This window comes from Mus caroli, unplaced genomic scaffold (genome assembly GCF_978045245.1).
Source record: "Mus caroli unplaced genomic scaffold, Mus_caroli_1 scaffold_8, whole genome shotgun sequence".
Classification (NCBI taxonomy): domain Eukaryota; kingdom Metazoa; phylum Chordata; class Mammalia; order Rodentia; family Muridae; genus Mus; species Mus caroli.
This window is the reverse complement of record NW_028227263.1, coordinates 17,412,534-17,550,351: the sequence shown is the minus strand read 5'-3', so window position 1 is coordinate 17,550,351 and position 137,818 is coordinate 17,412,534. Positions and strand designations below refer to the sequence as shown.

General features: G+C 47.0%; 6 protein-coding genes across 9 annotated transcripts; 4 read left to right on the top strand and 2 right to left on the bottom strand.

Annotated features, from left to right (window-relative positions):
- Positions 1-24,273: 24,273 nt before the first annotated feature.
- Positions 24,274-27,545, bottom strand: LOC110298757 (uncharacterized). The gene has a single exon (XM_021168186.3). It carries the CDS (start codon positions 27,543-27,545, stop codon positions 26,532-26,534), a length of 1,014 nt encoding a protein of 337 aa, XP_021023845.1. The 3' UTR covers positions 24,274-26,531.
- A 708-nt stretch (positions 27,546-28,253) lies between these two features.
- On the top strand, positions 28,254-34,818 carry Armc5 (armadillo repeat containing 5). Its single transcript, XM_021168185.2, has 6 exons — positions 28,254-28,718; positions 30,035-30,142; positions 30,236-31,022; positions 32,349-32,845; positions 33,521-33,653; positions 33,748-34,818. The coding sequence occupies exons 1-6, from the start codon at positions 28,256-28,258 to the stop codon at positions 34,538-34,540; spliced, it is 2,781 nt and encodes a 926-aa protein (XP_021023844.1). The 5' UTR covers positions 28,254-28,255; the 3' UTR covers positions 34,541-34,818.
- A 1,854-nt stretch (positions 34,819-36,672) lies between these two features.
- Tgfb1i1 (transforming growth factor beta 1 induced transcript 1) lies at positions 36,673-44,012 on the top strand. Of its 4 annotated transcripts, none has more exons than XM_021166731.3 (11): positions 36,676-36,723; positions 37,901-38,016; positions 38,144-38,196; positions 38,302-38,444; positions 38,612-38,699; positions 38,815-38,920; positions 39,025-39,215; positions 42,380-42,553; positions 42,778-42,859; positions 43,084-43,232; positions 43,399-44,012. In XM_021166731.3, the coding sequence occupies exons 1-11, from the start codon at positions 36,711-36,713 to the stop codon at positions 43,514-43,516; spliced, it is 1,233 nt and encodes a 410-aa protein (XP_021022390.1). In that variant the 5' UTR covers positions 36,676-36,710; the 3' UTR covers positions 43,517-44,012. The 4 variants fall into 4 exon arrangements, with proteins under 4 accessions (XP_021022393.1, XP_021022390.1, XP_021022389.1 ...); XM_021166730.3 differs by having other exon boundaries at positions 39,025-39,219; XM_085841273.1 differs by lacking the exon at positions 36,676-36,723 and adding an exon at positions 36,738-37,639 and having other exon boundaries at positions 39,025-39,219.
- Positions 44,013-55,971: 11,959 nt separating this feature from the next.
- Slc5a2 (solute carrier family 5 member 2) lies at positions 55,972-62,179 on the top strand. The gene is made up of 14 exons (XM_021167033.3): positions 55,972-56,121; positions 56,645-56,716; positions 56,793-56,897; positions 57,629-57,793; positions 58,278-58,383; positions 59,099-59,179; positions 59,320-59,549; positions 59,880-60,015; positions 60,280-60,387; positions 60,520-60,670; positions 60,784-60,952; positions 61,029-61,244; positions 61,741-61,870; positions 61,956-62,179. Exons 1-14 carry the CDS (start codon positions 55,990-55,992, stop codon positions 62,177-62,179), a joined length of 2,025 nt encoding a protein of 674 aa, XP_021022692.2. The 5' UTR covers positions 55,972-55,989.
- Rusf1 (RUS family member 1) lies at positions 61,360-88,614 on the bottom strand. Its single transcript, XM_021167034.3, has 13 exons — positions 88,247-88,614; positions 87,924-88,038; positions 80,867-80,912; positions 78,706-78,738; positions 78,486-78,591; positions 75,360-75,461; positions 66,425-66,495; positions 66,158-66,342; positions 66,016-66,073; positions 64,612-64,682; positions 63,627-63,770; positions 63,448-63,525; positions 61,360-62,607 (listed from the first exon to the last, which is right to left on the bottom strand). Exons 1-13 carry the CDS (start codon positions 88,538-88,540, stop codon positions 62,510-62,512), a joined length of 1,401 nt encoding a protein of 466 aa, XP_021022693.1. The 5' UTR covers positions 88,541-88,614; the 3' UTR covers positions 61,360-62,509.
- Ahsp (alpha hemoglobin stabilizing protein) lies at positions 87,799-93,946 on the top strand. The gene is made up of 4 exons (XM_021169109.2): positions 87,799-87,898; positions 92,915-93,112; positions 93,297-93,371; positions 93,607-93,946. Exons 3-4 carry the CDS (start codon positions 93,297-93,299, stop codon positions 93,838-93,840), a joined length of 309 nt encoding a protein of 102 aa, XP_021024768.1. The 5' UTR covers positions 87,799-87,898; positions 92,915-93,112; the 3' UTR covers positions 93,841-93,946.
- Positions 93,947-137,818: the final 43,872 nt, after the last annotated feature.

The window sequence follows — 137,818 nt, the reverse complement described above, 5'->3', positions numbered from 1 at the left end:
TTACAAAACACCATTAATGTAGAAATAGCTTTGAGAAGAGCAAACACCACAGTGAAAGATGGACCTGCTTTGATCATTATTCATCCTTATGGTTAGTAACTCTCTTATCCTCTCAGTTTCAGTAACATAATTGATCTTTAGGGTAAATGTTTTTCTAAATAACTTTTGTCTGCATTATTTCTGGCTGGTAGTAACTATGCAACATCACACTGGCTACTTTCTGAGGTAGGACTTTTGATGTTTATGATGCCTTCCATACTGTTAGAGATTTCCAGTAATATAAATTTTGAGTTGCATAAGACATTCTTGTTTGCATTTTTTCTTTCTTTCTTTCTTTCTTTCTTTCTTTCTTTCTTTCTTTCTTATCTGATTTTTTTTTATTTCCTCCGTTTCTGTTGTTATGTCTCCCTTTTCATTTCTGATTTTGTTAATTTGGATACTGTCTCTATGCCCTCCGGTTAGTCTGGCTAAGGGTTTATCTATCCTGTTGATTTTCTCAAAGAACCAGCTCCTGGTTTTGTTGATTCTTTGTATAGTTCTTTTTGTTTCTACTTGGTTGATTTCAGCCCTGAGTTTATTTCCTGCTGTCTACTCCTCTTGGGTGTACTTGCTTCTTTTCGTTCTAGAGCTTTCAGACATGCTGTCAAGCTGCTAGTGTATGCTGTCTCCAGTTTCTTTTTGGAGGCACTCAAGAGTTATGAGTTTTCCTCTTAGCACTGCTTTCATTGTGTCCCATAAGTTTGGGTATGTTGTAGCTTCATTTTCATTAAACTCTAAAAAGTCCTTAATTTCTTTATTTCTTCCTTGACCAAATTATCATTGAGTAGAGTGTTGTGCAGCTTCCATGTATATGTGGGCTTTCTATTCTTTATGTTGTTACTGAAGACCAACATTAGTCCACGGTGACCTGATAGGATGCATGGGATTATTTCAATCTTCTGTATCTGTTGAGGCCTGTTTTGTGGCTGATTATATGGTCAATTTTGGAGACGGCACTGTGAGGTGCTTAGAGGAAGGAGGTATATTCTTTTGTTTTAGAATAAAATGTTCTGTAGATATCTGTTAAATCCATTTGTTTCATAACTTCTGTTAGTTTCACTGTGTCTCTATTTAGTTTCTGTTTCCATGATCTGTCCATTGGTGAGAGTGGGGTATTTTAAGTCTCCCACTATTATTGTGTGAGGTGCAATGTGTGCTTTGAGCTTTAGTAAAGTTTCTTTAATGAATGTGGGTGCATAAATGTTCAGAATTGAGAGTTCATCTTGGTAAATTTTACCTCTGATGAGAATAAAGTATCCTTCCTTATCTTTTTTGATAACTTTAGGTTGAAAGTTGATTTTGTTCAATATTAGAATGGCTACTCCAGCTTGTTTCTTGGGACCAATTGTTTTCCAGCCTTCTACTCTGAGGTAGTGTCTGTCTTTGTCACCGAGGTGGGTTTCCTGTATGTAGCAAAATGTTGGGTCTTGTTTATGTATCCATTCTGTTAGTCTATGTCTTTTTATTGGGGAATTGAGTCCATTGATATTAAGAGATATTACGGAAAAGTGATTGTTTCTTCCTGTTATTTTTGTTGTTAGAGGTGGAATTATGTTTATGTAGCTATCTTCTTTTTGTTTTGTTAAAAGATTAGTTTCTTGCTTTTTCTAAGGTGTAGTTTCCCTTTTTGTGTTGGAGTTTTCCATTTTATTATCCTTTGAAGGGATGGATTGTGGAAAGATATTGTATAAATTTGGTTTTGTCATGGAATATCTTGGTTTCTCCATCTATGGTAATTGAGAGTTTTGTTGGGTATAGTAGCCTGGGCTGGCATTTGTATTCTCTTAGGGTCTATATGATGTCTGCCCAGGATCTTCCGGCTTTTATAGTCTCTGCCAAGAAGACTAGTATAATTCTGATAGGCCTACCTTTATATGTTACTAGACCTTTTTTCCTTACTGCTTTTAATATTCTTTCTTTGTTTTGTGCACTCGGTGTTTTGATTATTATGTGATGGGAGGAATTTCTTTTTTGGTCCAATCTATTTGGTGTTCTGTGGGTTTCTTATATGTTCATGGACATCTCTTTCTTTAGGTTAGGAAAGTTTTCTTCTATAATTTCATTGAAGATATTTACTGGCCCTTTAAGTTGGGAATCTTCGCTCTCTTCTATACCTATTATCCTTAGGTTTGGTCTTCTCATTTTGTTCTGGATTTCCTGGATGTTTTGGGTTAGGACCTTTTTGCATTTTGCATTTTCTTTGACTGTTGTGTCAATGTTTTCTATGGAATCTTCTGCACCTGAGATTCTCTCTTCTGTTTCTTGTATTCTGTTGGTGATGCTTGCAACTATTATTCCTGATATCTTTCCTAGGTTTTCTATCTCCAGAATTGTCTCCCTTTGTGATTTCTTTATTGTTTCTACTTCCATTTTTAGATCCTGGATGGTTTTGTTCAATTCCTTCACCTGTTTGGTTGTATTTTCCTGTAATTATTTAAGGGATTTTTGTGTTTCCTCTCTAAGGGTTTTTACCTGTTTACCTGTGTTCTTCTATATCTCTTTAAAGGAGTTATTTATGTCCTCCTTGAAATCCTCTATCAGCATCATGAGATGTGATTTTTAAATCCAAATCTTGCTTTTCCAGTTTCGGGGTATCCAGGGCTTTCTGTGGTGGGAGAACTGTGTTCTGATGATGCCAAGTAGCATTGCTTTCTGTTGGTAAGGTGTTTGCACTTGCCTTTCACCATCTGGTTATCTCTGGTGTTAGTTGGCCTTGCTGTCTCTGGCTGGAGCTTGACCCTCCTGTGGGACTGTAAGCTTGTGTCAGCACTCCTGGGAGAACAGCTCTTTCCTGGTGGGACCTGTGTGAAATTTCAGAATTCTTAAAAGTGTCACTACATTCACCAATTGCTAAGCCCCGCTGTGCAACATCCAAGCCAAGTAAGACATTTGCCAAGTGGTGGTGATGCAGGGCATGAAGGGATGACACATGCCAATCTTCCTTAAGCTTGTACCTTGGGGCACTACATAGTATTGTCAGCAGAAGTGTTGTAGGTTCTTGTAAAAGTCATCACGTGGGGCTGGTGAGATGGCTCAGTGGGTAAGAGCACCCGACTGCTCTTCCGAAGGTCCAGAGTTCAAATCCCAGCAACCACATGGTGGCTCACAACCATCCGTAACGAGATCTGGCGCCCTCTTCTGGAGTGTCTGAAGACAGCTACAGTGTACTTACATATAATAAATAAATAAATCTTAAAAAAAAAAAGAATATTTTAACAACAAAAAAAAAAGTCATCACGTTAGTGGGAAAATCAAACTCAGAAGAAAAGGCAGATGTGGCACACACACACACACACACACACACACACACTGTCCCATATCATTTTTAGAGAACATTCATCTTCAATGACAGGCTGTTATTTGGATGTGTAGCCAGGCATAAATCATTAATGAAAGTAAATAATTTCCACAGAATGTCTTTTTTTTTTTTTTTTTTGCTTTTCGACACAGGGTTTCTCTGTGTAGCCCTGGCTGTCCTGGAACTCACTCTGTAGACCAGGCTGGCCTCAAACCCAGAAACTCACCTGCCTCTGCCTCCCGAGTGCTGGGATTAAAGGTGTGTGCCACCATTGCCGGGCCTCCACAGAATGTCTTGTCATCCACAGATACAGCAAGGCTAATGTAATTCTTTGAGCCGGGCTTCACACCTTGGAGCTATGGTGACTAGGTCTATAGAAAACACTAAAGTCAACAATACTGCGAGTCCAAAGGGAAGAAGAAGGCACGGTGATCACCATCTCCTACTGTTCCCTGTTGAACTCCTCAAGATCCTACCGTGCAGAGACCCATCAGCTTCCAGGTTTGCAACAAGAGCAGGGCTGTATAGTTCTCCAAAGTCTGCCATGTGTTAGCCAACTAGCTTCTGGGTGAGGTGGGAGCGGGGTTGATGAGTCTGCCCTCATCTCTCGATGGTGACCTGGAGAAGCTGGTCTGAGTGGGCTTTTGCAGTCCCAGTCTTTCCTTCCTCAGTTGGGGTTGCAGTCTTTACCCAGGCATGATGGGTCCACATGACACCCATGACTTAGGGCTTAAATGAGTGTCCAGAGGTCATCCTGTTGTGCTGGCTGGTCCTATGCAGAGCATCTATGTTATACTTATTTGGAACTGCCCTGGGGACTCCTTATAAAAAATCAGGTATTGGGCTCTCAGCCCGGGGATAACCTTTGCTAAGGGGAGGGGAGCTGAATGCATATTGGAGAGTACAGCAATTGAACTACACACAGGTCCCATACAAGCTGGGCGGTAGATACCACATTCCTCTGTTTACAGTGTCATCGTGTGACAGTTCAAAAAACAAACTGCTGTTTGATGCTTCATTGCTTGAGATCTTTAGGATATGGGTAGAGATGCCAAGATCCTCCACTATGCAAGAGAATCCATCCCCCCATCATGTGAGGCATGAGGAGTAATTCATCTTCCCTACAGATGGGAGGCAGTTTCTCTGGTCCAGAATCTTCCCTACAGATAGGAGGACAGGAGCGGTAGACTCTGGCAAGTCTTGTTTCCCTGTGCTTCCGTGTCTCTCATTGAGGCTAGAACGCAACTTAACTCTGATGGAGTCTGCCCCATGCAAAGGAAAGGCTACTCTTGAACTTGGGGACATCCTGCAGTGAAAGTGTACCAGTCAATTACTCTTACACAGCACACATGTTGTGAATTTAACCCACTTTATTCAAGTATCCAATTCTCCAAACCAGGTTTTATTTTTATAATTTTATTGCTAAAATATTCTATTTTAAATATTATTTCATATTGGCAAGCTTCAAGTTTACTCTCAGACTTGCTCTGCCATGCCAGCTTTGGGCTTCACCTTGGCATTTACCTTGACAGTTACTGAAGACTGTTTAATGGGAGATTCAAATTGGCTCTGCCTCCTATCTTTTCTCTGTAAATAAATTGCATTTATATTTAGAATGACTACAAACATGGTTCTAGGTATATTAAAAGCATTTAATCACTTGTGAGGTGATTGATCATTAATCCATACTTTAATTATCTTTGTTTTAAGAGTTAATAATAAGCTAGATGCTCCCAGGAGATTACTGTTTTTTAAATTGGGGTAATTTATCCTTGTCAAGATTTTGAGCCTTCCCGGAGCTCTTGACTCTAGCTGCATATGTATCAAAAGATGGCCTAGTCGACCATCACTGGAAAGAGAGGCCCATTGGACATGCAAACTTTATATGCCCCAGTACAGGGGAACGCCAGGGCCAAAAAAAAAATGGAAATGGGTGGGTAGGGAAGTAGGAGGGAGGGTATGGGGGACTTTTGGGATAGCATTGGAAATGTAATTGAGGAAAAGATGTAATAAAAAAAAAGAAAAGAAAAAGAAAAAAAAAGATTTTGAGCCTTAGTAAGTAACAAATTTTGAATTGAACCTCTGTTTAGTACCTAAATAAACTTTAAACCATAAGTATAAGCTACAGAGTAACTTGGAACCTCATTTTAACAATTCTTTTATAGTGTGCCTGTATGAAACAGTTTACTAGATCATACATTAAGTATGTGTTTTTCTTTAATTATATAAATTTTATGTTGTTAGTTTCCATCATAAAAACCATTTCAGAAACAACGTTGGAAGTTATTTTAATTTTTATTATATTCTCAAACTGAAAGGTGACTTTATTCCTTCTTAGCATTTATTTCTCCCCAAATGAGCATTTTCTTTTATTTCTTAAGCATTTTCTTTGCCGGGCGGTGGTGGCGCACGCCTTTAATCCCAGCACTTGGGAGGCAGAGGCAGGCGGATTTCTGAGTTCGAGGACAGCCTGGTCTACACAGAGAAACCCTGTCTCGAAAAAAAAAAAAAAGGAATCCTCCTTTCTAAAGTGAGATTTCCTGGAATGTTAGCATCTGACATTATTTTCTTCTCAAGCTAGTTCATTTTCTTCATAATTCAGGAGAGCAGACCTCACTGATTTCTTAAGTGGACACGCATAGGATGAAACTGTGTGCAATGAATCATTACTATCTCTATTGCTGGGACCCAGTTTTCCCAGATAGCAAGGCTTAACAAAACGAGCAAAGATATAAGTGATTAGACAAACACTTTAAATCTTTGCTATCATGACTAGGTTGTTATAGCCTCGGGAACATTAATAAACTCTTATCAGTAAATATATCACTAAGTCCCGCTCCTCATAAACTTTATATTACTTTTTCAGACCTTCTGTAACTTGGCTTTAATTTTGCATTGCTTCGCCCATTATTATATTGTCGTCTTAGTTTTTTTCAAAGCCTACTTTTAATATGGGTTCTTAAATGCTTTAACCTTCCTTCTAGCCCACCACCCATCAGAGGCAGTGGGAAGGAAAGATTAATAACATATGGGGAAGTGGACTTGTTTGGAAATTGTTCTTTGGAGCAAATCTCATCCGCATTGTCAGGAAAGCAGCAGCTCAGTTTACAGGATTCAGCAGTGGCAGCTCGATCCACTTGCAAACACTTCATGAATAGACCAGCAGTCCAGTTCAGTAGTGTCAGTATAGCAAACATGAATCAGCTGTAGTGGCATGACCCAGCAGCGACAGTCAGGCCTCAGCCAAATTGGCACAAGTCAGCAGGAGCAACCAGGATCACCAAGAACATCAGGATAAGTTCTTGGCTGTGCTTCTCTCAATGAACCAAACAAAGATCAGGGGAGACATGAGACCAAGAAGTTTTGCAAAAAGAAAAAAGAAAAAGAAAAAAATAAAAAGAAGTTTTGCAAAGATAGCTATGTAATCAAGCCTCTCTCACAGTTCGTTGAGTCCTATTTATACTCCCTCCAAACATCACGTGTCCTCCATGGGTCTTGCCTCACCACGAGTCTTGCCTCAGCAAGTGAGTCTGTCTTATCAAAACTCCATGTGAATCGGTATCAGCTGACATCACTCTGCCAATCAGCCCAAGTCCGTGGAGGCGGCAAGAAGCTGCCAGAGCACCACCTGAAGTTTTTTGGTGCATTTCTCTCTATGGGGTCACAACAGATGGAGCTCAACAACACAGTGTAAGATGAACCAATACATGTGTGTCATTCGTGAAGAATCCTTCATCACCTGTCCTTTCATGTGCTTGCTTTAGCAAAACATCCTTTCACCTGTGTCCACTTCAGGAAAACACTCCTTCATGTGTTTGCTCCAGCAAACCACCATCCGACATAACTGACTTTCCAAAAACCCATAAGTTTCCACTTCATTATATTTTTACTTCTAGAATGAAACTTATAGATTGTATATATAGTCATATATATTGTATATTATCATATGCATTATATAGTGTAATATATGTAATATATCATATTGTAGTATAATATATTGTATATATGATTCACTTTTATCTAAAACATTTAAATTATTTTTATTAAAGATATAACCTTATAACTATATCCTTTGCAACATTTCAACTTTTTATTTGTTGTAACTTTTAAGTAAACTTTTACCCTCTCTTTATTTTTCAATTCTCAACAAGAGCTTTAAAGATTTATTTTGATTGAGGAACAATTTTTATACCTGTGAACTATCATGAAAAAGAACTTAGAGCTAAACATCTTTAGAAATTGTATTAGGATTCTCTAAAAAAACAACTGATAGAATGAATATATGTTAGAGTGGCTTACAGGTTATGGTCCAAATAAAAGGAAAAGTACCCCAAGACTAAGTTTCCAGCACAAAGGAGATTTCTTTGCCCAAGAGGAACAAAGGGCAAACACTGGAGATAGAGGTCTAAGGAGAAAGGGAAGGGAATGAGGGAGAGGGAGGAGGGATATTTGTCCTGGAGGACAAAGGACTGTCTCTGGATAGAGAAGAGACAGGTGTGGCCCATAGGAAAATGGTGGTTTATAAAGGTACAAGGGGGAAACCCCGTGTTAGGATGAGGTGCTTAATTTTGATTGGGTATGTTAATTAGGTGAGCCAAAGGGGGCTTTTGATTGCTGGACTTCAATACTTTGATAGCTGGATCTTGGTAGCCAGCCTCAGGAGGAGGAAGAATCCAAATAAGGGAATAGGTCATGGGGTCTAGCTTTAGGGATGCAATCTATCAGCTTTTAGCAAGGCAGAGGGAATGGGAGAGAAGGGGAAGGCCTGCCAGAGCCGTGTTTGACATGCTCGGGGTGGCTAGAGTCCCTTCACCAACTATCCCAGTAATGACTGTCTCCAGACACAAAGCCCAAAAATCCAGTAAGTTGTTCAGCCCACAAGGGCTGGCTGGATGTCTCAGCTGGTCTTTGGTATATTCAGGGATCCTAAAGACGGAGGCTCTAATGCCAGCTTGGGAATGAACTTGACAGTGAGAGGCAGGGCAGCCAGACAAAGAATAAAAATGTCCTTTATATAAGCTACTACTAGGAGATGTGGCTCAGATGTAGGGTGGATCTTCCCAATTTAATTTAAAATTTAATTAAGAAAAGTCCCTCACTGGTGTACCTAGCCACTTGGGTTTTTAGTTCATTCCAGATGTAGTCAAGTTGACAACCAAGAATAGCCATCTTGTATGTTTAGATGACATGTCATATATTTCTTTTCTTCAATAAAAGTAATGTGAAGTATCTCTTATTTTCTGTCTCAGTTCTGGAAACATCCAGCCACCTTAATTTTGATATATTAAGTCCTTTTCTGAAAAGCTAGTTTTTATACAATGAGATGGAGTTAACAAATAAACTTACCATGGGTTCTCAGAGAGTGGCTTAAGAACTATCTATTTCTATTAGACTCTTCATCTCGTATGTATGCCAGCTCCCCTATAGCTGCATAGATGGAAATCCCCCCTTTGTCAGTCTTTCCTAAACTATACACCCTAGTTTGTCCCTAAATACCTTGAGCTTGTGTGCAGTTAGGTCCCAACTCATATACCTGGCTGAGCAGTGTGACTGGACTCTCAGATGGAGGTTCAATGACCCTGTCCATCTTATCCTTCTGTGAAGGAGTACTAAGATTTAACAAGCCCAGCCATGATCATTTTATGCAGGAACAAGTAAAGATATAAGATGTCAGTTTATTATCTTAGTGATACTATATAACATCCTTGTCATTAAAAAAAAAACTGAATCCAAATTACATATATAGGACAATCTATAAATGAATATCACCTGTGAAGAAACTTGAGCCAACACTGTTTGGGTCTAAAGTGGACAGGTCAAACCTAATCTCCACGGCCAACCTTTCAGCAATCTTAAAGAGCATATGGAAATTTACCAATGTTATCCACGCCCAAAAGCATTTTAAAAATAAAACTGAACCCAGCGCTTTATATTGGATAACAAACTCATTGTGGAGTCCAGTGACCGTTATGTGGCCCTAAAACATCTGCCCTGCTTTTATTCTGTGGAGACATCCACATATGTCTTATATGCCAGATCTGATGGAGACTCGAGAGACAGACAGCATCGTTCTTTGAGAAAACTGTAAGAAATAGAACATTTGATTTTTAAATGTTCTGTATATCTGTAATTTACAGATATGATATCTGTAAATCAATCAGATCATAGGTGCATGGCAGTTTGCACTCAGGATCAAGCAGGGTCAAGCTGACAGAGGTATCTGAAGTGGCAATTTCTGGTTCCTTTGTGACTCCGTTGTAGCCTGTGATGTTTTTCTGGACGCTGTCTTGTTCTCGAGAAGGCAGCGATGCTTTGCTGAGAGCAGACACCTGGGAGGCTGCTTGATGTTGAGAAAGAACATAAACAAAACCCCACAGACAACGAGAGGGCGCTCGAGTATGTTTCCTTTAAATGCCCCCTTTGCCCTCTTTTTAAACTCCTAAGTACCTGTAACAGGAGAACATTAAACATAGAAAACATACAAAACAGACATGTAAAGGAACTCAGAAAATGATGATAGCAGATTGTTACAGAAACAGTAAGAGTATTCAGGCTTGGTACAGCAGAAACAAAGACAGTGTGCATGCAGCAAAGGGTTTTCAAAAAGGGAACAACTATCCAGTAGAAAGAGCATGCGCTGTGGGCCTAGCATAGTCTACAGCTCTAGTCTTCTGCAAACCATAGGACCCCCTGCATGGTGCCACAGATCAGATAGAATTCTATTGTGGTAAATGTGGGATCAGCATCCATATGGACCAGAACCATCTTGTTCTGGGCAGGATTTATAAGGTCCCTCAAGCGGGAAGGGGCACTGGGTTTGAGAGGTGCCTGACTGTAGCAGTTTCTTCTGAAATTAAAACCTTTCATATCTGAAGGAATGAAAAATTCTTAAGACAGGATGTTTTCTGGGAGGTGAACCAGCAGGATGTTTTAAGGGGAGGTGAAATGCTACAAGGAAGTTCTTTAAAACAGGAAGTCAAGAATTCAAAGTAGCTTCAGGAAGTCCCTGAAACAGATCAGATTAGTTTCATTATCCCCACCCCCACCCCAGTAAACAGTAAAGGCTGCTAAAAGTCACTCTCAGAGAAGACCAGCTGCCTGGAGGAGGTTCAGATTAACTGAACCACTGGGAAAGAACACTGCAACGTACTGTGCTGCCTGTAGGCTGTGCACGGTGCTATAGGGTTTCAGCTTTTGTGAATTGTCACCCATGCTAGGGTGGCCTTTGGTGATGCAACTGTCTTTGAGTAATTTTTGTAATAATAATTTAAGTAACCCTTCACCCAGATTCCTGTGCAATTCATTGGTTCACCAGACTCAACTACGGTGTTGTGGTGGTTTGAGTGAGAATGGCCCCTTAGACTCGTATATTTGACTACTTGGGCCCAGCTGGTGAAGTACTTGGGAAAAAAAAATAAAGTTAGAGGAGTTGCATCAGTGCCTGTGCACTTTGAGGTTGCCAAGCCAGTGCCTCTGGCTTAGTTCTCTCTGCCTGTAGCAGCTTACCTTATCCTGCAGGCTCCCTGGTGAGTTTTCTTTATCTCTGAAAGAGTGTAAGGTGGAGAGCAGCCATTCAGGGAGTCAGAGAGCCATTCACAGGAAGTTCCAAAAATACATTTGGGGAGCTCTCTCATTTCGTTTTCCAAGACTGGGTTGAGCAGCTGCTCAAAGGCTGGCATGGAGGAAATCTTGCTGGGGCCTCCGTTTGTTAAAGGAGGATACTCACTCACCCTTTCTCAGTAAGGAACTCTCCCGGCTCAGACACAACCCAGCTCTTGAATTAGCACACAGCTGTAGCCTCTTCCTATTGTTTAAATAGGCCCAGCCCGATCAGAACTGTTTCATAGTTTATGTAGAATTAGACATTGCCATAATCTCATTCACGTGGCCATTGGCCATCCTAAGGCAATCTTTTTATCCCATGCAAGGGAGATTTTTTTTTCCTTGAGCTAAGCAAGTTTTGCAGAAGCTGAAATATGCAGGTTTCTAGTTAAGGCAGTTTTATATTTAGCAAACAGAACTTGCTGTCTATGCTCTTTTCCAGAAAAAGAAGGCACACACAGCAGGTTTAGAAAAGCAGGCATCAGTCAGTCATTCGGTTTCGGCTCTGTTGTCCCAGCTCAGACATAGTCACTGTCTTCTAACTCTGATGCAGCCTAGTATTTCCTTAGTAAGCTCATCATGTTTGATTAGTGTTAACGCTCGCTATTTTCCTTCTGCTCTTCACACACACTGTTCTTTCTGAGCCACCACAACCATCCCTTCTTATAAACCCTGTCGCCCGCCTAGCCCAGGCTTTATTTTTCTTACCTCTAGATTACAGTCTGTTTTCTACATAGCCTTTATTGGCGGTAGGGTAGAGGTACGGTGGGATGGGATGGGGTGGGGGTTGTTTTCTTCATCTCCTGATTACTTTACACAGGTTGCAAAGCACGTTTGTTCTAGTAGGACATAGCTTCCTGTTCTGTGGCTCCGGATAGCAAGAAACTGCTACAACTTGAGCAGCACTCTGGGATAAAGAGTAAGGCGCCCAACCTCTCGCAGGACTTTACCCCTCCCACAGGGGCCCATCTGCCTGCTCTAGGGATCAATGTAGTAGTCCTCTACCCTAGCTGTGTAACAGAATTACCCAGGACATTTACAAAATTGGTTTGGCTTGGCTGTAGGAATAGTAATTAGCCAATGTTGAGGAAACTCCAAGGTAAAGGACTCGGTTTGCCTTCAGAAACCTCCTAGGCTCTGCCAGCCTGGATCTCCCTCTGCCTATGCAGTGTCCGGACACCATTACCCACTGGCCAGACTCAAAGGAATGAAGCTTATCTGGGCCAGGTGGGTTCGTCAGATCGTTAGTCGGCAGTGAATGCCAGGGAGAAACAGCCTTCTCGAGATAGTTATTGGTGAAACAACTCTCTTTTATTTGGGGGGGGGGGATAAGGGCTATGTAAACCTTGGGAAGTGGGTAGGAGTTTTGGGGTGAGTGTACATCATTGGAGTGGGCTGAGGTGCTGGGAATGCTGCATTTGTGTGAAGAGGAATTCCAAGGGCTTGCTGGACATGTCTATATAGGGAGAGAGAAAGTTTAACCTGGAACCTGGCCACCAGGTACGTGACTACCTCAGGGTGGCAGAGGTGGGGGTCCCAAGGCCTAAGCAAGCTGGGACACGCAGGCCCAGAGTAAGGAGGAAAACACTTCTGCCCCTGCTGGTCTCAGGACAGGAGTTTTGGGTTTTGGACTCAATGACCTCACTCTTGCTCTGGACTGGCTCCGCTGGTCACATGGCTTTCTGGCCCCCACAGGCTCATCTTTTTACTGAAGCTCCTCTCTGAGAAAGAGGTCCCAGGATGTCGGTAAACGTATGAACAAAGGTCAAATCCTTAAACTAAGGTGTTCATGGCTGTCAGCATGTGGGCGGACGACAAATGTATCATTAAAGCTGTCAGAGCTTACATGAGCCCTCAGCTAGGATCACTGTCAAAATGATGTGGTAGAATGATCTGACAAAGAGCTGGCCCCGAAGGTGGTGGCTGTGCCAGTATGACAGCTGGGGGTAGGGAAGGCCTTGGTCTGATGGAAGACTTAAGACCCTTGTAGGAAGGAGTTGAGATTCTAAGAGGAGGATCTAGCCAATGGGATAGTCATGTTCCAAGAAACAAATGGAGGAGGGAAAGCTAAAAGACCCGGGTGGTGCAGTTGCTTGCTCTACCCCTCCCAATGTTTATGTGGAGACAATGAGGTATCTCACTAAACACTCTGGGGGAAAATGTTCACAGATACTCCTTTCTTCGTGTGGTACCATGTGAGATCCCATGCCTTCACAAGTTGGGCTCCCAAAGCTGCAACCTAGCACTGGAGTTTTTTCTGGTCTCCACACAGGGCCCAGCCCTAGCTGGGGGAGGGCTGTTGGCACAGGAGTGGGCCCCAGCATCACAGGAGCTGCCCTGAGGAAATTCTTGCCTTCAGTGAAGAGAAGAATTTCAGGATGAACCAGTATGAAGCAGAGTTGGTGTTCATTAAAGGAGAAAATGATACATATTTTAAGCATTAGAGGAAACACACATCAGAGTTTGGGTGTGGGTTTCTGTGAGAATTGTGCTTGCTTGCTACACTAGTCAGGATTTGGGTAAAATTTTTAAAAATTAAAAATAAATTGTTGTGAGAGTTTTGGCTTCTTTAAAAAAAAAAACCAACCAACCCTGCTATGTTTTGTGAATATATCTTTGTTTTAATCCCAGGGGTGGGATTAGGGGCTCGTTCACAGCAGGTGATTATGATATACCTCATGTACTAGCAGGGGTGTGATTTTTGCCAGCTGCAGATAGTTTAACGCTGGGGACTCTGGAGAGGGTAAAGATGTCCTGAGGGTAAAGAGGGTCTGTGGCAGCTGCTGCTCCTTCTGCTGCTGGTGGTTTATGTCGTTGTGATCTGTTAAGTGGTCATGAACAAAAAGATGAGAAGAAATTGGATATCCTGATGACAAAAATTGGACTTGTCCCAAGGAACCCAACACCTTAATCAGCAAGAAGTGGCCTACAGAGGTCTACACCTCCTTTCCCCCCCCCTCTCTAACTTTTTTCTTTCATACTTAGAGTTTCAGGGGTTAAAAGGAATTAGGGTGGGATAAGGGTTGGAAGGGTGGTAGATATAAGAACCCAATAAAACAGCTGAACAAACACTCCACAAATGTAATGAATGAATTATTACTTTCCTTGACTGCTGAGCACTTTGGGATCCCCTTAAATTTTGAACTAGAGACTGCTGCCTCCTTTCTGGCTTTGCCAAGTCTCTTTGGTTCTAGGACTCTGTCTGTTCTGGTACTACATCTAGAAATAATTCCAATTAAATTTTGAGCTTTGCCAGAGCTTCAAGTAACTTTGGATAGGTCACATCCTTCCCAAGAACAAAGAATGGGAAAGTTGTGTCTGAAAGGCGTGTTTCTCTGCTTCCTGACTAGAGTCACATGACCATCCCCCTCAGGCTGCCGCCACTGTGACGTCTCTGCTGTGATGTACTGCTCTGTGGAACTGTGAACCAAAGTAAACCTCTCCTCCCTTAAATTGCTTTTGTGGTGGTACTTTATCAGAACAGAAAAGTAACTAAGATACGTGGTAAATTGATTAATACGGAACTGTCTCTACAAGACCCAGGTCTTATCTCAAAGATTAGAAAATTTTCTCTTGAGCCAAATATGAGTGACCATTGCTAAATATATCAAGAAGATAACAGCAGCCATCAGTTCCTAACAGAGGCAGATACATAACTCCCTTCAGAAATGGCATTTATTACAGTAAAAGAGCCTCAAGGCAGATGGGAACATTAGACAAAACCAGAACAACTATGCAGCTTGGGGTATGATGGGGCCTTAGAGGGAAGGGGAGGCTTCCCCTGGAGAGAAGCTTCAGTAAGAGAGAAAACAAGGCCAGGCAGTGGTGGTGCACACCTTTAATCCCCACACTAGGGAGGCAGAGCAGGTGGATCTCTTTCTGTAAATTCCAGGCTAGCCTAGTCTACAAAGTGAGTTCCAGGACAGGCAATGCTACACAGAGAAACCCTGTTGAGGGAGAGAGAGAGAGAGATGTTGAGGGAGAGAGAGAGAGAGAGAGAGAGAGAGCACATAAGAAAGTGATTGTTATTTGTGAACACACACACACGTATACATAAATATACATGCACACACTAACCATGTATTTTGGGGAGATTTATGAAAAGATTTCAGAACTTTGAGCTGGCAAAGCCATAGTGTTCAGAGGTTAATGGGCTGTTCTGTGGGAGCATGGAAGATAGAGTTGAGAGCAATGCAAATGGTGGGTGTCTGTCTGGTAAATCCCAGAGGGAAGTTTGAGAGTCCACCCAACCCTCTATAAGGGCAATTTTATAGTATTTTGACTTAAGAACTGCTAAAGTGAAACTGTTGCCTTACTGGGATAACTAAAACTCATCAGCTGAGACTGAAGAATCGACTGTGATTAAGAAGGAAGCTGCATCCTCGAAGTGAAATCTTGGAGTATTTCCTCAGGTTCAGCCCACAGATGCTGTGGTCCAGAGTGGGTGGAGGCTGCATCTCATGCTGGCAGAGTGACGTTACAGTCCAGACATCAGGAAGCCTCTTAATATTGCCCCTTGACATACTTGGCCACTACAGTGTAGTCACTGTAAACTACTACAGGAAATTCCCAGTCACTTCTACTTCCTGATCAACAGCCAATAGCTGCATGGGGAAAAAAAAGTTCCTTTCTAATTTCCATGTTGTAGAGCTCATGAAGGAATTCCTCAGCACCCTTTACCAAAAAAATTATCTTACCAATTTGTTGTACAGCAGTTTCCTCTGAACTTAAACCTTTCGCCCTGCAGGGAGGCTCCTTAAGACTCAGGAAACAAACAATTCGGTAAGTCTCAGGATGTTCCCGAGACTTACCAGATGCACAAGGCTTTTCTCTCCTCCAGCCTTTGAACTGCATGTCACTTGTGCAGAGAGCTCTAAGGGTCCGCCTTTCATGAATTATCACCCATGCTGGGATGAGCTTTTGGTGACCCTGTCCTCATACTCGTCCTGCAACTCCAACAAACTCATTGGTTCAAATCAGACATTTTATTTCTTTACTCTGGTCTGTGCATGTCTCCCAGGAAGAGTGTGACATGCTATTATTCTCACCCTTCTTTCACTTCCAAACTTGCTCATTGTTACCCAAGGTTAGGTAGGTGAACAGAAGGGGCCAAACAAGGCTGTGTTTAAATAATGCTACCCAGGCCCAGGCTTCTGGCAGACCAGAAGCCTGTGTTGCTTAGAAATTTGCCTTGCTTAGATATTATTGTTGCAATATTAGTATTGCAATTACTTAAGATACTGACTTTTTTTTATTAAATAGAAAAGGGTAGAGGGAGGACACGGAGTGTTTCTGGTGAAACTCACCTTCTCTGAAGAGCTTGCCTGAATCTCCAGGGAACTGATCCTTTTTATTTCTCAAGGTTTGATTCATACTACCAGTTGCACTTAACACTCAGTCTTGCAGTCAAGCCTACTGATATCATTAGTAGCATTTGAACTTACCATAAAACTGAAGAAGCCTGTGTGTGACTAGGACTAGGGTGGGTCCCAGTATCCTGACAACACAGTCTTTGGAGCAAATCCAAAGACTATTTCTAAACAGGCCCACTTCACCTGTTTACTAATAACCTTTCTTTTCCACTACCTCTGGTGGGTGATGGGCTAGAAGGGAGGTTAAAGCATTTAAGAACCCATAGTAAAAGTAGGTTCTGAAAAAATAAAAGCCTACAGGTTGTGCCCAGCGTGGTTTAGGCATAATGGGTAACTCTGCTTCTAACGTAGAGGAAACGGCAGATTGTGAGGGGTTCGCAATGTTGCTTAAGGAGATTAGCAAAATAGCAGCTACTGCCACTGGGTGGTCTCCTGCCCTGCTCCCAGGGTTGTTTGTTTGTTTGTTTGTTTGTTTGTTTTGCTTCATAGTTTTCGTGTACACTATTTTGAAAAAGTTTAATGGGAAACCCAACAATTCTCTCTGATGGAGACGATTGAAGAGTTGGCTTTGTACTTAAGAGAGTTTTCAGATAGAGGTAGAAGTGCCTGAGGCGTGTTGTTCTCCTCCCACTGGCCCTTTTTGTTTTCCAAGCACTTCTGTTGCAGCTTTAAGAGCTTGGGCTATGACTAAGGAGCCTGGGGTGGGAGCAGGAATCCATCTCATTTACTAAGACAATACAGGTTTCTGAAAAAGCCTTCAGAGAATTCTTACAGAGGTTGGGTTCAGCTGTGGATAGAGCCATAACAGACCCTGAAACCAGCCAGTCATTGATAGATATTGGCATTTGAAAATGCAAACACCAAATGCAAGAGAGCATTCAGACTATTGAAAGCTTGTGGAGCCCCAGTAGACTGGATAAGGGAGACACCTGGTCTTGGGTCTCAGGAGCATAATGCCAATATCACAGGGCAAGTCACAGCTAGAAATATCAGGAATCTAAATGCCCAATGTTTTAATTGTGGTGAACTTTGTCATTTTGTAAGACGAAAAGATTCAGAGGTCAAAATAACAGGTACAATATGGTAATCACAGAAGAGAACAAGCTGGTTCTGGTTGCTGTGAACCGCAAAGGCGTCCAGGGTATTGTAGGCACCGTGGAAGGGGCAAACATTGGTCAAAGGATTGCTGATCCAAGAAAGACACACAACTCGGGAGGCAGAGGCAGGCAGATTTCTGAGTTCGAGGCCAGCCTGGTCTACAAAGTGAGTTCCAGGACAGCCAGGGCTACACAGAGAAATCCTGTCTCAAAAAAACAAAACAAACAAACAAACAAAACAAAACAAAACAAAAAAGAAAGAAAGAAAGACACACAAGGTAACCTTTTTCCCTTTGGGAAACAATCCCAGGGACCTGTCAGTACAAGGCCCTGCAGCAACCAACACGAGCCGGTTTCCTTTGGTCAGTCATGAGGTACCAAGCAGGCGAGGAAATCAAAATTAGGTATTTCTGATCTTATGCATGCTACGGAGGAAGAAGTGCAGCTTTATACCTGGCCACAGATACTCCTTTTACATTAGCTAAGAAAGCTGACTGTTACAAATGTATGGTGTATATGGTCCTTTACCTTCAGGGACAGTGGGAATCATCTCAGGAAGAAGTGGATGAACTTCTCAGGATTTATTGTGTATCCAGGTGTAGGAGATGGGGATAGCAAGGAAGAGATAAAAACCATGGCAAATATGGAAAAGGAGATGCAAATTGAATCAGGGGATAAAATTGCTCAATTGTTGTTGGTTCCTTACATCAAGGGCAATGCTGTATCCTGACACTGGAGACTGGACTAGCCCAAAGAACTACTTCTAAACAGCACACAGCTGAGCCTCTTGGCTTCTTCTGGATTGACCTGCCGTTGCTGATTCATGAACTGGGGTTTGCGAGTGGATTGGGATGCTGCTGCTGCTGCTGCTGCTTTGTTTGAACTGAACTGCTGATATCCCAACAATGCAAATTGGATTTGCTCCAAAGAACAATCTCTAAATAGAACCACTACCTCCATGTCCAAATAAACTTTCCTTCCTACTACCTCTGTGCCACGCACTCTGGTCGAGTCAGCTTAAGCCGAGAGGCTTAAAAGTCACTCATGAGGCAAAGAGTTTCAAGGAAGCTCTCTTTCTAGAGTCTGGCGTTTTTTCTAACCCATACATTAATTTTTTATTTTTGCGTTAGTCTAGTGTATAGATCTACGTGTTTTCTTTTTAGTATTATCCTATTATAAGTGCCTTTTAAGATTGAATTTTGACATAGCTAAAGCCTTCCACCAGTGTCCCAACAGTCCTAGAATGTCCTTGAGTAAGACCATGGGCTTGAAATTCAGTAAGAATGTAAAAGCTAAGTCACTCCCTTACACAGGAATTTACCATTACTAAGAAAGAAGAAAGTTTCAGACCAAAGGAGAAACCAGAATAGATACTTAGAACTATAGCAAAGTTACACCCATACACACGTATTTACAATGGCCTAAGGGGAAGGTAGACTATATAATAGACTAAAATAGAAACTATGGCAAGGGCACGAAGCCCTTGACCCTGGCTTTTAAGATTAGTGAATCTTAGGTGGAGCTCTTGTTGATCTCAGTTATTATTAATGAATTTTATCCCAGGTGGTTCCTGTTAGACATTTTGTGTTTGCATTCCTCTGTTTTATGTAAGATTCCAGTTACCTCATTTTGTACCTTGCGGGTATGTCACCCAACTTCCTTATTGTCTTCTGTATAAAAAGTCTGATGCTCAAGTTGTAAAAATACATTCAGGAGCCGGGCGTGGTGGCGCACGCCTTTAGTCCCAGTACTCGGGAGGCAGAGGCAGGCGAATTTCTGAGTTCGAGGCCAGCCTGGTCTACAAAGTGAGTGCCAGGACAGCCAGGGCTACACAGAGAAACCCTGTCTCGAAAAAACAAAAAAAAAAAAAACCAAAAAAAAAAAATACATTCAGATTCCACACGACCTCTCCTGTGTGCATCTGTCTGTCAATTCATCCTACGCTTTGTCCACCCGAGACTAGAGACCTGTTCCACGCAGACAAAGGGTCCCAGAGGGTCTATGGCACCTCTGGTGGGTGGTGGCCTGGAAAGGAAGTTAAAGCACTTAAGAACCCTTATTAAAAGTATGTTTTAAAGAATAAAAGCCTACACCAGTTTGCAAGGAGCTGTCAGTCCAATTGCCAGCAGCCCAATACTGAATAAATATTGGGTGTGGTTAGTACTGCATCTGTAATAACAACATTGGGGGGATGTGGAGGCAAGAAGATTAGAAGTTTAAGGTTATCTCCAGATTTATAGTCGGTTAAATGCCATCTTGAATTACATGTGACCCTGTCTTGAAAATCAAATAAACAATAAGTCTTGGTGGCTGAGATGTTTGTTTCACCTATTATTTTATTTTATTTTCAGAACTTAGCATGATATGTTTATAAATGAATGAGTAATCCACTAATGATCATCAAGGTCATCTTTTAATACAGTGGCAATTTTTTGGTATATAGGCTGATATTTTTAAATTAAACATTCCCAAACCATCATACTATTTGAGTCTGTCAATGTAGTGTTTTACACTAGAGATTGAAACTAGGGTCAGTAAGGCAAGAACTACCAATAAGCTACAGTCTCACCCCGACTCCCTTTCAGCATTCCCCTCTTTTAGACATGGTCTCATGATGTAACCCAGAATAGCCTTGAAATTGTGATCTTCTTCCTACTGCCTTCTGTTCAGACTGAATTTTCTAAAATTATTTTTCAACAAAAAAATTACAAAAGTGATTAGAATCCAATGTAAAAATTTTTCTGGCATGATTTGAGAATAACATCTTTTTTTTTTTTTTTTGTGGATTTTTCGAGACAGGGTTTCTCTGTGTAGCCCTGGCTGTCCTGGAACTCACTCTGTAGACCAGGCTGGCCTCGAACTCAGAAATCCGCCTGCCTCTGCCTCCCAAGTGCTGGGATTAAAGGTGTGCGCCACCACGCCCGGCTGAGAATAACATCTTAATGTGCAACCTCTGACCACTTTGGTATGTGTTTTCTACATGCAAGACCATTCTCTTTCCTAAGAACAACCACCAAAATCAGGAAGTTAACTGCCATTACAACCTTAGGTTCGACCCCAGCTCTCCCAACTAACGTAAAACCTCTGTTCGTTATCACAAACAGGATCCAGTACCTGCTGCATTAGTCACACGTCTCTCTAGTCTTCAGTATTCTACAACAGTGGATCAGCTTTCTTTGATTTGTATTACCTTAAAACCTTTTTTCTTACTGGGATGGCACTGGTTCAAGACCTTTGAGAGCTAGGGAATATCCAAACAAAGCATACAATGTGTATATGCACATACATCTCTATAATTATTTCTGTGTATATACATTTACTGAAGAACCCTGTCTGCTGATATCTCTAGTTCTAATCCTAAAAGCCACCTGGGTTTCTTCCTTTATGTTTTCCTTTCCTGGCAGAAAAACATGACTTTCATTAGCTTTGATATATGGGCTTATATTATCAAAGGTCAGTTTAACAATCTCTTATTGCTCCAGCCATCCTTCCTCAGTTAATTCCCCATTTACCTATGCCAGCCCATCTGTCATGTGAATGAACATTCCTTTCACCTTGCCGTGTATTACTGTCCACATAAGATGCTTAAGATAAGATTCTGTCTGCTATAGCTAGATACCCTCATATCTAATTGTTTGGTAAGGGGAAGAGGGAGATCTTTCTTTCCTTCTAACTTGCATTTACTCTTCGATGCTACATTAAAAAAGAGAGAGAGAGAATATGAGGTTGGGTGCATGTACTTGGAGGAGTCTGCTGTTTGAACAACCAGAGGCAAGGCCTCTTTTACTTCATTTCTGAAGAGCAGTGGATGTTAGTAAACCTACAGGGGCCTCACATGGTAAGCAGGGCTTCAGTTTCTTTTGTAACCTGTCACTTTTAGGATGTCTTAGAATCTGACATTGGTGAAGAGAGATAGATGGTGTGGTTGGGACCCACGTGCAGCAAAGGAGTCTGGGGTTCACTGGTGACAGCTTCTGAGCTATGCTGGAATACCCATTGTGGTTTCTTGTGGTCAACACTACAGAGAAATACTGTAAGCCTCTGGGCCAAAGCTGTGGCTCAGAGCATCTTTCCGTGCTGAATGGAAGTTTTCGTTCCCACATTCTTCAGTCATGGCCCCAGATGGAGCCTCCTCCTCTCTCCAACCTTCCACCTCTGAACATCTGTTCTATAGCAATGGTCTAGGGTTGAGGGGATAACGGGCTACATGTCTATGACTCTGAATAACTATGTGGGGGAAGCAATGGGAAGAAAGGAGACTCAAAACCCTGCTCAGGAGTCAGAAACAAAAACTTGAGGTCCAAACCCTAAGGCAGAATCATTTATAATATGCTCAGATCTTCACGAATAGGACTTAGGTAGTGTAGTCCCTAAGCAGTGCACCACAAAAGTCGTCAAAGCAGTGGCCAACATCTCCTTCCCGCCCTAGCTTACGTTCGGCTGTAAGATGCCCCCAATGGTGGCGCAATGACACCTCCTCGGCCTGCCTTTGTCACGGGAGCTGTCCATGGTGGCACATCTCCTTTCCTGCCTCAGCCTACAGTCTTCACTAAAGAATTACCGCAGGAGCTGTCTACAGTAGCAGCACCTCCTCTCCAGCCTCCCAAAGCAGCCCCAGAGAGAGGGCATCTCAGCAACTGCTGCCTGTAAGTGGCTGGAAAGACTTCCCTTCCTAGCCCATGAACCTGATGCAGGGAAAAGGGGGTGAAAAAATGCCAGCATTCCCTGAGCTCCCCAAGCTCAGGATTTGAAATTCCACCAATCCTCAATCTGGAAATCTCTGCCCTGAAAAGCTCTGCCCCCTAAACAAACAAACAAACAAACAAATCCTATATAAGCCCCGCCCTTTGTCCAATTCCCTGCTGCCTGCTCCCGGGAGCAGAGGGTAGCCATCTCTGAATTCATTCCTCCACACTCTGGACCCTCCAATAGATCTCTTTTATGAGATTTGCTGTCTGGTGTGACTCTCTCATCGGAAGAAGCCTAGAAGCAATGAAAAGAAGAAGCAAAGAAGTGGGGTGTGGATCCTGAGCTCAGATAGGGATACCCTCCCCTGGGAGCTGCAATGCCTCTGTTGAGGCTTCCTCTCAGAGCTATGTGGCTTCTGCTCCACCCCACCCCACCCTCAGTGTCTCAGGATGCCTTTCCAATGGGATACCTTTCCCACTCACAGCTGGCTTCTGAGTCCCAGGAGACCTCCCATCCAAGCAGAAACACAGATGGGAACACCTTACTAGAACATATGGCTGGCTGAAAACTCAAGAGATCTGCTTGATTGTCCCCAGGAGTATTGGGATTAGAAGTATGTACAACCATGTCTGGCATGAAACTCTTGCTTGTCTTGCATCTGCAAGGCCATAAAATTCTGTTTCCAATTAGTGCCCGAATCTGAGCATGTCTGGAGATTTACCTATTTCCTCCCTTGAAAATATGAGCCCTGGGACACTCAGCTTTGGAGCTGAAGTAGATGGGCATGTCTGTTCTAAGCCAGCCCACCCTCATCCTTTCCTCAAACTGGCTTTTTTCTCCCCTACTTCCCTAGGAAATGGATCCAAATCCTAAAGAGAAATTGTAAATCATGTGGCCTTTCTTCAGAGATGTCTGGCCTCTGGATGGGATTGCTGGAACTCAGCAGGGCCTTCTACAGTATGCCTAGGAGAATGATTGGGGAATGGAGTAAGCACACCTCCCCAAAGTCCTGCCTCATCAGATGAGCTTATAGATAATCCAGACTCCGACTGCCAGGCACAGCACTGGCACACTCATCACACATTGGTTTCTATATACCTTATTAGGATCATCACATTGGACAACTTGATCCCAGCACTTCAATCTAGATCTAGACAGGAGCCTGGCCACTCCAAGGGAGATAATGCTACTGGCTTCAACATTCTGATTTCCATAGGCCCTCATAGACAGCTTCGAGATTTGCTTGACTGCCACAGCAGTGCACTAAATCAACTTAGGTTGGTCCAGTTTAATACTTAAGGTTCAATACTTAGACCTCCTAACAAAAGCACACAGGAATTTGCCTTGCCAAGCCTGTGTGCCCTGTCCATATACTCTTTCAGAAAGAAAAGGAATCTTTAAGGGGTGACAACCTGGGTGGGGAGGTATGCAGGGAGATGGGCAGACTCAGAGGAGAACAGGTCACTGAGCAGTGTTAAGGGGAAAAAAGAAAATTAGTAGGTTGAGGATGCAAATGGGTCAAGGGACATTCTTGATTCATTCTGTAAAGAGTCCTTATTCCTGATCGTGTTTGGGTATTATTATCCCCAGTGGCTTCTGCAGGGTCAGATGAGTAATAAGAAGTCCTCTTGCTAAGTCAGCAATACAATAGGAATGATGGAATAGCCACTACTGAAAAAAAAATTGCTCTAAAGCTCTTATGTTGAGCTGGCAGTTAAGAATGCCTACAACTGGGCGGTGGCGGCACCTTTAATCACAGCACTTGGGAGGCAGAGGCGGATTTCTGAGTTCGAGGCCAGCCTGGTCTACAAAAGTGAGTTCCAGGACAGCCAGGGTTATACAGAGAAACTCTGCCTCGAAAAACAAAACAAAACAAAACAAAAAAAAATTAAAAAAAAAGAATGCCTACTACTCTTGTAGAGGACTTGAGTTTGGTCCCCAGCATCAACATCGGGCTATCCATGCTTGTAACTCCAATCCCTGGTAATCCAATCCCCTCTGGCCACCAGAGACACCTGTATACACATGGTTTTACATAGGCAGAGACACATAAATAAAAATGAATAGATCCTAAAAAGAAAAAAAGATCAAATATCAATGAATCTTCTCAACTATACAAGCAGAAAAACTAGAAATCTAAATTTGAATGTACAATTTGATTGAAGTTTTGCATCAATTTAAACAAACATAGACATGGCTAGACAAATGTTTGGCATTTCTGGTCTAGATCTGGTCACATACTTGGGTAATGGTTATCTGTTGGATCAAGCCTATACCCCTTGCTTTTGAGAACTGTTTCTAGGTTTAGTCAGCTAAGTTTGTTGCTGTTGTTTTTCCTGCAATTAGAGAGTAGGTCCAGTGATACATGCTCCCCAAGAGAATTTGCTTCCATGCTAACCTGTACCATATGCCTAACACATATATGCAGGAATAGGTATAACACCCACTCAATGCAACAGAGCCAAAGAACAAGTAGTAAGCAGCATAAGCAGCACCAAACCATAACAACTATTTATTGAGCGCCAACTATATATGTGCTATACTCAGATTTTCAACTCAAACCCAGGGGTTGTGTTTTTTGAAGTACTGTTGATGGAAACACATCAAGAATTTCTTTAATTACTTACTCCTGCTTGCAGTAAGTTTCCCCTACATAGTTTGAAGAGCCAGGGCTGTTCGTGCCTTTCAGATTTGCTCCAGGTGACACCCCATCTCCAATGCCAGCATCATTCACTCTTATTACTGTTGCGGTGCCTTTATTGGAAAATAGGCTACTCCAGGAGTGTCTAGTTCATTTCGGCAATCTTAGAAACTGATCCACGAGTTTCCATGATGCTCTCTAAATAATACAATAAACAAGACCCCAGATTTGAGAACTGAGGCTCACTAAGCCACTCCCCTAACCAGGCACTTCATGAAAGTTGGTATATCCATGGAATATTCACAGCCTGGTGAGGTACACTGCATATTTTACAGATGAAGAAACTGAGAGCCAGAAAAAGAAATGGGTCACACAACTAGAGACAAACCTAGTCACTTAGAAACTGAGGCTGGGTAACCTGATTCTCTTCCTCTTTTAGCCTCTTATTCTATACAGACACAGCAAGCTTGATAAACGGCAGCAAAACTGGAGGGCAGGGGACCCAGATTCTGCAGTTAAGGATGAATGAACTGTCACAAAAGATTGAGGAGACCCTTGTATGCATGTGGTGCAGACAAGTGCACCTCTCAGGAAAACAAGCAGTCCCTCATTGCTTGGACTCTGCTCAAAGACTATGTGGTGCTCTGGGAAACCTTGTGACTCCCATATATGATAATGTTAGCAGCAGAAATACATTTGTGTGGGCAACCTCCTCTATATCAGACAAAAAGGCCACACTGAATCTCCAAAGTCCAGAAGTCTTCACTATTCTTCCACTGATGGGAGTAAGGAAAGGGGGTGAGGGGCGCAGGGGGATTTTCAAGGGAAGGGACTGAAGACTAGAAAAGAACGAGATGACAAATCTTGGGCCTTTGCCCTGCCTAGAACTACCATCAAGTATCCTGAACTCAACATCGATTTCTTTGTTTCTACCTCAATCTCCAGCACCCTACTGTAAGCAGTAGAGAGAGTTAATGAGTGGTGAAGAGTTCCTCAAACGGTTTCTTATACCCAGAGTTTATGTAACAATCCCAAGGTCAAATTCTCCAGTTCTTTTGCCAAGACATAGCCTTTCATCATCCCCTTTGGTCCTCCTCCAACCTCTGGCTACTGTAGTCCTCACGTGGACTTTGGTTTGTAATCCTCTTCCTCCAGAGAAAAAGGAGTTGTTGCTTTTGTCATGGTTAGCCTATCTGCAGCTGGGGCAGGAGCTATGTGGTTTTGGGCATCTAAAAACTTTCTTCTAGCTAATGGAGATTCTGAATGAAATCTCAGAAAACAGGACTTTTGTGTGTGCATGTGTTTAAATCTTGTTTCTCTGAAGGCAGACAACAGCTCTAGTGCTGTTCGTCTGTGGCTCAACCCAGATGCCATTTGTGAGCCCTATTAGTGGCCCTTAATTAAGTCACCTTAGGGATGTAGAAAAAAAGGAAGAAAAAAAAAGACCTAACAACACCCTGGTCCCTTCATTGAAGCCAGGGATAACTGCAGAAATTCTCATCTTGGAACATCCATTGATGTTAGACAAGGTTAAGCGTTATGGGCAAAGGCTTGCCTTATTAAGGGGCAGATGGAGGTCTTCTTGCTAATGTGGGTCACCTGGTAGAAGAGCAAGTGGGAAATCTGACTGCAGCTCTTGACAAACCTCCTGCAAATGTAAGGCCTTTGCCTGTGTGCATAGGCTGGTGTCCACAAAAATACTAGCTGCAATCAGGAAACTTCTAGGGTTTCTTGCCCGTGTGTGAACACTGATGGAACTGTGGTGTGAGATTTTTTGCCACATTCTGGAAAGGTCATTTGCTCAAGTGGATGCGCTGGTGTTCAGTGAACATGGTGATCTCACTAAAGCCACGACCACATTCAAGACACCTGAAGGGCGGTTCTCCATTGTGAGTGCGCTGGTGCCGTAGGCAGTTTGAGCTATTGGTGAAGTTCTTGCCACACTCACAGCAATTGTAGGGCTTCTCACCCGTGTGTGAACGCTGGTGTTCTAGCAGATAGGAACTTCGCCCAAAGCTGTCTCCGCACCAGGCACAGAAGTAGGGTTTCTCGCCTGTGTGACAGCGCTGGTGCTGTAAAAGGTTAGAGCTCAGGCTGAAACTCTTGCCACAGAGGCCACAGCGGTAGGGTTTCTCACCAGTGTGAGTTCGCTGGTGCTGGATCAGGTTGGAGCTAACCCTGAAAGTCTTTCCACACTCAGCACAAGCATAGGGCTTTTCCCCAGTGTGCACCCGCTGGTGTTTTGCTAGGTCTGCACTGCGACCAAAGGCCTCTCCGCACTCCATGCACTTGTGCGGCCGGAGACCCGAGTGAGAACGACGGTGTTTAGTGAGATTGGAGCTGAGGCTGAAGCAACGGCCACATTCTGGGCAGGGGTATGGTTTTTCACCAGTGTGAACTCGGTAATGCTTAACCAGATCTGAGCCACGCCGGAAGCTTTTGTCACACTCTGGACAGCTGTAAGGTCGGTCACACCCATGGCTGCTTTGATGGTGAATGAGGTCAGAGAGACTGGGTACGGCCAGCCCACAATCCCTACACTTGAAAGCTTTGGGGACTGCAGGATCACTGGTCTTGACAAAGGTTTCTTCCTTGGGGCCAGAGCCTGACCTACATAAGTACTGCTGGTCCAGCATTCTTTCCACGGGGGCTGGTTGTTCCGGCCGCGCCAGGAGGGGGCGCTCATGTAGCGCTGTCTCGCGATCCAGGGGCGACCTGGGGGCTCCCGGGAATTTTGACGTCGGGTTCTCCAGCAGCTTAGCCCCATCTAGATTCTCCCTGGTCACTTCTGGAGCCGCAAGTTCCATTGCGGCCGAAAAGCGCTCGGTTTCCTAAATGCCACCCGTTTAACTCATCAGCACAGGTGGAGAACGGGGCACTGGAGGCTTGGAGGCCGGTACCGGAAACGGAAAGGTCCCCAAGCCCGAGAGACTCTAGGAAGCGGCAGCGAACTTTCCCGGTAGGTTTAACTCTTTCACTCGCTTGGCGAGACCTTTCTGTCGGGAACTTTGCACTTTTGAAACGGCTTGGGGTTCTGCGAGTCTGTCAGTCCGGCTTTCGGGGCCATTGATCACCGCGCTTGAGGGTTGCCAATCAAGTCTGAACGTCGCCCGCCGACAAGGACGTACCGGGAGCGAAGTGGCTAAGTCACGTTGGGGAGCACAGGAAAGCACTAAGACTCCACCGCGGGGCGTCTGATCCTAGGAGCAACAGTTCACTCTTCGGCCCCGGGAGGAGTTTCTCACCCACCTAAACTGCACTCAGCTTGGCGCCGACTACATATCCCAGCATGCACCGCACGCGCCTCTCACTTTCCCACAGATAAATACCATTCTCGCCATGTCTTCTGCGACTGTGCAAGTACCGGAGTTCCAGAATCTAGAACTTGAACTTCCGACTCGCAAGATAACTGCGGCGGCGCTATTCCGAGGAGCAGCCTGGCCACGCCCCCCTCTTCCAGTTCCGCTCTCTCAGAGTACCGGCGAGACGCGGGGCGGAGCCTGAGGCCCGGGCCAAGATGGCGGCTGCGAGACCGGCCCTTACGGACTCGCTCTCGTTTTGCCTCGCGCAGCTCACGGCGGCGGCCGGGGAGGGGCCAGGTGGGGGAAAGGACCCAGCTACCAACGAGACACCCCTGGGCCGCGCGCTCTTAGCTCTTCGCACGCGCCACATCAAGGCGGCAGAGGGGATTGAGCGCTTCCGGGCACGCGGCGGGCTCCGCCCCCTTCTCGCCCTGCTCCGCCGAACGGCTGCTGCGGGCCCCGCCCCGTCCCAAGCAGCCTCTGGCTCCGCCCCTTCGTCGGTTGCGTCAGCTGGTTCTACCCCTGGCCACGCCCCCGCTGCCGAGTCGCTCTTGACGCCTTCGTTGCCACTGCGCCTGCGCAAGACGCTGGATTTGGCGCTCAGCATTCTAGCCAACTGCTGTACAGAAGGGGCGTGCCGGGCCGAAGTGCGGAGACTTGGAGGCATTCTCCCTTTGGGTAAGTGCTCCGCCCCCATTTCTTAGAAAGGTTCCAACCCACAGTATCTGCGCTGCCCTTCCATTATGCCAGGCCTCTGAGTACAGGCTTTGTGATGGTGCAGCGCCACTCATCTCCTCAGGTGTGATGCTATGTGACGTCACCGCTCTCTCTATAAATTATACCTGGACCTGCCCAGACCAGAAGTAGGTACTGACTCCTGCCTCACTTTTGAGCAAGTGGCTTATACTTTGTTTTTGGTGCTTCTCGGGGACAGTGCCTGTCCCTGTGCAAGGCTTCACATGGAAGAGCAGGAGGCCAGAAAGTGTAGTTTTAAAAGTTAGAAAGTGAGTTTAAAAGTCAGACATACCAAGCAAATCATCCAACCCCTCCAAAGCAAGAATTCTTTGTGTAATAACAATAGCTACCCGACAGGATTGAAGTTGAATAGAAAATGAAATTCAAATGTACAATGCCCAGACTCCAAGCATAAGTGGGTACTTACACACAGGAAACAAATTCCAGCAAAGGATCAGCCTTTCTGTGTACGGGGTGATTTGGCGCCTCCTTATGGTGACGATGGGAACAAAGTTGCATCATTGCCTGTCCTGTATCTCAATTTTGACAAAAATCTTAATTTTTAAAGTGAAACATTTTTATATTTAAACTTGCATAGATTGCAAGTAATGTGTTTGACAGTAGGCTTGATGGAATGCCAAGTTCTCTCTAACCTTGCCTGCCGTGCTGGGCCATATTGCCTTTTGATTGGCAGGGATAAAAGTTGACTTGGTTCAAGCCAAGTTACCTGGACTACATGACCACTTCAGCCACTCTTCCTGACATATTCCTTTCTCTGGTAATACCCTCCCACCACAGTTGCCGGAGTGTATCTTGTCATTCCCCTTAAAACCCTTTGGTGGCTTCTGTGGGCTTCACATTTATATGTTGACTCCTTGGACAGGCATTTGAGGGGCTTTGTGAAATCATAGAACAGACACTATAACCCTGGGGCATTTGGAAAAGCTGTTACAAACCTGAGGTACTCTAGCCTTTCCATTTACCATCCCTCTGGCAAATATCCATTCAGTCACTCCTCCAGCTCTTGCTCCTCTTTTAGCATCTTCTGAAGACCTTCTCTAACCCTCACCTCTCTTTCCTCTCCCTCCCTCCCTCCCCACTCTCTCCTTGAGATGTTGGGGCTTGGCTCAGGGTTTGGTACAAGCTAGACAAGTACTCTGCCTCTGACTTATATCCCCAAACGTTTGCCACATTCTTGCTTTGGTTGATTAGAAACAAATAAACAGTAGAGCCCTCAAGCAGACAAACTGTCCTTGCAGTGACCATTCTTCAGTGTGTGAAGACAGACAGCATCCAGAACCGGACAGCACGTGCCCTGGGGAACTTAGCCATGGAGCCTGAGAGCTGCAGGGACATCCACTCTGCTGGTGAGAGGCTGTGGGAGTGGGCTAGGCAGAGATTCGCTGTAGGGCTTGGATGTCTACCCTTGCTCATTACGAATCTTCCTCTTCCCCTTTTAGGTGCTGTTCCCTTTCTTGTTGAGAGCCTTACCGCCTGCCAGGACTCACAGTGCCTACAGAGCATAGTTCGTGCCCTCCGCAACTTGGCAGACTCACCCCAGCACCGTCTAGCCCTGGCACAGCAAGGAGCAGTGCGGCCACTGGCTGAGCTCCTGGCTACCGCCCCAGACCCTGCACTGACTGCGGCCCTAGTCCGTGCTCTCTTGGAACTCAGCCGAGGCTGTTCCCGGGCCTGTGCTGAGCAGCTAAGTCTGGGTGGGGCACTGGGCCCCCTTGTCAGCCTGGCTTCTCACCCTAAACGGGCAATACGTGAGGCAGCCATCCTGATCCTCGCCAACCTGTGTGCTCAGGGTCTGGTGCGGCCTGCACTGGGCAATGCAGGTGGCGTGGAGGTGTTACTAGGTGAGCTTAGGCGGCGGCGGAGTCCCGGTGGGAGCAGCTCAGCTACTCAGCAGCCCCTAGTGCGAGCTGTGTGCCTCTTATGCCGGGAAGCCATCAACCGGGCTCGGCTTCGGGATGCCGGTGGTTTGGAGCTGCTGATGGGTCTACTGCAGGACCCGGGTGCCAGTGCCTGGCACCCACGTGTTGTGGCTGCTCTTGTAGGCTTCCTTTATGATACTGGGGCCTTGGGCAAGTTACAGGCTCTGGGACTTGTACCTCTTCTGGCCAGGCAGTTATGTGGTGAAGCTGGTGAAGAGGAAGAGGAAGGAATAGAAGCAGCTTCCTGGGACTTCCCTGAGGAACGGACCTCTGGGCAGGCAGAGGGAGGAAGCTTCCGAAGCCTCAGGTGAGTCCTCCTATCAGGGCCTGAGGAGGGATGGTGCTCTGGGGGAGGGAACTTGTGTCTGCTACAGCCATCTTCCTCACCTCTGCCTCTGTTCTGTGGTAAGACGCTTACTAAGACTGGTTCTTGTGTCTCTGCTCTCCTCTAATATGACTGAGATCTGCCATCTGACCATGGCCCCACCCCATCATCCAGAACTCTGGGCCCTATCCAAGTTGATTGGGGGTGGCATGTGTCCTGCTTACAGTAGTATGCTGTGGAGCCCCAAGTCTTGATTGATTGATTGATTGATTGATTTATGATTCATTGATTGATTTGAGATGGTGTTTTTCTATGGAGTCTAGGCTGCCTATATCTCACTATATAGCCCAGGCTTTCCTTGAACTTGAAGCTCTTCTGACTGTCTTAGGCTCTAGAGGAGTTCTTGGTCTGTTACCATCAGCAAAACATAACTGGTTGACCTCTCTGAGCCACTGACTCCTTGTGTGTGCAATGGAGAATAACAGCTTATGGACCCACAAAGTCATTGCAAAGACTCTTCCTTACCTAGCTCCAAGCAGTGGTCAGTAAATGTCAGTCTTGTGAGCTGACTACATCTCCACTCTCACTCCCTGACAGCCTCCTCTCTAGTTCCTAAATATGACGAGACAGTGCCTTCTGAGCGTCTATATCCAGAACACTCTTCCTCCTGTGTGCTTTCATCTCTCCTTCCGTCTCTTTGGTTGCTCTTCTCTGTCTAGAATATTCTTCCTCCTTAGGCTTTCATCTCTCGCCTCTGAGTCTGTGCTTGGTTCTTACAGTCTCTGTAAGGAGTCACGATCACTGTGGTGTTTCCTGGTTCGCCTGCTCTGCTCTGCTCTCCATATCCCTCTCCCTTCTGTTCCCACCCCACACTGCAGATAGCACTACCATGAAAGGTTTGTTCTGTTTTGTTTAGCCAAGGGGTCTCACTGTAGCCTAGCCTGATCTTAAACTTACCCTGCATCAGCCCCGAGTGCCAGGATCTCAGGCACAGAGCACTGCATACCTGCTCAGGCCAGTTGCCCTATGAGCTGTGCTGTTTCTCCTCAGTAGATCTTAAAGGTGTGTAAAGAGCTGTGGCCTTCCTTACTGCTCCTTTCTTCCCTTTCCTCCCTTTCTGTCTTCTCTCTCTCTCTCTCTCCCATCTGTCTGCTTTTCTTTCTGTCCTTTGAGACAGCGTCTCACTAGGCTGTCCTGAAACTCACTATCCCAGGCTTGCCCTGATCGTGTGACGCAGGACCATCTTTTTGATTCTGCTTCCTTGCCTTGGCTCTGGGTTCAGACTCCTTTTCTTCCTGTCCTCTGTAGGTTGTGGCTGATTTCTGAGGGTTATGCAGCAGGCCCTGGAGATATCTCCCCAGATTGGTCTCCTGAGCGTTGTCCGATGCCAGAGCCATCTGAGTCAGTCAGTCCTACCCCTGGCCAGACCTCAATGTCGACACCCCGCACACTTCGCAAACCTGGCCGTATCCCTGCTGCCACTACTGAGGAGCCTTGGGGCCAAGAGGGGCCAGCCCTGTTGCTGTTGTCACGCTTCTCCCAGGCTCCTGACCCAAGTGGAGCTCTGGTGACTGGCCCAGCACTGTGTGGCCTGTTGGCCTATGTGACAGGTGCACCAGGACCACCAAACCCACGCGCACTCCGTATCTTGGCGCGCCTCACCTGTAATCCTGCGTGCCTTGAGGCCTTTGTGCGCAGTTATGGTGCAGCGCTGCTGCGTGCCTGGCTGGTACTTGGTGTCTCACCAGATGACTGGCCTGTGCCACATGCCCGGCCTGTACACCGAAGCCAGCACCGAGAGCTGGGTATGTTTCCCCTATCCCTACCCACGTGAAAGGCCCATTTCTTCCCGTACCTTTTGTGAACCTAGAACCTCTCCTTCCTACTCACTTGCCTGCTGTCTCCAGCCTAACATCTAGGCTGCTCAGCCCCCCGACACGGGGGGTTTGAGAGCCCTGGAAGGCAGGGATCGTTCCCTTCTGATCCATAGCCCTGGAATACCGAGAGTTCTATTCTGTCCTTTCCCCAATCCTTGGGGCCCAGATAACCGGGTACCAGGTTTGGCTCCTAGTACCCTAGAGGCTGACCTTTCTGCATTTCTTTACCCACTCTGTTCTTGGCTCTGTACTGTGCTAGGCACACTCACTTATGCCCTCAGGCCAAGGCACCATGTCCTCACAGGCTCTACTGCCATTTGCATCTTAGGAGTACCTTGTCTTCTGTGCCTGACTCTAGACTGTTTCCATCTTTGAGGGCCTAGATCTGCAGGCTGACATCCACATTTCTGTTCTCACCCTTGATTTTTAGTTCCTCACAACCTAAGCCTGTCCTCGAGCAGTGCTCCTCACGCTCGCTCCTCTGTTGATTTCTTACTGAGGTTTTACGCTCCCCCTTTTACAGACGCAGAGTCCTGTCTTGCCCATAGCACCCTGCTCTTTAACCCTGCCTCCCACCCTGACCTCTTGTGCCTGTCCCTGCAGGAGAGATGCTGCTGCAGAACCTGACTGTGCAGGCTGAGTCCCCCTTTGGAGTAGGTGCCCTCACCCACCTGCTGCTCTCTGGGAGTCCTGAGGACCGCGTCGCCTGTGCACTGACCCTACCCTTCATCTGCCGGTGAGGGGGAATGGGTGCCTCGCGGGGATTGTGAGCTAGATTGCAAGTCTCCAGCCCTGCCCTTAGCTTGCTGAAAGACCCCTTCTCCCCACAGGAAGCCGACTCTCTGGCGCCGCTTACTTCTGGATCAGGGTGGCCTCCGCCTCCTCCTCACAGCACTAACGCAGCCGGCTCCACACCCACTCTTCCTCTTCTTTGCAGCAGATTCCCTGTCCTGTCTGCAAGGCCTGGTGTCTCCCACTGCAAGCCCAGCCCCTCTACCTGCCCTGCCCTTGGAACTTGACTCACCTCCCCCTTGCCTCTACGAACCTCTGCTGGGTCCGGCCCCTGCCCCAGCTCCCGACCTGCACTTCGTTCTGGATTCAGGCCTACAGCTCCCTGCTCGGCGGGCTGCTTCAGCCGCTGCCTCCCCTTTCTTCCGGGCCCTGCTATCCGGCAGCTTTGCTGAAGCCCAGATGAATTTGGTGCCACTTCGCGGCCTGTCCCCTGGTGCAGCGTGGCCTGTCTTACATCATTTGCATGGCTGCAGGGGCTGTGGGGCTGCTCTGGGGCCCATACCCCCACCTGGTCAGCCCCTGCTGGGCTCCAAGGCTGAGGAAGCTCTAGAAGCCGCTGGCCGGTTCTTACTGCCTGCACTGGAGGAAGAGCTAGAAGAAGCTGTGGGCCGCATCCACTTGAGTCCCCGGGGCGGCCCGGAGTCAGTGGGTGAGGTATTCCGTCTAGGCCGGCCCCGGCTGGCTGCCCACTGTGCACGATGGACACTAGAACCAGGGCAGTGCCCAAGAAAAAGGGCCCTGGCCCTTACGGGGCTCGTGGAAGCAGCAGGCGAGGAGGCAGGGCCCCTCACTGAGGCTTTGCTGGCTGTGGTAATGGGGATTGAGTCATAGTGCATATGCCCTAGGCTAAACTATTGGCATCCCTGGGAGAGGACCCAAGGGATGAGTTGGCTGTAAAGGAGGCTTCTCTCAGCCTGAGAGAAGACTGCAGAAGGAGCTATCCTCAGGGACCGAGGAGAAAATGGAACTGAATCCCAGGATGAAGATCTAACGATCCATAACTCAAAAGCCAATACCAGAGTCTGTGCAGGAGTCCAAGGGACAGCTCAGGCCCAGGGTCTGGCCTGACTCAGCACTATGGTATTGAAATTAAACACCTGAGATTTGAACACTGCTGTTGTGTGCTTTCCCCTGGGGGTACCCCACCCACTTACCTGCTGAGAGCTCCCCGCTTTGACTCAGGGCATCTTGGGTTTCAGGGTTCAAAAAATCATCTCCTGGGGGTTCCTACAGACCTGGGGCATGGTGGGTTTTCACTAGGATGGAGTTTTGAGCCCCAGTGGAGGCCTGCTTTCTGTTTATAAGTCCTCATTGCTTGGACACAGCCACCCATCTAAATACATAACCTGGCCAGGGTTAAGAGGTTTGGGCTGGGTACTCGTGTGGAGCATGGCAGAACACTTCTGCCTTCTGACTGTCCTTTACCTATCAGGCTGTGTCTGTTCCAAGCTCTTGAGCCAGTTTTTTCAAAAACCATTTATTAGTGTAGTAGGTATGTGCAGGCCATGGTCCCTATGTGGAAGTCAGGACAACTTGAAGGGAACCATTCTCGGCTTCCATCATCTGGCCCTAGGGACCAAATTCAGGGCATCTGGCTTGGCAGAAAGTACTTTACCTGCTGAGCCATCTTATTGGTCCGAGCCAGTTAAATGTCAACTGCTCAGTGGGAAACCTGCTGTGTTCCTATGGTTTCTGAGGCCCATTCTTAGTCACTTTCAGAGAAAGCCCCTCTGCTGGCACACAGGTGAAGGAAGGGTTCCCATTGCCTGGGCTCTCGAGAGCCCTGGACTAAGCCTGCCAGGGCCTGGGCATTTCAGAAAGGTGAGTAAGATGGTTCTTGCTGACCCTGAGCCTCTGGGGTTTCAAATCTCTGCTTAGGTTAGGCATTAGGGTGTGTTGTGGTGGCACACCCCTTTAATCCCAGCATGGAGGAGACAGACCCAAGACTACCTCTTAGGAGTTCTAGGACAGTTCCATAGTGAGATCCTAACTTTCAAAAAAAAATGTACTTAGACCCTTTCTGGGGTGATTTCTGGTTGATTTAGGCTGGCATGGAGGGCTATGCTGGGCTTCAGTATTTTTACCAAATTTCCCAGGTTCTGACCTGCTCCAGAGTTGGGGCCCCACATCCTATGGCTTAGATCTGTTCTCCAGGATGCCTGCAAGACAGCAGCCATCTGTCCATACCCATCTCCAGGTGTTTCCAACTCGACTTCTTTAGGGGTCAGTTCACAGACAGCTTCATATCACTCTGTGGCTGGTCAGTGTTTTCTTCTCTTTGGCCAGTACCTTAGGAAAGGGTTATTTTGGAACGGGCTCTGGTCACCTCCTCCGTGTTAGGAATGGGTTTGTCATCCTGGGAGTGGTTAAGGTCTAAGGTTTACTTCCCTGTTCTGTGTATCTATTCCCAGGTCTGTCTTTCAGGGAAAGTCCTGCCTTAGAGTCTGGATTGCTGTTCTCTGTGAGACATTTCTTATTATGTATGCCTCCTGCCGTTCCGTCTCTGTTAGGCTGGCAGTCAAAACCTGTAGTCTGCCAGATCCTTAGAATGTCACTCCTGCCTCTAACCAAATTCCGCAAGTCTTTTTAAAATGCCAAGGGTGCGAGTGAGGTCCTACTTTGAACTCTGCTGGCTTTGGGAGGTGCGGGCTTGGGGCCCTCCGTTTATGAGACTCCTTAGGCAGGAGCTATGGAAGAACCACTCTGACTTGGCTTCAGCTTTAGGGACTTGCTGCCGCTGAGGCAAAGGCTGGGGTGTGGCCTCCTCTAAACAGAGCCACAAAGCTGGATTGGGTGGGCCCTAGCGCTGTCTTTCTTCATGTCTCCATGCTCCCCCTTCATCGCTCCCCGCCCCCCCACTGTATCCCAGCGGGTCCCGGCTTCCATACATGGTCACGGCCCTGCTTCTAACTCCCTGACGTCCCCCCCACCCCCCGTCCTCCGCCCCCACCGGACACGGCCCCCGCCCTACTCTCCCCAAGCTGTCCGCCAGCGCACCGCCATGGAGGACCTGGGTGAGTGAGGACGGGATCCCCCTAGCCTCTCATCCTTCCCCGCATCTATCCTCTTCCCAACTCACACTTCTTCTCCATCTCAGCTTTCTCTCTCCATTTTCTCGCCTCAGCCTGCCTGTGCCTCCCTCCCAAATCCACATACCCTTTCCTGCCTCTCCCTTTCCTGCCTTGCTTGCGACAAGCCGCTCCCTCCGTTCTTCCCTGGCTCTCTCTGCTCACTCAATCCTGCTTGTGCAATGGACAAAGTGTTGAGGCACCCACGGGGGCCTGGATTCAGAGACTCTGGGTAGGAAGGGGTTAAGAGATCACTGGGTCCCGGGACTGGGAAAATAGACTAGAGAGGAGAGTGGAACCTGGAGTTTCGGAGATGAAAAGGCCCCATATCAGGGTTTCCAGAAGAGAAGAATTAAGTGCTCCCAGGTAGAGCAGAGGTCAAGAAAGTCCTCAGGGCAACAAAGAGAATAATAGAGAATGCCAGGGTGATAGAAAGAAGTCTAAGGCTTCTACCTAGAGACTCGGAGAAGAGTAAAGGGACGGGGCGTAGATAAAGCGCCCCAGGCATCTCGTCCCCTCTATTCACCTAGGCTGAGACTAGAAGTCTCTGCTCTTCGTGGCAGAATTTCTAGACCCAGCAGCAGAGGGCGCTCGTCAATAATCGTACATGGATAAGACGTACACCAAAAAGCTGCTCCCTGCCAGGGCCACTTAAAGGACAGGGCTAGACTTCAGTGTGGCCAAGTGGACCAAGCTGGGGAGAAGTAGTAAGTATGTCACAGCAAACATCTAATCAGGAAGTTGGATGTCAAACATACAGCCGATTGAACAATTTGGGTACAGTAAGAGACAATCTGGGCTGCACCAGAAAAGATGGAGAGGATAAAAGAGATCATTACTTGGTTTGTACTTGGCTCCCAGGGTAAGTCAAGGGAGAGGTCTGATCATAAATACCCCGCCCCCCCCGTCCCTCCCCCTCCGTCCCTCCATCCCCACTCCCCTGCGCTACTATTCTACTTTTTTGCCTTGGTCTGGCCCTGTGAGTATGGTTTTGGCCGCTGCCTTTAACACCGGCTTTCTACCTTTTAAAACACGGACACTTGAAATCCTTTATCTTCTAACCTCTTAAGACCTTGACATCCCCTCCTTCCCAACCTCTCATCCTGAGGGCCTCTCACCACAGATGCCCTGCTCTCTGACCTGGAGACCACCACTTCACACATGTCACGGTTAGGGGCTCCAAAAGAGCGCCCACCAGAGACACTCACACCTCCCCCACCCTATGGCCACCAGCCACAGGTGAGATGAGATTTTGGGTTCTGGGGATAGCCATTAGGGTCTGGGTTGGTCTGGGCTAGGGGACATCAGAGTCTGAGTGAGGCAAGGAACACGACTGTCCTTCCACAAATACCTCTACTCTCTGTAGACAGGGTCTGGAGAATCTTCAGGAACCGCTGGGGACAAGGATCATCTATACAGGTGAGGGGCCTGGGAACTGGGCTAGGAAGATGGGGAAGCCAGTTGCAGTTCAGAGGAGGGGACTTGGATTCCCTACCCTAAACCCAGGTTCCCTCCTGCCCTTAGCACAGTATGCAAGCCTCGGTCCCCAAAGCCTGTGGCCCCTGCGGCTCCTCCATTCTCCTCTTCCAGTGGTGTGTTGGGCAATGGCCTCTGTGAGCTAGACCGTTTGCTTCAGGAACTTAATGCCACCCAGTTCAACATTACAGGTACCAGGGTTACCGAGACAGTCTTGGATGGCTTGGGGACAGGGCAAAGAAGGGCAGAGTCTAAGGGACACAGACTGTCCGAGGAGCCGTTAAAGGACAGGAAGCCTTCACTGGGAGGGTGGACTGCATATGGGCTCCTTGCCAGTGTTGTTCTCTCATCTCTCCAGATGAAATCATGTCTCAGTTCCCATCTAGTAAAATGGCTGAAGGGGAAGAGAAGGAGGACCAATCTGAAGACAAGAGCTCACCCACTGTGTGAGTTTGGTAGAGTGGGCAGGGTTGGGAAGCAGATGATGGGTCCTGCATGCCTGACTTACCAGAGGGGTGTTAGGCTGGCAGGTTCTGAGGTGATTCACGGTGTCCTCCACAGCCCTCCCAGCCCATTCCCTGCCCCCTCAAAGCCTTCAGCCACCTCCGCCACTCAGGAACTGGATAGACTGATGGCCTCGCTCTCTGACTTCCGCGTTCAGAACCATGTGAGTCTGCAAGGATTTCGGTCCGTGTCACTTTGTGGCTCACCAATCCAGTCCTGATGCTTCCAGTCTGTGGCTTTGTTGACTCAGTGTCCTCTTCACTGCAGCTTCCAGCCTCAGGGCCACCTCAGCCTCCAGCATCGAGCCCCACCCGTGAAGGATGCCCATCTCCACCAGGACAGACTAGCAAAGGCAGTCTGGACACCATGCTGGGCCTGCTGCAGTCTGACCTCAGCCGTCGTGGTGTCCCCACACAGGCCAAGGGCCTCTGTGGCTCCTGCAATAAACCTATAGCTGGGCAAGTAAGTGCAGTACCTTGAGCAGTGGCATATACTCACATATCCACCTTTAAGAATCAGACTGGTGTGGTGGCGCACACCATTAATCCCAGCACTCGGGAGGCAGAGGCAGGCAGATTTCTGAGTTCGAGGCCAGCCTGGTCTACAAAGTGAGTTCCAGGACAGCCAGGGCTATACAGAGAAACTCAAACCTCCCCACCCCTGCAAAGAAAAAAGAATCAAACTTTGTGGTTTTTCCCTTTTAAAATGTTTCCTCACTCTTTGAGAATTTAATACATGTATACGTGTTAGATACAAAGTGAGATTCATGTTAGATACAACATATCTTAACACCTTCCTCTATTTCTTCCAGTGCCCCTTTATATTCCCAACTTCATGTCATCTTTTTTTTTAAAAAATCTACCAGGTACAGTTAGTGCTTCCAGTGTGTGCATGGGTGTAGGGCCATCCTTTAGAGCACTGGCCCCTGCCAGGGGCTACATCCCTGAAGAAAACAAGTGCCGTCACCCAGGAGCCAACAACTGCCAATCGCTCCTCGGCTAGGGGAAGGGCTAAATGAGCCCCTTCCTCATTCTTGCTGGAATTTTGACTGGCTCCATACTGTGTAGGTCTCATGAAGGATCTACAGCTCATGAGGGTATGAGTGCACCAGCCAGGCATGCTGAGAAAGCGCAGATTCACAGCTGTCTTCTCAACCTTTGGCTCTTACAACCTGGCCACCCCCTGTTCCGTGATGCTCGCTGAGCCTTGTGGGGACACTGTGGGAGATAAATGCTCCATTTAGGACTGTGTGTTTGCCCCTTTCAATGAGTATCTTGAAATGGAATTTGTTTTTTCTTGTGATGTTGAGGCCAGAACTTAGACCCTTGCATTTGTTAGATAGACTTCCCCTCACTAAGCTTTGCCCTAACTCTTGGGACAGGTGTACTGGAATTATAGGGATGCACGGCCCCTTCCCAGGTTATATGTAATTCTTGGAGATTGAATCCAAGACTGTGTGTGTGCTAAGCGATCAGTCTACCACCTCTAGCCCAACCCTTGGGATTTTGAGACAAGGTCTTACGTTCTATGTAGCACAGGCTGCCCTAAAAGCCATGATTGTGCCCCCTTTACCTCCCAAGTTCTAGAAATTTTAGCATGTGCCACTATGCCCACCTGAAATGACATTATTATTTATATTTTATGTATTTTTTGAAAAAACATTTTTTTGAGGGAGTGTCTCACTGTAACCTAAGTTGACCAGAAGCTCACTCTGTAGCCCAGACTGGCCTTGAACTCAGGGCCATCCTCCCCCTCCTCCTCCTCCTCCTCCTCCTCCTCCTCCTCCTCCTCCTCCTCCTCAAGCCTTCTAAGTGCTGGATGTACAGGAGTGCGCCACCATGCCCAGCTATGGTTTATGTTTTCTTTCCTTCCTTCCTTCCTGCCTGCCTGCCTGCCTGCCTTCCTTCCTGCCTGCCTGCCTGCCTGCCTGCCTTCCTTCCTTCCTTCCTTCCTTCCTGCCTGCCTGCCTGCCTTCCTGCCTTCCTTCCTTCCTTCCTTCCTTCCTACCTTCCTTCTTTCTCTCTCTCCCTCTTTCTTTCTCCCTCCCTCCCTCTCTCTCTCTCTCTCTCTCTCTCTCTCTCTCTCTCTCTTTCTTTCTTTCTTTCTTAAATGTGCATTGATATTTTGCCTGAGTTAATAGGCTCAGCTGCTATGTAAGTGCTGGGAATAGAACTCAGGTCCTCTGGAAGAGAAGCCAGTGCTTTTAACCGCTGAACCATCTCTCCCAGCCCCCTATTTTATGTTTTCTTAATTTGAAAAGTTGTGTGTGTGCTGGGGACTAAAGCCGGGGTTTTGTGCATGCTAAGCACACCTTTACCATTGAATACTCCTAGCACCATGTATATTTATGAATGAGAAAACTGAAACTCTTAGTGATAAGCCATAAGGTAAGAACTCCAACCTGTTAAGTTTTTGGTGTGGCCCTACTGTGTGCTGACTACTGTACTAGTTCTTTTTCAAACCCCTGCTTCATTTAATCTTCCCAAAGGGCTCATTAGTTTTGCTTAGTGTCTCTCGGGAATCATAAAAACTGTCTCTCTTTCCTTTCTGGTCCAGAAGTCCTGCTTCTTGGATTATGGATTGAGCAGATATGATCCAGAATCATATGGGTTGGCTTAAAGCATCTTGATAGATTAGGTACCTGGCTCCCAAACCAGACTTGCCAACCTCAGAAAGCAAGGCGGTGTGACCTCTGCTCTCAGACCCATCCGACACGTAGGCTCTAGGCACTCCAGACTTCATGGGAGCTTCCTCTACTAAAACTCACTCTGTATCGGCATAAGGAGGACTCTGTTTTCTAGCATGGTGCCTAAATAGACTTTAAAGTAACTAAACCTTTCGTGGGCCCTTAGAAGGAGTGTGGGCCCAGATACACTATGCCTTACGTGCTTGTAAACCTGAGGGTAAAGCTGTAAGGCCAGCGCTGGACCTCTAACACAGTTTGTAGAGCCTTGGACACTTGGGTTTGTTGTTGTTGTTTGTTTGTTTGTTTGTTTGTTTCATCCTGATCACCCTGCTTTCTGAGGTTGGCAAGTCTGGGTTGAGAGTCAGGTACTTAATCTATCAAGATGCTTTAAGCCAACTGTACTGGCTATTTTTGTGTCAACTTGACACAGCTGGAGTTATCACAGAGAAAGGAGCTTCAGTTGAGGAAATGCCTCCATGAGATCCAACTGTAAGGCATTTTCTCAATTAGTGATCAAGGGGGAAAGGCCCCTTGTGGGTGGGACCATCCCTGGGCTGGTAGTCTTGGGTTCTATAAGAGAGCAGGCTGAGCAAGCCAGGGGAGGCAAGCCAGTAAAGAACATCCCTCCATGGCCTCTGCATCAGCTTCTGCTCCCTGACCTGTCTGAGTTCCAGTCCTGACTTCCTTTGGTGATGAACAGCAGCATGGAAGTGTAAGCCGAATAAACCCTTTCCTCCCCAACTTGCTTCTTGGTCATGATGTTTGTGCAGGAATAGAAACCCTGACTAAGACACCAACCCAGCACAAATATTCTGGCTCATATCTGCTTAATTTTCTGTTAAGACTGGGAAAATACCAGGTACATAAACCTTAGCTCGTCCAGCTCCTGCCAGGTGGAGAGCCACTCTGACAGAAACCTCCTGTTCAACTTGGCAGGTGGTTACAGCACTGGGCAGAGCCTGGCACCCGGAGCACTTCCTTTGCAGTGGTTGTTCCACAACCCTGGGAGGCAGCAGCTTCTTCGAGAAGGATGGGGCTCCCTTTTGCCCCGAGTGCTACTTTGAACGCTTCTCCCCACGATGTGGCTTCTGTAACCAACCCATCCGACACGTAAGCTCTGCAGACCCCCACCCATTAACCTGTTTCAGAGAGGACTGGCCATATGGAGATCTATCTCTTCCACCTACCTCCACGCCCACCCTACCCTGCCTCTTCAGTTTTTCCTCTTTAGCCCCAAATTCTTTGTTAGTTCTTCCGCCTTCCCTGGGTTCCCAGAGGGAAGTGGAGGGAAGAAGGGAGAGGTGACAATAGTGTCCTTTTTCCGTTTTATGCAGAAAATGGTTACCGCCTTGGGCACCCACTGGCACCCAGAACATTTCTGCTGCGTCAGCTGCGGAGAGCCTTTTGGAGAAGAGGGTGAGAACTGAAACTTAAAAGTTACAGGCCCACTTTTCTCCTCCCCATAAGTTTTCTTCAATTCCATCTGGCCTTTCCATCCATGGGTCCCAACTCCCGCCTCTATCCCCACCCACCGCGCCCCTTTCCCTGTCCTAGACCCTATCCTTCCCTCCCTGTTCCGCATACCCACTGCCACGCTTCGATCTTGTAGTCCCGCCCACACCGTCTGTCTCCGCCCCCAGGTTTCCACGAGCGGGAGGGTCGTCCGTACTGCCAGCGGGACTTCCTGCAGCTGTTCGCCCCACGCTGCCAGGGCTGCCAAGGCCCCATTTTGGATAACTACATCTCGGCACTCAGCGCGCTCTGGCACCCAGACTGCTTCGTGTGCAGGGTGCGTGGCTGTGCGGAGCGGGCTAGGAGCCCAGGGTGGGATGATTCGTTGATTAGTCGCTTCACTTCTGCTGTAAAGCTGCAGGAGCCAGGGTGGATGCTAGTTATCCGCACGGGTTACCTGGTTAGGGTTTCGGCTTATATTTGTTAATTCTTCCTTCTGGTAGGAATGCCTTGCGCCCTTCTCCGGAGGCAGCTTTTTTGAGCACGAGGGTCGCCCTCTGTGTGAAAACCATTTCCATGCTCAGCGTGGTTCGCTGTGTGCCACGTGTGGCCTCCCAGTGACTGGCCGCTGTGTTTCTGCTCTGGGCCGACGCTTCCACCCAGACCACTTCACCTGCACATTCTGCCTGCGCCCACTCACCAAAGGCTCCTTCCAGGAGCGCGCCAGCAAGCCTTACTGCCAGCCTTGCTTCCTGAAGCTCTTCGGCTGACCTCCTCTTGGGATCAGAGATCTCCAAAACCAAGCCTTCAAAAACACATTCGTGAAAAAGACTGAGTCCTCCAGATCCTTGGCTCTGGAGCTACCCAGGCATCCTTGCTCCTTCTCCCACCCCCATCCCCATTGTGGCCCAGCCACTGGAGAGGCCTACCCCTAAGGTGCTCTAGGTTTGTCAATTTCAGAAAGGGCCCCACTAGCCTGGAATATAGCTCTCACTTTGACACGCTTCTGGTTCTCTAGTCTGACCAAGTAGAGGCCAGGATGTCCCTGTTCACCCATGGCTCACTATTCTGTACACATTTTTTTTTCTACAAACATAAAAACACACTCCACACCTTACAGTGCCAGAGAACCTTGCTTTACTACCCAGAGCCCTTGCTCTGTGCTCTGAGGGCTCCAGGCCACAGCTCTGGGGAGGGGACAGAGCTGCATCCCCTTGGGGATAACAACAAATAGCAGATGAAGGCAGGCATGGAGAGGTATGCCTGTAATCCCAACGTGGAGGCCAGGGCAGACTATCTTCAGTTGCATAGCAAAATTGAGGCCAGTTGGGTTTATAAGACTATCTCAAAACAAAACAAAACAAAAACCCCCAAACCTCTGGAAACCAAAATTCAAAGCAATGGCAACAGAGGGGAAGATGTAGTAGTTCATGACTCTAATCCCAGCATGCCAGAGGCAAGTTCAACACCAGTTCAAAAACAGGCTGGCTGTGCATAGTGAGTTCCAGGCCAGCCTGGCTCTTGGGTATAATAGAAGACCAAGTACCAACAGGGTGGGGTTGGGGCACTAGAAGACCCGGGTTCGATTCCTAACACCTGCAACTGTCTGTAACTCCAGTTCCAAGGAGTCCAACACCTTCTTCTGGCCTCTGTAGGCACCAGGTACACACATGGTGCACAGACATACATGCAGGCAAAATGCCCCTTCATATAAAGCACGATTAAAAAAACCGGGGGGTGGGGAAGGAGAAATGGTTCAGTGATTGAGTCCTGTACTCAGAAGATGTGTTCAGTCCCCAGCCCCATATGGTGGCTCCCAGTCATTTGCAACTCCAGTTCTGAGGAGTTGAGGACATCATTTATTTTAAAAGACATTTTTAACATAGGTCTTAACTACAGAGTCAAAAGAGAGGCACTGGGGAAGAAAGGAAGATAGGCTTCAAACCATAGGTGTGGGCTCCTGCAAGACAGGCAAGTCAGCTCAGTTCTAGAGGTGAGTACATAGGATTTTAACTGCTAACGAGTTTCTCAGGCACCGTCTACTTCTCTGTATTCCTCTTTTTGGTACTTAAGATTGGGTGGATGTCTGGACAAAGTGGGAGCTACAGAATGGGAAAAGATCTTTACCAATTACACATCCGATAGAGGGTCTATATCAGTATAAAAAGAACCAAAACAAAACAAAAACCTGGACGTTAAGAAATCAAACAGCCCAATTAAAAAAGGGTCCAGAACTAAGCAAGTTCTCGAAAGATGAAACACAGCGGCTAAGAAACATTTAAGGGAGTGCGCAGCATCCTTAGTCATCAGGGAAATGCAAATCAAAACTATCTTGAGCAGCACTTGGGAGGGAGACCGAGTCAGGCCTCCTGATCTGCAGGGTGAGTTCCAGAACAGCCAGGGCTACACAGAGAAACCAACAAAAACAAATGAACAATCAAACCCCCCTCCCAGATTACTTGGAGATTTCATCTTACTTTAATCAGAATGGCAAAGATCAATAAAGCGAATGACAGCCCATGGCGGTGGGCATGTGGGGGGAGGGGAGCACTTATGCATTGCTGTGGGAGTGCAGACTTGTCCAGCCACTGTGGAAATCAGTGTGGAGGTTCCTCAGGAATCAGGGAATGGATAGATCTACCTCACAATCCAGCTGTTCACTCTTGGGCATACCCCAAGAGTGAACACCCTACTGTAGAGACACTTGTCCATCCATTGCAGCTCTCTTCATAGTATCCAAAAACTGGAAATAGCAAAGATGCTGTTGATGGGTGAATGGATAAGGAAAATACATTCTATTTACACAATGATATATTATTCAGCTCTTTAAAATGAAATTCACCAGTAAATGGATGGAACTAGAAAAAAAAATGATTCTGAGCAAGGAAACTCAGATCCAGAAAGACAAATGTGGTATGTATTCTCCTATGTGTGGATGTTAGCTTTTAAGCTCTCAATAGACATGCTACAATCCATATAATCACAGAGGTTAGATATGGAGTAAGGGACTTGCAGGGTAGATTGTCCAAGGAAGGGGAAATAGAATATATATAGTTATGGAGAGACAGGAGAAAGGAGAACAGGAAGATTACACGGAAAAGAGAAGAAAAGAGGAAGATAAGAAAGGGACTGTGAGAGAAAGCTAATCCTAAAGGGCCATTGGAGGGGCGGCATAGAAACCTGCTACTGTAGAGGGCCATTGGTAGAAGCCTCTAAAATATATGCATATAGGAAAGGAATCTAAAGAGAGTCACCAAATAATGGGGTAGACAATGCTTTAGCGAGACACCTTCCACCACCAAGGGGAACATCCAGTGAGAGGAATGGGCTACGTCTAGTTGAGTCATCGTTCAAAGGAGACCCAATGAAACCCCCACACATCTCAGGCTATTGGTTGCTCTCCACAACCTGATGGTAAGGCCTTATTGCCGAAGACAGCACTTGCATTATCTCATCCGACACAGAGAAGTCAAGCTGGTGCCTAACAGGAGTCCTCACCCTTACTAACTAGTGTTCGTAGTATTGGAATGTACTCTCTGCATGCCACCAAGGAAGGAAGATAAACACCCACTCAGCTACAAACCCTTCAATCTATAATATGATGGCTTACCTGCATGATATTCTGGTGCAACCATGGCACAAACACTGTGGGAGGAACCAACCACTATCTGGTCGGATTTAAGGCCCATCCATGAGATGGAGCCGATGTCATGCTGCTCGGGTGGTTGAGAACCTGAGACTAATAGACCTCGGGGCAAGCCAAATACTAAAACAGTGGTTCTCAACTGTCCTCATTCCCACACTACAGTTCCTTGTATTGTGGTGACCCCCAACCATAAAATTAATTTTTGTTGCTACTTCATAACTAATGTTGCTACTGTTATGAATCATAATGTAATTATCAGATATGCGACCTATGTGAAAAAGGTCGTTCAACCCTCAAAGGGGCCATGACCCACAAATTGGGAATGGCTGTGCTAAGGGATGTGGCAATTCTCTTGTGCCCAGAGATTAGTGTCTTTCTCAATCAGCCATCATCAGAGAAACTTTTTCCTGCAGTATAGAGGCCCGAGACTCAGAAGTAGACAGTATGTAAAGTGGGAGACCTTGGAGTGTCCAGTCCTTAATGGCATGTCTTCCCTCAGGAATCAGGGAACTAATCAGAGAGAAACAAACAAACAAACAAACAAACACCCGATTATAAGAGACCCAGGGGATGCAAGACACTAAGGAAAGAGTGTTTCCAGACACAGCAGGACTGATGAGCTCACAGAGACTCTGACAGCACAGGTCTGAGCCAAATGGGGTCCCAGTGCTGAGAGGCGGAAGTGGACATGAACTCCCATCCTTAACTAAGAGGCATCTTCACCTGATAGCCACTTGCTGTTGGGAGGTGTTTGCCTGCTTCTCTGAGGCAGAGAGAGACAAAACAAAACAAAATGTCTGCCTGCTAGGCAGAGAGTCAAGGCAGGTCAGGGTCCGCTGGCAGATTTCCTAGCCTGCCGAGGCATGGACCGATAAGAGGAGGTGCACTTGAGGCTCAAGGTGAGGGCTGAAGATTCTATTGACCTTGGCGGAAGGAACAGGGAGGTTTTTGGATGGGAACAGATGTCTTGTGTGTATATTTCAGCAAATTGTTTTTGTTAGCTCGTGGCTTTGCTTCCCACGGCACTGCATAGTATTAAAAGGCTAAGAGAAATAAACTCACTGCTGTCTGCTGCTGGCATAGTATCGACCCATAGCCTTCCCATATCTGCCGCTTGCATCTTCTTTCTGTCTGCTCTTTAATCCTTGATTTCCCCCACCCTCTTCATACCGGCTTCTTCCAGTACACCTGCAAAGGAAATATTAGTTTTCTCCAATGGAATCTTACTGGGTATAGGAGCCACACGTAAGGGCAAGTCCTTCGCATGCCCTGCATTAGACAGCCAACATAAGATGAACTCAGTGGTGTTAGATTTCAGTCCCAGGACAAAGGGCTGAGGTTCCTACTTAACATATCGAAGTGGACCTGGCTTCAGGTTCTCCTAGCATCTCTCAGCCCCTGCCTGGTTTTTGTTGTTGTTTTGGTTTTGCTTGGTTGTTTTGTTTTGTTTTGAATTTTTTATTGGTTATTTTATTTATTTATATTTTGAAATTTATCCCCCTTCCCTGTTTCCCCTCCACAAGCCCCCTACCCTTTTCCCCACCTCCCCCTGCACTTCTATGAGGGTGCTGCTCCCCCACCCACCCACCTACTTCCTCCTCACTGCCCTGGCATTCCCCTATGCTGGGGCATCAAGCCTTCATAGGACCAAGGGCCTCCCCTGTCACTGATGCCAGATAAAGCCATCCTCTGCTACATATGCAGTTGGAGCCATGGGTCTCTCCATGTGTATTCTTTGGTTGGTGGTTTAGTCCCTGGGAGCTCTGAGGGGTTGGTTGATACTGTTGTTCTTCCTATGGGGTTTCAGACCCCTTCAGCTCCTTCAGTCCTTTCCCTAATTACTCCACTGGGGTCCCTGTGCTCAGTCCGATGGTCGGCTGCAAGCATCTGCATCTCTGTCAGTAAGGCTCTGGCAGAGCCTGTCAGGAGACATCCATATCAGACCCCTGCCTGTTACAGGATCCCGGCTGGCTTACCAAGCCCCCTACTTCTGCAGCCCAGGTATTAGGCTGGGCTGCCCCTCCCCCAGCTGCCCTTCCCTATATAATCCAACCATGTTCTCCTGCCTCTGGGGCTCCCCCCCCTTCCCTCTTCCCTTTCCTTCTCTCTATCTCCCCTCATGATTCAGGGTCCTGTTCACTCTGGACTCACCCAGATGTCTCTGCCTCTGGCCATGTTTCCCCACATATCTATAATAAACTTTCTCCTCCACCATACCTAGGACCCGTGATGTCTTTACTGATCTTTTGTTTGTATATTATGATTTCATACTTTGTATTTTTTATTGGTGTGTGTGTGTGTGTGTGAGAGAGAGAGAGAGAGAGAGAGAGAGAGAGAGAGAGAGAATGTATGCTGCCTGCCTGCTTGCCTGCCTGCCTGTCTGCCTGTCTCTGTATGTATATGTTTCTCGTACCTTTCATTGTTTTGTTTTATTCTGGTTGTTTGCTTGTCTGTTTTCTAAAGAGAGAGGGGAAGGAGGCTTGGAGTTAGGAGGGTGTGGAGGGGAGGGAGATCTTAAAGAAGATGAGGAAGAGAAAATTGGCCAGAATATATTGTATAAAAATTTATTCTAAATTTAAAAATAGATATTGGGTGGGTCTGGGGTGCCATGTCAATTGAACCTGGGTCTTCTGGAAGAGAAACCAGTCCTCTTAACCATTTCTCCAACCTTCCTGTTAGAATTCTTGCTTCTCAGATGGCAAGAGGCATTAACCAGTTTCTTGGGTGAGTGCCTTATGGTCCATGTATTCAGCAGGTGCTTGCATATGAATTTTTCATCCTACTGTTTGGTGAATAAACACCCCATTTCCTAGCCCACTGGTGGTTCAGTCTGAGGTGCATTCTGTGTAGCATTTCAGGCCACTGGGGGCTGGGCTGCAGCTTCACATAGGTTCTATCTGTTAAACAGTGCATCACTTTGTGGTCCTTCTTTGTCTCACTTCCTCTGCTCCTTCACATCCTTACCAGAATCACCAGAAAGCAGCAGCTTCGATGCTGTTGAGGTAGAGTTAGGCCCTAAGCTGGAATGGATGGTTCCAGAATCTCAGCATCCTGGGGTATAAATCTCTTCAGGACTGTCTTCTTGGCTGGCCTTCCATATCACATCCCCTCTTCTAAGGGTTATTCTCAGTCAAAAGACTTGGGAAGCAGTGGAGAATCTAGGTGACTTAAACTTTTGTAACTTTATAGATGGGACATGTGTAAATGGGCAGGGCACTCAGCATGCCTGCTTTGGAGGACAGCATAGACTCAACTAGCCTTTGAGCAAAACCATTTGAGGACAGAAAAGTGCTTTTGTACTGAGCATATGCAGGCCTTTTCTGGTCATTTCTTAAACAATATGGTAGAACAACTATTTTCATAGCATTTATATAATTTTGTGCCTAATACGGAATTTTGAGATAGCATAATATCTGAGGATGTGTGTCAGACTGGAGCATCCTTAGATCTTCTCATCTGTAGTGGGTTCTGGAACCAAGACCTCACAGGTACTGAGGAATGAGTATCCTTGAATTATCACATGAATTCTTGGCTTAAGATGATGGCGACCTGTGCTGTTCTATGAAGATGGTGATGGAATCAGGACAGAAACTTCCACCAAGTCCTCATCAAAACACCTTCCACTCTTATGTCTTTAGAGGCTGTATCCTGAAACAAATATTTAAAAGAACTCTGCCCTCTGCCCTCTGCCCACTGCCCTGTCTCTGTTCAGCCCCAGCCTTTTCTTATCTTGAGGTCTTCTTTTGCTTCACTAGGCGTTCCTTAAACACAGGCTATCATATTCATCTAAAACACCTGTCTCTGTTCCCCATTTCAAGGATCCTTGCAGCTGCCAGAGTCAGATAAGTCCTCCTGACTCAGGATGACACTTTCTGATTCCCAGTCTTATCAATTCTAGAAAGCAGATATGTGGAAAATTTCCAGCCCTTCCTAAATGCAGCCTGTGCTAAATAGTGGGCTACTAAGAATGAATCCGGTCAGTCAGTCTGCTGTGGAGGAGTCTTTAATCTGCTGGAGAGAGAGACCTGGACCTAGACAAGTACCCCAGAAGCATCCAGAACTATATCAGGAAAGTCAAGGAAGCCTCCTCATTCCTCCTCTTTCTCTTAAGGGCTCAGAATCAAAGCCGGGGCATTTGTGCATGCTGGACAAAGGTTCCACCACAGTATTATTTACTTTTATGTCACAGTGACCAAAATACCTGACAACAACTTAAATGAAAAAAAAAAAAAAGAGCTCATCTTGGCTCACAGTGTCAACCCATGGCAGAGAGGCTGCGACAGACCAGCTTGGTGCGTGGCTGCGGAGGCTTTTCACATTATGGTAGACTAGCGAGCAGAACAAGCAGGAATAGGCAGTATTATCTTCAAAGTCTCGAGTCTTCCTAAATAATGTCACTATCTAGGACTCAGACATTCAAAACATGAGACTGCGAGGAACACTTCATATTTACACCATAACAACCATTGAGTTTCCTTGCCAACCCTTGAGGTTTTGAGACTATAGGTTATTGCGTAGTCCAAGCTGGCTTTGAACTTGGGGTCCTCATGTATCTACCTACTGAGTGCTGAGCTTGTAGCTCTACACCACCACCGTGGACTGAGAAATACTTTTTTAAAGGTATCATAGACAAGATACTGAAGGATGAGGAGAACTCGTCATTTACAAGGCAGGGACAAACTTCTCCAAGTAAAAGACAAACACACTCAAAGACTTGAGGGATATGAAAATCTTCAGCACAGGAAAAGACTTTCTGAACAGGACCCTGACAACACAGGCATGAACACTTATAATTACTAAATGGGATCTTACAAAGCTGAAAAGCTTTTGGATAGCAAAGGGCACCATCATTTGAGCAAAGAGGAAGCCTACGGAATGAGAAAATATTTACCAATTACACATCTGACAGAGGTTAGTTTTTGGAATATACAAGAACTAAAAAACAAAAACAAACCTGAACATCAAGAAAAAATAGCCCAATTTTAAAATAGGGTATAGAACTAACACAAATGACCAAGAGACATTTTAAGAGTTCAACATCCTTAGCAACCAGGGAAATGGAAATTAAAACTGCTCTGAGATTCATCTCAGTTCTATCAGAATGGCCAAGATCACTATAAAAAAAAAATGGTAGCTCATGCTGTCAAGAATTCTGGGAAAGGGAGACACTTATGCATTGTGGGAGCACAAACTGGTACAGCCACTGTGGAAATCACTATGGAACTTCTTTCAAAAGCTGAAATTCAATATACCATTGCATTCATCTCTCTCTCTCCTCTCTCTCTCTCTCTCTCTCTCTCTCTCTCTCTCTCTCTATATATATATATATATATATATATATATATATGTGTGTGTGTGTGTGTGTGTGTGTGTGTATTTTGTATATGCTCAGGCCAGGGAGTGGCACTATTGGAAGGTATGGCACCGTTGGAATATGTGTGGCCTTGTTGAAGTAGGTGTGCCACTGTGGTTGTGGGCTTTAAGACCCTCATCCTAGCTGCCTGGAAGCCAGTATTCTGCTAGCAGCCTTCATATGAAAATGTAGAACTCTCAGCTTTTCCTGCACCATGCCTGCCTGGATGCTGCCATGTACCCACCTTGATGATAATGGACCGAAACTCTGGACCTGTAAGCCAGCCCCAATTAAATGCTGTCCTTATAAGAGTTGCATTGGTCATGGCATCTGTTCACAGCAGTAAAACACTAAGTAAGCCACCACTCTTGGGCATCTACCCAAAGGACTTTACATCTTACTACAGAGACACTTGCTCGTCCACATTCACTCCTGCTCTGTTTATAATAACCAGAAGTGGGAAAGAGCCTAGACGTCCATCAACTGACGAATGGACAATGACAATGATGTGCATCCATGCAAAGGAATATTATTCAGCTGATAAGAAGAATGAAATTTGAAGATATATGAACTGAGCTAGAAACTGTCATTCTGAGTGTGGTAAGCCACACCCAGAAGGACAAACACTGAAAATATTCTCTTATTATGAGAATATTAGCTTTTAAACTTTAGATATGTGTGCTTAATTCATAATATCCACAGAGGTTTAGGTAGTTATTAAATAACCAGGGAGGAGAAGGGGATTTTCTATAGCAGGGGAAATAGAATATAAATGGATAAAGGAAAATTAACATAGGGGGATTAAATGGGGGCAGGGTAAGGGGGACATAAGGAGGGAAGACTAACACTAAAAAACTTTTGAAAAGTTGTAAGGATCAACAGAGGAGCTTCCTCCTGCTGCAGATGGGAGCTGATACGGGAACCAACAACTGGACAATAAGCAAAGAGAGGGAGAGAGGGAGGGAGAGAGAGAAGGAGAAAGAGAGGGAGAGAGAGATGGAGAAAGAGAGGGAGAGAGAAAAGGAGAAAGAAAGGGAGAGAGAGAGGGGGAGAGAGGAGAAAGAAAGGGAGAGAGAGAGGGAGAAAGAAAGGGAGAGAGAGAAGGAGAAAGAAAGGGAGAGAGAGGGAGTGAGAGGGAGAGAGAGAGAAAGGCAGAGACAGAGACAGACTGAGAGAGACAGAGACAGACAGACTGACTGAACTTGTAGTACTCAGTCTTAAATGAGATGTCTAAGAAATCCTCATCAAATCCCTTCTCTGAGGGCTCAGAAAAGTCTACATAAAAGGAACAGAAAAAATGTAAGAATCAGAGGGGATGAAAGACACCAACCAAACAAGGCCTTCTAGACAGGACAGGACTAATGTTCACATGAACTCACAGAGACCATGGCAGCATGCACAGGGCCTGCCCAATACTTATGGGGTCCCAGCACTGAGAGGGAAGTGGACATGAGCCTCCATCCCTGACTCCAAAGCTATCTCAAGTTAGTTTTCTTCAACAGAGTCTAAATGAGTATACAAACCACACTTGAGGGTGGGCTCCATGCCCAGCAGTAGCTAAACAACACAAACTCAATAGTATTTGGGGAGGTATTTTTGTCTCATAATGCTTTGTCTGGGATTTGCTTTTTTTTTTCTTATAGGTCTTCTGCGTATATATTTTTATGATTTTTAAATAATTCTTCCTTTTAAATTTCTTTCAACTTTGTTTATTTAATGTGTATGAGTGTTTTGCCTGCATGTATGTCTATTCCCCACATGTGTACAGTACCTGAGGCAGTCAAGAAGAGAGCACTGAAATTCCTTAGAACTGAGCTACAGACTATGTGGGTGCAGCGATCTAACCCAGGTCCTCTGGAAGAGCAGCCAAAGCCTTTAGCTGCTGAGCCATCTGTCCAGCCCCCTTTGCTTATATATTATGGTTTCCAATTTTGTGTTTTATGGGATTTGTGTGTGTGTGTGTGTGAATCTATGTGTCTCTGTGTCTATATGTGTTTCCCGTGCCTTTCCTTTGACTCTTTTATGTTCATTTGTTTTTGTTTTATTCTGGTTTTATTTTATTTTATTTTATTTTAGATGAGTGTTTTCTAAAAAAGAGCCATATGGAAACCTACTACTGCAGAAACTTCCTAAAATATAAACATACATCAATGGAATTTAAATAGAGTCATCATATAATAAGGGAGACAATGTCCCAACTGGACATCACATGGTACCAAACAAAAGTCCCAGTACCAGGAATGAGTTACCATCTTATGAAGTCATTAACCATAGAGAACTAATGGTAGCCTCAATCATTACAAAAGCTGTTGCCAAGGTTACTGGGTGCTCTCATACCCTGATGGTAAGACCCTATGGCTGAGGATGGTACTTATTGATATCATTGAACATTGAGAAATTGAGCTGTGTGACTAGAAGCTTCACCCCATCGACGATGGTCACAGTGCTGCAAAGTGCTCAGGAGGAAGGTAATCAGCCGTCCCCCTCAGCCACACCCTGAGACTCACACCAGAGACCTGCTCAAAGGGCGTGCCCACTGGCGCACAAATATTATGGGAGCAACTGACCACTTTTGGGGGGGTGTATTTAAGGTCCACTCTATGAAATGGGACCCATCCCTGACACTGCTAAAATGCCTGAGAACCTGAAACTAGATAGAGCAAGGGCTCTAAGGGAAAGCGCACTACAGTTATTCTGCTATGGGCACAGGGCTATGACTCCTAATGACATATCGCTGGCTACATCCATTGGTCAGTGCATCACTGAAACCTCACCAGAGGAGCTTCTTGGAGTAGACGGTGATTAACAGGACTGTCCGTGACTGGACGACTTGCAGAGAGTGAGACTTGGGAGCACTCAGACTTCAATGGGATGCTTGAGTCTCACCCCTCTGCAGGTTCTATACAGGAGGTGCAAAGATTGTAAGAGTCAGAGTTGGAGGTCGCCTTCAGGAAAGCAGAGTGAGACAGACACAACACGGAACTCACAGACCGTGATAGCATGCACAAGACCGATATCTGAACTCACAGACCATGCTAGCATGCACAAGACCAATGTCTGAACTCACAGACTGCGATAGCATGCACAAGACCTGCACAAGTTCGAACCAAATAAAATCCGAGCATGGAAAATGAGATGTGGGCACAAAGTCCCATTCCTAAGCAAGAAACTACTTGCAGTTGACAGCTACTGGGAGAGAGAAATGGGTTTTCTTCATTGGAGAGACACTGGGTGTTTCAACTGTACCCCAAGGCAGGCCACGCGCTCAGGAAGAGTTGGACAACACAAAACACACTCCGTGTTTGGTTTTCTGTTTGCTTGGGTTTGTTTTTGTGCTTTTCTTCTTCCTTCCTTCCTTTCTTTGTTTCTTTGTTTCTTTCTCTCTCTCTCTCTCTCTCTGTCTTTCTCTCTCTCCCTCCTCCTCCTCTTCTTCCTTCTTCTTCTTCTTCTTCTTCTTCTTCTTCTTCTTCTTCTTCTTCTTCTTCTTCTTCTTCTTCTTTTTTGATCAGAGAGGGGAGGGGATCTGGGAAAAGTTGAGGGAGAGGAAGAAATTTGCCCAAATATATTGCATAAAAATTTTTAAAAATAAATTTAAAACAATTCTTAGGATAGAGCAAAGAGAAAGTAGAAAGTATTTGGGTTGGGAAGGGCAGGAGAGTGAAGGAAATGTGATTTTTTCCCTCTAGGTTTTGTATGGCAGAAGTCAGGGGAGGCATGTGTGACAGTCAGGCTGAGGAACATGTGTGTCCTGCTGACTGTCAGGGGGTGCTATGGAGGACTTGTGCGGAGGACACTGTCAGAGTTGGATTCAGACCTTCCTAATCAAAGCTAGAGGGTGTATTTTCAGAGAATGCAGGAAGGAACTTTGCTTGGAACACTGGGTATAGGATGGATCCTAAACCCAGGAAGGAGTGATCTTGAATTCCAAATGGTCCAGCGCCCCAGGACCAGCCTTCGGCCTTGATAGATCCTGATTCAGCTAAATAAAGCTGGAGAGGGAGGCTGAGACCTGGGGGACTTGTCGGCTCAGTGCTCCTGAGGTAACCATTAATCCTTCCCCCAGGGGAATCCAGGGACTAGCCCCTTGAGGGGCAGATGCTGGAGAGAATGGAGCAACACGTAGAGGCAGGCTCTGAACTTGGGGAGCAGAAGGTCCTGATTGATAATCCTGCTGACATTCTGGTCATCGCTGCCTATTTCCTGCTGGTCATTGGTGTTGGCTTGTGGGTGAGACATTGAGGGGGGTTGGATAGGGAAATGCTTCTGGGGCTTGAGGTAAAAATTTAGGGAGACCTTAGAGAGGAGTGGGAGAAAAATGCTTGGATATAATGAGGGAGAAACCTAGATTTAGTAGGCAAGCCAATTTTAATTCTTTGTCTTCATACCTTCTGGATTGTGCAAAAGAGACTGAGGGTATCAATAGGTTTTTCTTTAATTCAAGTGTTCTAACAAGTGCTCTAAGAGATGTATTAGTTCCCACGTCTGTATCATGGCTGAGCAGCAGCCTATATTTAAGGCCACCAGGCAAGTTAGACTGAATCTAGGCATATCTAGATTCCAGGAGTTGCGCTAGGATTAGGGCCTGGGATGTTCTGAGTGTCGGGGAAGGTTGGGGGTAAGGAGGTGCAGTCTGGGGAGTCCAGGGCTGGTTAATCTTCAGCCTGAAACAAGGCTGAGGAATGTGTTGAGGAAGCTAAGGAAGTCCAAAGATGTGCCCCAATCCCAGTTTCCCCCCACTTCTGTTTCCCAGTCTATGTTCAGAACCAATAGAGGCACAGTTGGTGGCTACTTCCTGGCAGGACGGAGCATGGTGTGGTGGCCGGTGAGAGGGGCTGGGGGATGGGATGGGAGGGACCCTGGAGGAGCAGCCTAGCTCACCCCCATTTCTGGCCACCCAGGTTGGAGCCTCTCTGTTCGCCAGCAACATCGGCAGCGGACATTTTGTGGGCCTGGCAGGGACTGGTGCAGCAAGTGGCTTGGCGGTGGCTGGATTTGAGTGGAATGTGAGGTCTTCTTTTCTATAATAATCCACCTGAAAGATCACAACTTGGGGAAGCTCCTGGCATGGGGATATGAACAAGTTGGGACAGCCCAGTTTGCAGGGGGGTGGGGGTGGGGGTGGGGGGCGGTGAGGTTGGGCTGGGAGCAAGGATCACGAGCTAGCTTATAGCAGTAGGGTTCAGGCGGACCCTGCTCCTGACTTTCTGTATACGCCAGCATCAGTCCTCGGTTGGCCTTGACCACTCTGAAATGGGGCCGGCACCTCACTGATGAAGTACCTGTCTCGATATTCTTTGATGCTGTAGTCTGTGAGCAACTCTAGGCTGAACTGAAGTTCTTTGCAAAAACAAGGACAGTTGGAAAGATGAGGGTTTGAGCCTTCCTGTAAGAGGCCTCTGAACTGAGACTATGAGGGTAAAATTCTTGGGCCAGTGGAGGAGGGGAGGCAGGCCTGCCTGGCAGATGCTGAGGTCTGTCTGAAGAGTCTGTGCACACAGGTTCATTTGCTGGAGAGACAGGGAGGGGCCATAACGACCTTGGGGGAGACGAGTTAGAGGTGATGGTCTGTAAGCCCAAAAGGGTTCTATATAGTTAAGGTGCCGGGAAGATGTCAAGATTCTTTCCCTTCCTGTCCAGGGCCCAGGCAGTTCCGCTGTGTCTTCTGGGTTCTGGGTGTGAGGACTAGGACAGGCCTGCTCAGGATGCTGTCCCGGGCTGTCATTTGTTCCCACAGGCGCTCTTCGTGGTGCTGCTCCTCGGATGGCTCTTCGTGCCAGTGTATCTGACCGCTGGTGTGATCACAATGCCTCAGTACCTCCGCAAGCGCTTTGGTGGGCACCGTATTCGCCTCTACCTGTCCGTGCTCTCGCTTTTTTTGTACATTTTCACCAAGATCTCGGTGAGCACGTGTGGTGTGCGGTACAGACGCTTAGAAAGGTAGAACCACCCAGTGAAGTCTTCAGAGACCTCTGGAAGGGGCGGGAACAAGGAGAAAAGCAAGAATCAGCATGAGGGGTGGGGCCTGGAAAGAGCAAGTCTCCAAGCTGTGGGTACAGTGCTCGGGACCTGGGAAGACCAGGTTGTTGCCAGGTGTGGTGGCGCATGCCTTTATTCCCAGCACTTGGGAGGCAGAGGCACTCAGATTTCTGAGTTGGAGGCCAGCCTGGTCTACAAAGTGAGTTCCAGGACAGCCAGGGCTATACAGAGAAACCCTGTCTCGAAAGAAAACAAAACAAAACAAAACAAAACAAAACAAAACAAACAATAACAAAAAAGAATGGGCTTTTGAGGTATGGCCACACAGGATGAATGGTTTCCGGGCAGGCGTTGGACCTGAATCTCTGCCTTGGCCTCTCATCTATGTATATGCTCTCTCCTGAAAGGTGGATATGTTCTCCGGGGCAGTATTCATTCAACAGGCCCTGGGCTGGAACATTTACGCTTCGGTCATCGCTCTCTTGGGCATCACCATGATTTATACTGTGACAGGTGGCTGCACGGGAGTGGCGGGGTGGGAGGCAAGGAGCTTGAGGGTGGTGACAGAGAGCTGGCCTGCAACATAAGAGGGGAGCCGTTGGTTCTATTGGGAAACAGGAACGTGAGACAGAGCTACAGAAGTGTGATATCATACAAGTCGAGTTAACTCTGGGGAAAACAAATCCCCTTTCTTTCAATGCCCCTTGGGTTTGGACTGTAAGGTCAGGTACCCAGCAAGTGCTGAGGAAGTCTCAATAGTGAGAAGGAGGGAAATAGTTTACAAGCTCCTGGCCTTCTTGGATGTCTCAAGAGTTGACCTGGTGAATCTCCGGGATCTTTGGCTAAATTCTGTGCAGTTCCCAGGATCCCAGATCATGCACACAATGGGTAGGGTGGTGCCAAAGTGGGCTTGGGGCCTGCTGCAGGACGGGGCGCAAGGAAGGCCTGGGCCTTATCACCCCACCCTATCACCCAGTGGAGAAAACAGGCTAAGCAGTGGCTTGTAGGAGACTTGCACCACAAGCATTCCTGGCCAAGAAGGAATCATTGGAGTCTCAAATGATCTCTGAATCAAACGCAATTCTGCCTCCCGGTGCCCCAGTGCACAAGCCCAACCTCATTCTTATAAACTCTGTTCTCTAGAATGGGTCCTTTTCTTGGTCTCAAAAAGCATGGGTGCCAGGGGCCAGCAACTGTGCTGTCCTTCATTGACTGGGGCTTGTTGCAGGAGGGCTGGCGGCACTGATGTACACAGACACTGTGCAGACCTTCGTCATTCTTGCTGGGGCCTTCATCCTCACTGGTTATGGTACGGGCTTTACCCACTGTGGGCAGGGCATGGCTCTTTGCTGCCGCAGAGCTTTTAATATAAGGGGCTGGAACCTTGCTTGTCTCTGCCAATGTGGGTCCTAAGGAGGGCCAGATCCCCTGACAACCCTGCCTGCACAGCTTTCCATGAAGTGGGCGGGTACTCGGGTCTCTTCGACAAATACCTGGGAGCAATGACTTCACTGACGGTGTCCAAGGATCCAGCTGTTGGCAACATCTCCAGCACCTGCTACCAGCCGAGGCCTGACTCCTATCACCTGCTGCGTGACCCCCTGACAGGAGACCTGCCGTGGCCTGCGCTGCTCCTGGGGCTTACCATTGTCTCGGGCTGGTATTGGTGCAGCGATCAGGTAGGTCAAGGTGTGCCAGGGGTGGTGTGTGTGCACGTGCCCGGGACAGAACTCTAAATGCCCTGTGCTGGTCGACGGTGACACCGCCCTTTGGAGTTAGGCTGAATCAGGCCCTGAGCTGATAGATCATGCCAGGGTGAACCATGAAGTCAGAATCCAGTGGCAGGATCGGAGGATGGAGGTGTAGCAGGGGCTCTGTAGAGCTGGGGGGTGGGTATGAATCAGAGTGGGGTTGCAGGTTAGTGCTAAGGGGCCATGGAGAGCAGAGGCGAGGCCTGTGGGCTGTGAGTTACAGGGATGACCTATATATCTGGATGCCTCTTATCCCAGGTAATAGTGCAGCGGTGCCTGGCTGGAAAGAATTTGACTCACATCAAAGCTGGGTGCATCTTGTGTGGCTACCTGAAGCTGATGCCCATGTTCCTCATGGTCATGCCAGGCATGATCAGCCGTATTCTCTACCCAGGTACTGCCCGAATCACCCCAGCCTCAGCAGTACTGTGACCCACATCCAGATCCTCTCCCCACCCCCCACTTTTTATTTTTGCTCAAGGATTCAAGTGCCTGCCAGTTATACCTGCTACTATCCTAAGAGCTGGGGACCTGGTATCTCAGTCTTGCTTCCCACCAGAAGCACCATCTCTAGGATTCACTGTTCACACTAGGTTTCAGGGACTCTCGTTTCCAGATCCTGGTCCTTCCTAGCCACCTAATAGCTTCTTTCTTGCAGATGAGGTGGCATGTGTGGTACCTGAGGTGTGTAAGCGGGTGTGTGGCACTGAGGTGGGCTGCTCTAACATCGCCTACCCACGGCTTGTGGTGAAGCTCATGCCCAATGGTGAGTGAGGGCTGGAAACGGATTGCCCTTGGCCAAGCCTGCAGGGACTGCCTGTGGGAGGGTCACCTAGTCAACCCTTCACCACCTTGAACGCACTGAAGGCCTTGGCCTGACAGCTCCTCTTGGCCACAGGTCTGCGTGGACTCATGCTGGCAGTCATGCTGGCTGCCCTCATGTCTTCTCTGGCATCCATCTTTAACAGCAGTAGCACGCTCTTCACCATGGATATCTACACGCGCCTGCGGCCCCGTGCAGGTGATAGGGAGCTACTGCTAGTTGGAAGGTGTGGTCTGGCTCCCACCCGGCTCCACTAATGACCCTGGGATGTGGGCGGAGCACCAGGAGGGTAATGGGGAAGGCGGGGCTTCAGTGAAATCTGATTGTCCGCAACTACAGGCTCTGGGTGGTATTTATCGTGGCGGTGTCCGTGGCTTGGCTGCCAGTGGTGCAGGCAGCGCAGGGTGGGCAGCTCTTCGATTACATTCAGTCTGTCTCCAGCTATCTGGCGCCTCCAGTGTCTGCGGTCTTTGTGCTCGCACTCTTTGTGCCCCGTGTTAATGAGAAGGTGAGAAGGGCACGTTCACGTGAACTCCGGGTGAGGCTCGGGCAGCTTGAGTAGGCTAACGCTGTTTTTCCCATAGGGAGCCTTCTGGGGACTAGTTGGGGGCCTGCTGATGGGCCTAGCTCGTCTCATACCCGAGTTCTTCTTTGGCTCGGGCAGCTGTGTGCGACCCTCAGCGTGCCCAGCGCTCTTCTGCCGGGTACACTACCTCTATTTTGCCATCATTCTCTTCATCTGCTCTGGCATCCTCACACTTGGAATCTCCCTGTGCACTGCGCCCATCCCTCAGAAGCATGTAAGTGCTGGCCAAGGGGGCCGAGAGACCACAGAACTGTATGGGATAGATGAGCCCTTTCACCCCTGTAGCCAGTCTGCTTCAAGGAACACCCACAGAGGCCAGAGGCCGCGAGTGCAGTATGAAGGGGTCTCCAGGACAAGCACATTTACTTGACATTTTTTGGGAAGCAGAGCAAATGACAATAGGAATATGAAGTATCAGAACTGAAGAACTATGATTCTCCGTGTAGACCTAAAACTTGGGGTGAAACACGGGACTGGGCAGGGCCGAAGACTTTAATACTAGATGAAGAGCTCGGGGTTCAGTGTGAAGGCAGACTGTCCTGGCAAGAGGAGTCTGAGTGAGCTGGGCCTGGGCAGGCCTGCAGGCCAGAAGGGAGTCTGTGTGTGTGTGTGTGTGTGTGTGTGTGTAGACAGTGACAAAGCTGTGTGCCAGCATGGACCTGGGGTGACGGCCAGAACTCCCACCTGGTCCCTTCTCCCTAACTTCCCAGCTCCACCGCCTGGTTTTCAGTCTCCGGCACAGCAAGGAGGAGCGGGAGGACCTGGATGCTGATGAGTTAGAAGGTCCAGCCCCTGCTCCTGTGCAGAACGGGGGCCAGGAATGTGCAATGGAGATGGAAGGTAAGGCAGAGCCCGGGAGGGTACCCTGGGGAGCTTGAGGAGCTAACTCCTTTCAGGCTAACTGTGTGCTCCCCATTCCTTCCAGAGGTCCAGTCCCCGGCTCCAGGCCTGCTCCGCCGGTGCCTGCTTTGGTTCTGTGGGATGAGCAGGAGTGGGTCGGGGAGTCCTCCGCCCACTACGGAGGAGGTGGCGGCAACCACCAGGCAGCTGGAGGACATCAGTGAGGATCCCGGCTGGGCACGAGTAGTCAACCTCAACGCCCTACTCATGATGACCGTGGCTGTGTTCCTCTGGGGCTTCTATGCATAGAGTCGAGGGTGTTGGATGCCATGAGCTACAACCAGGGCATGTCTAAGCCTCACAAAGAGTGAGGGTGAGCAGCTTGGAGTGGATCCCAGAAAAGAAACAGGGCAAGAATACAGCAGGAAGGAACCAGTTCCCTTCCTCTTTACCTGGGGTCCAGTCCATTTGATTGGTTGTCACTTTTCACAAGATGATGGCCAATTGGTCATAGAGGTTTGCCTATACAAAAATAAAACTGCCCTCCTAACATCCTGTTGTGGCTGAAACATCGTTGCTCTTGGCTTCATCCTGGTCTCTGGGCTCCTGCTCTGGGTCCTGGGCTTGGAGCACGGCTGCTCATAAGACCTTCTTTTCTGGAGACGGGGGCCATGTGGCCCTCCACTCATCCACCTCTAAATGGTGTTTCTCCGTCTTCCAGCCAGCAGCCTGCAGTCCTAGGAAAAGGTCACAGGATGAGGCCAGGGAAGAGACTCTAGGCTGAACCTGGGGATGTGTAGCTGGTCTTGGCTACTCTGTGAGTTCTTCTTTTTCTCACCCTTTATCCCCCCAGTTTCACCTCCATCACTAGATAGGAGAGAAAGAAGGAGAGAGGGGAAAGAGAGAGAGAGAGAGAGAGAGAGATCCCTGAATCTAATGTCTTTCCTTTTGTTTCTTCTTTGACCATGGCTGCTAACAAACTGCAACCAACCCCCCACTCCCGAATGACCAACAACCACCCACCCTACCTTTTGGGGAGCTAGCATGTATATACCCTACGAAAAGTTCCCAGAATTCCAAAAGTCACATAATTGCAGAAACTATCCGCAGCTGGCAAAACCATGGCTCTGGAGCACAAGGCCAATCGCAGTCAGCTGCTGCGGACAGTCCTCAGCAGCCTCATATCCCTATACCTGGGATTAACACAAAGCACATAATCTTATAATCTTTCTGTGTTTTTAAAAGAAACCAAACTTCCAGAATTCTCACTGCAGGGATGGGCTACATGAGCAGAGGTGCAGGCTGATGCAGCCTCTTATGCTACTTGGGCTCCTCTGTTGGGATTTTCTGTGGCAGAAAATGAAGCTAAAATTTTGTGCAGAGAGAAATCAGCCATAGCACATGGAAAAGGGCAGAAAGAAGTAGATGCTTTAAGACCAATTTGGCTTATAGGCTATCAATATCAGAGACCAACCTGAACTCCAGTCCTGTAGGCAGGGAAACAAGAGACCCAGACTGAAGAGCACAGACGAAAGCAGGCCTTTGTTTCCCATGCAGGAGCCCGGGGATGGTGTTACCTTTCAAGAACTTTGGGAACAGTGTGTCCAACACTTGATGGGTCTCCCTGACAAGAATCCAGCTTTCTTTCTTAGGATCTGGTGGATGTAAAATCAGGAATTCTCACATCCTCGGCAGAACAGATAGCCCACCCTTCCCCACCCCTGCTGGAATCAGCATGAGACCACACGGCTCTTACCAGCCTGCACCTGGTGCCTCAGCTCTGCCAGCTCTCCTGGAAGTGGCCCATCTTCCTGCAGGGCTCCGAGAATCAGCCCATGGGTGGCAGCCCTTAAGACAGTCTCGGGGCCTGCTTCTTGGCTCAGGGCAACCTGTACCTGGTCTGAAGAGACCCAAGAGACAGCCAGATCAGAATAACTATTCCTCAAATGCCTTCAACCCATTTTTCTGATTTTTCTCATCTGCCTGAGGCCATTGCCAGACATGGAAGTCCCCACTCTTCCCTTCCCATCTTCAACTCCTGTTGTTTCTTTAGCCAGACTGAAGTGCTCAGTTTTCAAGAGCAACTTCACAGTAGCTCCAAGAGGCAACTTTTCTCATCAGCGAACATTAACGCCTTTAACACATTACAATCAGCAAATCCGGAGGACTCATTGCCTAACAAAGGACTCAGGGTAAGAGACAAAGTGATCTACAGAGAAGCCAAGGGCCACAGTCTTACCTGAATATGTTGTAATGTACAAAGAAAGCACTCTTTACGAAATCACCCTACTCAATCCTTAGGAAAATGCCACAAGTAGTAAGACAACTTGTAGCATCATGTTCTAGATCAGCAGTTTGCATGTCAAAGGTCATGCGGTGACCCTCTGACACAGTTCCTCCTGTTACGGTGATCCCCAGCTATAACATTATTTTCGTTGCTACTTCAAAACTGTAACTTGCTACTGTTATGAATCATACTGTAAATCCCTGATATGAAGGGTATCTGATGTGTGACTCCTGTGAAAGGGTCATTCAACCCCCAGAGGGGTTGCTGCCCACAGGTTGAGAACCACTGTCATAGAGGGATACAGCGAATTCACTAGGGCATGAAGCTATTCATTTGAATGCATCAAAATTTTGGTCTAGAGTACTCTCTAGGACTCTAGGCAGCCTCCAAACTGTCCGGGAGTTGGAGGCCTGGAGTCAGAGGAGTGAAGACGGGGAAGCTGCAGCACACTCACGTCGTGACTTGTTCCAGCAAAGCAGGTACGGCTCGTGATGGCCCTCAACCAGCTGCTTCAGCTCAGAGACACTGAGGGAGAGAAGAGTGCACTGGGGCAGCGAAAGCAAGGCAGCAGGACCCACTTGGTTAAACTGTTGGCTGTAACTGTCCGTTTGCCATTGGCTTCTGCTCACTGCCCATTTCCCTAGCTATTGCCTTAGCCCCTCCCACCTTCTCTCTTCCTGTACAGTCTTCCCCATGTACATCCCTTCCTTCATCTATAAACCCCTCCATCATCAATAAACATCTTTTGCAAAAATTATGATTTCCAGTGTTGCATATAATACATCATGCATACTGACCATTTACACCGCTCCCACCTTGCGTCTCCCACAAATCTTTCATATTTACTGTCTATTTGCTTTGTTTTGTGGCCCACCGAGGTGAACCAGGGCCTTCTTCATGACTATGGGCTTGGAGCTATGGCTGAAGGCTGGAACCTATTCCGAGCTAATAGTCCTCTTCCCTGGCTGACAGGTATGGTCAGCCTCGTGCGAGCTTAGTGTAGGGAACGACAGCTGTGAGTTAATGACTCCATCGGTTGTACTCTGAGGTGCTTAGCTTGTGTCACCTTGACATGACTCAGGAGTCACCAGAGAAGAGGGAACCTCAACCAAAGAACTGCCTTCCTTGCCCAGGTTGGCCTATGGCCACGTCTGTGAGAGACTGTCTGATTGATGATCTGTTGGGGTGACACCACCCTTCAGCAGTCAGGCCAGGGTTGCATAAGAAAGCTAGCTGAGCCTGAGGTGGTGAGTGAGCCAGTTAACAGCATGGCTTCTGTCTTAGTTCCTGCCCTAACTTCCTTTGATGACTGAGTGTGACCTGGAATTATAAGCCAAAGAAACCTGGCCCTCTGGGAGTTGCTTTTGTTCATGGTGTTTATGACACCAGAAAACAGTAAACCAGATCATACTGAGTGCAGATAATGGCATTTAGAGCTTTTTACCCTGTCTTCCAGCATACAGACTTCCTGCCCCCTCTTACACAATGCCCCATGAGCCTTAGAGGGGATGGGTCGAGGTAACTTGATTCAGGATGGGCCACATCCTTCATCTGTATTGTGCATCTCGGGTGGTCCTGAGTCTGCACCACTGCCATCCATGCATGTTAAGGATGCTGAGGGCTACTTTGGTCTATGGGTATCTACAGGGGTATTCAGAAGGCAGTTTGCTGCTATCACTTATCTCTCGGTTCTATTTCCTGCTTCCCTCACGAGCTCTCGCTGATCTCTGATGCTGTACAATGGCAATAAGAAACCTAGAACAGATTATACAGTGAAACCTGACCAAACATCAGTGTGTAACTGAAAACAGGAGCTTATGTGGGAAGTGTGGGAAGCAGGAGGTATTGGACCACTCACCTGGAGACCAAGTGGTGTAGGGGAACACCCAGGGACAGAGACAGGGATGGCCAGAAACCTGTTGGAAGCAGTCAGGAAGCTCAGGTGGAGGGGGAAGGAAGGCTGGGAAACCCAGGAACCTGAGACCAAAGGGATGGATCACCTGTCCACAGTGGCTCCATCTGATTGGCTGAAGCAGGCTCAAGTACCTCTCCCCTCTGCAGGAAGTGCTCTAGGACCAGCTGGAGGCGGCTTTCATTCAAGGTCTCCAGGACAAGGGCTCGGACTGCCCGGTAGTTGGCATAGATGTGGAGGGCGGTGAGCAGGACGAAACAGCCAAGGCTGAGGCTGGGACCAGAGAGTACGGTAGCCAATGGACACAGGAAGAGGCTGAGCCGGCATCTTCACCACAGCCTCACTCCTGGCTTACCTTGGGCAATCTGATACCAGAGGAAGCATCAAAAGGCTGACCAGTAGCCCTGCTAGGTTCACCACTGTCTCCTGGAAAAGAGCAGAGAAGCTGAGCGTTAGAGGGCTTCCCAGAAAGCCGGAAAAAATGTCGGTGCTTTTTATTATAGTCCTTAGGGCTTCAAAAACCACCCAGGGCTCCCTGCCCTGATGGGAGTGCCAACTATACTTTTAATGTTTTGGTGAGTAAGCTGCTATTTAAAAGATGCTGGGAATTTCTCTGCTCAGTAGACACCATACTTCTTAGAATGCCCTTGGGACACACCTTGGTTGACTTCCAAGACTCACCTGAGCAGTCCTACAATGGGCACTCTGGGCTGTGCACATCTAATTTCCTGCAGTGTGCTGGAAAAGGTGGGTCCCTCCTTGATTGGTATCCACGGAACCCCAGGATGGCAAGGAATGGCTTTGACCTTCTGCTTGTGGACCCATGTGACCAGAGCCTTCCACTAGCCAGAATGAAGACACTTGGGGGAAAGGAACCCTGCTGTGGCCCCGGGACATCAGTCAAGACCACAAGCTATGGATCCTAGCTATCGGGATTCTGGGGAAAGCTGGTCTTGGCATGGAGAGGCCCTGAGGCTCACCAGCTCTTTTTGCTCCTAGCCTTCCTCGGAAGGAGAAAGGCTGAGGGACTAAAGCCCGCATATGAAGTGGTGAACTAGGGATGGAGGCAGTCAGGAACACAGGAGCAGAAAGCCTCTGTTTCTACAGGTAAAGTCAGCCAGGTAGCCATGTAAAGTTGCAACAAGTGAGCGCTCAGCAGCAAAGCTGCCTCGAGACAAGGGAGCCGAGGTTTGAGGAGGACTGGGGTCCTTCTTTACCTTGGCATCACCTAACAAACAGCACTCCAGAGAACTACAGGGTGGGGTGCAGGGCGCGCATTCGTAAAAGAGCAAAAGAGCACAACAGCTGGGCTGCGTGCTTTTGTAAACTCGTTTCTCAGCTCACTAGCCCACTTCCATTCCTGGTTGACTTTTACCTCTTTTAAAGAATCCATTTTAATTCCATGCCTAACTTAAAAGATGTAACTTTTTCTCCAGCTTCCTTCCTGGAGGCTGCTGGGAATTTTCACTTAACTTTTACTGTGTTTTTCTCCTACTAAACTATTAATAAAGTTATCCTGGAGCTTCCTTCTGGGTTCGTTTCTGAACTCTTTCACTAAGGAGGCTAAGAACCTCTAAGAGGAACCCTAGGCTCCCCTGGAATATGTCAGAACCAGGAAGGGTTCCCAAGGAGACTCCTCTGAAGACTCGCTACCTGTTGTCCAAGATTCCCTCTGAAACATCTATCTCCAGGCTTTATCCTCTCTTCTGCCTCAGGCCCTGAGTCTCTGCATGCAGATCCCTCGTGTGTCACAAACAAGACAGTGCTGTAAGGGCTTGGAGGGCCGTGATGGCAGAGCCAGCACTTGCTTCCTAGCGGGCCTGGCTTTCTAAGGCAGGGGATGGGCTACAGGTGTGTGAAGGCAGAAGTGAATCATGAAGGTGCCATCCTCGGGGTCCCCGTGACGCCGGAGGTCCACTCTGCCAGAACTCACCTTCACATCCCTGTCCTCTCTGCATTCCTTTGTTCTCTTCATCCTTTACAATGTCTACCTCCCACCAAGAGGATGGAGAAGTGGCTCTGTGCAAGGAGGCTGCTATGAGCCATGTGCCTGACTCACCCCAAGGGTTCAGGCGGGTGGGGCCGGTGCAGGTGAGTTTTACAGGATGTAGGTGCCACAAAAGTGTTGTTGAGGCTTTAAATCAAGATCAACTCTTTTAACAACTTCATTTAAACAAAATGTTGTCTGTATGTTCCTGACAATTATGGTAATGCCTTTTGCTTTATAAGATCTACAAATCCGACTGAGCTCATGCCAAATACCACCATCTCATTGGTAAAAAGGGTTAGAATTGGATCGCTAGTTTTTTGGTTTTGTTTTTGGCAGAAATGGGTTATATTTATCATAATCTTGATAGTGATAGACATTGTGTATTTAACCATTGTTTTAACTTTATGTCCTGTTTATAGTCAATTCACATTCTTCCAGTCCTATGAAAATTTTTAACTCCATCTTCCTGGGTCTCTTTGATCACCCTCCAAAGCCTGAAAGTTTATAAGAGTGGGAACTGCAAGCCGCCCCCCCCCCAACACACACACACACACACTACTTTACGCAGTGCCTATTCCCCCAGTTCTCGTCCTTTTTTCTCCCTGAGTCTGTATGCAGGTGCTCTTTTATTAAGGAGGGGTGGCAATGCTCTCCCTTCTTAATAACATGAATTATTAAGTAAAGTACTGTCTCCCGGGTGTCCCTCACCACATGATGAAATGAAAGCTAACACAGATCTGTGCAGGATCTTACTGCCTCCAGTTGGAATGTCAGTGCCTGCAGGTGCCTTCCAGCTCACACTTCTTCTCTACAAGGACAATTCTTCATGGGGGCAAGGGTTGATAGTCTAGGGTTCTACTGCAGGACTCAAGGACTAAAGAATAGCTGGCACCAGGAAAGGCTAGCTCCAGAACTGGTTTATATGGCGGCTTGTGGGTGCTGAGCCCATGCTGCTCAGGAGACTTAAGTCTCTGCAGCTGAGGTGACTCTGGGTTTCTACCGTTCACCTCGCAGATGTCTTCTCCATAACCAGAAAACATTTATCCCCAAGGGAAGTGATGCTAGAGGTGAAATCCAAACAGAACACTGCACCCCCGTCCTTTACCCTTCACAGTGATTTCAAACCAAGAGCTCTGAGCCCATTTGGTTTTCGGTTCCCTCCATTTTTGTTTAATTTTTTAGAGCATGTTAGGATAGAGACCGTAATCAGCTTCAGCACAGGAGACACTTCAATGACGCAAGCAGCAGGGCTCTGCACCAGGTAGTTGGGGAAGAGAGGGGGAGCGGGGAGCACAAACCAGTGTCTCTAATTCCTTTGGGGCCATATGTTGGGGAGTTTTCCCCAAGGATGTTTGGGTAACTAAAGACAGGAAGATTGGTCTTGGGTCCAGAGTGCCATCAGGAGACATTCTACTTCACTTCAGAGGCCCTGTGCGCCCAGGGTTCCCACCTGGTTTTGGTCTCTTGTTATAATGCACTGAACAGCCTGGCTCCTTCATCTGCATGTACTTTGCACACACACCCCTCTCCAAACACTGCACCCAGCGCCTTCAAAAACTCTGCCATCCCTGACTTGCACTGGGCTTCCAGTCTCCTATCTCTGAAAAATAGTATGAGCTGCCCTGCCCCTGGTAATTATCAAATTTAGACAGTTTCTATTCAAATGTATTCCTAACATATCCAGGTATAATGAGCAGAAAAGCCAATCTGGCCTGAACTGGTCTGGGGTGTATGTGCAGTAAGGCAAACTGTCTCCTTTAGTAGCCGTTTAGGGAGAGCCTCCTATTTACCATACAAGGACTATGTAATGGAGTGTGCACATGACTAAAATTGGAAGCATTATGAGAAGGGGTATTCACAGTAGAGAAACAATCTATTAATCAAAATATTGAACAGCCTAAACTATCCCTGGGAGTAACCAGCTCCTTCTCCCAGCCGCATAGAAAGAAACACCAAGCTGTAGCCTCCGAGTACACTCACTCACGTGGCTAGCTGTCAGTTATGACAGTGGATCTTGTCTTAATCTGGAGGACGGCTTAGCTCCAAATAAAATTACCTTGCTTCTTGTGCACATCTGTGTGAGCCTTTATTTCCAATTCTTGGGTTAAGAAACCAAGGACCTGTGAACACCCAGCCCAGACCCCAACCACCAATAACACCAGCCCTTTCTCTGTCCTTACACCTGCCGCTATGACATGCTAGGACAATGCCCCTAGAACACAAAGAGAGAGAGACTAATATTTGACTGTACTCTCTGGCCTCAATATAAGCTAGGCAAATGAAAGCTTGGGCCAAAAGATAAATCTTAAACCTAACTGCCTGCCTCTAGCTGGGTTTACTCTGGAAAGGTCAGGGGCACTGATCTGCCCTACGGGGCATATGAAGACTGAAGTCTCCATTTACTCCAGTGCCTATGGAACTTCAGGCAAGGGAAGTGCTGGACCCTCAGGAGCGATTCCTGCTCGTGATCCTTTTCAATCATATGCCCTCAACAAAAAGCTGCAAAGTGTCTCTGGAGAGTCCCCAGACAGCAGTGGGTGACATCTCAATCTGTGTCCTACTATGATTATCTGTTGTCTTAGGGCGACTTACAAAGCCCCATTTCCTACAGTACCCTCCTTCTTCCCACAGGGGAGCTTTCCTCAAACCAGGCTAATTCCTTCTTTTCCCCTAAAGGTCCAAAGACTATTCCTAAGCTGATTAACTCGAATTACAGTGTTACTCTAAGAACTTTCAATAGTACAAGGACCTCAGACTCCACACACCGACCTCTTGGACACTACTCCTTTGATGTTGAACAACTGTGACATGAAAACCCATCCCTGCTGCTACCCTCTCAGGGACAGAAAGTTCTGACACACAGACAGCAGGCAGCCTGGCAGATTCCTCACGAGCTCACCTCACTCCCTCCAAAGCCAGAGAGGGGGACTTCTGAACGCCTGGTTGCAACTGAGTCACATGCCATTTCCAAGTGATGGAATGTCCTAGTATGGTATTCTACACGTATGGAACAATAAGGAATGGAACTCAGTATGCCCCTAAAATTTCCAGGAATAACTAAGTAACAGGGACCACTTTTTCTTTCATCCATTTTGTTCTATGTACTTAAAACAATTGTGTGTGTATATATATATATATATATATATATATATATATATATATATATATATCATAAATGTTATTAAAATTTTTACAAATAAGTAAAAGTCTCAGACTAAAAATTTAAATTTACTTTTTATGTCCTGGCATACCTTAAACTATGTGTAAGCATATATTAAAAAGCCTTCTATGTGTATAATAAATTAAGGCTCTCATTTCCTTTCTTAAAACCTATTAAAATGGTATCTTTGGGTCTATGAGTTACTTCCTAAGATATTAAATGCTATTTTTTAATATAAAACAACAATACCATTCACAATATAGGTTACCTTGCTCTGTATATAATCAGGATGGCTATGTTCTTAAATCCTCAGGTATTAATAATGAATACCTTACCTTTCTAATTTCTAAACCTATATTTTACCCTAGAACTATGTCATTACAAAGCAAAACCTGTTTCCAGTCTGCCTCTGTCCTTTACAGACGTGCTTTTCTAGGTTCTTATCTTGTCCAATTTAAAGAGTCACTTAATGGTCAAGCTGTGGGTGTCTGCCCAGTGAGCTCGGAGTCAGGTCACACTCTGGTTTTAAGATCAAAGATATCTGACTTTATACTAAAATAATATCTGTAAAAATGTATTTTGGAATAAGAATTGCTAATGCCATTATAATGTGAACTAACTGATAGTCTAATCTGCGATGGTCCAGCGGACGGTCTGGCGTCATGTTTACATGCAACCGTGTGTTCTCATGCGCTTGCACTGCTATGTGTTCACAGAACCAAACTGTCTGAGAAGTAAATGGTCTGATTAGTTAAAACAGCCAAGCTTAACCACAGTTCTTTTTAATTCATACTGTAACTAAAATTTAAAATAAAAAGGGGATCAAATAAACAGTCTGAGCCCAGACACTGCTGCTCAGCTGCTTCGGCTCTGACCAGGTAGTGCTTTAAATATCCTGGGCTTAGAACAGAAACTGGCCTGTAGGATGTGCTAAGCCCCCTCCTCGGAGAGGTGGTCCTCTCGGCTCTGCTTTTAATAAAATCTAAAAACTGGGGCAGTGATTTAGCCCTGTACCTTTAACTTTTCCCAAACAATTAATTTACTTTTTTAAAAAAGAAGATTTTGTTTTATCAAAGTAATCTTATAGTTTCTACAAAATGTGACAGGGATCTAATTAAAGAACCGACCTTAGTCAGATTTATTAAAAAAAAAATCTGTCTGTTAAGCATCTCTGATATATCCACCAATGTACTATAAATTTGCCTTGATGTTTTTCTTTATTCTGTAAAACTATAAAAATGTCTTGAAATTGCTTCCCTGTTGGAACATGGAATTAAGAGAGCAACCCAATTCTGTGTTCCTGGGCAATGGTTACTCAAAATGGCTCCAGAATAAACTGTTTCTTATTTCCTTTAAGATGACAGCTGTGGGTTTTGTGTCGACAACCTCTGCCCTTCCTCACCTCTGCCCTTCCTCACCTCTGCCCTTTCTCACCCAGAGTATTCGGGAAACAAAGCCTGCCAGGCACGGACAAGAGGGGGCTATAAAGACTCTGTACTACACGCCGCATGGCTGGATGCCTTTTGGACTGTCTATTAACTTGCTAGCCACTTCTATTCTTAGGAGTGCTTTTTCTTCTCTTAATAAGCTATTTCCATTCCACACTAAAGGGTATTAACCTTTTCTCCACCCCTCCTCCCGGAGGCTACTGGGATTTCCACCTAACCTGTGCAGTGTATTTCTCTTATCTCTTAAACTAATTATGCCTGTGCTTCCTCCTGAGTGTTGCTCTCAGGCAGGCCATATGGTCAGAAAGTAGTGAAAGCTGGCTACAGAAGGGTTGCTGGTGTTAGAGAAAAAAAGCCAACATTCCTTGGGACCGTGTGAAATAGATTTTCTGTCCCCAAAAGGAATCACTTCCCTTGCCTCTGGCAGAAGTCCCTACTCACAAGTACTTATTACACAATTCAAAGCCCCCACACTAGCCTACTGCCCCCCCCCAACTAGCCTGCTGCCCCTACACTAGCCTGCTCCCCCCACACTAGCCTGCTGCCCCCACACTAGCATGCAGCCCCCACACTAGCATGCTGACCCCACACTAGCCTGCTGCCCCCACACTAGCCTGCTCCCCCCACACTAGCCTGCTGCCCCCACACTAGCATGCAGCCCCCACACTAGCATGCTGACCCCACACTAGCCTGCTGCCCCCACACTAGCCTGCTCCCCCCACACTAGCCTGCTGCCCCCACACTAGCCTGCTGCCCCCACACTAGCATGCAGCCCCCACACTAGCATGCTGTCCCCACACTACCATGCTGTCCCCACACTAGCATGCTGCCCCCCACACTAGTATGCTTGCCCCTACACTAGCATGCTGGCCCCACACTAGCCTGCTGCCCCTACACTAGCATGCTAACCCCCACACTAATGTACTTGCCCCCACACTAGTATGCTTGCCCCTACACTAGCATGCTGGCCCCACACTAGCATGCTGTCCCCACACTAGCCTGCTGCCCCTACACTAGCCTGCTGCCCCCACACTAGCCTGCTGCCCCCCACACTAGCCTGCTGCCCCCACACTAGCATGCTGCCCCACACTAGCCTGCTGCCCCTACACTAGCCTGCTGCCCCCACACTAGCCTGCTGCCCCACACTAGCCTGCTGCCCCTACACTAGCATGCTGCCCCCACACTAGCCTGCTGCCCCCCCATTAGCGTGCTGCCCCCACACTAAGCAGGCTGCCCCCACACTAGCATGCTGGCCCCCCACATTAGCATGCTGCCCCCACACTAGCCTGCTGCCCCCCCACATTAGCGTTCTGCCCCCACACTAGCATGCGTGCCCCCACACTAGCCTGCTGCCCCCCCCACATTAGCGTGCTGCCCCCACACTAAGCAGGCTGCCCCCACACTAGCCTGCTGGCCCCTTTTATACCCCCACTCTCCCCACTCTTGCTATTCCATCACTCTTGCTATCTTGCTATTCTCTGTGCCTTGCTATCTCCATTATTCTTTTCTGCTCTCTCGGCTCTCTGGAAGATAGCCCTGGCCATGTTCAGTTTCTTCTCCGCTCTCTGTTTTCTCTCTCCTATCTACAATAAAAACCTTCCCCATACTAAAGCAGTTATTCCAGGAGTTTCCTCTCTGTGCTCCCTTGTCTACACCGAGTCAGTTTATAAATCATTTTATTAACGAGACTAAGAACCCCCAAAGGAAGCCTGACTTTCCCTGCAGGACGCAGGAGCCAGCTATGGGACTGAGCACGTGGTCTGAATAGCCCCCGAGATGCACTTCTGCCTGACTGAGGACGCTCTACAGAAACAAAGCCTGGGGGCTGAGGCAGGACTGGGAGGCAGGGAGAACTAACACAAGAAGCTGGAGAAGCTGGTGAGGAGGGCCTGGTTTTCACTTGTTTGACTTAGTCCAACCTTTTCCCTGGGCAGAGGGACTTCCCCAAGGGTATCTAGATGGACTTTGAGCCTTTCTGCTCTTTATTTTCTTATCTGTGAAATGGTCACAATGGGTACATTAACAATAGAAAGACTGAATAAGTTCCTGGAGAAGACATAGGTAGGCTTTACAAATACTAGTTTATGAGCACTGAGCAAAACGGTTCAGTGCTCAAAACGGCCGACCGAGGCCAGAACAGGACTGGATAGGACGGGCTCCTTCCTAGCTGATTCAGGGTCACCAACTACAAGGAGTAAACAAGTAAACAACAGCAAAATCAGCACGTCACATTTCTGGGACCTGTCCAGGCCTTACGTTCCTCTACAGTGAGACGAGGGTCATAAAAGTGCCGACTTTACAGGGTGTGAAATAAATAATGAAACCCAGAGGGCACTTAGCACAGAGCTTGGGACAAAATGTAAGACCTGTGGAGTCCAGTCTCAGGGCTATCCCTCCCAATGCCATTCTGCTCAGACTCCCTCTGTCAGAGGAGAGTACTGGGCCAGAGGACCTTCCAACTCAGTGGAGGCCTCTGGCTGGCATCCTAACAACCTCACATGCTGAGTACACCTCAGTGGGGATATGGCTGACCCCACCAGGTAACAGCAGGGCCACTTACGCTTCTCTCTGTACGCCCCCTACTCACCTCCTTCCCAGGGACACTTGGAAGTCTCTTTTTGTACTTCTAAACTGTGGTGGGCCCTGGACCCTTCCCCACCTCACTCAAACGGCTTCCCGTGCCTGTGCTCACCTGGCTGCTGTCCTTGGCTGACACATCTGCCATGTTGTTCCTTCGGGCCTGGTGCATGGTCAGTGCAGCTCGAGTGGCCCCGCCAGCCACACCAACAATGCACTGGGTGGGGAAAAGAGAAGAGTGAAGGTCAGGGCAGTCTGTGCTGTGGAAAGGCAGGCCCTCCTGTGGGCGAGCGCATAGGTAACTCACCCCAGCCAGAGAAAAGCGGGTCTCTAGTGACACCTCCCTTCCGCAAACACCCAATGCAGTCCTTGGCTTTTAGTTCTTACTACTGAATCTTTAAAAACCTGTTCCCGAAGTTGTTCCAAGAGAAAAGGGAAGCCTTGCCAGCTATTATTACCCTGTGACCCTGACTGTAGGAAATTCCAACTTCCTTTCCCCAAGGATCTTTTTGCCCTCTTTGAATCAGGGTCTTGCCATGTAACCTAGGCTGCCCTAGAACTTGTAATAGTCCTAACTTGGACCCCATGATACTAGAATCACAGGGGTGCACCCTGCTGGGGTCGTTTTAAAGCCACACCTCTCATCTCCTTGGCTTGCTTTGGCTGCATCCTCTCTCTCTCTGACTGATCGATAAGGTCCAGTCTGGTCTTTGACTTCACGCTTACAGTCTGCCTCCTTATAAGTCCTTTCTTCTTCCTGTCCACTGAGCACTTCAGGCAGGTCCACACTTACTCCAGTGGCCCTGGATTAACGTACTTACATCTCTCCTGAGATCTCTAGAAAGCAACTAGAGCCACTGATAACTTTGATCATCGAGTCTCTTGTAGATGACAGACACAGAATGATGACAGACAGTTTTTTGATGAAGCTTAAGTATAGCTATAAAGGCGGAGGAACTAATTTATTCAAAATCAAGAGAGAAGTGGTGTAAGATGAGGCTCAAGTGACTGGCAGGGAACAGTCTGGTTCCAAATAGAAAACTGGAAGCCTTTAAGGTTTCCAGAGAGCAATGGCTCAGGCAAGTAACCTAATTTGAGACCTACGTTTACTATTGTGTGTGTGCACATGCACACACGTGCTGATGCATGCATGGATGTCAGAGGAGAATCTGTGAGAGCCCCTGCTCCCCTGAAGCCAGGTGGGCAGGTTTGGTTACTGCACCTTGATGGCCCACTGACCCTAGAGAAATTTTAATTCAGAACAAGGCTGCTCTGGCCAGAGATCACGTCCAAAGATGTTCTAGGTCTGTGTGATCCAGCTGGAATACAGATACACCTTTAATCCCAAGGTACAGAGGTAAGCAAAATTCTGAGTTCAAGGCCAGCCTGCTACAGAGCACTTACGTATCAGGCAAAGAAAAGCTTAAGTGCAGGTGTGGTAGTGCACGCCTTCAACCCCAGACAATGAAGGTAGAGTTAGCTTGTAGAACGAGGCACCCATGTTTGATAGTGATGTCTAATTGAGTGGCAGACAAAGTGACAGATCAAGGAAAGATCTGACAGAATGGGATCTACCCAACTCTCCTGAGAAGAGAGAGGAGAGGGAAGCTGCTCAAGGGAACATTGCAGACAGAGGATGCAGTCTGACCAGGACAGTTCTGCAGTCACGGGTTAAAAGAGAACAAGAAGGAGCCAGAAGAATAGAAAAGATTGCTAGAGTTACTTTGAGGCCAAGCAGAGCAAGCCAGACTGAATCAGTGAGCTTGGAGAGGAGTTTGAGCCAGAACAGCTGAGTTGAACCAGGCAGTCAGAGCTCAGGAAGAACAAGAAAAGGTGAGCATTTTTAGCAGTAAGTCTCAGAGGCTGAACACCTAGGCCTAGACAAGATTGTATGGAAGCTGGGAGCTTTCAGGACTAGGTTGGAAGACAGACGCCGTGAGCCTGGGACATGACAGTTACTACAGGAGAATAAAAGTTCCCTGTACAACTGACTTTCAAGAGAGCATCCGGCTGTGAAAAGGGCTACAGACTCCCTGGGAAGGAGCTTGTCCAGCAGAGGGGCTGCCAGTGAGGGAGGGGGATGAACGGTGGGAAGCAGGAGGAAAACCGGAAGATCTGAGCGGAAAGCGACAGCTGAGGTGAGGAGGTAAGGGTGACAGCCAGCTTCTGGCTGCTGTAGCTGTGGAGGGAGTGCTGGTCACAGACTCAAACTCTGCCATGACCGATCTTAAGGGGAAAGACAGAACCTTGCTCTGGGACAGTAGTTGACAGACACGGGTCTCAGAGGCAGAGTTTGCTGCCGAGTCTGAAAGATATGCCAGAAGTCACAGTCCCCAGCTACAGCAGTATCTTCTCTGGGGTTTCCTACCTTGATGATAAAATCAGGGGCGGAAGTTAAGGTGTGTGCAGCATTTACTGCCTGTCCTAAACAAAAAGACTGCTTTACCCCAAATACCAAAAGTGCCCGTGGCTTGGCTGCTTGGCTGCGGTATAATGTGCCCGGTACTGAGTCTTAGGGCTTTACAGCTCTAAATACCTGACTGTAGTGATGTGTTTTCTGACCCTGCTGGGCCTGTCTCCTCATCTGAAGGTGTTGTGAGGGCAAGTGAACCCCACCAGCTTCAGTGGTGATTTGTGCCATTGCGCTCTCTCTCTCTCTCTCTCTCTCTCTCTCTCTCTCTCTCTCTCTCTCTCTCGTGTGTGTGTGTGTGTGTGTGTGTGTGTGTGTGTGTGTGTGTGTGTGTGTGATTTCTTGGTCCTGGGATCATAAACTCTTCTCCTTCGGGACTCAGCCTCAGGTAGAGCCTTTCTACATCCCAAGACCATTCCTCACCTGGTATGCTCAGAACTGTAACCCCATAGCTATCTGTGTAATTATGTGCCATTTCCGTTAAAGATGGGAGAGTCTGTGGCCTGGGTCATCCATGCAGTAGGCACTATAAAGATGTTTTACTGAAGAATGACAAGTGGCGGGAAGCTAGCCCCTAGATTCTGGTGTTGGACCACCCTTCACTCTCAGCTCAGAGCACCCTCACCAGCGTGTGCTCCAACATGGCCCTGCACAGGCTGGCTGAGGCACAAGGGCTGTCTGGTCAGAGGATCAGAAAACTTGTCTGTGTCTCAGTAGAAACATATGAACTTGGTCCTTTTCGAACTTCCTCCAGTACAGGGACTGGGTAAGCCACATATGGCATCGGTAAGGATGGTATCTCAGGTAGAGAAGTGTCCCAGAGGTGGGTACCTTGGCTAGGTTGCTGGTACTGACAGTCATGGTGAAAAAGATTGGGTACATGGGAGCCATAATCTCTAGGAACATGGCTACATCATTGAGGATGTCGGCAAAGAGCCTGTGGGAAGATCAGAGGTTAGAGGTCACAAACCGGAGACTTTATAACAGCAGATCCTCCCTCCTCCCCACCCCTCCTCCCCAACCCTCCTCCCCACCCCTCCTCTCTTCTCACCTCCACTGCTTGGCATTACAGTCCAGTTTGCTCCTGTTGGGGATAAGAGGTTGTTGCAATTTAGAACACAGGAAAACTGCTGTGGGCTGTAAGGAGTTGTCAGGTCACAGTCAGGTCTACAGGGCTCAGGGTGGAAATATACTGAAGGGGCTCTGGGCAGCTCCAGCGTGCCCACGGCGTGCCCACACGGCTCTGGCAGGCCGTACTCCCTTCTGCCTTGCTAAAAATTGTTAGGTTACATTCCTAAAGGAAGCTACCAGGGTCTGCTCCCTTATTTGGGCACTGCCTCCTCCTGAGACTGACCACCAAGAACCGGCCACCACAGTATTGAAGTCCAGCAATCAAAAGCCCCCTTTGTCCCCTAGTCAAGATGCCCAATGAAGATTAAATACCTCATCCTAACACGGGGCTCCCTTTGTACCTTTATTAACTGCTGTTTTCCCATGGGCCACATCTGTCTCCTCTGTCCAGAGGCAGTCCTTTGTCCTCACTCCGGGACAGATGCCCTTTCTCCCTAGTCCTCTCCCTCCTGTCTTTGTCCCTCACTCCCTGCCCTTTGTCCCTCTGGGACGAATCAATCTCCTTTGTGCTTTGGTCTTGGAGGTCTGGGCAGAAACGGCTCCTTACTTACACTTCCCTGTCACTGTGAGATCAGGAATTCTTTAGCTGCTTTTCCCCTCCCCAGAAACTGGGCGACACCCTTCTGCAGCTCTCTGATAACAGTGGGGAAGAAAGGCCTTGTAGCCCTTCTCAACTCAGCTGCAAGATAAGTTCACAGTCCGATCTAGTGCTGGCTCCATTTCCCTTAGCAAAAGACTGGGCCAAACTAAGTCACATGGTGTAGAACTTCTACCACGCCTCTGAAAAATTGATGAAGGTCAGATTGCTGTTTGGGAGACTTGAGGTTTTCCCCTTTGCCCCGCTGTGCCCCCCAACCCCGCACCCCTTTATTACATTGCGCATGGCTGCCACCTCTCCTCACCTCACTCCTCTCTGGGTTTTGAAGGGAAGGCCTGCTCCTTTCAGTTGGAGCCCCACCATGCTGTCCTTGGCAGGATGCTATATGTTTCCTAAGTGGTCTCCTACTGCAAGGTGGGGAGCTCTCTCATGATGAAGCTCTCCTGAAAGGTGATTTTCTATCTGCCTCTCTGAGCAGTGTTTTGTTCCAATATTCCCAGTCCCCTGAAATATGATCCTTATCTGGGAACGTCTTCAGTGAGTGCTGGGTATCTCGCCTGTACTGGCTCTGAGGAAACATTCTGTTTATTGACAGTTCTCCCACTCTCTGAAGAGGCTATTCCTGGACGATTCTCCTTTTCTCTTTGCTTCTTTCAAAGGTAACTAAGTCAAAGTCTGTACACTTGGAACTGCTTAATACCCAATTTGGTATAATTTCAGGTCACAGACAGTGCAGGCTCTCTTGGCTCACAGAACAATGGGTAGGTGGGAAGAAGACCAAGGGAAATGCTGCCCCCCCCCCAATATCCAGGCGTAGGGTATTCTGTTCTACAACACTGCAGGTGGCTACCCCTCTGTCTCCATTCTACAGAGTTGGTTATCCTCTGGCCCATGCATAAGCACCTAAGAACTTAGTGTTAGGAGATGTTGCAGGGTAGTCCAGCCCAGAATCTGCACTGTTAGCTCCAGATCTTTCTCTGGAATCTTTCAGAGGGAGAGGGAGTCCTTCCAGGCCGGGCATACTATATACGCACCGTGGAGTTGCTAAAACATGGACACTCTTCACACCTACCCAGCCTGATGCTATGGAAAGAGGAAAGGCTTCAGTCCCACCCCAACAATTACAGAGTGAGAACTGAGAAAATAACTTCCCTCTTCTAGGCGTATTTCACATCTTGAAATGTACCTTTGTCATCTTCCTCTTGTCAGTTTAGGGGACTGAACCCAGGGTCTTGCCCACAGCAGGTCAAACGCTCACCTCTGCTATATTCCCAGACTTGCATCTCCAAAATGCTCAATCCTACCCAGAAAGCCTATGGGGACTAAGGTTAATACAGAATGCACGTGGGACACAAAATGTTAAGCACTTTGCATAGTTCTTCTCATTCAATCTTTTCTAGCAAGTAAAGCCTCACTACTACCACTAAATGGCACTGGGAAGTGCTACTGGAATCAGCTGACTGCAGAAGAAAAACAAACTTACCCCTTCCACCAGGCAAAGATGATACGGCCCAACATGCCAGTTGAATCTGGGGATGAGAAGAGTGCCTTGGTAAGGGCAAGGAGGGAACTCAGGAGATTTCAGGGTAAGGCAGACACTGGCACTGAATCACTGATCCACTTCGGGTCATGCTGCACTTGGGAAAACATCTGGTGTGATAAATTCTAGACAGATTTAAGGCTGAGGGGTACGCTAAGGTCAGCAGCTTTTCACTGTGTACAGATTAAGCAAGAAATCTTGTTTGTAGCATCGCTAGATGGGCTCTGAACACACGGAGCTGCCTCCTCAGCCTGCAATGCTGCTAATCACAGCAAAAGCTTGAGATAATGCAAATGTTTATAGATGAGGGGATGCACAAAATCTTGGGAGATCTACTCGGTAGCATATTAGACAGTAGTGAAAACCACCCGAACCAGCTATTCACATCGACATAATAGTGTATGAAAGACTAACTCACAGAAACTACATACAGCGCAATGTGCTTTTCAGAAAGCTCTCGTGTTGAGGAACACATATGTACTTGGTACGAGTATGCCAAAGTTTGTCTATAGCTGTCGCTGTAACCAAGTGGTAGGGCTGAGTAACTTTGCGAAAGGTAAAGTTGTCTGGCCCACAAGGCACCTGCAAATTCAGCCTGTGCCCTGCGTGGAAAGAGCGGCCATCCGGCCATGCAGGAGGATCACGGGGAAGGAATGGTTTAGAAGCAGACAGCCGGACAGCTGGGAGGGACAGACCGAGGAGGGGAGGACTCCGTTTTGTTTGAGTTTGAGGGCAGAGACCTTCATGTGAGAAGGCTGTACTTGCATAACCTCCATGCTTGCGTGCCTTCTACTAGACATGCAGGACCTCGGGCTTAGGGGATGTTTCTGAGAACTCCGACGGACAACCACCAACCCTCCTGGAAGTCTGGGAAGGATCATCCTATTTCACAGACAAAGCAACTGAGTCTCAAGGGAGACACACGAATGGACTGGAGCATCTTATAACAACTGTTTTCCCAGCTTTCCTGAAAGACTGGTGTCATGGGAACACGGGGTCTACCTTCCCTCACGACCACAATCTCCCAACAGATCTCATGTGTACGACACACTCCTACTCAGGCTCTCTACCTCTCCGTTTCTGTCCCTCGCCTGGACCCAGAATACCCATCAAAGCAACTTCATAGGTACCCAACTCTCTATACAGTACAAGTTTTCACTTGAACTGCTTTCCTTCAAGGACATTAGATTATATACAAAATTTTATGTTTCAGATTTTTATATTAGATCCGTTTGTTATCTTGAAAATGGTGAGATTACTGCTTCTGAGAGAGTCACTGAGGCAGGCTCCACGTTTTCCTTTTAGTTTTGTACTTACATCAAAGGGCATACATCCTCCCCAGACCATTTGACGGAGACGAGGGGAGGTCTATGGATCAATAGAAGCAGTCCCTGGGGCCCCAACACAGTCTGGAAAGTGGCATTATGGTAAAATAATGACATAATGTCCTACCTATTATCCAAAAGCCAATATTGTCTACCAGAATAGGAAATTTAATTCTCACCTCCTCTTCGCCTTCTTTAGTCCAACTGATAAATTAGTAATTACCCGTCCACAAATTATATGTGAAACTACTGTAAAATGCCTGCCAAACATTGGCAGTTAAGAACAGGACACACTGGGGCTGGGGAGATGGCTCAGTGGTTAAAAGCACCGACTGCTCTTCCAGAGGTCCTGAGTTCAATTCCCAGCAACCACATGGTGGAATACAACCATCTGTAATGGGATCCAATGCCCTCTTCTGGTGTGTCTGAAGAGAGCAACAGTGTACTCACAAACATAAAATAAATCTTTAAAAAAAAAAAAAAAAAAGCACAGGACACACAGCCTGCAAACTGCCTTTGCCTGGTGAATTTCTGACCCCAACCATTCCTGAGCCAATGCCACACTTGGAGGCCCAGGTCTGGGTGTGTAGTGCTTGGCACCACGTTTGCCTGCTGAGTTCCTCTGACTACACCAACCTTCATGACATCCCCACACAGGAAGGTCCAGTTCCAATCCAGCAGCTGTTCATCGGGTGTCCCTAATCTAGTTTTGATCATGCAGTTCCTGCACTGGCTCAACCTAAGGCAGGCCATAATCTCACATCAGACACAAGACTCAAAGCATCTAAGTCACATCAGAAACCCAGCAACAGCAACGGCCGACAGAATCCATCCCCACTCAGATCCCGTCGTCCTCCAGTGAGGACTACGTCAACCCAGGACACCAAACATAAAAGAACAATCGCAAACCTCATTCAAGAATGCAAGGAGGTTACGAAAGCCTCAAAAATCAACTCAATCAACTTAAGGAGGATGGCAGTAAATGCCTGAATGATGTCCAAGAAAGCACTGACGGAGACAACTCAGTATCTGAAATATAATTCAGTGAGGAGATCTAAATACTGAAGAACTCACACTGAAAATAAGATGGACTGAAAAACTCAAATTGTGTAAGTATATAGATCAAGCAGAAAGTAGAATGCCAAGATCTGAAGATAGAGCAGAGGAGTTAGACCACACACACACAAGGAACACCAATCAATCACCAATCAATCAATCAATCAAAGCATATAAAAGGAACATGGAAGAACTGTGAGACACCATGAACAGACCATATCTTTGAATTTATAGGAACAAATAAACAAGGATTCCTGGTTGATCTTCACCAAGATCATAGAAGAAGACTTCCTCAATGTAAGGAAAGACAAACTCACACAGATACAAGGAGCACGTGGAATACCACACAGATAAGACCAGAGAAGAAACTCCCAGGACACTCTGCAGTTAAAGCACTAAATATCCAGAACAAAGAGCAGGCACTGAAGGCTCCAAGAAGAAAATCCCAAGTCACTTACAGAGGAAAGCCCACCAGCATAACAACTCATTTCTCAAGGGAAACTAAAAATCAGAAGGGCCTGGAGCAACATACTTGACCTACTGCCAGCCTAGGCTACTGTACCCAGCAGACTGATGAAGAAACAGGATAAAAGAGCCCATGTACACTAACCCAGCCATACAGAGAGTTCTGGAAGCACTACTTTGGACTAAAGAGATGAGATGACACAGCTGAGACTATAAAAACAAAACAAACGAAGCAGTAATTACTGAAACAGTATATGACGAAGAACACAGAAAGAAACAAAAATACGACAATCAACACATACCTTTTAATAATAACTTTAAATATTAATAGTCTCAATTCTCCAATCAAAAGACATGGGCTAGCTGAATAGATGAAGAATCAAAATCCACCTACCTGTTGCCTATAAGATACAGGCTCCTATCTTCAAGTCAGGCAGAACCTGAGAGCGAGCGGTTGGGAAAAGTATTCCAGAACAGAAGCAGAGGAGCACTTCCACCCTTCTCCTAAGAAGCGGCATCACTCCAAATACCAAAACAGTAAAGACACAACAACGGGAAGAAAACCACAGGCCTATATCCCTCAGGAGCACGCATGTAAAACCCTCAGTAAAATACTTGCAAACAGAATATAGGCAGACAACACAAAGGCCATCTACCAAGATCAAGTTGGCTTCATCCCAGAGATGCAAGAATGGCTCAACATATGTGTCAATACATATAATAAATCATATAAATGGACTTCAGAGACAAAAATCACATGATCATATCAAGAGATGCAGAAAGGGCCCCTGACAAAACCCAACAGGACTTCATGATAAAGTGCTAAAGAGGGAAGATACCTCAGTGTAACCAAGGCTTCTTACGGCAAAACCACAGCCAACATCATCCTCGACAGAGAACACTCAAAGCAGTCCCATCATCGTCACGACTGAGATGGGGCTTTCCTGACTCCTTTCAATGTAGGGCTAAAGCGCTAACCAGAAAGAAACCAAAGGCATCCAACTAGGACAAGAAATCAAATGATCCCTATCTGCAGATGATATACGGGAGGTATCCTAAAAGTTCCACCAGATGTCTAGACAGAACCCAGGGTCTTGCCCATGGCAGGTCAAATGCGCACTTCTGCTGTATTCCCAGACTTGTATCTCCAAACAGTTCAATCCTACTCAGAAAGCCTAAGGGGACTAAGGTTAATACAGAACGCAAGTGGGACACAAAATGTTAAGCACTTTGCATGATTTTTTTGAACCTTTTCTAACAAGTAAAGGCTCACACTTCTACTAAATGCCACTGGGAAGTTCTACTAGGCCAGGATGTCTGCTTTGAGACGGTGCTGTCTATGTACGTCAGAGAAGCTGAACTCACAAAATCTCAATAATATGGTTGCCTAGACAAGACCTGACCAACGATAGCAGCTGACATGCCAGCATGGACAGGAGGGGCTGCAGGGGGCTCCAACCCTGATAAAGAACTACAGGAAGTTCACAGTTGCCGAGATTAGGAGAATCCATCTTCTCTAAATATATGCTCCTTGATAGGTTGTCTAATCCCAACAAAAATGAACTCAGTGATGTGTGTGCATGCGCATGTGTGTGTATGTGTGTAACAATAATAATTCAAAAATAAGAGGCCATGAATTTTAAGGGGAAGAGTGCTGAAGGGAGAAGAGGAGATAAATTATGTAAACATAGTATTCACATATTAAATTTTCAAAAAAATAAATTTAAGAAAAGGAGACACAGAGTCGGCTGGCCTGGGGCTGCTTGGAGTTCCTCTATGTGAGAAATAAATAACGCCATTGGAGTTCCTCTACGTGAGAAATAAATAACTCCACTGGACTGGCTACTGTCGGCACTAAGAGACACACTGACCTATACGGAAGAGGGGCAACAATGCCTGACCTATACCTGACTACTAAAATAGCAACTGCGAGCCGGGCGTGGTGGCGCACGCCTTTAATCCCAGCACTCGGGAGGCAGAGGCAGGCGGATTTCTGAGTTCGAGGCCAGCCTGGTCTACAAAGTGAGTGCCAGGACAGCCAGGGCTACACAGAGAAACCCTGTCTCGAAAAAACCAAAAAAAAAAAAATAATAAAAAAAAAAAAATAGCAACTGCTACAGATATTACCATTGTTGGTTCCAAGCTGCTTGGAGAAGAAAGGGTTTATTGGCTTACTCTCCTGGCTCACAGTCCACTGAATGAAGTTAAGGCAGGAACTGAAGCACAGCAAGAAGCTGGAGATAGGAACTAAAGCAGAAGCCATGGGGTGGGGGGCTGCTTGCTGGCTATTCCCCAGGACAACATGCACAGGGATGGCACTGCCCAGTGGCCTGGGCCCTTCTGTTCCCCACAGGCTCAGAGCAGTCTTAGAGAGGCCATGTTCTCAACTGAGATTCCCTTTTCTCCGTGACCTTAGCTGCTTTCAAGTTGACAACAAACCAACCAACCAGGACAATGCCTGCCTGAAAATGATTACAACATACATTCCAAAGCCAGGTTAATGAGTGCATGCCTATAACTCCAAGTAAAGACATGGGGGTTATATCCAGCGATACATGGAGATCTAGGCTAGCCTGGGCTACAGAAGATCCTGTGTCAAAAAGAAAACAAACAACAAAAATCCCAAGGGTACTTTTCATACGGTGCTCTGCTTATAAGCATCTCACTCTTGAGGGAAACAAGCTTGTAAAACCCTTTCTAATTAAGAGGGTGTCTTTTAACACTGGTAACAGGTTCTCGAGTGCAGGTACTTTCATATCTTGAAGTGGCCTCCGCTTTTCTTAAAAACCTGTTAGACATAGATTAGCATCATGCGGGTGATAAGAATGGGATGCTTAGAAATGACACTTAAGAAACCCAATTACTGACCCAGTCTTCAACCGCAGTTTTGAATTGGCTAAAGGAGAGCAATGGAAAAGATCGCGTTAAACACAGTGTGATGCTGTGAAAAGGACTAACTCTCCTAGGCTCAGATCCAGGCCCTATAACTCAGCAGGTGTGTAACCGTGGGCACCTCTGTTTCCCCAGCTATAGTGTGGGGATAACAGCACTACCTGTCACACAGCCACCAAGAGGTCTAATCAGCAACACAAAGATTGGCATATAATAAACACTGCCAGCATCTATGTGTTGTGGTGGAAGTGGAAGTGGTGGTGGTGGTGGTGGTGGTGGTGGTGGAGGTTGGCATCATTAAAAGATGAGACACTGAGGCCAAGAAGCCCTCTGTCACCTCTGCTCTGACATGCCCTTTCAAGGGGAGATAGATACTTAGTTACAATGTGCTCGGTGGGGTTCTAACAGTCAGCATAAACAGAAGCCTCCTGACCTACAGAGTCCAGGGAGGCTCACCCAAGAAGTGGTGAGGTCTAAGATAGAACAGGATGCCCTTGCCCCGCCCCTAAGGTTCATTTAAATACCACTGGGGATAACAGGGAAAGACAGAGGCCAGAAGACTGAGCCAAGGGCCCTCCTAAACTTGAAATAAGTGTTGAGTTCCCTTTGGTCTGCTTCCCTCACCAGGCAGCAGGCATGGAACTAGATTATCTTTGATTTTCTTAGTGACTTTTTTCAGAAGGCTGTATACTCTCAGCACACAGTTACTATAATCTTACTGCAGCACAGTCAGGTACACCAGAGGGGTCAGAATGCATTTTAGCATTTCCTTAACTACCAATTTAGGACCAGCCACATGCCCCTTTGCCCACTGGAAGTATCCAACTTTCACCATCCCGGGAAGCTGGCGGTTTTTTTACGTAATAAACTGCACGTCTATGCAATCCTGCATAAAGTAAGATTAAAGGTAATTTAAGGAGGATCCCAGATGATTTCGGGATTCTGAAGTTTGCATGGGTAACAAGGTGAGCCACTTAGGCTGATTCACTGATGAGGGCATTCCAACTATGGGCAAAGATTCGCAGCTTCTGTGTACTAATCAGGCTGCAGACCATAAATGTGTACACACGGGCGCGCGCGCGCACAAACACACACACACACACACACACACACACACACACACACACACACACACGAGAACCACTGTTAGAGGTCAGAACAGTTCAAGACAGCAAGGCTAGGGTTTGCAGTGAAGGAAAAAGAGGCCAAAGACAGGAAGCAGGGGTGAGATCAACAGGTAAGGCTCCCAGGTTCCAGCTCACCTTTCACGAGCCAGGTGGACGTGGCAGCTGAAACGGAGGCTTTTGCGTTGCCCACCCCTAAGCCCTGCAATACTGCCTGGGTGGCTAGAGAGCCGGAGAGGCTGGAAGCAAAGGCCTGGAGAGAAAAGAAGTGGAATAAGGAGAGGTGGCAGGAGCACGGAGCCTACTAATCTATCCCAGCTCTCACTAGTTCTGTGGGACCTGGAAAACTGTCAGGACTCTGCAGTGCACCCTAGCCTTCCAATGTGCACATGCAGATTGCAGGGGCCTGTTCCCCGGGTCCCCAGCCATAAACCGCCCCCACAGCAATTGGCCAGCCGGACCTGCACAGAATCCCACAGCTGGTATGGCAGGTAATCCGGGCTGACGCTATCTGGGAAGCCCTGAGGCAGCAGCACGGATCTGAGGCCCGAAAGAGCGGTCAGTGCTGCCCAGGGTCCCCCGCCTCCACCCGCGTGCTGCCCAGGTTTCGCTATCGGGGCCCGGGAGAGCCAGCCCCAGCGCCGAGCCCCGTCCCACTGCAGGCTCCCATCGGCGGCAGCGCTGCAGCCGCGGGGGGCTCCGGAGCCGAACTGCTCCGTGCACAGAGGCGCCCGTAGGCTCGCAGCGTCAGCCATCCCCAAGTTGAGCGAGTCGGTCCAACGCGGCAAAAAGCTAGGCGAACTACATTTCCTGTTTGGCTACGGTGGCCACAGAAGGACACTAATCTTTTACTCTCTTGGAACTCCGATTATTGTGTGTCCTGCCTTCCTGGGGCACACCCCAGGATTGCACCTGGCCTACCTATCGTTCTTTGGACCATAGGAGCAATATAGGGACCCGTTGACTCTGAACTCCAATCGGAAGAGGGAGAGATGGCTTCCTGGGGAAATAGTTGTGATGGAGACTCCACTCAGATCTCAAACTTTTAGCTGTGTAACTGAAGAGTATCCCTCTAGGTCGCAGTGCCTTTTTTTTTGTTTGTTTGTGAGGCCAAGGACAATAGAGTTTTTGAAAATTTTAAAGTTAGCTTGTGACTTAATGAGCTTCATTATGGCATTCTGATGCATATTTTGTTCCCGTTGTTCCTATTTACCACCCGCCTCCCCCTGTTCTCTTGCCTGACTCCTACTATGTGGACACCCACTTACCCACTCCACACAACCCTCCTGACCCCAATGCTGCTTTTATGTCACATGATTTCTATCTTCCTATTTCGTTAAGATCCCTTCTTCCCTCCTCAGGGTCCCATTTCTAATTTCATGACTTATACCCCAGCCCGTCCTCCCCCCACCCCCCCCAACCCCCCACATACACACATAAAATTCCAAATCTAGGACTTGCATATGAGAGAAAACACGGGACATTTGTGTTCCTGCAACAGTCTTTAAACTCATTTTCCTGCAAATGTTATTATCTCACTTTTCTTTATGGTTGAATAAAATCTCACTAACTCCACATTTTGTGATCCATGGGTCTCCCGGGAGATCCGGGCTGACTCCATTTCTTAGCTGTTCCGAATTCTGCAGCAGTAAACACACATGTACACGTATTTCTGTGGTAGGACATGGCGTCCTTTGGTGTATACCTACAGGTAGTAGAGCTGTAATCCCAAGGCAGGTCTGTTCTTTTTTCCTTTTGATTTTCAGAGCAGCTGGAGCAGTTTACATTCTGTAAGGGGCTCTTTGCCAACATTTGTTGTTACTTTGTTACTGGGGAAACCGAGGTTCCCATGGGAACTTGGGCTCCTTAATAAGGGGATTTGGAGACTGACTAGCTAAATGCTCCCAGTTCTTCCAAGACATCAGCAGTGGGTTCCCAGCATTCATGTTAGGTAGTTCAAACCACACGTAACTCCAACTTGAAGAAGGGAGCAGACACCATTTCTGGTCCTCTTCAGGCAAACACATGGATGTGCACCTACACACACACACACACACACACACACACACACAGAGAGAGAGAGAGAGAGAGAGAGAGAGAGAGAGAGAGAGAGAGAGGATTTAAAAAAAATAGTTTAGAAAATGAATACACAGGAATCTTGAGGACAGTTTATTAGTTTAACATTACAGGTTAGGTGGAAATCCTGGCAGTTACCAGGAGGAGAGGGGAAGGAAAATCATGCCTTTTAAATTAGGCACTGGGGGGAGGGGGGAGCTGGAGAGATGACTCAGTGGTTAAGAGCATGACTGCTCTTCCAGAGGTCCTGAGTTCAATTCCCAGCAACCACATGGTGGCTCACAACCATCTGTAATGGGATCCCATGCCCTCTTCTGGTGTGTCTGCAGGCAGTGACGGTGTACTTACATAAAACAAATAAGTAAATCTTCAAGAAAATTTTCTATAAATAAATAAATAAATAAATAAGGCACAGGATAGTAGACAGCCGGTTAAGGAAGGGTTACCAAGAGTAGAAGTGGGCTAGAACTGAGGAGGAACCTAAACAAATCCAGCCAAGCGCCATGCAACAACCTCTACAAACACATAACAGAAATGGCTCCCCTGATGTTGCCCATTCCCACCCCTTGAGAACATGCTCCCCACAGTGGTCTCTCTGGCCACTGTCACCCTCATCCCTTGTTATTATGTGCTAATCTCTATTTTCTACACTACACTCTGTGTGTCTCACCTGAATTCATTTACTAGAGAACAAAAGGGCTGGAGCACTGGAGGGAAGCCAGAGCAAGATGTAATAACAGCATTGTCTTTGCCTTCACTGCGTCTCTGTGTCCTTTGCTGCCTTAATCTTTGCTTCAGACCTTTTCTGCCCAACTCTGCATGCAGATATATTAGTCACTAAAAACTCGTTTGTCTAGAACAAGGTTGGTCTAACTTAAACTTGCTTATTTCTCTTCCCTTCCAAGGCTGAAGACTTCAAAATTAAGAGCAACTAAACCAAATAGGGCCACTGGAGTGGTACCAAGAAAACACCAGTCTTTAGGAGGTTGTTTTTAAAATGTCTTTAGCTGTCAGATCTTTGTTGCATGTGGCTATCAGCTCTTTCTTGCATGTGGCTCTGCTCTCCTCTCTATAAAGCCTTTCTTAGCACCTGCCAGTTTTTATTAGCATCAGCCTCTTTGTTTCCTTGGCTTTCTGGCTTTCCAAACAAGCCCTTTCCTTCACTCCAGTACTTGTCCCCAAGTGGTTGGCTTTTTCAAGTAACAAGTAGACAGTTTGGTTCACTCACACCCTGAGAAGTGATTCTCTGCCCTTTGGCTTTCCCCAAATTAGGGTATTATTTCTAAAAGGCCCCTAAGGATGCCTGGGGGTAAGAACATCAAGAGGTTGCAGGACTATGTCAGAAGACGCATAAGCAGGGGAAGTCCTGAGTTTCTTCTCCTGGGAGATCTCTGTAGAGTTGGGGTCCATGCCAGAGGGTCTCTCTCCCTCTGAGCTCACCCCTTTTTCTTTGGCTCCGTTCCACTTCCCATCGAGTTTAGGGAACTGACCTTAAAGGAGGAATTTACCAAAAGCATCTTCTTTTTTTTCTTTAAATTAGAAATAAAACATGGTTGCTCCTTAGCCTGGAATTCTTGAACACACTCTTGGCACTCTGCCCCCACGCCGTTTGATTCCAGTTAACAGCTCCGTTCTATAAACTTCTGATTCCTGAGGACTGCTGGCTCCACCACAAACTGTGGCGAGGCATACTCTTCCAACCCAAGCCACCATATCTGACCCCACACAGAGTCTGTCTAAGGATGAGATAAACTGGCACTTTTAATGAAAATTTGTGTTTCCTGGGAGAATGAAAAATTCCAAGCCAGTTTCTGTGAATGAATTTACCCAGGAAACTTACATGAAACACAGGTTTGTAACTGTGAGATCTTGGTAAAGTCAATTGTTTCTCTGGCATTCAGTTTTTCCATCTGATAAATGGAAAGAACACTACTACATACCAGATAGAGTTAGGGTGAGAGACAAACAGGTTTTACATGGAGCAGTCTAAGTCAGATTTGGCAAGTGATACATACTATATTTACTTATTTGTTTGTTTGTTTGTGTATGTGGGGGGGGGCAGAGAGAGAGAGAGAGAGAGATGCATACACACCATGGTGTACATATGAATGTCAAAGGATAACTTATGTGGGTCCCAGGAATTGAACTCAGGTCATCAAGCTTGGCCATCAAGTAAGTCGCCATCTCGCCAGTCCAGTCCAGAACTATTTGCACATCATTTGGAGACTGTGGCAAGTATTCAAAGATTCCTTTGGTCCACTGAGGCAAAGACATAATTTCATTGGGAAAGCTCCATTATGAATGTATCCTCCACTTTCTTTTTTCTTTTTAGATTTATTTATTCTATGTATGTGGCTACATTGTGGTTCTCCTCAGACACACCAGAGGAGGGCTTAGGATCCCATTAGATGGTTGTGAGCCACTACATGGTTGCTGGGAATTGAACTCAGGACCTCTGGAAGAAGAGCCAGTACTCTTAACCCCTGAGCCATCTCTCCAGCCAAAAAATGAAAATGATATTTGTTAAAGATGTATTTATTAAAACAAATGAGTTCCCTGTAGCTGTCTTCAGACACCATAAAAAGCTAAGAAGCTATAAAACAGTTTTAACCGCTGTGAGCCATCAAGCAGTTGCTGGGATTTGAACCGGAGACCTTAGGATCCACAGTCAGTGTATCCTCCACTTTCTAAAAGAGTTTTTATAATAAGTATTTAATGCATGTTTGAAAAAGTGTCTGGCATACAAGAATACATGTAGCATAAACTCCTTTTTTTGAGAACGAAGTCTTGTTTGGATGTAACCTAGAACTTTGACCTGACTCTCCTTCCTCCTTTGCCTCCTTACCCAGCTTCTAAACTGTTATTAATATGGCAGCCATAGATTGGAGAAGCAACACCGTTGCATTTTGTATGGTGCAAAAGTGCTCATTACCTAATGTTAGTTTCCTTAGAATTCTGAGTCTGGTTGTAGGGTTGTCGGGGAAAGGGCAAGCTGATGTTCCTGGTTTGTTTCTTACATTTTCTGTCTTCATTTATCTATTTTTCTCCCGCAGTCTATCTTTCTAACTCCAGGGAAGCCTCACCGCCCACCTTCTCCACCCTAGGATGACCTATCACACTCCTTCAGGACCGCAAGGCAGGGCGTTGCCTTCTTAAACTAACTCCTGACTGCCTGTGTCTCGCTTAGTGCAGAAGACACACAAACCTCGAGGATTGTGGATGAGGCAGGCTCAGCACCATTAGACTTGAAGGTGAGCCCACACTTGTGACAATGTAACTTCAGAGCAGAGCAGGACTTGAAAGGTTTAGGGAAAGGGGTTCCCCTCTTTAATGTGGAGGATGTTTAACAGGGGTGGTGGGGTGGCAGCCGTGAGAGAGGGGAGGGTATTCAGGCGTGAGAGAAAAGAATAAAGTTCATTTTTCTTTCCCTGGCAGATGGCCCCTTTTCAGAGCAATAAGGATCTGATCGCTACAGGGATAAAGGAGTTTAATGTTCTGCTGGATCAGCAGGTAAGCCTGTGCACTTTATTTCAAGGTCAGAGATGGAGAGAGTGTGTGTTAGAAGGGCAGAGCAGGCTCATTTGAAACCTAAGGGCAATGATGACATTGATTCAAATATCTAGAAATGGGGGATGCAAATCCAAAACAAAGAGGATGTGAGCCTCTCGGAGACCATCCTGGCACTCCGCATCTCTGACCACAGCCTCCCTTACCAACTCTCTCTCCTCTCCCACGTCTCCCGCAGGTCTTTGATGATCCTCTTATCTCTGAAGAAGACATGGTGATTGTGGTTCATGACTGGGTGAACTTGTACACCAACTATTACAAGAAGCTCATGCTTGGGGGGCAGGAGGAGCAAGACAGGGCGCTGACAGAATTCCAGCAAGAGCTGAGTACTCTGGGCAGCCAGTTTCTAGCCAAATACAGGACCTTTCTGAAGTCCAAAGAGCCCCCAAGCAGTACACTGCCATCCTCATAGCTTAAAGACTCTGGGCATCATGTCTTAGAACCCCAAACTCTTGGCTCTGTGTTATATCTTCAGACCGTTCTCCCAAGATGTTGCTGTACTTTGACATGCCAATAAAGACCAATACTCATTTGTTGACTCCTGGTTCCTTTCCCCATCGTTCCTGGATGTGGGAGCATTTGATCCCTTTTTCTTAATTAAGCACCTTTTGAAAATTAATTTGGAGATGTTAATTCAGTACAAGAGAGGTTGGCAGCTTTATGAAAACACTGGATAATGCCAGAATAAGATGTATGTTCATCCAGTCAGAGACTAAAGAGGAATTCTGGGGGGGGGGGGGAGATGATAGGAAAAAGAGCAGCAGATAGAAGTCCTCCACAAACTGTGATCTCCTGACCTGTTTGCCTAGCAAGAAGCCATTTGCTACATACGACAAGCACATTACACTGAGTACAAAACTGCCTGCACACACACACACACACACACACACACACACACACACACACACACACAGATGATAGCATGGTAGCATTCTCTGAAAGCAATTCCAAATGCTGTCCCTGCATGCTGACACTCAGACTGAATTCAACCAGCAAAGTCAGCAGAGCACCAAAGGATTCCCATTTGCTTTGACTTTTAAAATACCACTAGTAAAAGGTAAGAGAACAGCCTGCAGGCCGAGCAGGGCACCTTCTCTCCAATTCCTTGTGAAGGAAGAGGTTTCTTCCGGTTTGGGGGATTTCTTCTTTCAAGATGTTCTTGCTGGTATTGCTGCACTAGGCTTCTTAGAGCACATACCCCCAACCCCACGCCCACCCCACCCCACCCCCACAGAATAAAGCTTTCTTTGATTTGGCCATAACTTCTGGTCAGTGGGATTGATGGTATTACTTATACATTGTAATGAAAAGCACCTTTCCTGGCCTGCATTCCGTTTCTAATAGGAAAAAGAAGGAGAAGAAGAAGAAGAAGAAGAAGAAGAAGAAAAGAAGAAGAAGAAGAAGAAGAAGAAGAAGAAGAAGAAGAAGAAGAAGAAGAAGAAGAAGAAGAAGAAGAAGAAGAAGAAGAAGAGGAGGAAGAAGAAGAAGAAGAAGAAAGGAACATAATAGAATTTCCTAGTCATGATGGAAGCCAATAAGCACATAACTGTAGAAACAACAGTGAGAGTGTGGTGCTTCAGATGTCAACAAACAGTAACAAACATCATGGTTTAAGTGTTTCTCCTGTATTGTGTGGCTTTGCATCCTTGTGCCCAGTCCTCAGATGCTCCTGCTGATTCTGAGAGCAGCCCGGTCATTAAAAATAATAGCAATGCTTGCCCACATCAGCCAGTTTCTTTTCTTAGCTATGAGAACAATTACATGTATTTTGTAAATCTGAGAATGGGAGGTGTAAACATCCATTGAGCAGGCTGGATGTATTCTACTACCTTTTATTAAATTATATATTCAGTATTTCTACTAAAGAAAATACAGATGGATCCATTTTGAGTTTTGTATCACAACCAAAGGCAAGTTAAATAAAACTCAGATGTATATGTCCTCCCTTGTCTTCTGTACCTACCAATGGTGGTAGAGTTGGACACCATTATTTCATTCATTTCATCCTTTCCCCTCTCTCTTTCTCTCTCTCCCTCTCCTTCTTTCCTTCTTCCTGTCTTTTTTTTTTCATTTCTTTTTCTTTTTCAGGACAGAGTTTCCTCTGTCTAGCCTTGACTGCTCTTGAACTCACTAAGAAGACCTCTAATTCAGAGCTCTTCTCTCCCTGCCTCGGCCTCACAGATGCTGGGATTAAAGGCACGTGCCATCACTACCTCGTGAAATCATTATTTTCTTAGCCAGCACATTTGCCAGAGTGTGTATTGTAAGCAGCAGAGACCTGAAGTGATTTTTGTCAGCTGGTTTTCCAACAATGAAGACATAATCCTTCCCAACCACCCTTGGGCATTGCAAAGGAAAGAGAGGCAGAATAGCCTTCTGGGATGTGCAGAGCTCCTCACAGCTCATCTGCATGGATGTGGTGTTGTTCCCACACCTCAGCCATCCTCCTCCAACAAACACAGTCAGGCAGAAGACACGCAGAACTAAAAAGTAAAGAGGAATAACGTGTAAAGTAACCACTCTAATGCACAAATATGAAAAGATACAACTACTTAAAGGCTTTGAAAAGGGGTTCAATACACTGTAAGGGTTCTAAAAACACAATTCCAGAACAGAGAAAAGAAATACACCCAAAAAAAAGGAAAGAAAAAATGTGATGTTTAGCAACTCAAGTCTCCACAAATGAAGAAAAAAAAATAATAAAAACTCATATTTGTACATTGCCCTTTCCTTGGTTTAAATACCACCTCAAGGTAATTTCCTATCTACAAAGTTACTGAACACAATCCTGTAAAGAGCCGTTTGGTAGCTCCCTGTGTGTTTCCACCAGATGCTGTGGGATAATTGATAACTGATGTTTCCAGTTCTCTTTCTCTAATAAAACAGATGTAATTATATTGTTACAGAAATAACATGCCTTCTCAATGAGAAATCCCTCCACACAGTTAGATATGAAGGGAAACTCTTTACTTGAGCACCTGGTGCATTGGGGCTAATGCCCAGATACGAGTCAACCCCCAAAAGAAGATTCCATTAGCTCATATACATCTTAGGCTTATGCATTCCACATAGGCTGCTATCCTTAAATCTCTTTTGAGTCTGGCCCCAGGTTACACTCTCAACGATTTAAACAGAGACAGGAGACTGTAAGTCTGCCACTTAAGCAAATGGGAGGTTTACACAGCAAAGATATTATGTATTACCAGAATTATTTTAGGTACCAGTGTTCTTTTATGATAGTTGTTAACCAGGTCCATCTTCCCCACCTGGCAGAACTATGCTCTTCTTGATAAGAACACAGGGGACTTAATGGCAGATGAGGACTATTGATGGTTGTGACCCCACGCTACCCCAGTGAACTGCCCATCAGGGCTATGGATCTTTGGTATGGGAATAGAACCTAATGGGTGGACAATCCAGGGGAGTAAACACTGACATCCTAGGACCCTAGATTTCTCTTATCTCCATCAGGCTTGGACAGCAGACTACTTACCCTTGGGTATTGTGGAGGCAGAGACCCTTTAGCTAAATTCCATTTGTGTGACTTAAGGTCTCCTAAGCAAATCTGTCAGTGTGTCCTTTGTAACACCTGTTTTATTGCTTTGAGTTTCTTCGAATCAAGCTTAGGTTCTAAAAGTTGGTTATGTGGGAAAACCCAAGGGAGTAATACTGATTGCTACATTGTTCTCCTAAAGGCAGGTGAAGCAAACAGTTTGAGTACACACTAGCAGGGCGGTCTTAAGGGACTTCAGCTATATTATTAACTCTGGCTGTGAGGTCCTACAAAAGCGTAAGTGATACTTCCAGAGTATTGCATCGCTGCAGCTGAGGGGAACAGAAGCATCCACGCTGATTTCCAAACTCAGCCACGTTTTTGAAGAGACTCCACGCCCACATGTATTTTGGCTTATTTGATTTTACCTCATAATTTAATTTGATTACATTTATTCTGGAAGCCAGCAAGCCCAATTGCTTGTGCCACCATCGTTACCCTAAGCTTTGCAGAAGCACAGTCTCACCGCCTGGCCCAGGACTTCCCCCTGAGCGCTGCCATGGGAGCAGTGAGCTTCTCAAAAAGTATTTTAAATTATTTATTATTGCTATTACTAATAATCAAGAATGGCTCTCTAGCCTTTATTTGTTTTATGGTGAGCGGGAAGAAAGGGAGACAGGCCTGACAGGATCTCTCCTGCCCTCTTCCTAATGGAGCCAGGTTGAATGGATCCTTTCTTACTTCTCTCCTTCCACACCTCAGCCCCCTTCCTACTTCCTGCCCCACCCCACCCCTGCCTTCCCTGTTTCTTTCAGTTTAGCACTTTTTTTATATATTGCTGTGCTATGTATTCATTTCTCTGAGAGAGGGGCTTCCTCTGTATGCCTGCTAGGCACTGGCCAGCACTCCCAAACCTAATTAGTAGTTGTTGCCTCCGATGAACACGAGGTGGCAAACGCTTCCCTTAACTTGGGAAGGAAGGCGCTGGAGCACAGCTAGCCCTGCTGGTTACGTCACTAAATCTCTTTCTTTTTTTGTTTTTCTTCTTTTTTGGATTCCCTACACTTCATTTTCTTTACCCTGTATACTTTCTGTGATTTTTTTGTTTTCTGCAAGCAAGCATGATCTACAGAGGGATACCCTGTCTCAAAAAAAAAAAAAAAAAAGACAATAATGGTAAAATTTAAACATTATCATAATAGATGATATTTAATAATGTCACTGACCTTGGAGGAAAGAGATGTTCCTCCATCATGTTCTCATACCCACATGTATTATAGGAAAGGAACAATGACAGAGGGGAGAGAGAGAGAGAAAGAGAGGAGAGAGAGAGAGAGAGAGAGAGAGAGAGAGAGAGAGAGAGAGAGAAAGCTGTTATTTTTTAATAACACCTAGAAAATGGCTTAACTATATCATTTTGCTTTAACTGAATGAAGAATACAAGTAATATGCCATTTTGGTATCTGTAAATGAAGACTGTCATAATCGTTCTGTCCTTAGTGCTGGTGTCTAGACCTCCTCTGCATTGTTCGGATCTTCTCTGCTGCGAATAAGAAATTCCTAGTTTGTGTGTTCCAAGGAGTGGAGGATTGACTAGTATTTCATAGTAGATTATGATCTAAAGATCCCATAAATGCATTTAATTTAGCTTAGTTTTTATTTCTGAGACAGATTCTCACCATGTAGAACACTACCCTTGAAGTTACAAGATCCATCTGCCTCTGCCTCTGCCTCTGTCTCTGCCTCCTCTGCCTCTGCCTCTGCCTCTGCCTCTGCCTCCTCTGCCTCTGCCTCTGCCTCTGCCTCCTCTGCCTCTGCCTCTGCCTCTGCCTCTGCCTCTGCCTCTGCCTCTGCCTCTGCCTCTGCCTCTGCCTCTGCCTCTGCCTCTGCCTCTGCCTCTGCCTCTGCCTCTGCCTCTGCCTCTGCCTCTGCCTCTGCCTCTGCCTCTGCCTCTGCCTCTGCCTCTGCCTCTGCCTCTGCCTCTGCCTCCCTAGTGCTGGGATAAAGGTTTGCATCACTATACCTGGGATTCATTTGCTTTTAAATTTGGGAAAACCCTTTAAAGAAATAATTAAAAAAAAAAAACCCACACACACAGATTCGCACTTTTACATACACACATACATTTTAAGTTACAGAGAATCAAGTTTATTTGGGTAAGGTTGTATGCATTTGTTATGGAACTCAGCATCACTAATTATGGCGTGAGTCTGGTAAATCCTCTCGACTTCCTGCACTCTGCTAAATCTCACCTAAACAGGTACCTTCAAGCTTCTAGATTCAAGAGTCTATCTCACTATCAACATCACGCTCCTGGTAAGCCTATCTTTCATTTTCTTCAGCACCTGGGATGTGAAGGGTAGAGTGGGGTCTTTCAAGTAACTTCTTTTGAAACAGAGTCTCACTATGTAGACCATACTGACCTTAAACTCTTTCTAAGGTCCTAGAATTATACACCAGCCAGTGCCATGCCAGTTACTGCCAGCCCATTTTTCTTATTCAGAAACTGGGGCTACAGGCTTGAGCAGGTCGACCATAAGGTTTACCTCTTTCTGGGTCTATGCCAAGGGTGTAGAAAGGCTGCTGGGAAGGCCCCTCCCATGCTGCCCTCCCTCATTCCCAATCTCTGTCCCCCCTCCTACCCCCTGCCCCCAAGCCTCCTACTCCACCTCCAGAAAGCCCTGGAACTCTTTTTCTTTTCTTTTCTCTGAACACCTTCCATCCTGGACTGGCCTCAGAGTTCTGAGACTGTGGGTGCTAGGGTCCAGTTTGCCCACTGGCCTGGCCTCTCTCAGGGTGTCCTAGGGTCCTTTTTCTCCAAGTGCCCTCCATCACATACACACCTGCACCACACCACACACACACACACACACACACACACACCTGATCCCCCATTACCACCTACCCTGTTCTCTAACAAGAGAGTGCTAGAGGCTGGGGCATCCTAGCGAGACTGGGCCCTCTCCGGGAAGCCTTTTTCCCCACATTTTCCCAAGTACCCTCTGTTACAGGCAGGCCTAAAGGTTGTGGTTTGAGAGGATGCTAAGGCCCAGCATTTCCAGCAGCCTAACCACAGGTCCATGCAGCTTGAGAGCTTTTGTTCTTGTTTTTAAAGAGGCTCCATGTGACCCAGTATCCTAGGCAAGTGGTGTCAGAGTTGTGGACTGGGCAGACGGAGGCGTGCTAGAGGATGCTGGAGGCTAGGCCACCTATCCTGGAATCCTGGAGCTTGTCGCTTCTTTTTCTCCAAGTGCCTTTAATTCAGAGCAGACCTTACACTCTTGGACATCTCTCCCGCCTGGCCCCCTCTCTGGTGAGTCTTGGATATTTTTCTTTTCTCCAAGTTCTCTCTTCTCTGGAACACCCCAAGGTCTAAGCAACAGAAGGTACTAGAGGTTCGGGAGTAGGATGTCTGGCTCCCTCTATGGGAAACACCCCCTCCCTTTTCTCCAAGTGCCCTCAGTACCAGACAGTCCTCAGGATCTCGGAAGAAGGCGGTGCTATGGGCCTGATGTCCTATGTGGGCTGGGCTCTTTGGAGAGCCCTGAGATTTCTTTCTGTTCTCCAAGTACCCTCATTTCGGGGCAGGCCTCTCTCAATTTTTCCATCTGTCAGTTTTTGGCCTGGATCCCTGGGTAAATAGAGTCCTCTTTAGACAGTCTTTGCTCACATTTATATTATTTAGGGTACTGTCTGTGTTTTCTTCTTGAAGTTTCAATGTCTTTCGTGGAGTTTCAGATTTAGGTCTTCCATCCATTTAGAGTGCCGTGCCCCCTGTGTTGTCCCTGACCATGGGCCTGGGTAGTATGTCAGTAGTGGTGAGAGGCCCTAGTCAGGCAGCCAGCTACTGCTAGGATTAAGTTGTGAAGGCAAGGCCTTTGGTCTTGTTCTAACCTCTTTTGGTTGACATTTTGGCAAATGTCAGGCTGACCTGGGAAGACAGAGAGAGGAGGCTTGCTATGTGTTTGAACATGGCTATTCAGACAGTTACACTTCCCACTGAGTAAATTCATTACCCCACTTAACATGACTTGCTGGTATCTGCTCCTTCATGCCTGGCCCTTACCCCCAGGCACTTGACATTTTCTTTAAGCCACACGCCTTCAAGTCTACTCCATGGCACCCTGCAGAAGTCACATACTTGGCCCTGAATTCAAGAAGTGACCTTTACAACTAAAAGAACTTTCTAGTACTGAGAAGTAAGAAGTCTTAGAAGAGAGGTTGGTGGGTAAATAAAGGAAACACAAAAAACAAAGCTGGACTGTTCCAGTGGTTTGTGGGTACTTTAAAGCCAGGAGGGCATAGCAGTGAGATACATGGCTCAAAGCAAGATCTCAGGATCTACAAGAGGTGTCCTCACCCCCAGCCATGTATGTGTGTGATGTGTATGTGTGTATGGTATATATGTGTGTATGTGATGTTATGGGTGTATATGTGTATGTGTGTGTGGTGTGTATGGGTGTATGTGTGCATGTGTGTGTGGTTTGTGTGGTGTGTGTATGTGTGAGTGTGCATTATGTATGTATGTGTGGTGTGTATGTGTGTGCAAGTATATGTATGAATGGTGTGTGTATACATGTGTGCATATATGTATATGTGTGTGTGTGTATGTGGTGTGTGTATGTGTGTGAGTTGTGAGTTGTGTATGGGTGTATATGTGTGTGGTGTGTATGTGTGTGGACTGTTGTGTGTGAGTGTGTGTGTGTGAGTGTACAAGTGTATGTGGTGTGGTGTGTGTATATCATGTGTCCATATAAGTATATGTGTGGTGGGTGTATGTGTGTATATGTGTGTGGTGTGTATGTGTGTGGGCTGTTGTGTGTGAGAGTGTATGTCTGGTGTGGTGTGTGTGTTTGTGTGTGTGTATGTGTGTGTGTGAGTGTGCGTGTATACAGTGATTATGTAGTGCATACATACCTGTGTGTATAGCTTCCCAGGTGCTCCAGCTGGAGAGACAGAAAGAAAAGGCTCTGTCCTCCTGAGCTTCCCAGGCTACACTGGGAAACAGAGTGGGACTCTCCACGAAAGCCATCAGCAGCACAGCTATTGCTGTGACACTTCAGAGAGGCTCTACTCCAAAGCTCTGCCACACAGTTCCTCTTGCTTCCAGCTTCGCTGTCGTCAGACTTTGCAGGAAGCATCTGATTTGTTCACTTTATTCTTGCTATGCTGAGAACTTTGGCTTCCGCTTTCTCCCATCACCTAGCCCGTTCCCATGCTCATGCCCCTCCCCCATGAAGTCATCCGTTCCTAAAGGAATCTCTGCTTTTGGATATAAGGATAAATGTATCCTCCACTGGAGGCTGGAAGATGGTTTCTGGTCCCTTTGTCTCTTCCTGACCAGGTAGTAAGTGGCTTTCTTTCCTGGGATCATTTGTACAGTTGGAAGAGCTTGACAGCTTGTGTTAGAATCACGTGTTTACTGTGCCTGTGTTTATATCAGCCCTGTTTCTATACTGACAGCAAACACCATATGGAGGGGAAGAAAGCCTGCTAGATGAATTCTTAAGGAGTCACAATATCAGACATGAAATCTCACAATTGCTCTGGGAAACAGGGGGTTTATCTTGTTCCAGTCAAATAAGAAATACTGTGCTCTCTCCCATACTGGAATAAAATTGTCTGACTCATAGTAATTTGGTCTGGTTCTGGTAATTTGCTACTTGGTTGGAGAAAGATGTAAAGGTTTGTTTTTCTTCCCTGTGAGGCAGGGGGTGGGTGGGTGGGGGACAGTGATCAGCGGGCTATGTGAAGGGCCTCATGCTAACAGATACAGAGTACAGACCTACAGGGAACCACAGTGGCCAGGATCCTCCTGTGGCTATAATCATCTAGCATGCCGTTTCATAACTATCACTTGGGACCGTGTCTGCTTGCCCACATGCACCTGTTACCGCTTCCAATTGAGAAGCCCTCCTCCCCACCCCCTTGGAACCTGACATACATCAAAGCTAAATACTTCATGGAGTGGCTACTTATGAACCATCTGTGCCTAGAGATATGGAGCCTATACCCACACTGAAAGGCAGAGTTCAGGCAAGAATCCAGTGCTGGTGGCCAAGTAGGGGAGAACCTGGCATGAAGCTCACCCATGTCAATCAAAGTATTCACTAAAGAGAAAGCCACATTTGTGAGTGGCCTCTACATATCACACTGAAAATCTGTGAGTTCCTACTAAAATAGCCCCTGCCTTTCAGCCATTTCCCTGTGAAAAGAGCGACGAATCTCTCCCCCTTGCTGTTTCTGTCAGACACAGATGCCCAGGTCTCAAGCTGGCCTTTAACTGACAGGCGGAAAAGATATCTTATCAGCCCTTAGTCCTCGGCACCCTAGAGATAAGAGTGAGTTCCAGAAGTCCTTTTCGGGAAGATAAGAGGTCCTTCCAGGCCTCTTTCCAAGAAGCTCTAGCTGCAGCTTCAGGACCGCAGTCACAACCTCTGATCCCAGTTGCTAAGTCAGGGCATGGGCCACTCCTCGAATCTACCACTGTGGCCAGGAAACAGACTTCCAATTTGGCGATGACTAAATTAAGCGCCCATGTTTGACCTTATTGTTGTGACAGGAAGGCCGAAGGGTTTAATTGGCTGGGGCTGAGTCATTTGCCTGTTCTTGAACGTGTCACTGGGACTGGAAGACAGGTGACTCTGATTGGCTAGGGCTGAGTCACAAACCATCCCCAGAGCTTGGGAGGCACCAGTGTCTCAGACCCAGAAGGTCTGATAGGGAATTGTTCAGACTTGGGAGGAGGATGCTCTGTAGAAGAAGAGATAGAACAGACCAAAAAGACTTACATCTGGGCTAAAAACAGGTCCCCCTCTCCCAACCTTGTTTGTGGACAGTTGTCCCAGTTGTCCCTGCTTCTCCATAACTGCCAAGGGCACAGTCCTTCTTTTCCCCCAAGTTGCTTCTGTGAGCCTTGGGGCAGCTGCAGAACAGAAGGCCAGACATGCATGCTGGAAATATTGAGGGCAGTGTGCCTCCGTCTTGATTCTCAAGGCGTCCCCTGTCCAGTTAAAACTCAAAGAAGCTTTAGAAAGACTCCTAGTCCCACTCCCAAATCAGTGCTCCTCCTCCTTCTTCTTCTTCTTTTTTTTTTTTTTTCAGAGGAGGGACTGTGGTCACAGAGAGGGTGTCCTCTCTTCTTAAGTCAACTTGACACAAGCTAGAGTCATCTGAAAGGAGGGAATCTCGTTAAGAAAATGTCTCCACAACATCAGGCTGAAGGCAGAGCTGTAGGACACTTTCTTAATTAGTGATTGATGTGGGAGGACCCAGCCCATTGTGTGTGGTGTTGGGCTAGTGGTTCTGGATGCCATAAGAAAGCAAGCTAAGCAAGTCAGGAGGAGCAAGCCTGTAAGTTAGCACTCCTCCACCGTCTCAGCATCACCTCTTGCCTCTTGGTGCCTTTGCAGTTTGAGGTCTTGCCTTGGCTTCCCTCAATGGACTGTGATTCGGGATACCTAAGCGAAACAAACCCTTTCCTCCCTAAGTTGCTTTGATCTCTGTGTTTCTTCGCAGCACTGGTAACCTAAGATGGGCCAGCTGTTTGAAGTAACAAAATAGCCCCTGGCTTAGCACCCCATCTCCTCAGCCTTGGGGTTTGATTAGCTCACCTTGTTTCTTCTTCAGACTCCCCTTGACCTGAAGGCTGGTGGCTTTCTGTCGCTGCCTGTGCAGCTGGGAAGTGTGCAGCTTTCAGAGTCTGAAGCAGCTGAGCAGTGCTTTCACTTCACTTGGGAGAAAAAGAAAAGGAGAAGGAGATGGAAGAGGGAAAACACAAGGCCCAACTGTTTATTCATTTTCAATTAATTATAAGCCATTTAGAACTTTTCCCAAACCCTCCTAAGAAGAGAAAATGGGGGGGTTTCCTCATGAAGCAGCTTTTCAGAAGTGGTGTGGGCTACAGGCAAACTTCCATATCTGGCCCAGGTCCTATATCTGGTGCCAATGGCTACATCTATAAAACACTCCCACACGTAAGGCTCAGGAAACATTGCAGAAGAGGGAGTGAAGATTGGGGGATATGTTATGAGATTGTGTCTCCTAGTACTGTCAGAGGAACACTCATAAATCTCACAAACATGACTTCCCAAGCATGAGCTGAACAAAGACGACATGAACAGACAAGCCAAAGTGGGTGGGAAAAGCCCAGGGAGGCCTCAGCCCTGCACAAAGCAGGCAGCTAAGGAAGGCTGAGGGCAAAAGAAATGGTTTTCTCCAGAGAAGGGCACAATCGGTTATCCAATACCAAAAGGCTGGCCCTGAAAACACACATACAAGCCTCAGTGTACAGACTGGACAGGTTATACTTAGGAATATACATGCTATCCATCCAATAACGATCAATGACAAAAGACACCATGATTTGAAAAGAGAGGAAGGAGGGGTAGAGGGCGGGTTTGGAGGGAGGAGAGGGAAGGGAGAAATTGGAAAATGAAAGAGGAAAAAAATGGGTGGGTGGTTCCCTGGTAATTGCGTTGGGACAATGGAGCACCTGACAGAAGCAGTGTAAGGAGGCAGGGGTTATTTGAGGCCATAAAAGGAGGGTAGAATCCAACATGTCAGGGAAGTCTTGGTGGCAGGAAACCCAGGCCACATTGCATCCAGGGAGAAAAGCAGCAGGCGATGGGTGAATCAGGTCTTCTTCTCCTCAAATACAAATCAAACTCCACGCCTTCTTTCCCTCTCTTCCCTCCCTCCCTTTTTTATTTTTTTTCTTCTGTAAGGAAACAGTTGTCTGAGTCCAGCCATCTCAGGAACAACTTCTCCATTTTGCTGGCAGGGTTAAATTAAGTTCATGTTTCCAGGCCCAGGAACCAATTCCTACCCTTATTGGTGGAAAATGTAACAATAACGTGGCACAGATGTTTGTGGTTTGCAAGCTTAAAGATGCTGGGATATTCTGGCTCTTGCAGTTCAACTCCTGAGTCTGTTCTGCGGCCCTGATTGATCAGTAGCGACTTGATTCTAAATACTTTTGTCATCTGTGTTGATCTGGTGTTTGAGTTATGTTGGATTTAAGTGGACCCCATAACACTTCTTCCCTCCCTCCCTCCCTTCTTCCTTCCTCCTTTTTTCTTGTTTCTGTTTTCTTCCTTCTTTCAAGTTTTGTGTATGGGTGCTTTGTGTCCATGCCTGTCTGAGACCCATGTGCATGCCTGGTACCCTTGGGGGCCAGAAGAGGGCATCAGATCCTCTGAGACTCGAGTCACATGTGGGGACTGAGGTTCAAACCCAGGACCTCTGGAAGAACAGCCAGCGCTCATAACCTCTCCCAGCCCGGTTTTCTTCTTTTTCTGCAGCAGGAGCACATGAAGGATGGCGCCACACTTAGGGTCGATCTTCTTACTTCAGTTAGTTCAGTCTACAGAGTCCCTCACTCAAAGCCTGGCTTCTTCATGTTTACAAATTCTGTCAATAGTAGCTGCCACCAGCTTCCTAGTTCTGGCACAAGCAATTGGGAGGGTGAAGTAAGGCTAAGACCGTGGGAGGTCATGCTGAGAGAAGATTGGGAGTTTCATTTTACAGACTGAGCCTCTTCTGCATTCAGCTGGAGAACTCTAGGAGACCTGCATGTGAATCTAACCCGGAGTGACAAGCATCCACTACTGAGCTCATGGGGAAGACTTGTGCTTGGGAAATCCAAGAGTTGTCACCGTACAGCTGAGACATAAAGCCTTGGGCTAGGGGGAGCTCTCACCCAGCAGATAGATGCAGCTATAGCAGTGACTAGGACCAAAGACCATGGGCAGGACCAGAGCTGCTGCTCCCCATGTGGAGAAGATGAAGTGGCTGCTGCTGTGAGACCTGTCTGGGGAGTCGATGATGCTGAGCAGGGTCAGACTGAGCCCAAGATCTGGTGGGATTCTCCAGCCCTGTGTTCTGTTGGGTGCCTCTAGCCCACTTGAGAAGGGGATGGGGAACCTCAGTGGGTGCCCATTTTCATTCTAGTTGTGCCATCCTTCCCTTCTTGCTGGGCTAGTACCAAGAGCTGTTTATCAGAAAGGAAACAGGAGTCTGGCTCTTGCATTGGCAGGCCAAATGCTCTACATAAGCCTTGACAGAGCCGCTATTTGGAGGAGCTGACCTAGCCCACTGGTATTTTTCCTTGAGAATTATAGAGTCCTGTTCATTGCCACCTGGCAGCCTGACTAGCCTCTGGAGCATCTCTTAAACAGGAAGTCTTCGCTGAGTTTTCCAGGACCAGTGTGACTTCTCATCTCAAATCATTTGTTTTCTTTCATCCTAACTGAATGGGAGGAGCAAGGGAATGGCCATGTCCTTGGCACTGCAGATAGTTAACACCCAGGGAGCAGTGAGTGCCCTCGTCTGCGTTCCCACCTCCCTGTTGAATTTCCACCAGGCAGAGCTTATTAAAAATAACCCGTCTTCCCGGGGCTGCTCTTCTCTGTAACCTCACCATCTGCATTTCTCAGGTCAAGCACAGACTGGCTGTTTTCAAATGGACCTCAGTGGTCTGGGGGGTAGAAGATTTGTGTGTTACTCACCAGGCAAAGGGGTTAGGTTAGCTCAATCCCACTCTGTGCTTCACGGGGCCTCCACAGCCCTCTCAGAATGTCTGTGACCTAAATCTGATCTCTGGAAGACAAATAAGATTTGGCCATCTGGCCAGGCGATGGAGAGAGGCTCAGGCTAGTGTCCACCCCGCAGGCCGAGAGAATCTTGCCGTGAGCATCTTCAAGATGGACGGCCTTCTCATTCACTCTTCTCTCTGGGGACCCTAATCTCTGGCTTGTCACTAGTGTGAAACTCTCCTGTCCCCCCATTTCAACCAGACCTTATTTTTTCTAGCCTCTTCTCTGGGGGTGTGGAAGAATTGTTGGATCTTGAAGCAGATTTTCCTGGTGTGTGTTCATCATCTGCCTCCTATGAGGGAGACCGTCTTCTGCAGTTAGTGGCTGCATAGTGAACAGAAGAGGTGAGCACTCACACATGGGAGCTAGCCTTCCTGGGTAAAGGAAAGATCAAAAGTTAGCAAATAAGAAAATGTCCAGAGGATGGCACCAACAGGAGCTGTGAGCCGCTGAGTGTCTTCCCTGCCTCGCAATGCAGTGGCTCAAAGCATCAGGAAGCTGTGCCAGCTCCACGTCCTGTGGTCAGGTGAGCACACATCAGTGTCTTTCAATATGCCTGGTTATTTTGGAATTTTGTTGTAAAATAATCACTTCTACCTCACCATGGAACTAAGCAGTCTGACTCCTTGTATCTTTCTATTATTAATCTGATCTCTCTCAAGAATTATTTTTGTCTTAGAGTGAGGACAGGATCTCATGTAGCCTAGGCTGACATCTAACATACTATGTAGCTAGAGATGACCAGGAATTTCTGATCTTTCTGCCTCTATCTCCCAAGTGCTGGGGTTATAGGTGTGCACCACGTAGCCTGGTTTAATGTGGTGCTGGCTTTGTGTGCTACCCAAGTACTCCACCTAACCTCACCTAACCTAACCACATCCACAGCCCGAGAGTCATACTTGAGAAACCTGCAGGACAATTGGCAAAGCCAAACCCAGGACTCACAGTCATCTGGAAAGAGTGCCTCTTCTAAAATGGGTTCATCTAGGGGACACGTGTCCTGTCTCCTAGGTGTCCCCCTAATATTTTATGATTATATCACTATCCTAGAATCTGTATGTTCTAAATGATGCCAGCCAGATCATCAGAGCACTAAGCCGGGCGTGGTGGCACACGCCTTTAATCCCAGCACTCGGGAGGCAGAGGCAGGCGGATTTCTGAGTTCGAGGCCAGCCTGGTCTACAAAGTGAGTTACAGGACAGCCAGGGGTATACAGAGAAACCCTGTTGAGAAAAAAACCAAAAAAAAAAAAAAAAAAATCTGAAAAATCAGACTACAGAGCAGAGCAGGGCCTATGAGCTGAGCTGAATGAAGGAAGCCTTTCTCTGGACTCAGTGGATTGTGGGAGATCCATCTTTCATAAATAAACCTTAAAGAGGGGGCTGGTGAATAAACCTTAAAGAGGGGGCTGGTGAAAGGGCTCAGAGGGCGAAGGGGCTTGCTGCCAAGACTGGTGACCTGAGTTCCACCTCTAGATGCCATCATGGAAGAAAAGAATCAACTCCCCCAAATTGTTCTTTTTAACCTTTACATGCATACCATGACATACCTGGGCCTGGGCATGGGTGTGTGCACACACACACACACACATAATAATACTTTTTATTTTAAAGAATGCTTAACCAAGGGTACTCAGCAATGATTAACTGCCACGTTCTCTACCAACACTTCCACAAGTGAGTCAGTCAGCATCGAGGCTGACTGAAATCCACACATATACACACACGTGTGGCACGCATGCACAGGCAGGAGGGGGTTTCAGGGAAGTGGGTCCCTGGTTTCTGTGTCCTGGGATCAGCTAAACTCCACTCAGTTCACCGTCTGGCTGGTCTGATGAGCTTGGTTGTGGGGAACTAACTCTGAGGCAGATGAAGAAAAGCAGCCAGCAGAGCGGAGGGGGAGGGGAAAAACTACCTGAGACTCAGAAGAGAGATGTGGGGCAGGCAGGAGGTGGTGGTGGCAGAGCCCCTCTGTCATGGAACTCTCATGCTGGGACTTCTCACCCCCTGCTGGGAGACCCACTGGTTCTTTGTCCTCCTTTCTGTTGAGCACCAGCTTTAGCTAGGGTGAGACTCATGGGCTAAGGTTCAAAGGTCACCTTGGGTCATTCCTGGTAGTTTCAGTCCATACCCTAGCATGGATCAGGGTCTGTCCTTTCTTCACTGATCCCATCCTATAAGCTGTGCTGTAATGGCACACTGAACTCATGATCTAGGCCTGTGTGGGCTGTTCAAATGAGGGACATATAACAGGCAGGCATATGTTTCTGGGTAGGCCAGATGCATGTGACCCTGGGCTTCTGAGGGTATTCCTTGTTCAGTGGCTCTGCATTCTAGCTGCGGAGCAGAAAGGGATCCAGGCTGGGGGTCCACTCACCTGAAGCGTGGTACAGGTTATCTGCTGGGATTGGGCAGGAAATGAATATCCATTTGAAGTGGGAGTGAGGTCCAAGACAGGACAGTTTACACAGTGAGAAAATTATCTGGTGTATTTCCCCTGTACTGTCACCACATTCTGACCTGCTGGAATGAGGGAGGGGATTGACCCACGAGGCTGGCCTGTGAGAGTTGGGTCTTCAAAAGAAAGTCTGAGGACTGAGATGCCAGGAAGGAGGAAGTTGGGAAAACTCTCGGCTTTACATCCTCCTCTGGAGCCTGCAGTCTTTTGTCCACTGTGTGGTCCACTCAAAACTTAACCACCAACAAAACCGTGCCCTGCATCAGCTCCCAAGGGATAGCCAGGAGTAGCAGTGCACCAGTTTTGCTCAAAGGAGAAAATTAATTCTTCCAGGGCCTCTGTTTTCTTGGAAGACATACCAGAGTTCCAGACACCAGAAAATGAAGAGATGGGGGGATTGCCTCACTGCCTAGCTAGCCCCTTCCCCTTCTGCCGTGCTTGGGCCTTGCCTTGACTGTGAAGCTGCCTGTGTCTAAGGAAGCCTTCTCTGTAGCTCTCCCTGGGGATCAAGATGCTATCCACAGTTGGCCACTACAGTCCTAATTAGTCTTGAGCCAGTGCTGCTGGCTAACTCTGCTGAGCTAGGTTCCTAGGCTGAGGCCTGTGACTTGGGACACAGAGTGGACACTCAGGGGACCTGTAACTGAAGGACAACTTGGATCAGACACCAGGTGCATGTCACACAGCGTCCTCTACTTCTGCATATTCTTGGCCTATGTCCTAGCTGGTTTTATTGTTAACTTGACACAAGATGGAGTTATCACAGAGAAAGGAGCCTCCCTTGAGGAAATGCCTCCATGAGATCCAGCTGTAAGGCATTTTCTCAATTAGGGATCAAGAGTGGGAGGTGCCATCCCTGGGCTGGTAGTCCTGGGTTCTATAAGAGAGCAGGCTGAACAAGCCAGGGGAAGCAAGCCAGTAAGTAACATGCCCCCATGGCCCCTGCATCAGCTCCTGCTTCCTGACCTGCTTGAGTTCCAGTCCTGACTTCCTTTGGTGATGAACAGCAATGTGGAAGTGTAAACTGAATAAACCCTTTCCTCCCCAACTTGCTTCTTGGTTATGATGTTTGTACAGGAATAGAAACCCTGACTAAGACAGCCTACCAGGATTCTCAACTGTCCTCAGAGCCACCACCCAAAAGGTACAAGAGGTCACCACCCAGAGAGTCAGTTACCAGATCGCCTGCACTGTGATGGAATCGTGGGTTTCATTGAGATTGTTGTTACTTTCAAACACAGAGTCGGGGCATTTCCTTTGCCCCTCCTGTATCCTCCAACCCATGCCCGTGGGCCTTGAGCACAAACATGACATCTAAGGGAGCAGGCAGTTCTGGGTGAATCCCATGCATCTCAGGAGATTGCTACTTTTCTTCATCACAAATAGAAAGTGGCAGGGCATTACTGTCCAGTTGCTGGAGCACCCAACCGCACAAGACTCCACAGAATTCACACTCTGGGTTTTTGAGATCTTCATGATGCCAAGAGGACGATGGCAGGTTGGGTACATCTTCCTAAAGGCTTATAGGCTGCTGAGGCATGAGCTAGGCCCTAGACAAGCCTCAGGAGAAAGGGCCCTTGACACTGAGCAGGCACACTGAGCATGTTTTGGAGGCAAGAGCAGATCCAGGTTTTGTGAGACCTAAAGCTTAAGGAATGTGGGAAATTCCCTCTTTCAGACCTCGAAGAACAGCTGGGCGTGGTGGCACACACTCATCGATGTGGCGGCTCAAGCAGTAGGAGCCTCATTAGTTTGAAGTCAGCCTGAGCTATTTATAGCAAGGTCCTGCCTCATGGAGCTAGAGAGATGGCTCAGCTGTGATGAGCACTTGCTGCTCTTACAGAGGACCCAAGTTCAATTCCCAGTACCAACACAGTGGCTCACAACTATCCTAACTCCAGTTGCAGGGGATCCAATGCCCTCTTCTGACCTCCAAGGGTACAAGGCATACATGTGATGTGATGTATGTGTGTGTGTGTGTGTTTGTGTGTGTGTGTGTATCACATTCATACACATGAAAATAAGTAAATAAATAAACAAAAAAACCCTCCTGCCTCAGAAGGGAAGGAGGGAGGGAGGGAAGGAGAGAGAAAGGAAGGAAGGAAGGAAGGAAGAAAGGAAGGAAGGAAGGAAGGAAGGAAGGAAAGAAGGAAAGAAGGAAGGAAGGAAGGAAGGAAGGAAAAGAACACTTTATGTGTGCTAGACAGATGATGGCTCAGCATTTAAGAGCTCAGGCCTTGCAGCCAACCTGCTGGGCTGACCTTGGGGACCCTGCGTAAGGAGAGGGGTGGTACCTGGTTGCCATGTATCAGCTTTACCCAGTGCAGAGGACACTTTGCTTCTGAGCTGTACTGATTGATTTCTCATCAGTGACACAGATACCAAAACCTATCTCCCTCCTTTGATCTGTTCTTTCCAGGGTTTGTGGGTTGTGTCTTCTTCTTGGTCACAGACTGAGAGGAACTGCCCCAGACAGACTTGAGGGCAGGCAGTGGCAGCAGCAGCAGCTCTAACACTCAGCCCTGAGATTTTGATTTAGACGGTGGAAGAAAAACGTATCTTACTCCTGTCAGCCAGGCCTTAAATCACACTCCCAAGCAAGGCAATGTTCTCCATGGTTTGCCAGCCATCAACTTTCTCCTTCCTCTTCTGTTTGTAGAGAGCATGCCCAATTCAAGGTAGGAGTTGAGTCTGGAACAAGTCCTCTGGTTCCCCTACTACCTCCTGGTCTCCCCTCCCAGGTCTCTAGGTCCTAGCAAGTGGCAGGTGTTATCTTTCAGCCACTCAAAGGGGAAGTTATTAGAAATCTGGGGACAGAGACTTCTCATATCATCAGATGAAACCACACAAGGCACAGCAGTTCCTGAACTGGGTTGGAGATTACCTGGACCCAGGAAACATCTCCCAAGTGCAGCTTCGAACTCTCTAACCTTCAGCCCTAAGTATCTGACTGAAACTTACTCACCCTGACTCTCCATGTAATTCTGACTAAGAAAACTAGTTCATCTTGCCACGAAGGCAGAGGTAGACCAGATGACACCACAAAGACATTTCTAATGTCCAAACAGGAAATTCCTAAATGTGGAGTCAGGCATGGAAACCAAGACTTTGTGGTTGCTAGGCAAGCATTCCCCATGGTAAGCAAACACAGACATGCACACAGTTATTCAACAAGCATACTGAGTACCTCCTGTTTGCTGAGTCTATTCACTTTAAACATGGACTGGAGAGATTTCGGATTCAGGATTGAGGTGGACCTGAATTAAAGTGTCAAGTCCACCACTTCCTGAATATCTGATCCTTTGTAGAATGCCCCCCTTTGGGAGATAGGACTGAAACACCAGCCTGCTTTTCCTCAGCTCTCCAAGGCTCACCATCCATGCCCACAACCTACTAACTTTGAACCCATTTCACAACATTCCCAAAGTAACAGAAGTGTAAACAGGTCGGGAAACCACATGGGAAGGCCCAGAACATGGCGGCCTCTGCTCAGGGCCAACAGCTGTCAAGCCAGTCCTTCTCCCTGGCTCCCATTCCCATGTTCAACCCTGTCACTTGCTGGGTGTCTGATTGCTGCTCCTGCCCCCCTCCTGAAGCCAGCTTTCCCGTAGCTGATGAGTCCCCCTCCCCAAAGATCAAAGGGCAGCCAGGACACATCCCCTATTGTCCTCTCCAAGGAGAAATGAGGGTCCCCAAGAACCCTACTGGTCCAGCAGGATGAGGAAGTCCCCTTGTTTAGAAAGAAGGGAACCCCCAGGAATTCGTCTCTTCCAGAGGATTGCCTCTGCTGCTCTGCTTTTCCCCGAGAGCTGACTCTGCATATTGGGAAATTGCAAAGTTTACATGGGGAACGTCAGCTGCCCACATATGCAAATATACACATCATTAAGACCTAAGTACTTGCATCTGGAGATAAAGCAGATGTGTCCTGGGCTGACCTTTTGTCCTCTGGCAGAACTACTGCTAATGAGCGCTCCGCTCCTTGAGGGGGGATGCTTCCGTATGTTGAAGCAAAACATATGTTGGGCCTTAGCTTGCGTGTCTATAGGAGTGTCTGTTCTCCTGCAAACATGCTTTTGTATGCACACACTACACGTGACAGCACCATACAAGCAGCATTTATTAAAACACTATAATCAACTGCACTACTTTTTCCAGAACCCATGATCTCCTGCCAGGGATTGCTCTTCAAGACCAAACTCACAGTCTTGTAAACAACCCAGGACGGAGCTTGACAGCCTTCATGTTTTGCCCATACTTAAGGATAGACTTCTCTGGCCAGGCAGTGGTGATGCATGCCTTTAATCCCAGCACTTGGGAGGCAGAGGCAGGTGGATTTCTGAGTTCAAGACCAGCCTGGTCTACAGAGTGAGTTCTAGGACAGCCAGGGCTACACAGAGAAACCCTGTCTCGAAAAACTAAAAAAAAAATAAATAAATAAATAAATAAATAAATAAAAAAGGATAGACTTCTTTGGTCTGTATTCCAGGTTTTAAAATTCACTTTATAAATTTCAGGTATGTGACCTTGGGCAAGTCACAACTTCTGAGCTATTTCTACATCTGTAAAATAGAGACAGTAGTAGTGAAACTTTCCTGGAGTGGGTCAGACAAGATCATGCTGGGATGTAGTAAGGTGTTTGGGGGAAAACTTTGCTAATTAAGGTTGGGGTCTACCATTGGCTAGATAGCTTTCTGGGGCTTGGCTCATAATGAAAAATTCCCTTTGTTAGTGGGGGCTTCTCCTTCTCTGACCTTGTCAAGGGAATCTTAACCCCCACACATATGCCTCTATCTGTAGCCTCAATGAAATTACAGGATCAATTCTTCCCCAGGACCCCCCACAAGAACCTGTTCAGCCAGCACCTGAGATTCCTGAAATGCTGCCCCATGCTAATGAGGCATTCCAGGTACCCTAAGCCTCCAGCCAATGACCTTTGCCCATCCGGGATGTCAGGTCCCCAAAACTTTATAAACCTTGAATGATCCTAACTATAGTTGATCTGCCTATTGATTGCTGTGGACCAAATTGGCTGACAACTCACAGGTGTTCATCACTTAGCAGCCATGAGAATAGTGGTCATGGCAACTACCACTGGGAGGTGGGCTTTGGTGGAAGGCCGTAGCTACCCAGAAGATTTGGGGAAGGCTGTGGGTCCTGAAGCTTTTCTTGAGTCATGGATACCACAGCAGGTGAAAAGAGCTCTGTTCGTGGGAACGAGCAAGGGCCCAGGAGCTAGAAGTCCATAGCCCATCCAGGAAATGGCCAGGGCGTTGGAAGAAAAACCAGAAACAAGATTCAGATCTGGAAGGGTTTGAGGGGTAGCTCCCAGAAGATTCACATCTTGGTCTTGAAGGCATCAGGAATTATGGGGTATATGAAAACCCTTTGGGGAAAGATGATGTCAAATCTAGGGTTAAGTGGTCAGCTGGAATCTATAAGTAGCCTCCAGAGAAAGAATCCTAAGGGTGAGCAGTAGTGGCTCACACCTTTTATTCCAGCACTCAGGAGGCAGAGGCAGATGGGTCTCTGAGATTTCAAAGCCAGTCTGGTCTACATAAAGAGTTCCAGGACAGCCAGGGCTACTCAGTACAACCCTATCTTGAAAAACAAAAGAGAATTCTAGAAACCAGAGAAGTGAGGTCCAGATGAAGAAATACCAGGACCAAGGAGGTTGGGGATGTAAAATGCAGACAAGCTGGGTTTGAATGGAGCAAATGAAGCCAAAGCTGTTTCTTTCCCATGGCACTGGACCAGAGTTCAGGAGACTCTGGTCCACAGCCCTCTCAGATGCCCCTTAGCTCTGCCATGAGGCAATGTCGGGACAGTAGGGGTCTAATCTCCCAGTGTCCCATTTGTGGCATGGTGTGTTGAAGAATGGGCCCCAAGAGGTCTTCCTTGGGCAGACTGTCTCTAACCGTCACTCTGTCTGCAGGGGGTGTTTCTTGGTGGCTCAGGAGGTGGCAGAGGGCTATTGATGACCACTGAGGTGATACAGGGATCGCCTAAGGATCCAAAGGCAGTTAGTTGCCTGTGCAGCTGATCTCCTTGCCACTCTGACCACTTTAAACAAGCGATTGGATGCAAGAACAAAGCTTTGGTTATGAGAGCCAGAGACAACCAGGCCTTCTCAGATGTGAAAAATCGCAAACCTTTCCTCCTTCCTGCCCCTCGCGGTGCAGAGGAAGACAATGCCCAGGAGAGCAGGCACCGCCACTGGAGCTGTCTGTGGCGCTGCCTTAAGGATTGACTATGCACCTGCCCACTGTTTGTTGTTATTTTGTTTTGTTTTGTTGTTGTTTTTTTATGTTTGCATTGTCTAGACTGGGCTCCCCAAGCAGCCTCCGGCCTTCACCAAGTACCCCCTCTCTATCCTGTAAATCCCCTCTCTCCCTAGAGGTTCAGCTCTCACCTTAAACTGCCCTAGCCTCCCTTCCAGGTTGGTCTGTTAGCCTCCCTTTTCACCATTTCAGAAAAGGATGGCAGTAATCTCGGGGACCATTTCAAGTGTGCTCCTCCAGCCTCCTTACACTTTAGAACAGAAGGCTGACCCTTTGGGGTATCCTGTGCTCTCTCCTTCTCCTTGGGAAGCAGTACTAGAGGAACTCAATGTCACCACTTTGTGAGCTAACTGCTAGACTGTTGGCCTTGGCTGGATGGACAGGGGTTGAGCTGGGACTGGGCTGCCAGCTGCCCCTGGGCTTGGATTCATGTCTTTGTAAGGTCACCAAGGATGGGCATGTAACTGTCACCGAGACTCTGTGTGTGTGTGTGTGTGTGTGTGTGTGTATGTGTGTGTGTGTGAGAGAGAGAGAGAGAGAGACCATCCACACATGTAGCTGTCAGCAGAGACTGTGTGTATGTGTGTGTGTGTGTGTGTGACCATCCACACATGTAGCTGTCAGCAGAGACTCTGTGTGTGTGTGTGTGTGTGACCATCCACACATGCAGCTGTCAGCAGAGACTCTGTGTGTGTGTGTGTCTGTGACCATTCACACATGTAGCTGTCAGCAGAGACTGTGTGTATGTGTGTGAGACCATCCACACATGCAGCTGTCAGCAGAGACTGTGTGTGTGTGTGTGTGTGTGTGTGTGTGTGTGTGTGTGTGTGACCATCCACACATGTAACTGTCAGCAGAGACTGTGTGTGGGGGCACCATCCACACATGCTTCCTGGATCAAGTACTTTGTGAAGCTGCAGCTGGTGGTCACATCCCAGGATAGACCCACACCTCCCTCTCTTGTCCCCCGTCCTCCTCCTCAGCCTGCCTCAGTTACCGCAACTCCCAGACTTATTCCTGTTCTGAGTTAAGCATGGGAGACCCCTGTGACACCACAGGCCTGACTCTGGAGGGCCAGGCATTGCACAGTGTGGACAGAGAGATGCAGTAGATGGCAACCTTCCACATCTACTCTCTCAGCCATCCGGCCACCCTACCCAAGCACGCACCCATCATCCACTGCTTTCATACAAGCATGCTGCTACCCTGCCTCCTCTACACATCCTAAGGCCTGTGGTACCTGCATCATGCATGCCTGGCCACTAGTACCGTGCCTAAGCATTGCAAAGGCTGTGTTCCTAGTTGTCATGTTGAAGCGAGGGTCATGCCGTGGGCCTATCTTCTATAAAGACAGAAATGTAGGGTCCTGGCCACCCATTGTCACGGGTCTGCCCAGCTACAGGATGACACATGGGGTTTTTCTCTGCAGGGAAATCTATGTGTTTTCTCTCTGTGTCTGCCTAGAGAGTGTGTTCTGGTAAACTCAGACTTTGGTAGTTGTTAGGATCCTCCCCCACCCCCCACCCCCACCTCCCCAGAATCTGCCGAGGAAACCTCAGGATAAAATAACAGACAGGACAGAAAAGGCAGTGACAAGGACAGCAGGAGGGGACCCCAGGGGTGTCACAGTACCTGGCATCTCTTGGAGGACTCAGGCTTTCCATCCAGGCCTGTGCTGACCTGAAGTTCCTTGACCCCTTGTTGACAAGTGCTCACTCCCCGGAGTCACTGGAATTCACAAGGACTTGGCTGGAATCACTTAAACTCTTTAGGTAGAACCAGAAACTGACTTAAAGCTGTGGTCACGAAGCCTAAAGACATTATTACCTGACTTTTCTGTGGCTTCCCTGTCTCGGCTCTCTGCCTGTTGGCAGCCAATCCTGAGTGTGAGGATGGTCTAAAGTCATGTACACAGATGGCTCACCTCCAGGCTCAGGGTACACCTGTTGTCCCTGAGACAAGAACCCTGTTAACTGTCCTCACCTGCAGGGCTAAAGTAGGTGAGAAGCCTCAGTCTAGGCCCTGCTTTATCTTTAATTCCATCCTCCTGAAAGTCCTTCCTAGATGGCTTCGGCACATTCTGGGCTTCTCTTCCTGTCAATCTCTAGTCTGGTTCCCCCTACTCTCCACCTCTTGCCTACACCCCTCACCTCGGCTGACAGACCTCACAGTGTCTTGGGCTCCACGCTGGTAGAGCCCCAAGGGCTGAGGTCATGCCCAGGGACCTCCAAGGAGATGGAGGAGGGAAAAGACAGAACATTACTTTCAGTCAGATCCCAAACAAGAATAACCCAACCCAGGTTCAAATCCCCCCTCCACCACTTCTTGGCTGAGTGGTCTTGGGAAAATTACTTAACCTTTCTGAACTTGAGATGTAGTAGCAGAGCCTCAATGTAGACTAAGTAGCATGTGTGCCTGTGCTCCACTCATTATTGACCAGTATTGGGTTCCAAAGTATGTAAAGCACTGGGGTAGATTATTTTTTATTGCTTTTCAATGTTAGATCTATATGTAAATTTCATTTGGAAGTAGAGAAAAGAATAAAAAATTTGAAGGCCATTGAGTTCTAATTTTGGTCCCTTTTGTAACTGTAACCAAGGGACACTGAGATTTTTTTTTCTGGCAAAATACATAATTTATGAGCCTTCCTGAAGAAAAGCACTTGAGTTAAGACCAGACTGGCTTTATTTACCTTTTTCTCTCCCACCCTTACATGCTGGCTGCTGGTTGGGCTGATGTGGAATAAGCTGGGCCTTGTGTGGGTAAAGACAGATGGATCCTGGTGGAACTCTGAGCTAAGCAACTCTGGCCTCTCCTCTGTGAAGCCAGAAAATGTCTCCCTTTTTCCCCTCAGTTTCCACACTCAGCATCTCTATGCTGACTTCACTAACACAGGCATTCTATCACCTCTATGATTGACACATAAGCCGTGAGCACCCTTTGTGCCGGGCATAGCCCCTCCCTTCCAGGTGGTCCACCAATCAGCTCTCTTTCTCCTGAAGCAGATTACCCTATAGCCAATGGCTTGTGCTCAAGTTTTGTTGCTCCAAGATAGCCTGTAGTTACTGGCTACAAAAGACTAAACTGGAAGGGCACCCCCAAATTTATCTACTTCTTAGGGGGAAATTTTGAAAATCCATAAATGCTCAAAATTCAAAGGAACTTTCAGCATCTCGGGGCACAGGATGGCCAGGTTAATAGTTCAAGGTAGTACAGGCGCTGGTATAGCCTCCAGCAAGAGGATAAACATCTCGGAAGGACATCAGTTATAGGTTCTTAGATCAGAGGAACAGCAGGAATGGGCCCAGCAGAATGGACAGAAGGCAGAGGGAACAGCCACCACCCAGGACAGCCCAGGGTGGAAAATGAGCTCCCGCTGGCACTTGGTGAAAACAGTTTTGCGATCAGCGGCTACACCCACAGGGACTTGGGTCTTCACAGTCAGTCCAGGATGGGAATGATTCTGCTGAGGTCAAGGCCTGGAAAGAACGGATTTCGGGTTTCAGTGTTTGCAACTATGGGGATCAGAAGGTGAGCCCCTGCCATCCCGCAGCAGGGATATCCGATTTCGGGTTTCAGTGTTTGCAACTATGGGGATCAGAAGGTGAGCCCCTGCCATCCCGCAGCAGGGATATCCCCCACTCAGCCCTTTACCTTGAGCCAGAAGAGTTGAGCATCTTCATTGGCTGCAGGAAGTGGGGCCACAAGAGGCTACTTGGGGACGGACAGCAGTATGAGGCTCTGTCTCCTCCATCGCAGCTTTAAGGATCTTGACAGGGAGCAGGAGTCAGCGGCAGTCATTGTGCCTGACCATGGTTCTGTTCTTCTGCTTCCAGGTCAACCTGGCCTATGCCTATGAGACCAGAGATGTGCTGTGCCTGGGCCTGACCATCATAAACAAGGGTGACCTGAGGTTTCACAGCTACAATGTGGAGAACGCTGGCTTTGAGGAACCCTGGCTTTGGGCCTTGTTTTGCATGGCTCAGATCTTGTGGCCTGGAAAACCTGCACAGTAAGAATACTGTCTATAGTGATTCCAGAGTCTGTCTGGGCCCTTGCTCCCCCTCCAGAAAGAACCCAGGGCTCCCAGGTACCCAGGAAATACGATGGGGCACTCTCTGGGCAGTATCTCTGGCCTCTAATGATTACTAAAGCCAAGCTTGTGAAAGGCTGTTCTCCAGACTCTTCCTCAAGGAGGATAAACCACACCCTGCACCCAGGGACCAGAACCAGGTGGTCACCATCTGCAATCAGCCCCAGGTAGATGTAGGAAAGGTCACTGTGTCAGACCATCACATAGCCATATGTCTGTCCAGTCCCATCCCATCCTGACTCTGCTCTAACCTTCAACCTACCTTTCTGTCATCCCAATACCACTATGGCCTGAACTCTATAGAACTCAATTCCAGATGTTTCTCACAGTTAGCAGGGCTTCACGTTGTCTTCATTACCATTCACAGGGGATTTTGATAAAGCCCTGAGCCCTTTCAGCTGTTTAAAAAAAAAAGATTTTATTGTATTGTATTTTATTTCTTTTAGCTCATGTGTTTGTGGATTTGTCTGAATGAGTTCATTGCCTGCTGAATAGAGCAATGGATCCCTGGCAGCCAGGGTTCTAGGTGGCTGTGAACCACCTTGCACTGAGTGAGGGCTACCAAATTCTGTTTTCAGGACAAATGGCTGAGGTGCCTATTTAACATATCAAAGTGGACCTGGCCACCAGGTTCTCTCAGCATCCCTCAGTCCCTACCTGTTACCGGGTCCTCCTGGCTGGCATTTCCCACCCCCTACCCTGAGCTTTCCAGCCCAGGTGGCTAGGCTGTCTTTCTGTCTAAAGAAGCCATTTTTGGTTACCTACCGTTTGTACTTTCCCCTCTTGGCTGTTGTACCTGATTCCCCTCTTTTCCCTCTCCCTTCCCTCCCCCCCTCCCCCCCTCAACCAGCTCAGGCAGGGTCATGTCTGCTCTGGACTCTCTCAGAAGTCTCTGTCTGCCTCTGCTCTCCCCCCCCCCCCACACACACACACACTAATCTTTCTCCTCCACCATCCCTAGGTGAAGTCACAGCCTTTCCTTTTTCTTTCTTTTCCTCATTCACTGTCACCCTCTCGAGAGTTCTCAATCACGGAGCCCTCTCGTCTGCCTCCGTTCCTGCATTCTGAGTGAACATTCCCTTATGTGTTCAAGAAAAGGGGCTGCCGTTTCTGGTGTTTAGCCAGTTATATCACACTTCTCCAGGGAACCAGTGGAATCTAATTGCTGTGGCAAATCGATTTCCTTCATCATCTGTCTAAAAAGCCGTGCAGGGAGCTCTTGAAAGGTAAAGGGAAACTAACAGCAGGAACTCCACACTGGACACTGCCAGTGTGTGCAGCCCTGTCAGATCCCAGGGCACCCCCCAAGGTCACCATGATCCTCCGGAGCCCCCTAGAGAAGTGTGACGTAACTGGTCGATATCAAGGCACGGGGGGGGGGGGGGGGGCGGGGGGGGACCTCACACGGGGGGGGGGAACATCACACATCCCTGGGCACCACAGACTCAATGGATGACTTTGCATAAATCTCTGGGTAGAGATGATTTTAGGACCCCAAGAGGGTTTTAGAAACGAGAGAGTGTTCCTCAGAGTTCCCACCCAAACACCAGCCTGCCTAGGTTTGTTTTCCCCTAAGGGCTGAAAACAAAGAGCTTCCTCCGGCATCGCCTTGATTGTCTGTCACTTAAAAGAAAGATGAAGGGAAAGGGGTGGCTAGAGTCCCACTTTCCATCATTGTCCTGATCACCTGGTTCTGGACGCTGTGGATTTGGTCTGGCCAGTGGTTCTAGCAAGCTGTCATATCCAGCCCACACCCCTGGTTTCTTGAGATGAGAGGTTTGGCCCTTACTGGACATTGTTAGCATATCCAAAGAAGCTCACGTAAGTAACTGCAGCAACGCTGCTTTGCAATAAGGATGAGAACCAAAAATAATCATCTCATTTGGCCCGGAAATGAGTGCACGAACCACGCCCCGCCAGGAGAGATGCCATCCATTAAGCAAAGAGAACTTGCTAATGCCGCCCTGGAGCCTCCCTCAATCTAGATGGCAGCATTGCAGCCCTGGGTTGTAATACCATGTACATCTTACTGTAAGCTGTTCCTTTACCCAGTTTCCACTGGGAAATCCAGAGTCTTCCCTGGGAAGGCAGAGGGTTCCCTTTATGAGCAAGATCTTGTCATGACAGAGAGAAGACCTGGAGGACAGGGTGAGACAGCCCCTCAGACAACTGTGCCTTCTACCTGAACTTCTTCTGTGACACAGCAGGACTTTGGTGAAGTATCACCCCCATGGGAAACCATTTGCAGGGGTTTCTCCTCTGGCCCACCCTTGCCTTAAGCAATGGTTCTCAACCTTCCTAATGCTACAACCCTTTAATACAGTTCCTCATGCTGCGGTAAGCCCAAACCAGAAAATAATCTTTGTTGCTACTTCATAACTGTAATTTTGCTTATATTATGAATCCTCATGTAAATATCTGTGTTTTCTGGTGGTCTTAGGTGACCTCTGTGAAAGGGTCACTTGACACCCACCCCCCCCCAAGGGGTCTCAACCCATAGGCTGAGAACCACTACCTTACATCCTTCTTCCCAATTGTAGAGCTGCTGCTCCAGGCTTGGTGGTTTGTCGTTGTTTTCAGGATTGCTCTGGCTACCAGTCATTCCATGATACCAGGTATTCCCAAACCTCCCAGACCATAGTAACCAGTCCTCGGCAATTCATGTGAGGACAGACACCAGAATTGGGGCTAACCTCAGTATTTGTGTCAAATCACTGTGAGGACAGAAACAAGCTTACAATGGTCTTGACTCAGAGAGACCAGGCCACCCCAGCTCAGAGGTGGGAGGCAGATATCTTGTCCCACAGGGAGCCAGCCTGACCTTGACAGTGATACTACCAGACCTCATGCCTGCTCCTGACCCACCATCCTCCAACCTCAAGGATGCCCTTGGGGGAGGTGTGGGACATCAGAGAGCACAGGGTCCTTGGAGGGGTGCTGGCTAAAGTGTGCTCTCAGAACTGCATACACTAGGGTCCTGTCGCTCACTGGTGGCGCTCACATGGCCTCTTCCCCTTTCCTGCCAGGCCTGCCAGGCACTTATTGCTTTGGTCCTGTAGAGACACTGGTCATGTGCAGAGGCTTCAGGCTTCAGTGACTGAGCTCAGATTCCAGGCTCTTTGCTCTGCTTACTTCTCCGTTTCTTCAGAAACAACCACTTTTAAAAACCAGTCAGGCAAGCAGACAGGAGAGGAATGACTTCCCAAATTGCTTTACAAATTTTTCTCCTTAAGCAAATGGTTGCAAAATGTCAAGACCCTCATATTTTTCCTATGAAGTGATCTCAGAATCCTCCAGGACATTTTAAACTCTGACTCCAGACCTCCAGGAAGCCCGTGGGGCATTAAATATTACAGGCCAGCCAGCGGTTGGCCGCATCCAGATCCAGCCATCCTTCCACATTTTTATTAACGTTCCTCTTTTTAAATGTGCAGTTTCCACATGTCTCACCCTACCTGGAGTCATGTGATTACCCCAAGAGGACACACACCGAGATTGCTTCTTCACTGGAGAGAAGTCTTGAAAGGCTGTGGCCCTGACAGGGTTCCTTGTTTCTTTAGCTGTGCAGATGTTTTTCAGTTTTATAATGTCCCACTTATCGATTGTGGGTCTTAATTCTTGTGCAAATGGAGTACCGTTCAGAAAGTCCTTTCCTGCACTCTATTGCACAGGGCACTGTGCTTCTTCACTGTCGTGCAGGCACTCTCTTCACCATCCTGTACACTGTGTGTTTTCTTCACGACCGTGCAGGCACTCTGCTTTCTTCTTGCACTTCCAGTGTTGCAGGTTTAGGTCTGATCCACCTAGAGTTAGTTTTTGTGATAGTTGATAGATGTAGACAGAAGTCCATTGTTTTGCCTGTGGGCATCCAGTTTTCCCAGTACTGTTTGGGGAAGATATGACTCCCAGCACCACAGTCGTTCTCCAATTAGACGTTTGCACATGTACTCCTTGCCTGTTGCTTACTGTAAAGCCTTGCCCCACAGACATTCGGGGCTCTCCCACCACCAAAACCATCCTGTGTGACTGCAGTGCATTGGGGGGTGTTTGGGAGAGAGCTAGCTCAAATAAAATAAAGATCCTGATGTGAGCGGCATCAGATTGACTCCTGTCTGTGTTTTGGGGGGATCAATAACATTTCCCTGGCACTGTAATTCTTGTCTCATTCCTGATTTCAATGGGGTTGCGCTAATCTTTTCTCTATTTAGGATGTTGTCTGTGGGTTTCTCATATTTGGCTTTTATTGTGTTGAGGCACGTTCCTCCAGCCCTATATTCTTCTAGGACTTTCATCATAAAGGATTTTCTCTTGTCAAGGGCTTTTTCTGTCTCTACTGAGATAGTCATATGATTTCCCTTTTAATTCTATTTACATGATTTATTACATTTATTGACTTGTGTATGTTAACCTATCCCTGCATTACAGGGATAAAGCCAACTTGACCGTGATGCATAATCTTTTTGATGTATATCTGTCTTCTGTTTGCAAGGATTTTATTGAGTATTTTTGGGTCTATATTCATCAGGGATATTGGCCTGTAGATTTCTTTTGTTGTTGTTGTGTATTAACCTGGTTGGGATTTTAGCTTCATAGAAGGTGTTTGGGAGTGCTGCTTCTGTTTGAATAGTTTAAGGGCTGACTGTAGAGCTTCTTTGAGTGTCTGTTAGAATTCTTCTAATCTGGTACTGGAATTTTTTTAAGCTAGAAGGCTTTTAGTTACTAGTTCAATCTTCTTGTTTGTTATGGGTCTGTTTAAGTTGTTGCCTTCTTGGTTAAATCTTGGTGGTTTGACTGAACCTAGAACTTTATCCATTTCTTTTAGGTTTTTTGTTGGTTTGGCTTGGTTTTGTTTTGTTCTTTAGTTTAATGAAGTAGAATTTATTTGGTTTCTTTTGTAATGTTTCCCTGTTCATTTTTTGACTTTCGTTAATTTGGGCCTTCTCTTTCTTCTGGCTAGTTGGGCCTGGGGTCTGGCAATCTTGTTACTCTTCTCAGAGAACCAGCTCTTAGATTCATTGATTCTTTGAATTGTTTTGTTTCTTCTTCACTGATTTATGTTCTGATTCCTACTGTTCCTTGCAGCTGACTGGATTCAGAATTGGCTTGTTCTAGGTTTTCCAACTTTTTGAGTTGCATCATTAAGCCATTATTTGTGTTCTGTCTGATTTTTGATGTAGGTACTTAGAGCTATACATTTTCCGTGTGGGGTGCTGAACAATGGGATTGATTATCAGAGGTATGGCTGAGTGCCAGGAAGTTTTTTATTTCTTTCTTGATATTCTTCTGATGCAGGATATTTGATCATATTGTGAACCCTGAGACTGTAAGCTGTTACTAATTGTGGTATGGCTCAGCCTTTGAGCCTAGAGCTTTCTGTTTACTGTAAGCAAGTAGTTGTGGTGTGGTCAGCCCTAGCACACACCTTTAATCCAAGCCCTAAAGGAAATCACCCTAGGTCAAGAGGCAGAGCAAGTAACCAGCTAACAGGGAGTAAACCTCAGAAGCAGGAGAGTTGGAGGGTCTTTGAGACTGCATGGAGGAGGAGTTTTTTCCTTCTGGGACATCTCAGTGGAGTAGGAAGGTCAGCTGGGTGCTTTCTCAGCTTCTCTGAGCTAGCAGGCTTTCACCCCAGCATCTGACTCCTGAGTCTTCACTGGTAAAAGTGAATGATTGAAATTTTTGTTTTTAAAAACAACCTTCTTTGACCCATTCATCATTCAGTAGTGAGTTGTTTTAGCTCCAAGAATTTATGTATTTGTTTGCTGTCATTTTAAAGTTTGGTGTTTTTTGTTTTGTTTTGTTTTGTTTGGGGGTTTTTCGAGACAGGGTTTCTCTGTATAGCCCTGGTTGTCCTGGAACTCACTTTGTAGACCAGGCTGGCCTCGAACTCAGAAATCTGCCTGCCTCTGCCTCCCAAGTGCTGGGATTAAAGGCGCATTTTTAAGTTTTATTGCACTGTGGTCAGATACAATATAAGAGGAGATGTCAATCTTTTTTAATTTGTAAAGATTTGGCTTTTTGACCCAGGATGTGATCTATTTTAGAAAAGTTTCTGTGTGTTTCTGAATAGAATCTGTATTTTTGGTATTTGTGTGGAATATTCTGTAAATATCTGCTGGGTCTATTTGATGTGTGGTGCCAGCTAATTCGACCATTTCTATTTAATTTTTGTCCAAATGACCTATCTGTTGAAAAAATCAGGGTATTGAAATCACGTTGTATAAATGAATTGTTGCCAGTCTCTGTGTCTAACTCCAATAGCACATTTTAAGATGAAATCGGGTGCTCCAGAGTGCGGTGCGTATATGTTTGGTATAGTAGTGTCCTCTTGGTTACCTGCTCCCTTGACTGAAATGAAGGACCCCTCTTTCTCTTCTGATTGGTTTCAGTCTGAAGTCTATTTTGTTAGATATGAGGAGAGTGTTGCTTGTTTACTTCCTGGTCCCATTTGATTTGAGTTCTTTCGTGCATCCTTTTCCTCTAAAGTGATGCTTATCTTTAAAACTAGTATGTCTTTCCAGTTGTTGGTGGCGCACGCCTTTCATCCCAACACTCAGGAGACAGGGGCAGGTAGATCTGAGTCCAAGGCCAGCCTGGTCTACAGTGTGAGTTCCAGGACAGACAGAGCTACAAAGAAAAACCCTGTCTCAAAACAAAACAAAACAAAACAAAAACAAACAAACAGATTTAAAAAATATGTTTCTTGTAGGCAGCAGATTGATGAATGTTGTTTCTAGATCCATCCAGTCAGTCTGTCTTTTGATTGGAGAATTGAAGACAATGATATTTAAAGTTATTATTGAATTTTGTGTTAGTAGTGATGTCATTGTGTTGTTGAGTTTTGGTGTTGTTTTGTTTTCAGTAGTATTTTGTGTTTTGATAATTATGGTTTTGTGTTTCTTTACATAGTCTCTCTGCTGTGCTCATTTCTCTCTTCAGCCTGAAATCATGTCTACTGGATTTTTCTTAGGTTTGTTTTGTTGGATATAATTTATTAGGCTGGATAATCAGCCTAAGATTTCCAGTCATGGAGATTTTTCTTTCTCCTTCAATTATGGTAGATAGTTTGGCTGGGTATATTAGCCTAGGTATATTAGTTAGCTGCCATAGCCTTTGAGGACTTGGAACATATTGTTTCCAGGCTCTTCTGGATTTCCAACAGCTGAGACATCAGCTGTTATTTTGATGGGTTTTCCTTTATATGTGACTGAACTTTTTTTTTTTCTTGAAGCTTCAATACACTCTTAGGTTTTCTTTCAGTTTTCTAGTTGGGCTATTGGATTTTCAATTCTATCTTTATTTTGGCTTGATTCTTCTTCAATTTCTATCTCCTGTTGAATCCTATTTTCAGACCTTGGATTGTCTTCATCATTTTGATCAGCTGTATTTCCTGAGTATTTACCATAATCTCTTTCTCTTTGATTTCACTAAATTGTTTCTTTGTGTCTACTTTAAATTTCTTGAATTCTTTGATGAAGTTTATGATTATTCTTTTCAATTCTGTAACCTGGAGTTCATTTAGATAATTCTAATTGGCAAACATTCCTACAGGACTGTTGGGTTTTAGAGAGAAGATAATGGCTTGATCCTTCCTATTGTAGACATTCCTGAGATAAGATCCATTCATGTGGACTCCCTTTTGTAGTTCTGAATTTGTTATGGATGGAAGAGGGTGGAAGAGAAGAGAAGAGAAGAGAAGAGAAGAGAAGAGAAGAGAAGAGAAGAGAAGAGAAGAGAAGAGAAGATGTAGGGAAGTGGAATGAGTCTAGAGGTTGGAAGTGCCTTGGGTGGTATACTTGCTGGTTTTGTGTGCCAACTTGACATGAACTGGAGTTATTACAGATAAAGAAGCCTTCCTTGAGGAAATGCCTTCACAAGATCCAGCTGTAAGGCATTTTCTCAATTAGGGATCAATGGGGGAGCGCCTAACCCATTGTGGGTGGTGCCATCCCTGAGCTGGTAGTCTTGGGTTCTATAAGAAAGCAAGCTGAGCAAGCCAGGGAAAGCAAGCCAGTAAGTAACATCCCTCCATGGCCTCTGTATTGTGGGAAATATTTTTTTAAAATGGCACCATCCCACACTATATACGGTTGCTCTCTGCCCTGGTGGTCTCTGTCTCACCACCTCCATAGCTAGCCCTAGGCAGTGGTCTTCCCAGCTCCAGTTCACCTGCCTCAGAGCCACTTATTGGTTCCCAGCCATCCACCCCTGCAGTCAGCAGTCCCAAATCCCAGTAACCCAATTAAAATCAAAACTCTAGAGGTTTGTAATTTATAAGTCAGATTTATATCAGTAAATTCTCACCCCACAAAACATCCACACAGTGAACTCAGTGCCAATTGATATAAACTGGCCACCTGGATTGGACAAATTGTCCTGTAATTATCCATCCTTTATATGATATTCATAGCTACCTGTGGCTATTTACTGCCACTTGGAATCTGGATCGTCTTTCTCTTCCTCCATCTTCCTTCCTTCCCCTCTGTCCTCTCTCCCTGTCCCTGAAACTCTTAGTTCTGCCTCCTTTTTCCCTGTCAAACCACAGGCTTCTTGTATTAATATTTAAATTAATTGGGGGGAAATTCTGCTACATTTCACCCTTTCTATCCAAATTAAATTTTTTTCTCTCAAATATAAATTGAGCACAAGTATTACCATTTTGTAAATTATAAAGTATAAGATACACCTAACATCCAGTCTATCATCTTTGACAATTAAATAGAATACTCTGTCATCTATCCTAACTTTAAAAAGGCTTATGAATCCATATCTGCTATGTCCTGGTTTAGCTTACATACTATCTGAAACTATCTTCTCAAATATGTTCTCTCAATGCTAAATAGCCTGGGTTGGCTATGAAACTATAAGTAGTCTTTCAATCCAACAGAAATCTGAGAATGACCAACATTATCTAAAAAAAATATAGGAAGCCTAACACAGCTTCCAGAACTGAGACAAATTGTAGATTCAGCTTCCTACCTCTACAGCCCCAGGAAGTCAGGAAGTTGGAGCATCCATCTTCAGCCTTCTGGCCCAGGATCATCTGATAGACCTTTAAAAAACAGGAATTATTAAGGACTAACCTATTCTGTCTTGGCAGAACTAACCTGTCCTAACCTGTAACTTGTGTCCTCTCAAGGACAGCATGGGTCTGCAGGAGAGATAGGCAATTTCTGCCCAGTGGCCACCTAGCCACAATGTACAGCCTCACCTGAAGGTATACATGCTCAGCTGTTTCTTTGAATCCATGAATGGGGAGCTAGCTGTTAGGAGCAGATATGTCTCAACAGTGAATAAATAACATTAAATGTCACATTCTGTGGATTTCTAAAATTTTGAAAACCAACTATGTAAAGTCTGGTCTGTTGTCTGTTAACTACTCTCAGCTATTTTTAATTAAATTATCTGAAAACACCCTAATAGTAAATTCAGAGCCATGAATTTGCTATTTGGCCCTCAACTCACAGGCTTAAACATCTCCGATCAGTTTGTAATGGCATTTATAGAAGGACTGGGTCCAAGCATTGTACTTTTAAATTTTTGTATCAATAGAAGAAATTTATACCAATGAAAACCTTGATTTTTGCCTCAAAATGAATTCTCTACCAAAATAAGAAATTATGACTTCAACTTAGTAACTATTGTAAAGATTTCTACCAAATGAGATTATGGCTGCACAATCAATTCTAGCTATTCCCTCCCTGTTCCAATTATGACCATTACTAAGATCCCCAGAAAGGCAACCTTAGAATAACCACCTCCAGTCCCAAAGCCCAGGGAACTGCGATGATGACTATTCATACCTTCTTCAAGCTGAATATGGGTGTTGATAGCTCTTTGAATGGGAGAAGGGCAGGGAAAATGGGGGAGTTGGTTGGCCTTAAGAAGGCCACACCAACGAATGTTTAGTCTCTGATGTCTGTGTCCTGACTGGATCTGGCTGAAAGTCCAAGACATCAGGAGTTCAAGCAGGTCAGTTCAGCATGCCTGATGATGAGACTCACCAAGGCTGTATATTCTATAACATATAAATCTGAAAACAAAATTTTGGTATCTTCAAGATAAGTTTTCTTGTTTGATTCTCTGGAATCTAGTTCTTCAGGGGCTCTTCCTTCATCACATCTGATCCATGTTCCTCTGGAAGGTGGAGAGACACTAATCACCTTCTCTAAAAATACGAAGACAAAAATCTTTCTCCTAATCAGCAGATCCTTGAGCCAGGAACCAGAAAAACCTTTATATTGACCTCTCTCCCAGAGGAATCATATAACCACAAAACTCAAAATCACACCCAGTTTGAAAATTAAAACAATCCCAAACAAATGAAGTAAACTAAAATACTGTATGTGCCTATTTTGGGGGCTTTTTCTATCTTGCCATGCTGGATAATAACCCAAAATTCCCGTGGAGCCCACGTTAGAGAATATGAGTTAGTTATCTTGCAGACCTTATTATACCATCTTTAAAACAATTGATTCACACTTCTATCTATACCGGTTTATAAGCAGGTGGCTAGTCAAACCAGGATTTAAACCCAAAATTCCCATGGAGCCCACGTTAGACCGACTTTGAGTGTCCTGTAAGACTTATTAGAGCAATATACCTTTATACCATCTTTAAAGCAACTGATTCAAGCTTTCACTAATATCTGCCTATAGGAAGCAGGTAGTTTTTACTTGTTAAGCTCTCTGCCTAGAGCAGCCATCCTGTTATACCATCTATCTGTTGAGCTCTCTACCTGGAGCCACAGACATTTATTAATTAATACCTGTTTATAGCAGGTAATTATCACTGCCTTCTCTACTTGGAGTCAGTGACTAATTTTCCCTATCCTAGTTCCAAACTAAAGGCAAAATTCCCCACACGATTCAGACAAAATCTGTATATAAATCTAGTCCAAAAAAGCAAATAATCCCAATATTATAAATTCACAGTTAAATCAGTATCTGCCCCAAGATGTAGGCAGCTTCCTTTCTCTGGCTCTCTGACTCAGAGCAACCACCTTGTCTCTTTCCACAGCAGGGGACCTCAGAGCCCTCTTTCTTTACAAGACTCTTTCCAGTGACACCTTTCTCTCACTTAGAAAATAAAACTCTAACTCTCAAGCTAATAATCTTAAATTCCTAGTGGACTCTTGCCCAACACGTCAGTTCACCATCTATTGTGGGAAATAGTAAAAAACAAAACAAAAAAACCAAACAAACAAAAAAAAAACAAAAAAACTTTCCTCCACAACTTGCTTCTTGGTCCTAATGTTTTGGGCAGGAATAGAAACCCTGACTAAGACAGGTGGAATGCAGTCAGGTGGGCAGAGGGGTCTGTGGTGTGGAAGCCTAGAATTTGGCTGCAGTGCAGAAGGGGATGGGACTAGACCAGGGCACAGACTAGACCTGGAAAAACCTAGAGGTCATCTGTTTCAGGGCTTGTGTGGTCAGAATAGGCCAGGGCACTGGCTATGGAACCCAGGCTAGATCTAGCAGGTTGCAGAAAAATAAGATCAGGTGGTGGTGGGGTTACTCACCAGTATGTGCCTGGAGTGTGTAAGTCTGAATGAAAAGGTTGGATCTGCAGTGGGGGAGTCCTGTGATATAGTGGATGGGTGTTTAGGATGCTGGCTCAAGCCTAGAGTTCCTCTACAGTGAAGGCAGGGAAGGTCGCACTAGGTTTGTGCATTCTTTGTGGGTCCCAGACTAAATCCCCTAAACTGCAGAGAAGGCATGGATGAGGAGATCAGTAGTAGTAACCATGATAGAGCCTAGAGGAGAATCTGAGATATTTGGGTATAGAGTGAAATGGTAGATATGGTACAAAAGTCCTGTGGGTGGATACAGATAGGGAAGAGCCTAGAAGCCTAGAATTTGGCTGCAGTGCAGAAGGGGATGGGACTAGACCAGGGCACAGACTAGACCTGGAAAAACCTAGAGGTCATCTGTTTCAGGGCTTGTGTGGTCAGAATAGGCCAGGGCACTGGCTATGGAACCCAGGCTAGATCTAGCAGGTTGCAGAAAAATAAGATCAGGTGGTGGTGGGGTTACTCACCAGGCTTGACCCTGGAGGAGGACTTAGGAAGCCTGGGTATGGAGTTCATGTGGATTCTTATAGAGAAATTCATAAAGACTGAATGGATGGAGAAAGGATGAGTAGATGGATAGTGAACAGGTGATGAATGGATGGGTAGACGGATGGATAGATGGATGGATGGATGGATGGATGGATGGATGGATGGATGGATAAATGGATGGATGATGGAGGAATGATGAATGGATGGGTGGATAGGTGGATGATAGGTGGATAATAGACATACCTATCCACGTACCTGCATTGACATCTGCTTACACCTTTGCTTTGCTCTCCTTTTTGACACAGTGCTATATGCTTGGTCTTCACACAGCCTTTGTCATGTGCTCACCAGTGCATGTCATATGTACATGCTTTTAGTTCTGGGTATAGTTTTGCTGGGTATATTAGCCTCAGTTAACTGCCATAGCCTTTGAGGACTTGGAACACATTGCTCCCTGGCTCTTCTGGATTTCCACGTTTCCACTGAGACATCAGCTGTTATTCTGTTGGATTTTCCTTTATATGTGACTCTTCGGTACTTCTGGGATGAATCTATGTCATTTTGTTAAGGTGGTGATGAGGGTGCAGTAAGAAATTTTTTTATTGCACAGAAGCCTGAAGAGGGTGTCAGATTCCCTAAAACTGGGGTCACCTACAGTTGTGAGCTGACATGTTGTTGCTGGGAATCAAACCAGGGTGCTCTAGAAGATCAGCCAGTGAGTTCTGTTAACCACTGAACCATCTCCAGTCCCCACTACACTCCAGTCCCCAAGAGATGGTTCAGAGCCCAGGTAGGTTGAATATAATCTTTAAGGTAGAGGACACCCTTCTTCACTGAAATAAATATGTGTGCAGCACATCCTGTTTGTGGAAGCCTTGCTTGTCATTGGGGACACAGTCATGAAAAGTTGTTGTGCACCTTCTATCTGGGGAGACACCATCCGTCTTGAGAAGAACTCTGAAGCCATAGTCAGAGCCCTTGAGCACAGTGGAGCACCATCCAGGAAGGCTTTCTGCACAAAGTGTTTGAAGCACCTGCTGGGTGGCAGATGGAGGATGGGGGAAGGTTTCCCTGACCCAAGACTCCAGGCCTTCTGTGAGAACTCCATCAGCCTTTGGTGTCCTCAGTTGAGAAGAGGCACTGGCTTGTGTGCTTGAGATGTACCCTGCCACCAGTTGGCCCTCTCTCCTCTCCCCTCCCTCTGCCCTCAGCTTCAGAAGTCCTGGACATCCGTCAATACGGCCTGAGCCCTGACTACTGGAGCCTGGGCTGCCTAATCTATGAGATGATCAATAAGATCAAGGGTCAGTCACCATTAAGAAGGCACAAGGAGAAGGAGAAGTGGGAGGAGGTGAACCTCCGAGTGCTGGAGATTGAGGAGGTATACTCCTCCAGGCTCCCCCAGGAAGCCACGCCCATCTGCAATGTGGTAGGCTCCTGGTGAGCCAGATGCTACCCATAGGCTGCCACTTAGTGACCCCAGCCTGTGTCTAGAGCACCAGACAGGCTGAATGGACACAAACAGGACATACGAAGGCATAGATGGTATAGCTGTAGATGCATACCAGAATGGTTGGTGCTCCTCACTGTGAGTAAGACAGTCAGAAAGGCCTTGGAGAAAGCCTGGCATGTTGGGCAGGTTACCCATAAACCAAGGGATGGGCATCGAGTAAACATCCACAGCAGGATGGAGAAGTTAGCGAAGGACACTTGGTTCACAAACAAGGTCTTGAACTTGGACTTCCTATTCTTTAAGCTCTGGACCCCAAACACTGGCTTAAGGCCAAGGACTGCAGGAGGATGGTGATGCCCTTGGAGTCTTTGAAATTCTTCTACTTTCCATCCACTGCAGAAAGCTGGCCACAGTTTAGGTTCTGTGTGACTATCAATGAGTGGGCAGAGCATGTGTAAGGAGGATTGGGCTGGAGTGGGATGGACTAGATAGGTCTGGATACCAGACAGAGTGGTAGGGACCATTGACTCTTTCCTGGAGTGCTGTCCCTTCCCCCAGCCCAGGAGGGCACTGCTCCAGTGTTGGTCCCCGGGGCCCTTCCTTTGATGTTGTGTGGAGTCAGCCACTTCCTGCTCCTGCTTGACTCTTGGGCTTCCAAGTCTCACCACAGACAGCTGTCCTCTGATGTCAACCATATGGTAACAGGAAGGGTCTCCACACCCTATGCAAGGCCATAGACTGCTTTCTCTTGGAGCCCCACAGTACTTAGAGCAGCAGATGGTCAGCCCAGCCTGAAAAGGACCCCTCCTCTTCCACCTCGGCATCCCCAATTGGTCTTGGGGAAGGTTCAAGCACAGGCTGGAGCTTAGGGCAGGTCAAAGCTGGAAGTTTTCAGGAAATCAGCTAAGCTTCTATACTCAAAGAGTCAGAGAACCCTGGGACTTAGCTCCCTCATCCCCTGAGACCTCTGCCCTTCATCCACCCCTCGCCTGGTCATTTCCTCTCCCTGGTGTTGTCTTTGATTTTTCTCAACTGTACTTTTAATAATGGTTGTTAAATGCTTTAACCTCCATTCTAGCTTACCACCCACCAGAGGTAGTGGAAAAGAAAGGTTACTAGGATATGGGGAAAATGAACCTGCTCAGAAATTGTTCTTTGGAGCAAATCCAATTTGTGTTGTCAGGAAATCAGCGGTTCAGTTCGCAGGTTAGCAGGCAGCAGCAGCTCCATCCACTCACAAACACTTCATGGATACACCAGCAGTCCAGTTCAGTAGTGTTGGGATTGCAAACATGACCCAGCAGTGGTGGCATGACCTAGCAGAGACAGCCAGGCTTCCACTGAATCGGCACAAGTCAGCAAGAATGACCAAGACCAGCAGGGACACCAGAAATTCTCTGCCATGTCTCTCTCAACGAAGTGAAGATCAGCGACAACTCGAGACCCATGATGCATTGCAGAGTCTTGTTTATTCTTCCTCCAAGCATCACGTGTCATCCAGAAGTGGTAGCACACCACCAGAGGTTTTTTTGGTGCATTTCTCTCTATGGAGTCACAACAAACGCAGTTCAACTACACATGTAAGGCGAACCAATACATGTGTGTCATTATCAAAGAATCCTTTATCACATGTCCTTCCATGTGTTTACTTTAGCAAAACGACCTTTCACCCATGGCTGCTTCAGCAAAACGTTCTTTGGCATAACTGACTTTCCAAAGAAACCAGAAGTTTCCACATTACTCCAGCTTCCTTTTTGTGTCATAGAGCTACAGGAAGGATTTGGCAATGGATCTGCCATCCATCTAGACTAAGTCTAGAAGAAGAGGAAGTGTCACTTTGCCAGTGATGTGTATAAAAGGCACAGTGAGGAGTGGCATGTAGCTCCGAGACATACCCACACCCCACGACCTCTTCAAACTGTACTTCAGCATGGTCAAGGTGGACAACTGGAAGAAGAGGAAGCACCGGTCAGGCAAAGGTATGGAGAGAAGGCTGCCAGCGATACTTGATTGTGCCACCGTTAGCTCTCTATGCAGTGTGACAAGCTTGTAGAACAGGCATCACAGCCATGGCTAACGTATCACTGATGTCATATATAATGGTCTCAAGGGACCTCAACAGGGACATGCTGAGATAATGAGACAATGATGACTCCTGCTTCTACCCTTCCCTGCACCTACCCTGGCCCTCCAAACCTCTCCAACCCAGGCTTTGAGCTGGAGCATTTGGGACAACCAGGGACATGGCTGTGCCTCTGCTGCTCCCTTGTGGCTACAAAGGGAAAGGCAGTGGCCAAGCCTCATTCTCTGGCCTGTGGCCCTCATCTTGCCACGGGGAAGAACCATCAGAAGCCTCAAGCTTTGCTCTGGGTTCTCTTGGGGATTATGGTCTGGACCTCCTCACACACAGCACCTCTGTCTGGCCACCGTGGCCTGACTCCTCCAATGGGATAGATTCAGGCTACTGCAGGGCCTGGCCTGAGACCTATGGAAGCAACTGTACACACAGCAAGGTCACTGGTTTCCATCTCGGCAGCCTTGCCCTTGAGGTCCAGAAGGTCACACATTTAACTGCCCAGTGCCCTGGATCCAACCCTGAGGCCCAGACCTACACCATCCTTAGCCCCACCCCCATCCCCAAGCCTGATCTCTGGACAGCCCTCACCTTCCCTTAAGCCCTCCAGACACCTGAGTCTCCCCATCATTCCAGTTCACATGTAGTCCTTCACCTCCAGGGAACCTACTCTGCCTTCTCCCACCCCACCCACACCTCCAATCGGGCTGACGCGCACCTGCTAGCACGCTCGCAAACTGGTAACACTGTAGGCGGGTGTTTTGTTCCATCTGTAGCTAAGAAGTAGACAAATGCTGAATTAATAGTCAAACTTTTAAATGAAGAAATTTCACATTAACACCCTGGTTTTCTGCTTTTGTGGAAAGCGGAAGTCTTGACTAGCTGTCATTCCCACCTGACAAGGGCTGATGAGAAAGCAGCCCAACCTCCATCTTCAACCTGCCTCTCACCTGTGTCATCCTCACCGATGCTACCCATCTTCCAGCACTGCGGGCTCCCGGGCTGCAGTAGTAGTAAGCTTAGCAACTGCATTGCCATGGATCTTTTGTTTCTTGGGATGAGACAACATAGCCCAGTTCTTTACATCTGGAAAATATTAGCTCAGAGCTGAAGAGATGGCTCAGCAGGTCAAACACATCTTCACCAAGCCTGGTGACCTGAATTCAGTTCCTGGAACCTATGTGTAAAGTAGAGGGACAAAATCAGTTCCACCCATCTGTATTTCCTGACATTGAGATCTGTGGCACTGGCCCAGTATAACTAGGGTATAGGAAGAGGGAGTGTGTAGTCTTCAGTACCCAAGGAAGCTAGCAGGATTGGCTCCCCCCATGCTTGCTAACTACCCAGTGTTGTATCCCACGCAATGCCTAAATCAGCTAATCCTGCCACAGATCTCGATGTCAGGAAATACAGATGGGGGCATGAGTTCTGAAGCCCCCCATTGGTTGTCCAGAGACTTGGGTACTCTCTCAGGTGTGGAGGACCCAGAAACACTCTAACCTTCAGGTTCCTCACCTGCCAATGAAGCCCACGACAACTCCCCTCCCTGAACCTGCCATAGACGCTGAAGATTGAAATGAGACCTGAATGGAAATTACTATCTTGAATACCAAGGACGACCACATGTGGTTCCACTACTGAGCATCTCCTGTCTAGGTCAATTATGAGTCAGCTTGAAGATGCCCCACTGAGTCTGTATAGCCCAGGTTCACAGTCAGAGGTCCAAAAGAGCACCACCAAGCAAGAGCTGTTGGTGCCTGTGTATCTTCAAAGTCCCAGCAGACTGAGAACCATTGGCAAGGGTTGGGGGATGGGGCCAAATAATGACAGTGAAAGCTACATGAGCGTGGTGGTGGGGACTGCCTTGCTGCAGCTCTTGAAAG

Bases quoted from the DNA above. Each gene is read 5' to 3' on its own strand.
- Armc5 (XM_021168185.2), top strand. From the start codon at position 28,256: ATGGCGGCTGCGAGACCGGCCCTTACGGACTCGCTCTCGTTTTGCCTC. The intron at 31,023-32,348 runs GTGAGTCCTCCT...TGTCCTCTGTAG, and splicing joins GGAAGCTTCCGAAGCCTCAG to GTTGTGGCTGATTTCTGAGG. The intron at 32,846-33,520 runs GTATGTTTCCCC...CTGTCCCTGCAG, and splicing joins AAGCCAGCACCGAGAGCTGG to GAGAGATGCTGCTGCAGAAC.
- Ahsp (XM_021169109.2), top strand. From the start codon at position 93,297: ATGGCCCCTTTTCAGAGCAATAAGGATCTGATCGCTACAGGGATAAAG. The intron at 93,372-93,606 runs GTAAGCCTGTGC...CGTCTCCCGCAG, and splicing joins ATGTTCTGCTGGATCAGCAG to GTCTTTGATGATCCTCTTAT.
- Tgfb1i1 (XM_085841273.1), top strand. From the start codon at position 37,591: ATGGAGAGGATAAAAGAGATCATTACTTGGTTTGTACTTGGCTCCCAG. The intron at 38,017-38,143 runs GTGAGATGAGAT...TACTCTCTGTAG, and splicing joins CCTATGGCCACCAGCCACAG to ACAGGGTCTGGAGAATCTTC. The intron at 43,233-43,398 runs GTGCGTGGCTGT...TCCTTCTGGTAG, and splicing joins CAGACTGCTTCGTGTGCAGG to GAATGCCTTGCGCCCTTCTC.
- Slc5a2 (XM_021167033.3), top strand. From the start codon at position 55,990: ATGCTGGAGAGAATGGAGCAACACGTAGAGGCAGGCTCTGAACTTGGG. The intron at 57,794-58,277 runs GTGAGCACGTGT...CTCTCCTGAAAG, and splicing joins ACATTTTCACCAAGATCTCG to GTGGATATGTTCTCCGGGGC. The intron at 61,871-61,955 runs GTAAGGCAGAGC...CATTCCTTCCAG, and splicing joins ATGTGCAATGGAGATGGAAG to AGGTCCAGTCCCCGGCTCCA.
- Rusf1 (XM_021167034.3), bottom strand. From the start codon at position 88,540: ATGGCTGACGCTGCGAGCCTACGGGCGCCTCTGTGCACGGAGCAGTTC. The intron at 80,913-87,923 runs GTGAGCTGGAAC...TCTCATCCCCAG, and splicing joins GTCCACCTGGCTCGTGAAAG to ATTCAACTGGCATGTTGGGC. The intron at 66,074-66,157 runs GTGATCCATCCC...TGCTTCCAACAG, and splicing joins GATGGAGCCACTGTGGACAG to GTTTCTGGCCATCCCTGTCT.
- LOC110298757 (XM_021168186.3), bottom strand. From the start codon at position 27,545: ATGGAACTTGCGGCTCCAGAAGTGACCAGGGAGAATCTAGATGGGGCT.